This window comes from Pleurodeles waltl, chromosome 10 (genome assembly GCF_031143425.1).
Source record: "Pleurodeles waltl isolate 20211129_DDA chromosome 10, aPleWal1.hap1.20221129, whole genome shotgun sequence".
NCBI lineage: Eukaryota > Metazoa > Chordata > Amphibia > Caudata > Salamandridae > Pleurodeles > Pleurodeles waltl.
In genome coordinates, this window is record NC_090449.1 from 300,072,101 (window position 1) to 300,206,923 (window position 134,823).

Genomic DNA, 134,823 nt, shown 5'->3' on the forward strand with positions numbered 1-134,823 from the left:
AATACTACAGGACTTCACAGACCACTGAGTTGACACTGACCGTACTAACTCCCTCTGGGCAAACCTGCACCCAATCACTCCTACACCTCTCTGCTCCGTCCCCCAGTGCTCCTGGCCTTCTCCCAGACTGTAACATACCACAGCCCATCGCTACCCCCGACAAAATGGTCACGGAAATAGACACCAGCATCCTAGGCTGCCGCGCTCTAGAGCGTTAGGTTGGTGAGTGTCCAGGAGGGAGTGGGGAACGATGGATCTTAGTTTCTTCTTTGTTTTTGTTTTTCTAGCTCTCCAACAGCATTTATTTGTGTGTTCTAACCCACAAAATGACAACAATTTATTCACGTCCTCATCAGGCCCGACGGCACTGAGAAGCTTCAAGAGTGGCACTGCCTGCAGACATCTATTGACGCTAGTTTGTTGAATGTAAACCTGCTCTGGCATATAATTTGTAATAATGTGCTGCACTTTGTATCTGTCAATAAAATTTTTAAAAAACAGCGAAAAAATGCAACAGCCAGCCCTACCGTAGAAAAAAATGACTTCTGCCAGTTCATAACTCATGCATGCCTATTCTTAGTGAGGCATGCTATCAACTCATTGATATTGGGCTGACCATTCCTGGGGTTATTGTTTTTGCCGAGAAACCTTTTCCCCTTTCTGTTGATGCTGTTTATCATTTCCAACAACCATTGGCAAAGCCAACAGGTCAGCTAATGCCTATTAAAGGAACACCCTATGGCTTTCGTAATGCTTTTTAAGACTGAGAACCCATAAGAAAACAGTTTTCATGAAAAATAACCTTTAAAATGTAATTCACTCTGAAAACGCGAATTTGGTAGTTGAAAGTTAATTTGGCTGCTTTTAAATGGGTTATATTGGCCTTTGTTTCTACATGCAGGGTTTTGCTCACTGGACTGACTCCAATAGAAAAAAGAATAAAATATGTTGTACAGATTTAAAAATAGAAACTGAAACCAACGATACCGCAAGATCCAATTATCAGTTTCAGGATACAGCTGGAACATGCTAGACTTTTTTTAATAGTCCATCATTTGTTTAAAAACACACAGTCACACCCTCACACACATACCAGCAACTGCATTCAGAAGATATATTCTGATAAGATAAACTTTAATACGAACCAGGCTTTTTTCAATAGAACAGCAGCATGTGAGTACAGGCCTACAGTTGTTTGATCACACAAATAACTGATCTTTTTTATTAGAGTGGCTATGTTAGCTGGCATGAACTTTGGAAGGGAGTGTGCTATATTGTACCTATGGATTTAATAGATGCTAATTTGCTGAACATAAGCTTAATTGAAAATACATTAAACGCACCTTTTCTCACCCTGTTCCAAAACCTAAGCTTGTTCCTTATTCTCATGATCCTTATATGAATTCCCTTCTCCAACGTAACAAAATGTGAATATAGTATAACCTTATCAGTTTGCCTGAAGGATTTAAATTCTTACCAGTATTCGATCAGCCAAAATCCTTGCTCTCCATATAAACCAAAGGTTGTCTCTACTTTCATGAGGCCTGAAACTGTGACCTAAACTGTCTAGGCTGTAACATGTGAGATCAGCCTCTAAACTATGAGGTCCTTACAAAGTATGTTCCTGAACAAACTCCAAACCATCCAAAACCCCATAGCAAGACCAATCCTCAACTTACAGCTGTGCACACACATTACCACACACTTCAGAGAACTTCGCTGGCTCCCCATACACAAATGCAATCAGTTCAAACTTCTCACACACATATACTACACAACATTGGCCTAGCCTACCTCAACAGCTGCGTGTTCTTCCATCAACCTCCCATGCACTTGGGCTCAGCCAGGCTCTCACTAGCACATGTACGCTGCATCCATAAAACCAAAGCCGGAAATCACACTTTCTTTCCCATTATCCCCAAACGTGGAGAAACCTCCCACATCAGATCAGACTCTCCTCATTGCTTGTCAAGTTACACAAGAAGCTGAAGACATGGCTGGTTAAATAAACTCACCCAGTGCAGGGTCAACTGACCTTAGACAGAGAAGGGTGGGAAGCAGCCTCAGAGTCTCCACAGAAGGATGTGCTGGACTGCGTGACTGGCCTCAGGAAGATGTTGCCGCCATACATGAGTCAGGCAAAGGAAAACCTTCAGGACATCCAAGAGCTCAATAATGAATGTTACAACCAGAAAGTTATGCTGACTGGGTATCAGGAAGTCAGGAGATGTTGAGGCTAATGCCTGTATGTCCCAGGGCGTTGAAGGATAAATGGTGTGGACTGTTTGAGGTAGTGAGGAAGATTTCTGATGTTAATTATTTGGTGGACACAGGTGCCACAAGAGAACTTAAGAGGGTGGTCCATGTGAACAGGCTGAAGCCATACTTCCAGACATATTATACAGATAATATCATGGCTATGGTAAAAGAAGTAGAGGAAGACAATGAGACTTTTCCTGACTTGCTGAATTGTGAAATGAAGGATGGCTTTGTGGAAGGGTTCAATTAACCCCTCAACGCCTGAGCAGCACAGGGAATGTAGAGAGGTGTGGGGACATTTGCCAACCCCTACTAGATGACTCCAGGGTTGATACCTGTCTGTGAGTGGGACAAAGACACAGGTGACAGGCTGCTGTACAGAATGTGTGACTGGGTTCAGTTATACTTTGAGGTCGAATCTGAAGATTAGACATGGGGGTCATTGAGAGACCCATTAGTCCTTGGCCTAGTTCTGTGGTTCTAATAACAAAGCTAGGGGCTACTGCTTGTGGTACTGTGTACACTACCGAGCCCTCAATGAGGTAACCAAAATCAGTGTCCATCCAATTCCCGTGCTGATGAGTCTGTGGATCGATTAGGTGCTGCAAAATACTTGAGCACCTTGGATCTGATCAGTGGAGATCAGTAGATTGCTTTGGCACTAAATGGCAAGGAGGAGACAGCATTTTCTACTCCAGAGGCACTGTATCAGTTTAAGGTGATACTGTTTGGTTTGAAGGATGCTCCTGCCACTTCTCAGCACCTGGTGAATCATGTTCTCACATGGCTGGAAGAGTTCTGTGTGGTCTACCGGGATGACATTGCGGTGTCAGCAGTTCATGGCAGGACCAGCTGAGGCACCTAGGACAGATATTGACTTGGATACAGGAGGCAAAACTGACAGCCAAGGCAACTAAGTGTCAGGTGAAGTAGTCCTCTGTAGTCTACGTTGATCATGAGGTGGGGAACGGGAAGATTACTGTGTTGCCGTGCTGTGGTGAGCTTGACCAAGTATGTATGCCAGGAGGTGCAAGATGACTGCTGTGGTGGGAGGGCTATAGCCCTTGTGCAGTGGTGAGCCACAACCCTGTGTGAAAGGAGGGGCTGATGCTGGGGACTTTGCTGTGCCAAAGAAGCATGAGCCGGTGTACATAAAAAGTATGCTGGCACTGTATGCCAGGGAGTAATAACGCATGTGAGCTTATCAACACCCTTCTCAGTCGGACATGTGAGGCCGCTGTGGGAGCACCTGCGCACTGTCATCATAGTGAGGGCCCTGCTTCAGGATCGTTGCATCACCCACCGTGGAATGGACCATACGCTTAACCTGCAAGGAGGAGCAGCAAAGAACCTTTGGTTTTCTCAGTGGTGTGCCCGCATGTGAGGAATGCTGCGCCCGCAGAGTGCAGTCCTCCTAGACAGTGTGCAGAGAAATCATCTGATTCAGCTGCTGACCCTCCAGGTGCCCTCTCATGGGGCCCACTCAGGAACTCTTCACACTCAAAGCTTGCAAATGCAGGTAAGACATATTTCGGGCCCATCGGCCCCAGGGCCCTATGCCCATGGCTCTCTGAAAGGTGTTCTAACAATGCTACACTGGGGAAGTTTTTTCCTACTTGTTTTTCCCTCTTCACTCCCAAGTTTTAACTGGTGGTGTTGGACCAAAATTTGTGACTTATGCACCAAGCTTTTGAGATCATATTTTGTATTGGCTGAGGACTTCAATACTTTTTGACAGCTGGAATTGGATATGCATAAGAGAAAAATTGTGTCCTGGTTCTAAGATTGTCTGAATAGCTAATAGATGTTGACGCTGGACAATCCTAGTTACAAAAGGTATTTAAACCACAGCACCTGTATGAGTTATGTAAGTAAGTCATTAGAGGTTTCCTAAAGCCAGATAATGGCCTATGATCCATAACTGAGTGGGAAGAATATTCCGAGGCCCAGAGGATGCTCAGGAACAGGACCGTCGTTCTTGCATGAGTTTCAAGAGTTAACTATTAGAAGAATGCAAAATGTGGCCGAGCACATAAATATTTATCATATTTTTAAGACAGTTGCGGCATAGTTCATAGATACCTTAATGGCAAATAGTGAGAGCTTCAAGTTTAATCTAATAAACATTTGACTAATAAAACATTCTGGTCAAAGAGGTCTGATATGGTCAGCAAGATGGCTGCCAATGTGATACATCTCTCCCCAAAAAGTTGCTTGGGATTTATCGTTTTTATGTTTCTTATCTGTTATTGCTCAAAGACATTGTATACTGTCGTGAAACAGAGGATTTGTAGGTTGAATTAATACCAGGAACCTTTAGGTGATCAATTAAGCCCTCCATCGTTACAGCCAAGTAACGACACAGGTGAAACTCTGTGGTGTGCTGCTCTAAATATAATGCAAATCCAGTGCTTAATTTGTCAAAAAAGAAATGAGTGCCAGGGCCCTGTCAGGAGGTCATTGAAGCTTACACCACTCATTGCCTCTGTCAGTACTGCTAATGACAGTACTTACACAACTAACCATCACAAGCCTACAAGTGTGACAGTTCTAACTATTCCAGGGCATCAAAGCGATAAGAATGGCTTGAGCAGCATTAGTCATTATTAATGAACAGATGGGCTCCCTGTTGATTCTACGCCACATACATCGAAGAACTAGCCCCCAAGCTGGTAGAACTGTACGAGGCAGTGTGGGACTTGGGCTCCACTCGAGAGGCACAGGTGATACCACTGCTAAAACCAGGTAGGCCAGCTTACGACTACAAAGCATATAGACCACTGACAATGCTTAATATTGAATATATGATCCTCAGTCGGATCTTAGCCACTAAGCTGCTTCCACTCATGCCCCGACTAGTACATCCTGATCAAGCAGGGTTTATACCTGGCCGCAACATGGTGCTGAGTATCAGGCAACTCCTAACTCTGATGGAGGCTGACACACATGACTATAGAGAGGCAGTGGTGTTTACTGTTTATATTGAAAAAGCCTTTGACAGCTTAGAATCAGGATTCTTATATGGGGTGATGGAGCATTTGCAGCTGGGTTGCCGCTTCCTGACATGGATGAAACTGCTGTATACAGGCCCTCCTGCCAGAGTACGTACGGGTCAGTTTTAGCAACACAAAAGGATGATGGACAGAGTGCCGAACAATGCAAACACTCACCCCCAGTCACAGATCTGGGTTTAATCCATCATTCTTGTTATAGTCACCTTGGGGTGCAACTTATAGTACTTGAAAGAACTCTAACTATAACTGCTGAATTTCTATGGTTTTGTACAAGTAAATTCAGAACCTAACTATAACATCCCTGTAACCTTTGTTTTTTTTTAGTGAAAATATATATATTTGTCCTTCCTCATTAGTCTTTGAATTTCAGGGGATAGTTAGAAAGATAGACAGTCAATAGTTAACTTGTAAGGTTGTGACGAGTAGAACGTAAATTCAGGCATCACGTGTGTCACACACAATAAATATGATCCCCAAGCAATGTTATTCTTTTATGAAAACATATGCATATTATTAGTATGGTGATTTGCTCAGTAACTTTAATAGGTTATATGGCATTTTCAACACTTTGGAATAATATAGCAAATTATTTGTGGCTTGATAGTTTGGAGGACGTGCACTCTGGCACAAATGTGACAAGTGCCTTGTCCCCATTATTACAAATGCATTATATCCTATGATACTTGTAATAAAGTGGAAAAAACATTCTTCAGGTGTATGATGGAGTAACCTACCACCAAACTAAATCAAGCCTTAGTAAGGCTATGCTGCCCAACAGGTAGGGAGCATTCAGGCTTAAAGTAATTTTAATAGGTAAGTAGCAAAGCACAGTATCTGTTCATTCACCACAGGGGGCAGTGTTACACAAGTATCATACTATGGCCCTCATTTCAACATTGGCTGTATTGACCGCCTACCGCCACGGTAACGGCCGCGAACATACCGCCGCTGTGGCTACCAGCCGTCTACCGGTATCATGACCACCAACGGTATTCCGCCAGAATGCTGGCGGAACACCGTCGACGGCCATGGCGGACGGATGGCGGTAAGGCGGCGCTGCGGACAGCAGCACTGGCACGCCAGCAAAACTCCGCCGACCGCATCATGACCCGCAGCGCCGCGGACCGTCTCCAGCCGGAGGACCCCCTGCAGGCAGGTAAGTCAGGTTCTCCGGCCAGAGAGGGTTGTGGGGGGTGTTGTGTGTATGTATTGGTATGCGTGCATGCGGGTGTGAGTCACGTAGGATGCATGTGTGAATGAGTGATTGTCAGTGTTGTATGTTGTGAGTGCATGTGTGTGACAAGGTATGTTGGTGTGTGTTGAGGTGTGTGGATATGTATGTGTGTATTCATGGGTGGTGGTGGGTATGCATGTCGGTGTGTATATGTGTGGGGGGCAGGGGAGGGAGGGTGGATGGGGACTCTGGGGAGAGAGTGAGGGGGGCAGGGGAGACCCCTATCAGTGCCAGGGAATGAATTCCCTGGCACTGATAGTGCCTACCGGCATGGTTTTTGTGGTGGTAACTTTGGCATGAAAACCATGGCGGTAGGCCGGGTCGTGATCCCGAGGATGGGATTGTGGTGGCCGCCGGGCTGGAGACCGAAGTCTCCAGCCCAGCGGCTGTTACCACCCTGGCGGTCGGTGTGTTAAAGTGGCGGGTTTGGATGGCAGTTGCCGCCATTGTTCAAATCCCAATTTTTTTACCGCCGGCCTGTTGGCAGTATTACCGCCACTTTAACACCGACTGCCAGGGTTGTAATGAGGGCCTATGTCTGATGTTCTCTTCACACAATGCTGGTGGTTCCTTACTGGGCCTCCCACTTGGCAGAAGAGGTGTAGGACTGCGGTCATTGTCTCACAGTTCAAAAGTACGAATTTGATGGCCAGGTGAAGGCTGGCAGCCTTCACTGAAGGTGCTAGCTCTTCTCGGTGCTTGTGGTGTTGAAGAATAGATGCAGACAGGACACAATCAAACACAGAGTTCACCACAGTGGAGCGGGCTTTGAGGGGTATGCTAGCTCCTAAGGAATGCAACATCTACTTTGGTTCTCAGGGTCTTCTAGACAGTTGCCAGATCAGGTGATTGGTTTGGGTTGAGTGCGATTAGTTGGCAACTGAGAGGTGGCGTGATGGGACCACACATACCGGCTAAGATGTTTCTGGTGACATGAGCACCTTTGCTTAGGTTGCCAGAAGTCACAGACACCATATGCACAAAAGTGCTGTGTCTGGCCCTCAAACAGCCTTGCATATGTACAAGTATCTCACTTATGAAAGAATCACGCTCCGGGCACAGGAGATCCAAACTGTGATGAACCACAATGGAGAGGTGCCACAGCACCACCACACACACCTAAGTACCCCAAGGCCATAGAGTGCACAACTGGATCCTAGGCTTTATTGTGGCAAGGCAAGCTCTTAGCACTCCAGGCTGTACATCTATTCCTCAGCACGGCTGAACTGTATGGTGTTTCCAGCAGGTCAATCATAAGCTACTGGTAGCTCACGGGCTGCCTATGAGTAGCTTGTGCATGATATTTGCCTGGTATCTGATGTGACAAAATGCAGATACCCACCACATAAGGCATCAGTTTAAAACACTCAATCCATACTGGTGAGTACTTGGAAGCCAACAGCAGAGGAAAATGCAGTCTATCTCCTTCTGAAAAATATTTTTCCCTCTATCTTCTTTCTTTCGCTTCCTCTTTCTTCTCTCTTCTCATTCCTAGTTCTTTTTCCTATTTCCTTTCTTTCTCTCATTCTTTTTATTGCCTTTTTTCTTTCTCTCTTTAGCCTTCTTTCTTTAATTCTCAACTTTAATTATTCTACTTCTTTCTTTCTCTTTCTTACATTATTTTAACTTGTTATTTTTTTTTTTGTATTTCTGTAATTCTCTTGTTTTGTTTGTTTCTCTGTTTTTCTTTTTTTCTCAATTATTCCTCTGCTTTACTCTTTTTTCTCCTTTTTGTCCTTCTTCTCCTTCGTTCATTCCTTCTCTTCTTTTATCCCCCTTTTCCTTTTTTCTACAAATCTTTTGTCTCTTTTTCTCAAACAGGCAATCCAGGATCTGGCCTAGATTAAAACTCTGGGTCTTGACAGCCTCCCTGTTGAATATTACAGTACATTCACCAACAGTCTTGCGCCTCATTTAGCTACAATATACAATGAGGCCCTTTGGCTAGGCGAATTACCCTCCACACTTCGGGAGTCCCTGCTCATCTCACTTCCTAAATCCAACTGAGACACAGCTGATGTAGCATTTTATTTGCCCATGACTATCCTGGAGTCACATTACAAAATCCTAGGAAAGATATTATCCGTTAGATATGCCCAAATCCTACGAAACTTCATCCACCCAAACTAGAACGGGTTTGTCCTGGGACACAGCCCTTTTCACAACTTCCGACGCTTTTTCCACGTTCAGAACCAGGTGCGCGATTGATTTCTTTTTTGCCTGGTGCTGGACCTGGAGAAGGCCTTAGATTCCCAGGATTGGTCATGTCTCTTCTGAGTTCTCAGGCGGATGGGCATAGGCCCTCGCCTTCTCACTTACATGCGACTTTTATACACGATTTGTGTGGGGTGATACATCTGGATAGAACACGGCACATGACAGGGATGTCCCCTCTCACCATTTCTTTTTTGCAATGGCCATGGAACATTTGGCAATTCGGCTCCACATGGATGGTGACCACTGGGGTATTTTCTATTCAGACAGGACATAGGCGGTGTCTCTTTATGCAGATAATCTCTTTCTTTTCCTGCGGTATGCCCAGATGAATCCTGTTCCCATCCATGCAGAGCTACAGTCCTTTGCCAGGTTGTCTGGACTCCTGATCAACTGAAGTGAATCCTCCGTCTACCTACTACATGACGCCCTCTCTTCCGAGAGATTATTATAGATGACGCCCCTCTCACATGGCAGAACTCAGCAGTACATTATCTGGTTATACGCCTGTATCACTCTCCAGTGGATCATTTTGAGGACAACTTTCAGCAGGTGCTGACCTCTCTTAAATCCTTAGTGTCTTTTTGAGTAAAATTGCCCCTAGTCACTATTGGATGGATTACATTATCATAGATGGTTATCCTACCTCACCGTCTGTATTATTTCACTAATCTCCCTGGGATTCCTTCCTGAGACTTCTTTAAAGAACTCAAATCCTTGCTCTTTGAACTGATTTGGGGTTAGGGGATGCTGCAAGATCATCCTACAGAAACTGTAATTGGCACCCGACGAGGGCTGCTTGGTTGTTCCTTTTTTTTAATTGTATTTTCTGGTGGCCCAACTGCAGTGGGTCACCTGGTGGATAGCAGGTCATAACCTCGGTGAAACTTGTAATCATCCACCCCTCACTCCAGCTGATATTAAGAGCCTCCTCCTCCCTGGATCACTACCTATCCCATCTCATTCCCTGAAGGTACATGTTGCCTATAGATGCTTTTGTATGCTTAGCCCCCTCACAAGACATGTTCTTCCATATGCGCAAGGATTCCCCCTGGGGGGCCTACCACGTTACCCGGGCCTTTACTCTGCTGGGACCCTACACGCCTGGTAAAGTTGTTCGACTAACACAGCTGGTGATCTGTTCTTGAATGGTCATCTTCTCTCCTTTCCCCAGCTCCAAACAGACTTGGACCTCCCAATTGGTCAATTCCTCACTTGCTGCCAACTTTACAACACTTGCCACAGAATGTGGAGAACTAGAGACAAAGACCCACCCACTCATAATGTAGTACAGCCCATGGTCACCATGGGTGAAGGTCGCCGTTTGATTACATGGCTATACAACGCACTACGCAGTCACACTGTCATTTTACCGGGCCCCCTTTACATTAAATGGGAGGATGAGGTGGGGAGGGTATTCAATGACAAGGAGTGGAGTAGGGCACTGGCCTTCCTGTATACAGAATCTAGAAATGCAAGATTCAAAAATATACAATTTCATATTTGACATCGGGCTCACCTAACCCCAACACAACTTAACAAATATTTTACCACAGCAAACCTGACCTGCCCTCGCTGTGGGTCGGACGACGCAGATCTTCGACACATGTTGTGGACATGCCCTGCTATTTGCGCCTTCTGACAAAATATACACACCATCTTATGGGAGGTCACCGAACTCACTGATCTCAATACCTGGGAGGCCAGTGCCCTAGGTGTTTTTAAATGTAGGAAACGGCAGACTGACTGCATTCATTTTGCTAGCCAGGCCTTGCTCTTAGCTAAATGCACACTTACTCTGCATTGGAAAGCACCCAATGCCCCACCTGTGGAAGCATGGTGTGGTGCGATGCATTAATAGGGAACTACAGAGGGTACTGCTCCTCAATACGAGGAGACCTAGCGCATCTGCAGATGCCGCATATCTCCTGCATGGGATACATTGCTCTCTCAGTTCCTAAACCTCGTTATCCTAGTCGACTACGCTACGGATTCTGCCTCCCGAGTACTTTCTCCGTAACTTACATGGGCATGCACTCTTCCCCATACACACTAACCAGCTCCTACGACAGCGGCGCTCCACCTTACCGCCTTGCTGCATAAAATCCCTGTAGTCCTATTCCACCTTTGATTTGGGTCTTCACATTTCCCACTCAATCGGGATCCTCATGACTCCCCTCTACCACCGGACACTTACATTAGTTACATCACTGCTGTGTTGCTTCAAACCAGGCCCTGTTCATTTTTGCTTTCACATTAATATATCGTCAGTTCTGATTTTTGCTATAAATGGACTTTCATTGCTAACGGTCTTCAATACATCACCTGCTGTTTTTAGGACTGGAAGTATTGATATTAGCCTTTTCTCTTCAGGAACATGGTATATTGTATTAATACACTGTACTTTTCTTACCTATGCTAAAAAAAAACAATAAAAAGAATGTTTAAAAAAAATAGGGCAAGTCTTATGCCGGGGTTAAAGGTGTGATACGTGTTTTTTTCATGCTCCACCTGTCAAGGAATCCCGTCTGGAACCTGAAATGCAAAATAAGTCTTTCAATATAATACTACTTACAGAAGTGATACATTAGAGTAGCCAATTCTGTCTAAGGTAGTCTAGGTTCACCTTTGAAGTAAGCCCTAAATGAAAAAAACTGCTTGTCCCATGAGGAAGCAATGGGATACCCACGGTGGCCCCTTGCCTCCTCCCACCTCAGGGATATAGATTCCACATCAGTCCAGCAAACCACTGTGGCACGCCAATGGGTCACTCCATATAGGGATTCCACCTCATTGAGATCGAGTGCCTGGCTATGAGGAAGGCCAAGTTAAAGAATCTGCTTGCCACACCAACAGATTTCGGATGCTTGTAAAGCTCCAGTATGCAACACTCTAAGCCAGAGGTCTTCAAACTGGGGGGCTCAAGTGATCCCAGGGGGTGCGCCAGGCTTGGCCAAAAGAAGCAACATGCAGATAACAGTGCCTTCTTTTAAGCAGAAATACATGTATTGCATTTTTAAAACTGTAACAGAACTTCACTGCAATGTTTAAATAAGTCTAGACATATTTAAACATAGCCAACTGAATAGAATAATTGTGAAAAGGTCTGAGGGAGGCCGATGATTCTTTTTTCCCACAGGGGACGCGGCATTAAAATGGTTGAAAACCATTGCTCTAAGCTGTTTCAATTTCGATGGCCAGTGGAAGGCGGGAGTACAGTACAAACTGAGTTCCCAAAGATCCGAGGCATTGGGCAGTCCTAAAACGTGCTTTATGTCTGCATTTGCAACTAGGAAATGTTGAGAGAAGTAGCAGTTCTGTAGTTTTTGCTGAGTCGCGGCAGGGTCAAACAAGCTTGGTGGAACACATTGTGCTGAGTGTACTGAAAACTAGCACTGCAAGAGATTTTGTGCAGATGGGAAAGTAATCTACCCCAATCTTTCTGCGTAAAGGCGTGGCTGACTTCTATTTCCCATTTAGTGCAAAGTTCAGCAATAGCTCCAACCAACTAGGAAATCAGTCTTCGACCAGACCCAATTGTGAACAATGTTTGGAACAGTCATTGAGTCAGTGGTCCAGTGTCAGTGATGCCCCCGACAACAGCCGGTGAAAACTTAGCATTTGTTTGCCCTTTCCAAATAAGGGTGGCACGACAAATGACAAAACCTCAGACTGCTCCTACTCTGCTGACAGGCTGACAGTCCACCTGACTCTAAGTGAGGTGAGCAGACCAGCAGTTTACCTAAGAGAGTTCTCTTCTGCCTTTGCAAGTACCATTTCTACCACTCTAAACCGGGCCCTATGTTACCTGGAAAGACACAGATGGCAGCAATGAGCAGTGGCAGAGTCATATTTGATCAGCTTGCTAATAATCTCCCGGATTTGCCTCCCTCTGCTTGCGTCTTGGTCAGCAGTGCCTTGCAATATGTGCAGTGAAAGATTTGATCAGTTGTGCATGATGTTTTCCAGCAGTCTGGTGATCCTCTCTGGCAGTGCCATCCAACATTGCAGCTTGCTCTACGCCACTAACAGACATTCAAGTTGCCCCAGTTCCTGTTCTATGGTGTTATGAGCCCCAGTTATTAAAACATATAACGTGCAGAATTACCATCCTCTAAAACTTGTTTCATTAAGCGAGGCAGGTGGAAGTGGTACCACTGTTTTCAGCAACATGTTGAGTTACAGGGGCATATTTACAAGAAAGTGGCGCATCGGTCCCGATGCGCCACTTTTCTTGCGTCTCCCATACCCTGCCTAACGACACCATGGTTGTGCCATATTTAAAATAAGGCGGACCAAGGTGGTTGCTAGGACAAATGCGTCAATTTTTTTGACGCTACTGCGGCGCTTTGATTAAAATGGATGTGTAATTTTGAAGCCTGCTCTGAGCTGGCATTAAAAATGACAGAAAAAATGGCATAGTGAAATGTTGTAAATTGCACTTCGGCATTTTTTCGAACCTCCCTGCATCGGGAAGCCCCCCTTACATACATCATGTCCGATGCAGGCATAATGTGGTGCAAGGGGGTTCCAAAGTGGCGCGAGGCAAACATTACGCCACTTTGTAAATGTGGTGCGGGGGGGAAAAGCCACCTTAGCGCCGCCTTAGCAAAAAAATAAAATTACGCTATGGCGACGCAAGGTGTATCGCAGTAGACCTGGGCCGGTATTTATACTTTTTGACGCTAAACTGCGCTAACGCAGTTTAGCGTCAAAATGTTTAGCGCCGGCTAACGCCATTCTGAAGCGCCATGCGGGCGCCGTATTTATTGAATGGCGTTAGCCGGCGCTAGCAGACCGGCGCTGCCTGGTGTGCGTGGAAAAAAACCACGTACTCCAGGCAGCGCCGGCGTTGGGGAAAATGGCGTTAGGGCGTCTTAAAAATGGTGCAAGTCAGGTTGACGCAAAAAAATCGCCTCCACCCGATTTGCGCCATTTTTAACGACGCCCAGACGCCATTTACATGACTCCTGTCTTAGTAAAGACAGGAGTCATGCCCCCTTGCCCAATGGCCATGCCCAGGGGACTTATGTCCCCTGGGCATGGTCATTGGGCATTGAGGCATGTAGGGGGGCACAAATCCGGCCCCCCTATGGCAAAAATAAATATAAAAAAAAATAAAAATTTATACTTACCTGAACTTACCTGAATGTCCCTGGGATGGGTCCCTCCATCCTTGGGTGTCCTCCTGGGGTGGGCAAGGGTGGCAGGGGGGGTCCCTGGGGGCATGGGAGGGCAGCTGTGGGCTCATTTTGAGCCCACCGGTCCCTTAACGCCTGCCCTGACCCAGGCGTTAAAAAGAGGCGCAAATGCGGGGTTTTTTGCCCCACCTACTCCCGGGCGTGATTTTTGCCAGGGAGTAAAAATACGACGCATTTGTGTCGCAGTCATTTTTTTGGACGGGAACGCCTACCTTGCATCTCATTAACGCAAGGAAGCCGTTCACGCAAAAAAATGACGCTCTTTCCTCATACTTTGGCGCTAGACGCGTCTAACGCCAAAGTATAAATATGGCATTAGTTTTGCGCCTAATTTGCGTCGAAAAAAACGACGCTAATTCGGCGCAAACGGAGTATAAATATGCCCCCTGGTCTTCTAAAGCAGGGGTTTGAGACCTCCAAGTCGGGACTGATGAAACGCGCCCACACCAGGTGAGTTGTAATACCGAGATAGTCTTACCAATGCATTCTGTCTTCGAGATTAGGAGCTCAAAATATCTCTCCTTTATCCATTTATTTTTCCTTTTTCCTATCTCTATTACTTTCTCTCCTTCCTCTCGCTACTTTTTTTTTGTTTCTCTGCTTCTTTGTCTACTTTTCTTTTTCATAACCTTTCTTTTCAGCCTTTCCTTCTTTCTGTGTGTTCCCTGGCGGCCTTTCATGCTTTATATCTTTCGGTACTTTTCTTTTTCTCCTGTCTTCAGTTCTCAGAGGGTTGAGGTAAGTGAACAGGGAAGGACTGGCTTTTCACCTCTCACATGTTTATAAAGTACAAATCAATAATCTCAGACGTTTTCTCTGTTTGACAACGTGACTGAAATTCACATGCTGTGATAGACTGTTTGGAAATGGTCAGATACAAATTGCATCACACCAATTAGCTCTACGCGCCTTTATTTGCTACTTACATGCATCTTCTCTTAATTACAACTAGATGACCTTTAAATACGTGCAGTGCACGCCTTTACTCTCACTCGAAAACGATTTAAGCTTGGGAGTGAACTCTACCAACAAAAGGCCACTTAGCGCTCATTTAAAATATTCTCAAGTCGCGCGCCATGGCATTGCTCAATTATTTGTTGGCAAAATTCTGAAACTTACCATGGACATAATAGCACATCCCCCGTTGCACTCAATCCATTTTAAGATCCAGTTTCATGATTTATTTTCAGAGCACCCTTCTGCCAACTAGTCTTGTCCTAGCAGTCCTTGGCCTTATAAAAAGCATCACGTTAAAAAACGCTGATTCTGGATGCCTTGGGGCCACTCCAGTTCCGGCGGATTTCAATGGTATCTTTTGTATCCAAAACACTGGACTGTTTGTCAGCCAACAACTCCAGGCATACCTAGAAAACAAGATCTGCTCTGACACCTACTCGGGTTTACATATGCTTTTGTATAAGGACCGGTCTTTTTGCTGTAGGGGGCAAAGGTGGATTTGTTTGCTCTCTCCATGGCTTTAATGGGCTGAGGTGTGGGACATTTTACTGGAATAAACTTGTGTTTGTGTCAAAGTTCACGCCTGAATTAACGTAATCCATCAGACTAAGAGCTGCCTTCTGAGCTTGTGTCAATTATTGATTAATTCATCAACGCAGAAATGCAGCGACTCGAAGTTTTCCTTAGGAGCTGCGACCGAATACTGGGTTCCAGATACTAAGGTTGTCTAGTTTTGATTCCACCTCATGCCTCTTTCTGCCACCACCCTATATTTCCTGTGTCTTTAATAGAGGTAGGGGAACCAAGAAATTTTACAGGGAGAGCCGAACCTAGGGGCATATTTATGAGCCCCTAGTGCCACCGGAGCCTCACTTTATGTGACGATCCTGTGGCGTTAGGTCATGCATCGTATTTGCAAGGTGGTGTTAAGTCATTTTATGTGGCTTAGCGGCTCCTTGTAAATACGGCCCCTTCACATGCACTACGTTGCGTGGAAGAGGCGTGCAATGGGTGTTGCTGTGGGCGTGCCACAGCAACACCCATTGACGTTTTGACGTTGCTCCAGATTTACATGTTTTCGTAAACCGGAGGCAGCGCCAAAATCTAACGCCACCCCATAAAAGTATTTATCCTCGTTTTTTGCTTTTTGTATGTGTGATGCATTCTGCAGCAAGCATACAAAGAGCAAAATTACAGAAATTATTGTTTATGTGCGGGAAGGTGCCCCTTCCTGCACATAAACAATCACACCCCTCAACACAGACATCATTGCACGATGGTGCAAGGATTCCTGCGTTGGCGCTAGGCAGCTCAATTTAGTGCCAGCGCAGGGGGAAACACAGGGGTGCGCGATATTCTAATAAATTTGGCGCATCCCTGCGTTTCTAAAGTGACGCCGAGCGGCGCTGCCAATTTTGACACAGCACTGCGCTGCTTCACTGTTTAGTAAATCTGGCCCTTTGTGCCTGGCTTGGCTCTAAGAGTCCATGCACCAGCTGAGACATGAAAATAGTTGGCATCTAAATAATGCAACAAACATCATTTAAATCTATGATAAAGGCAGTCTCTTCACAATTCAAAAACGTGTGCCTCTTTATCATGCTGCACTGTGTCACCTTAGTACAACAGATTGTCACTGAACTGAGAAGCATGAACTCAGAAACATTCATGCGCCCCCTACCATGAGGGCAATGCTATTACTGAAATAAAAGGAAAGAATATTGTCATGTGTATCCTATATGTGGCCTAGTGTCTTACTACAGATAGAGCAACATTATAGCCTATTGAAAGAAACACAAGAAAGGTTTTTATACAGCTGACATCCTGAACTCACTTTTTTGAAGGTGCTCCCAGGTGGTAAAAAACACAGGAGGCTCAGAGAAATAGCCCCCTAGGATCACACTATCAAGCAATGAAGCTGAGACTGACACTGGCTTTCCTAGTTTCACATTGTGTACTTCTGCCACTAGCTGACTATTGTTCTCCTGTTTTAGCTCAAAGATTACTGTGTTCTACTTCATCCTTGGCCTTGAGGTTGGAGCCTATGTAGCAGGCAGTAGCCACATGAAAGCTCAACTCCTGTTGTGCTCGAGGGTCTAAAAGGACCTAACTGAGCCAGGGCCAGGCACCTGGCTCGAGCTTTCAGTGGTTCTTCCATCTGTACTATTTATCTCACTCGTGTAAGTTCATTTTCATCCCTGCTTCCTCCCTATGTCAGTCCCCACCTAGATTTTTTCTGCCTCCTTTATTCTCCCTTTTATGTCTTATCCTTGGTCAAAGAGGTTGATGAAAGGTAAGTCCCAAACCCCAAAATATCTGCCATCTGCATTTAGTAGCACAAATTAAGAACTTTAATGATGTACTAATAATCTTCTGTTTGACAAATCTGCGTGAAAGTTAGCAGTTGTTTGGTGTCGTATTTACATTTCATGCAGATTCGTTAAGGTGCAAGAAAGATATTTGTGGTGATATAAAAGCAGAAATTCTGCTCTTTGAAAAACAGCAAAAAAATATTTTGAGCGGATTTATACTAAAATGGCCAAGAAGGAAAATCTTTACTCAGAATATGCCTTTACTATGGTTTGGTCTGGTTTGCGTTGCTAAAAGAAGTCCGGAGCGCCTAAAAAGGCTAATTGCATGTATATGTGGACAGTTGGGTTTAAGAACATCCATCTGAGAACCGATTCTAAGCTCAGAAAAATAAATTTGATTGGCCGAGATGTCTATTTTCCCATCATAGTTGAAGTTCTTGAATGGTTAGAGAACACTTTGAAAATCACCAACTATAACTGAACACTGGGGAATCGGAGGGAATTCCATAATCGTGAAAAACGCCCTTTATTTGCAAAGAAAGGTTTAAGAAGGGAACCTAACAATCGAAGGTACAATTTTCAAACTGCAGAAAATTTTAAACTTACATAAAATGGAAAAAAAGACACATTAAAAAATTAAAACCTGCGGTTGGTTCGGGAGCACAGTGAATGAAGGAAACCTGTTCGCAGATCCCACTCCACATTGTTGGAAGTCATGTGAGTCCTGGAAGCAAGGGGTTGATGTGCAGGGTGAGCCGAAACCCCCAGTGGCAGGCGGCTGGGTGATGTGCCTTGTGTGAAATGATTAAAATTTAAAATTATTACATCAGCTCTTATGGAATGCTTGAAAAATGGGAAAAAGTAGGCCCACCATGGAAGCAGGGGAAGGACACTTAGTTGGATGGGAAGGAGTACTTGTGCCGTGCTCTGTGGGGATAGAAACACAAAAAGAGGAAGTGAAGCTGGCCACAATGACCAAAGAAAAGGAAGCAAATGAGACTGACAATGAACCTAACAAATGATAAGCAATGGGCGTGCTCTAAGACCCTGTACACTCATAAAATGTCTCTCAAGCAACAGCGCATGCTCTGTTTCAGGAGAGACCTAAGTATGTCTGGTTTACACTACAATTCAGTTTTCCACTGCATGCACAGTTAAGCTAACAGACGATGTGGCGCAAAATAACACACCATCGTTCTGTGCACTTACATGCAGTAGGTCACCCATGTTATGGCTTTGTTTCTCAAGCACAAGTGGATAGATAAGAGCAGATGCAATAAATACTGCTCCAAGAGTCGCAGCCTTTGAGTCAGCCACAAGTTGCATAAAACAATCTGCCTGATGCCCTATCCAGATCACAGCTCCTGTCTTTTCCTTGGCACTATCCAGATGACAGCTCCTGATTTTCCCTTGGCCTTTATGACGTATGCACGGGCTGTGCTGAGCAGACAGCACGGAGCCTGTACCTGTGAGTTACACTCTGAAGCCTTCTCTCCAGAGAGGCCTATTTTTTTACGCCTGGAGTTTTAAGTGAGGCGGCTTCGAGTCGGTCAGCCGTCCAGGAGCTGCTGCTTTAAATCACATGACGCCTGATAGCGATCACAAAGAAAGACACAAAACAGCTGGGTGTTCGGCCTCAGCAGTAGCAAGTCCTGCTGTCTGCTACTGATCAAACAGAAGTGGACAGGAAGTGTGCTGCCGGTAAGTAATTTTTATCGGCGCCCACCTCAGACCCCGAATTACCGGTGCAACAACTACCGGTGGAACTACTAGTACAAGTCAAGGGGTAACGCTAGGTAGGAGGCTGGAGTCATTCGTTTCTTTTTGAAGCTTTTTTGCACCCTTTTATCTCAAGATCAATTTACATGTCCCCAATCGTCCTCCGACAAATACACTCTAGTAAAATGCTTGCGTATTAATTAATATTTTGTATATGACAATCCAAATTATGTGGCGAAGTTACATGGCAAAAACGCAAATCATGTGGCATATCCTCACTATTTTGCAAATGATGTTGAAAATTGTGTGGCAAATGCAGAACATCTATAATCTAAATTATGCGGTAAACACTGCATCCACATAATTGCATACATCTGCAGGCCTTAACTTTACACTGTTATGTCAGAAATGTCTTCAAGAGAGGTAAACAAAACCATATAATTCTAATTCCAGTCAGTGACCACCTCTAGCTGCATTTCGAAGAACAGCGTATTGAAGCTAACTATATAAGAATAACAAGTCATATAAAAATAGAAAACTGTATTGCCTTCTCGGAGTTGCGGTAATGGTGGTTTCTAAGGCCTCCTGGTGCTCCAATACGTTCTGGTTGAGTTGGCTCTATATCAACTGCAAGGCAAGAAAAAAAACAAAAAAAACAATCAGCAGCGACGAGAGTGGTGGTTGTGGGACAATTCAAACAGCGAAGTACCAGGGGGTGGGGAGACAGAGAGCATCAACGGTGGGAGGGCGGGAGAAAGCAACAATGAAGGGGAGAACACAAAAACAAAGTACTTCAATCAGAGCAGGATCAGAGGAAGCAAACTGGATTCATCCGTACTTGGTTCAAGCTCTAGGAATTCAGAAAGGAAGTGAAGCCCCCCTGAATTTACTATTGAAAACAAGCAAATCCAATCAAGCCAGCCAATGGTAAGTAACGGGGGCTGAAAGCCCATTTTGTGTATACAGTATCCTTTGCAAGCAAGAGCTAATGCGCAAACAGCACTTGCGCTGTCGCAGGTGCAGCATAAAATAGCTGAATGGAATTACATCAAATTTGGTTGGGGGGGGGCGGAAGGTATCTCGGCGGGAGGGCAGGCAATACAGAGGGTGTAGATGCCTTCCACTCTGCCCTCACCGGCAATAAACAAAGGCAGGGTTGGCCAAATCATGTCACTTAAAAAAAAAAAAACTTTCAGGGTGTATATATATATATATATGCTTATTCAAGTTAACTGTCCCAAAATAGGAAGTCATATATATATAAACGTCTAACCATGGCGGTAACCATTGGGTAGTTACAGTTAGGTGTTATGGTTAGGAGGCCATTTCCATAGGAAAAGCATTTTTGGTTTGTTTATAACCTTGGAGCCGTTTGACAAATGTTCACAAAATGTTCTAAACAAAAAAAAAAGTCTTGGCCATCTCAGCTCCTACCTAGAATGTTTCAGGGTAACCTGTCAAGCATGGACAGAGAGAAATGGGATCCCAAAAAGGGTTTCCCCTTTCATTTTTTCTTAGGAATATTAAACCGCAATTCCGCATAAACTGCTGAACCTAATTGCACCAGATTTTGCAGAAAGCTAGATCTTGGTTCAAAAATCTTGCTTTTTATGATTTGATGTAAACCCGCCCAGTAGTTTTTGAAAATGAAAGCTCAAAATGTATACCTATTCACACCACAGAGGTTCTGCAGACCCATCAGATCTGTCTTTTTAACATCTTTTTATTGTGGTTTGACAAAACTAACAGACAAAACTAACAGCAATAAGAACATCCCCCAATACAGAAGGCATGCGGGCAGGTTCTCATCCACCAGTAACATAACATCTTACTATTACCTGACTGGACCACCATTTGTTACTATAATGCCCAGATCTCTCCGGTGAGTATCGGAGCCATCAGATCTTGAGATAAGATCTGATTGCCTGCCACCACATAAAAAAAGATGTGATGGCGGCAATTTTAGGACTTAGGCACTCAATCCCTGGTCCTAAAAAAAGGTTAAAAAAATATAGGGAGGCAGGGTAGTGATATTGTGCCCCCTAGACCTCGTAGGGGAGTCCCAGAGGTGGTTCCCAGGGGCCAAAAACGTATATTTAAAAAAACAATACACTTTTACTGCTAATTCATGGAGAATTCTCAGGTCTGTGGTAAAATAAGGAAAAATAAATACTGTTTCCTGTCTGTTATAAATCTTAGCCTCTTGGGGTAGGCCAGAACCCACTGAGAGGGGGGAGGGGGACTGGACTGTTCCCACTGGAGTAAGGTCAAGACTGAGTTGCATATGGCTGGTTCCAAACTGAGGTAGCATCATGTGCAGGATGCCTGAGTGATTACCACTGGCTGAGATTAATTCAAGCGTTCCGTCCATCACTTTTTTGTATTCTTTAGTGTCCCGCCTGGGGTGGTGGGTAGGTGCATTCTTCTTTTTCAGGGCGGGGGCATGTGGACCCTTCCATGTGCCTTTTTCAGGCCCATGACTCATCCCCTGGGACTGCTTTACTTATTTTGGGGATGAGGTTACTGAGTCCCATCCCTGAGACTTTGTAGGCCCTGGAGACCCCATTCTTGGGGACCAAGATTTTGTTTTACTATGGAGAGGTGGTGTGCATCCAACTGCCCTGGGATGTGGAAAGACTCTGGAATCTCACCCCCTTGGTTGATTTTTAACTTTAGGGGAGGGCAACATGTGACCCAACTACCTAAACCTTACAAGGGCCCTGAGGATCCCATCCCTGGGGCCATATTTTTTCTAGGGGAGGAGGCATCAGGGCCCCTCCCTCAGCTGTAGAACGGCCCTAAGGATCCCATCTCTTGGGGCCAGATCCAAGACGTGTCTCTGGTTCCCTGCCTGTGTGAGTCCAGGCATACCCTGCCTTCACACTTCCAGCAGGAAACACAACTTCGCTTTTACCCGGGCACGAGTACAGATAGTGAGCCAGTTGCTGCCAGCAATACAAGGGTTGCTGGCAGGGGACCTGGCTGGGGGGGCATTGGGTCTCCCCAAACAATGCAAAGGTATGTGGGTTTCCTGGAAAAAGTGGTGTTCTACAACCAGTAGAGCACTGGCGCTCCCCTCGCGGCTCCCCAAAGAAATAAAGGCATATGTGTGCCATGGGTGGGTACAAGGGCACCCACCACAACAGAAAAGTGGCTGGCTCCTGTGTGGGGAGCTAGCAAGGGTCATGGGGACCCTGGGGCATCCCCCCGGCACCCAACAAAATGAAGGCATGTAGGTAGAATACCAAAAATAATTATTCATGGGTGGCTCCTCCATAATAGCGAAGGAGCGTAGCCACCCTGTTCAGTCAGGCAATGACAAATTTGTCACTGCCTAACTGAGCCATTGAAGTTTAGGGCGGGGAAGGCCATGACAGGTTGGAGAAATGGCACAGGCTCCATGTGCCTGACTGAGCATCAAACCAGCCCGCTCAGGCCAATCCAGATGCTGCTCTCATGCTTACTTTAGCATGAGAGCAGCACCTGGACTGCGAGCCTGTGCTTTCTGTCCTGGAGCCAGAAAGAGAGGAGCATCACGGAGGCAGCCGGCAGCCAGAGCATCGGAAATGTAAGGTTTAAAAAAAATTAATTTTAATCTCCCAAACCCCGGCAGTCCTCTCCCCATGCCCTGCCACCCTCGATTGGTGGCAGCCACCACTGGAATTATTATTATTCACTGCTCCTGCAAGAAGAGTGCCGTAATGCCATAGGGATGTTGAAAAATATAGTTTTTTCTTCCTGGTGGTGTGCCCCTAGAAGGAGCAGGGGCACTGCTAGCCTTTTTTAATGTTGTGGGGAGCTGCAGGGAAAGCAACAGCCCAGAGCAACATTAAAAAAACACATTAAGGACCTCATTATGACCAGGGTCATGGTCGAGATCGGACTGCCACCACAGAGGTGGTCCGACCGCGACATTTCAACTGTAGCACTGCCATTTTCAGCCATCCGATGGCCTGGCTGTGCTGGCAGTCCCAATCCACCAGGGCAACGCTGCAAGCAGCACTGCCCTGGGAATTACAACCCCTCGCTCCACCAGCGGTTTCACCGCCATGTAAAGGCTGGTGGAGGCAGGGTGCCAGGGGCCCCAGGAGGGCTCCCGCACTGCCCATGCACTTGGCATGGCCAGTATGGAGGCCCCCCTGGCCAGCCCCATCGCGCAAATCACTGTCTGCTTTTCAGACAGTGATTTGCGCAACGGGTGTTAGTGCACCAGAGGCACAACAGCATTGCTGCCGGCTATATTATGAGCCGGCCTCAATTTTGTTGTGCGTTTCCTGCTGGGCCAGCGGGCAAAAACTGTGTTTCCGCCCGCTGACCAAGCAGGAAACTCATAATAGGGCCAGCGTGAAGGAGACCGCACTGGCGGTCTCCTGACTGCGGGAGCTTGGCGGGTGGAAACTCATAAGTAGGCCCCAAGCCTCTTTGGTCATTGAATCCATGAACCCAGTAGAACTTACCATATGTTTTAAAAGTATTTGGAGCTGCGGATGTATGCTGTTCAGTTGCAGTGCAGGGCACTCTTGTTGTGGCTTTTAGGGCTGCATTTTGCAGCCAGTAAAATGTTTAAAAAAAGGACTTAAAAACATGTTGGGTCTTTTTTTAAATAAGGCTTTATTACTTAAAATATTTTATGACAATCACTTCTATCACGATCTGAAGTACAGGGGTTTGGATCCTTAGATAGAATAGACCACTCATACATACAATACAAATAAATTTATACCTCACATGACTATGCTTGTAGGCAATTAATTTCATGATCAAAATGACAACACAAAGTTAATTTACTTCAAAACTTAGTTAAGACAATTTCTCAAAGCATATTGTTAAAGTCATACACAGTAGTCTATTATTGAAACCATACTCATAAAATTCCTAATTTAATCAACACCTAGTGGAAACATAAATGAAATGCCCATGTGTGATATATAATGAACCAACACCAGCCGTCTTGTAAATGAACATGTAAAGAAATTTGGAAAAAATCAAAAGAAGTGCATGCAAAAAACTCAAATTTCAGATCCAATCTTTTTGAAGTCTTAAGTATGGTTACTGTCCATAATGTTTTTTTTCCGACCATATTATATCAATATCATGGAATGAAAAGGGGGCTATGGCAAAATTTATAGCAAGATGAACAAACCTTTTTAAACATGTCTCTTTTTTATTTGGCTTCCTTCTGATATTCTTTAAGCCAAGTAACACTATTTGAAAGTGTCAATGCATTTCAACCCACCATTTATGAGGTCTCCTCAGGACAAACAACTAGAAACTCTGTCGGGTGAAAGGTAAAAGGTATGCTATAACCTTTAGAGTATGTGAGCCACCCAGGTGAGTAGTGAGGAATTTGATTGCAAAAAGTACCTTAAGTAAAGCTGCCAGAATAGAGGTTACCGGAGAGGCTGTAATATAAAATCAGAATTTTTAAGTTGTTTCTACCTTATAGGTAAATCACTATCAAAGTGCAATTAGCTTCCAAATTGGAATGCACGGTCTCCAAATGTCTAGATGTAGGTGCCTGGTACATAGCACATATCATTGTGAATTGTTCTGGAAGAAAAAAATCTCCAGCTTAAACATATTCCTTACTAATCGTGTGGTGTATCACTATATTGTAATCACAAACTCCAAGGTGATCTTGTAACTCTTTATTCAATATCTACAATAGTTACTGCCCTTTTCTAACAACTTTTTCTTCCAACTGCTGTGTCTGTATTTCAACCTTGTCCATATTCCAACTTCTCCATTCTATTACAGAATCTCTGAGAAAAATTCCATTCCACATCACATTGCTACATTTCTCCCGCCCTTCCTGAGAAATGAAGAAAAGGAGAAAAGACAAAGAATGGAGAAAAAGAAAGAAGACAAAAAATTCAATAAGTGAACTGTATATGACAAATTTAACAATGTTCAAATAGTCATTGAGGTTTCCTTGACATTCTTCCAGATTTTCTAAGTAATTGTTCCATCTGTTGATCATCCAGTTGGATGTTTTCTTGCATATTAATTTTTGTTTTAAATTTCTTGAAGAAAGTTTTATTTCTAGTTACTGTTCTGTTGTCATCTTTTGACGTAACTGCTGTTTCTTGAACTCTGGTTACTCCCATGGATGAAATCTACTTTGTGATTTTCGTGTTTGCTTTTGTCTTACCAATACCAAATATTCTTGGTTTTGGATATTTCTTCTACGGTCTGGATGATATTTCGTTTTTCTTTCTTCTTCCTTGTCTTTTTGCAGTATTTCAGCATGATCCTTTGGTGGAATTGCTGGAAGATGTAGTAAGCATGTTTGTCTGGATTGTTCAAACATTAACTCTGGAGGACATTTTTAAGTTGATCCATGAGCAGTATTTCTGTAATCATGTAAAACTTGACATAAAGCTTGATTTATTGAGATTTGTGAAAGTTTTGCTTTCTGTAGCACCTTTTTTAATGGAGGCCATTAGACTTTCCACCATGAATAGGCTTGAGGGCACATTTGAGTTATTCTTCTATATACCATGTACTGTGTATCTTTCCCTTTCAATTGCTGTATTAGGCGCTCACATGTCAACATAAATCTTGATGTCTTCAGTATCTTTCTTTGGAACCACTACAATTGGTGATATCGAAGTTGTAGGGCCAGTGACTGGATCAATAATATACTGTTGAAGCAAACATTTTATCTCCTTTTCTACTTTTGCTTGTAAGTGTATTGAAACTCTTCTATGTGTTTGAGCCACTGGTTTTATTGCTTCATTAATATGTAGTGTAATCATTTTGGGGGTGATTCTCACCCTGGCGGGCGGCGGAGGCCGCCCGCCAGAGTTCCCCCCTCCAAAATACCGCTCCGCAGTCGAAAGACCGCTGAGGGTATTTTGGGTTTTGCACTGGGCTGGCGGGCGACCGCCAAAAGGCCGCCCGCCAGCCCAGTGCAAAACAGCCTTCCCACTAGGACGCCGGCTCAGAATTGAGCCGGCGGAGTGGGAAGGTGCGACGGGTGCAGTGGCACCCGTCGCGTATTTCAGTGTCTGCAAAGCAGACACTGAAATACAAAGTGGGGCCCTCTTACGGGGGCCCCTGCAGTGCCCATGCCATTGGCATGGGCACTGCAGGGGCCCCCAGGGGCCCCACGACACCCCATACCGCCATCCTGTTCGGGGTGTCAGAATCCCCATGGCGGCGCAGCGAGCTGCGCCGCCATGGAGGATTCTACAGGGCAGCGGAAAACCGGCGGGAGACCGCCGGTTTTCCCTTTCTGACCGCGGCTGAACCGCCGCGGTCAGAATGCCCTGCGGGGCACCGCCAGCTTGTTGGCGGTGCTCCCGCCAACCCTGGCCCCGGCGGTCCATGACCGCCGGGGTCAGAATGACCCCCTTTATCTTTTAACTTACCTAATCAATTTAATAAATCTGGATACTTTTTTAATATATGATTATCTGATGTCATGTTGCAGGTCATTGCTAAAAACAACATGACCTGAGCAGTGACGTTACATGGTGACGGTAAACATGGTCCCGGAACTTCACCTTTCACTAGTTATATCTCCATACTGCAATATAAGATCACATTTTCCCAAACAAGAAACATGATCGTTTGCTCCTCACTGAAATACACTGACATTTGATGGACTTAAAAGAGGCTGTTTTTCCATTTTTGTATAATCAGTAATACACATAATATTGTATGTCGCTCCACTGTCCATGACAAATGGAACTTTTTGAGAGCCAACTATTATATCAACAGAAGTTGTTTTCTTTGTATGTTCTCTTTTTTCATGTTAATTTGTTTGATATTTTCTATATGGACCCTCATTATGATTGTGGCGGTCTCAACACCACCACACTCGCAATGGCTGTCGGACTGCCGCAGACAGGGTGGTCCGACTGCCCCATTATGATTGTGGCAGAGCCGCCATGGTCAAACCGACGACACCTCCAGGCTGCAGCGAATTATGAACCGGCGTCAATTTTGTGGCGAGTGTTCCGCTGGGCCAATGGGCGAAAACGCTGTTTTCACCCGCTGGCCCAGCGGAATACTCCTAATATGGCGGGCAAAAGACCTCTGGGACTGGTGGTCTTTTGCCTGCAGCGGCTTCAACGATCCTAGAAAAGGACTGCAGAAGCGTAATGAGGCCCATAGTATTCCAGATTGTTTCACTTCTTCTTGTGAATCCTATTCTACACTTTACATTTGTCTGATGAATTTAGTAGTTCCTGTTTTGTTTTTATTATTTGACACATTCTTTTTATTCCAATTTCTCTTTTCTTTTTCTCAATTCTTTTTTGTCTTTCTTGAACTTACACACAACCGCAAAATGAGTGGGTTTTCCACACTCTCATTCCTCTTTGTTAAATTTTAGCAAATTCACAAAAAGTCACTAGTTTTCTTAGTCTTGTTACAAATGCATCTGTTGTCTCATCTGCTCTGTGAAAATCTGTATTAAAATTATATTTTTCAAAATCTAGGTTTCTTTGACACTGTCAAACTTCTCATTTAGACATTTCAATGGCCCTTTTTATATATTGGCCTGCTGCATCTGTGTCAGATTGTTTGGATATAGCAACACCTGATGCGAGGGTGTAACATTTTCAGCACTCATGCTTGCACTCACGCCCACGCACCAAACACAGGGCCAAGAAGGATTTCAGAATAAAATAACATATTTGGGGCCAGATGTATCAATCTTTACAAAAGCGACTACCTAATTGCGATTTTTAGCTAATCGCTATTAAGTAATCGCTATTGGAATGTATGAAACTCTATGACTTTCATACTGCGATTCACAAGGACTCGCAAATGGACCTACCTCATCAATATTCATGGGTTAGGCCACAATTTGCGAGCCATTACGAATGGCTACAATCCCAGGGATGGTGGCCTGCTGGGCTCAGCAGACCACCATGTCTGTGACTGCTTTTCAATAAAGCAGTCTTTTTTTTTTTTAAATGTAGCCCGTTTTCCTTAAAGGAAAACAGGATGCGTTTTAAAATGAAAAATGAAAAGTTTTCTTTTAATTTTTTTTACGAGTATGCAGTGGTCCGTGGGATAAGTAGTTCAGTTTTCCACTGTTCTAGCAGACCAAGGTGCAATAGAGTTGATAAAGATGACCAAAACATTAAAATTACTTCATAGGACACTAAAGTTGGGGCAAATACATTCATAAGCGGGATTTCTTTTTGAGAATAAAAAATGTAACGCTCCTCTCGCTGTTGGAGTTATTTCCTATGGCAAAGGGGGCATTTTATGTTTTTTACTGTACCTTAACACCAGGGTTTGCCTGTCGGTGATGAACAGTGAAAAACGGCTATATACCACCCATCCTAATTGGGCGGATGGACATATAGCCTATCCTCCAAAGGGCCCTACTCCGGCAGGCTGTCAGCAAAGTTTGGCCACATCAGTGACACAGCAGTCACCACCAAACTATGGACCTCTTGCATTTAAATCGGGTGGGCAGGCCCCTGGCAGGGAGGTAACTCCATTGTTGTTTAGGCAGAGTTCCCTTTCAGTTAACTATAACTGATGAATTGCAATATTTGGTTTAGTTAACAATGTACGTTTGCAACTGGTATTGTTACCTAACTATAATGACACTTGAACCTTTGTTTTGTTTAGTGCATTTCTAAATTTTTATTAATAACTGTCACTTTAACGTTTGGTTTTTCAGTGAATTGCAAAGTTTTTTTTTAATGTAAGTCACTATCAATCTATAAAAAAGCAAGCATATTGGTTGTGACAATGGGTCATTGTAATGTCAGTCAATAAACATTTAAATAAAGCATTCATAGTCATAACAATATTAAACAAGTGTGACTCTTTTTTTTCTCTACACTCCTCAAGCCACAAATTGCAACAGTAAGACCAACAATAAAGGGTTCCTGCTTTCCCAAGCTGAAAAGCAAAAGCTCCAGCTTTGGAAATGCTTAAAAAATGATCAACTTTTCCTTGTGTCATGTTGTATAGACCCCAGGAAACATAGGGTTAATTTGTATTAAGTATTTCTATAGGGCTGCTGTACTCCCTGCAGCCCCTCACAACACAATTCCGGTGGGGCCTCTGCCCAGACTGGGGCACAACCATGCATGAGCTCATAATGGGTATTATGTGGCAGGCTTCTGTGAAGCAATGAATAATAAATGAGCAGCTCCGGCCACTCAGTTATTATTCTTTTCCTGTTACTTTTGTGGGTGACATCCACAGCGTATGTTTTGTTGGGGGCAGTAGGGGGAATCCCAGGGCACCTACAGCATGTACTGGCTCCCCAGGCAGCATTCATTGTGGGTGTGGACAAGAGCCAGCCACTTTGTTTTTTGAGTGGGTGCCCTATATACCAAATATGTTAGGGGCTGAGAATAGAGCCCACAGTCCCCAAAGCCCCTGCCCAGCGAGCACAAATTGTGGGCACCGGCACAAGCTGGCCACTGTTTTTTGGTGGGTGCTCACCTAGAGCACCCACATATGCCATAGATGTTGGGGGCCACAGGGAAAGCATAGGGCCCCTGCAACCCATGCCAGCTCCCCGGACAGCACCCAAAATGGTACTGTCTGGAGCACTTCAATTTTTTGTTTTTGTGGATGCCCCGATGCCCACCCAAGGTTCCCACATTTTTTAAATAGGTTGGGAGCCATAGGTGGAGCGCCAGAGCACTGCATGCCTAATTTGGCTCCCTGACCTGCCCCCAAGAGCTGGCACAGGTTTGGTCCCACCCTGCTGGAGCAGATTCCCATTCAGCTTTTACAGCAGGGGCATACTTTTTTTTTCTGCCCTGCTCCTGCCAAGCAGGAGCATTACTGCTCCAGCTGGAGGCAGTAGTCATACTCACAGCCCTTGGTGATGGGGTCCACTGGCTGTAGTCTGGCTCGGGGAACAGGAATGCACACTTCACTCCCCTGAATTTTATATTCTGCCCTGGGGGATCGGGTCCCGGGCCTCCCTAAGGGTCAGGAAGGGGCAGCACATGATTCCCTTCACTAAATTTAAAATCAGCCCCAGGATATGGGGTTTGTAAGGCTCAGGGAGGGGAACGTTCCCCATACGTTAACATATAGGCCCTAGGTGATGGGCTCCCCAGGGCCTGTAACATCTTTGGGGAGGAGGCTGCACAAACCTCTTCCCCAAATACAGTCAACCCCTTGGGTCCTAGCCCACCTCGTGGGACTTACGTTTGAAAAGGATGGAAGCTTGCCTTCTTTATTGGTGGTACAGATCCATGTACGGTCAAAAGATCCAGAGTACCTAAACAAAAAAATAGTTTTTGGCCCAATGGTGGTATGGCCTCTGGAACCCCCACCAGGCTTGGAAGAGCAGGGTATCTTTACCCTGACCCCTAAATTTTTTTAAAGTTATTTTTACAGTACAAGGGACTGAGGCCCTCATTACGAGTGTGCCAGTTTCAAACCACCACACTTGCGATGGCGGTCGGACTGCCGCAGAAAGGGCAGTCCGACTGCCCTATTATGACCGTTGTAAATGTGCCACGGTCCGACTGCCGGCACTGGCAGGTTGCCACCTGTAGACAGCCTGGCGGTCTCATCGGTCGCAATCCGCCATGGCAGCGCTGCCCTGAGGATTACAAGTCCCCTTTCCACCACCCTTTGCATGGCTGTCTCAATGTTGTGGTGAGTTTTCCGCTGGGCCAGCGGGTGGAAACACTGTTTTCGCTTCCTGGCCCAGCAGAAAACTCCTAATAGGGCGGGCAGCATACTGCCAGCACTGGCGGCATGCTGTCTGCAGCGGCTTCAGCAGTCTTTTAAAAAGACCGCCGAAGTCGTAAAGAGGGCCTGAGTCTTCAAGTCCTAAAATGGCTGCCACCACATCTTTGTGATTATATCTATAGAACTGTCAGCACAGCAGATCCTCCAGTGCATGATATATACATAAATGTTGAACTTCATTTCTCAAAAACAACTGAACAGATTTACACTTAGTCGCAAAAAGCACATTTTCTGGACCAAGATCCGGCTTTCTGTCTTATTTGATGGAATTCCATTCAGTCATTTTCTGTATAGGTGTGTCTAATTTTCCTATGTTAAATTGCATGGGAAAATGCATTTTGAGACCACACTTTTTCTTGGTCCCCACTTGACAGACCACCCCGATACTTGCCCGGAAGAAGCTGAGATGGATAAATGTTTTTTGTTGGTAGTTTCGTGAAGGTTCAACAGACACCGACAAAGTTATGTGCAACCCAAAAAATCAATGTCCTATGGAAACATAGTCCTAACTACCCAAGCAGCATATATATATATAGAGAGAGAGAAAGTGTGTGCGCGCGCGTGCGTGCCCACTTGTGTTTAGCCCACCCAAAAACAATCATGTCTAGAGACCTCACTTTCATATTAAGCTGCACTTTGCAGTTAGGAGCCTGGGCACAGCTCTCTGTGGTTAGCTCATACTCCCTGAAAGTAAACATATGCCACTCCATTCAGAGAGGGCAATCTGAAAGTGCTCCAACTGTCTAAACAACAGCTTTTCTCAAAGCTCAGATCAGGTGACGACTTCGCGTGCAGAGGTTCGCCTGGGCCTCTGCTTCAGGACTGAGGAGCATGCCTTGCAAGGGGTCTGGTAAGAGAGGCTCATTAAGAAATGGGCTCCTCTTCCTGCACCGTTTGCTGTCGGACTGCTGCAGACACAAGCTCACTAGAAAAGACTGCATGCAGCCTGTGGTTTAATCCTGTCAAATGGCACATTTGTACAAATTGGCTAGGGTACGTGCCGGAAGCAGACCTGGAAAATGTGTTCATATCAGCCCCAATATTGTACTGAACGACTGAGCGCCGACCTCTGCAGTTTGAGAGGGGTGGCAATTGTAGTGTTGTCCATGATTTTTTTTAAATGAGACAAAACAGTTCCATTTACCACACAGTTTGAATTGAGCAATTCGTCTAGTCCGAAGTGCACATGATCTGGAAAAATGTTGCCACTCTCTGTGCAAGTAGGGTTGCCATCTGCCCGTTTTTTAAAAGCACCACCATTACTTTAACCCCTTAGCTGCTGTGCTTTCCCCACCCAAGACCCCCCACCCACACAGGCTGCCCTCTTTTTTTGGCTATTTGAGGCAGTTCACGCTTAGTGCTCCATAACTATTTTTGTACATAAGATATCCATGCTAAATTTGCATCCTTTTTTCCAACAACGTGGGGGTACTAAAGGAACTCAGGGTTGTGGATTCCCCTGGAGGAGACTGAGAAAATGGGGAAAAATATAGCAAAATGTTGAGTTTTTTTAGAAAAATAGGGAAAAGGTGCTCCCGATAAAATTATCTGTTCTTTCCCTAAAAAAGGCATTGACAAACGGTTTGCTGTACTAAATTCACTATCTTCCCAGCTTCCAAGAACATGCAGAACTGAATCAAAAAAACAAATTTTGCATCACTACAGTTTTGTCATTTTTCTAAGAAGAGCTCATTTTTCCAGTTCTTGTGCTTTCAAACTACTTCCAGTTTCTGGTGGAAACCAGTGTGAAACCCATATACATTAAAAAAAACTTAAACAAAATTCCAAATTCGGTCAGGGGCCATAGGTGTGGATCCCTCAAGGTTTCTCCAAGGAAAATAACGGTTGAAATAAAGAATTAATGAAAATGAGTACGAAAAAACAGCAATTTGTGACAACATTTTCATCTGTAATGTTTAGTCATAATGGCTGATTTACAAAAGCAATATGCCATTATGTCAGCTATACCCTTCTGGTTGTGGGGATATATGTAGGTTCTTCAAAAACCCAAGGTTCCCAGGGTCAACAACTGAGCTGCACCGTACAATGGTTTTTCATTGAGTACTGAGTGTCTACCAATTGATATAGCGAAAAAGGCACAAGCTATGGAGTTTAGGAGCAGTGGTTATTTGTGCCTCTCTGAGTTTGTGGGCACCTGTACTAATGTATGATTTAGAAGGTATTTTTCAAAATGTCTTCTTTCTTATACACTGGCTTACATTTGAAAGGCACAAATGCGGCAAACTCCAACTGGTAATAACAGATGTTCTACTATTACATGCTCTTACAAGTCTTCCAATAAAAATGATGACTCACTTGTGTGGGAGAGCTTGGTGCCTGCACCAGGAAACAGCCCAAAATGCAACATAGACGCATCACATTTTTTCACCAAAAACAGACTCTTTTTTCCAATATGGGTAGCTCTAGATGTTGGACACTAGCTCAGTCAACACCTAGAGAAACCTAGCCAACCTGTACAGATTTGAAAACTAGATACCTAGGGGTATCCAGGGTGGAGTTTTTGAACCAGAATCCCTTGCATACCTCAGACTGAAAAAAACTAATTTTCTTCACATTTCTGTGATGCAAAGTTCTGGAGTCTGAGAAGAGCAAAACACTTTCTTCCATCCTTCTGGCATTTCCCCAAGCCCCCCAATAAAAATGGCACCTCACTTGTGTGGGAAGGCCTAGTTCCCGCAGTATCAAACTGCCCAAAACGCAACATTGACGCATCACATTTTTCCACCAAAAACAGACCCTTTTTTCCAACATGGGTAGCTCTTGATTTTGGACCCTAGCTCAACAGGCACCTATGGAAACCTAGCCAACCTATACATTTTTGAAAACTAGATACTCAGGGGTATCCAGGGTGGGCTGACTAGCATGGTTTCAACAGTTCTTTAGCCACAATCCTTTGCAAACCTCAAACTTTGACAAAAAAAAACAAATTTTTCTCGCATTTCTGGGATGGAAAGTTCTGGAATCTGCATAGCACCACAAACTTCCGTCCACCTGGCATTCTCCCACGTATCCAAATAAAAATGGTATCTCACTGTTGTGGGTAGGCCTAGTGCCCGTGACAGAAACTAATCAAGCTCTGGTAAAGTCTCCAACAATTGGTTTAAGCCATTCCTGTAGCAAGCACTAGGTACAGCCACACAGGCGGGGCAGCAATTTTATCATCACAGCTGGGGTAATGCCGAGTAGTAGGAATTTTGTGGACTCCAGCAGATTCCGGAATTTTCTACCACAGAAATGGAAGGCAAATATGTGATTTCAGTCAGAGTTTGAGGCTTTTAGAGCATTGTGGGGTTCACACAAGGCACACCATGCTGGACTCCCATGGTTGTCTAGTTTTCACAAATGTCTGTGGTGTGTAGTTTTGCTCAGGTGGGGCCACAGCACGGCCCCAAATACTGCACCTACCCCGACAGCTTATCTATCAACATAGCTATTTATGGCTTTTTGTATCCTTTTCTTTTGGTCCATCCACACAAGTGCAGTACCGTACTTATCGGGGTGGTGGGAACTCAGGGTGGTAGGAAACCTGTGTCTCAATGCAGATTTAATCTCTTTCCATCACAGAAATGTGAAGAAAATTTATGTTTCTTACCAAAGTTTGACGTTTGCAGGAGCTGCAGGGGAATATTACCTGGTGAGAGCCACACAAGTCATGCACTCCTGAAGTCCCCTGGTTGTCTAGTTTTTAAAAATTTGCAGGTTTGCCTAGGTGCAGCTGATCTATGGCCAAAATCCACAGCAACTCATAATGCAAAAAAAAACAACAACCACCATAGATATATCTGGTACTAGTTTTTTAAAGTTAATCCACCACTTACACTGGTTGATTTTTAGCATCTCCAGAAATGTTGGCTTCAAAGCGCAAATAATCAAAGTATCTGGATTCTGAAACCAAGACTTCTGAAGGTGAGCTAAAAAAGCTATGTCAAGGCACTAACTGCTTTATGGTCCATTCACATGCTATTCACACACCACACACAAGATTTTCATACCGGCGGCCGCGGCCCGATCAGTGCACTCACATCAACATACAGCCGCAATGCAAGTGCCCATCACATTCCTACGCCACAGGAATGAATCAGTTTGACTACATTTGACCACCTGTCAAGTAAACGCATACTTCTTTCTGAACATTGCTGAACAGATGCAATAGTGAAGCTTTACTAATGGTTCCCATGACAGCCATGTGAGGCTCAGGAAGACATGTCCTACATGCATCTTTCGTGCACTCACTGTAGTAAATCCAACTCCTTCCAGTTTGTGGATGCAAGCTGGGGGTATCCAAGTATGCCTTTGAGGGGTAATTCCTCGAATTGAGTGAGCATATCTATCTTTGCAACTTAGACAAACATGTTGGGTAATACTGCCGAAGTTCCCTAGAGAGAACGTCATAAGATATGAAGAAACCAACGCAGTATCCCTGTGAAAGCACAGGAACCCTAAGCTTTTCTCACCTGTTCATGTCTCTGTCTTCACCAGAGTCCTGACAGATCCTGAGTACTTGCCAAGTGAACCCATACTAATGCCTTCCATTCCTAGCTACTTGAAGCTCAAGAAAAAGTGTATTTCATGCACCTTTAGCTCACTTACTGTGCTAAATCCATCTCCTTCTAGTTTGTGGATGCAAGTTGGGAGTGTCTGAGTATGCCTTCCGATGCCTCATTCCTCAAACTTAGCAAGCATATCTACAGTTGAAACTAAGGAAAACATGCTGGGAAATCCTGTCTTAGTTCCCTAAAGTAATAAGCTAAAAAAATGTCCTATGGGACTCATTCACCAACACTTCTAAATTTGCTTTGAAAGTGTGAAAACTCAGTTAATACCTTGTGTCATACCCAATGTTATTGAAAAAGGGTTCAGGACACAATATCTTGTATGAGTATTGTTATTACATCTTATACTAAAGATGTGAAAACAGTCAGGGCCGGCTTTAGGACTGGTGGTGCCCTATGCAACAGTTTATTGTGGCGCCCCCGACCCCATGACCTCCTCCTCGGTTTCACTCACTCCTACCCAGCAAATGTGCCTCTCCTCTCTCCATCACTCCCCTTTCACATAAATTCATGTGTTTTAAAGCACTTGTAAAGGCTGGCTTTACTAATCCAGCTAGCCACATAAAATATAGGGGCATATTTAAGAGTCCCTAGCGCCATTCTAACGCCACATTAGTGTCATTTTTTTACGCTAATGTGGCGTTAGAAGGCCAAAAACGCAGTGCCATATTTACAAAGTGGCGCAATGCATGCATTGTGCCACTTTGTATCCCTTTGCGCTACATTTTGCCTGCGCCAGGCATAGTGTATGCAATGGTGGCAATCCCCCATTAGGGAGGGCCAAAAAAATGGCGCAAAGAAATCTGACAGATTTATCTTGCTGTTTTTTTTAGGCACTTTTAACGCCTGCTCAGAGCAGGCATTAAAAGGAGGCGTCTGTTGGTTACAATGCGCCTCTGGGTGCTTTGCAAGATTAGCATCAACATTTTTTACGCTAATCCTGCAAATCGCCGGACTCGTGTAAAAAATTCTGACACCAGTCCCCTAACTACCGCTAATTTGCGCCATATTTTAAATACAGCGCACACATGGTGGCGTTAGAGGAGCACTAAGGGGCACAAGAAAAGTGGTGCCGCACTGTGTGCAGCACCACTTTTTTCAAATATGCCCCTTAGGGGCATTTTTAAGAGCCCCTAGTGCGATTCTAACGCCACACAATAGTGTATTTTTTTAAGCTAATGTGGCATTAGAAGGCCAAAAATGCTGCTCCATATTTACAAAGTGGGGCAATGCATGCATTGCGCCACTTTGTAACCTTTCGTGCTACATTATGTCTGTGCTGGGCATAATGTATGCAAAGGGGGCATCTCTTTGTTGAGGGGGAGGGGGGCAAAAAAATGGTGCAAAGAAATCTGACAGATTTCTTTGCGTCATTGTTTTCCAGCACTTTCCAGCACGTTTAATGTCTGCTCATAGCAGGCATTAAAAGGAGGCTTCCATTGGTCGCAATGGGCCTCTGGGTTTTTTGCAGGATTAGCTTCAACATTTTTTATGCTAATCCTGCAAAGCGCCGGTCTAGCATAAAAAATTCTGACGCTAGTCCCCAAACTACCGCCATGGTGCACGGTATTTTAAATATGACGCACACATGGCGGCGTGAGAGGGAGTGCTAAAGGGCGCAAGAAAAGTGGCACAGCAATGTGAGCAGTGCCACTTTTTTCAAATATGCCCCATAGGGCAGTGCTTAATTTGTAAATGAAAAGGTGCTGGTGCCACGGCACCCCTCTTAAACATGCGGCTGCTGCAATTAAATGTGTGAACATGGTATAAGAGGCAGCGTAATCCCAAAGCCATCTCGGGCCTCTTCAATCTATTTACAGGCACTCCCTGCCCCTTCAACTCACTCTTGCAGATTTCTGCTTTTTCCCATTGTGATGCTTTTTCGTTTTTCTCTTCCTCCATCTTTCCCATATGTGTCTTTTTCTCGCAGTAAATGCTTGAGGCACAAAAATAAGTGCTAGTGCTCTGCACCAGAAACAACAAGCATTAATTAAGCACTGTTATAGGGGTATATTTAAGAGCCTCTAGTGCCACTCTAACACCACATTAGTGTCATTTTTATTTACACTAATGGGGCGTTAGACGGCCAAAAACACTGTGCCATATATGCAAAGAGGCACAATGCATGCATTGCGACACTTTGTAATCTTTTGCACTACATTATGGCTGCACCAGGCATAATGGATGCAAAGGGGGCATTCCCACCGTTAGGGGAGTCAAAATAATGACGCAAAGAAATCTGTTAGATTTCTTTGCGTCATTTTTTTCCGGCACTTTTAATGCTTGCTCAGAGAATGCATTAAAAGGAGGCATCCATTGGTTACAATTGGCCTCTGGATGCATTGCAAGATTAGCGTCAAAATTTACGCTAATCCTGCAAAGTGCCAGACTAGCGTAAAAATTCTGATGCTAGTCCCTTAACTACCGCCAGGGTGCACCATATTTTAAATATGACACACAGATGGTGGCATTGGGGGGGGGGTGCTAAGGGGTGCATGAAAAATGGCGCTGCACTGTGTGCAGCACCACTTTTCATAAATATGCCCCATAGTTCTGTTTTTTGCAGCAGGCCTTTTAACCCTCTATGCTACTTTATGTTGAGTCAAAGCTGCCACTAGGCAAAACTCCCATCTTTCTCTCTAGCAGGAACATTAATCACAAGAGGTATCTTGACATTTTAATTGTTTCTTGAAGGCTAAACGCACAAGGAACTTTTAAGCAGGTGCTTTTAAATAGCAAGTTTCGGAAGTTATAGATAAACGCAGCGCCCCCCAGAGGTCGCTTGCACCTCCCAAAAGCCAGCCCTGAAAACAGTAATCGTACAGGTTATTGTTTCCCATACCATTTTTCGAAAACATTGGTTTTACTGATTTTGCACAATTTCAAAGCAGGTAGAAATGTTAGTGCATAAGTCCCACTGGAAATCTATTTGACTTAATAAACGTATTCTGGTTCTTGTGGGCAATCAGGGTGGTCCTTGTGTAGTATAGATAAGTTCCCTAAAAAACACTTCAAAATCCAGCAGAGCCTTTAAAATGTTGCCACACAGGGTACCCGGTGACAACGTGGCATATGTTCTATCCACCATTATGTGCAGTGTTGGGACTATAATGCACTTATCAGTCAGCAAACAGAACACTCACCATGTTCTGACACTGGAAAAAGGTGTTGAGCAGGCCATAAGGAAGTCTCTGATTTCCTCAAGTAGAGGAACTAAAATTCTGTGACTGTTTAAGCAGTTGCCCATGGAAGGTAGGTATCCATGGACAGCCATTGATATGTTTATCCAAGCGCAGCTCCACCTCAGTCAATTCCCCAGTACTTGACTTTTGTATGATACAACATAAAGCAAGTAGGAAAACGCAGGGCTGGCTGAGATGGGCACTGGGGACAGTAAACATGACTCTCCTGCCTCTTTCTGTGCTTAGAATACACTTTACAACAACAGCATGGTCAAGCCTTTTTAGGTGCTTCAGGAATATGACGAGCAAAGTGTTGCTCCTACAGTCTTGCAACATTTTCCAGAACATATGAAGTGGAGGCTGCTGCTTCTGTACCAGTAAGACTTTCAGTGGCGGACAAATGAAAGTAAAGGAAAGACATGAGTCTTCCTGTGCTTGTCTGACGATAAACAACATACGCATTGTATCCTACAAGGCTTCCGATAAAAATGATCAGGTGGGTAAACAGTTTTTTGTACCAAGTGTTAGTTTTACGATTCTCATTGAATGGCTGAAGAACCTGGCGGTTTCATCCACTCAGTCCATATATTTGTTGTAATCAAGTATACAGATGGGCTTGTAAACTTTGGCCATCTGACCCCAAACCGTGACGGAGGAAGTGCTTTCATCATGAACTGTAGAGAGCACGTACACATCACACCTATCAGAGCACTTGACTGCGAGCAGTTCATTGGAATGCAAAGCAGTTTTCTGGGATTTCTGGAGATTCTTACAAACAAACACTCGCTGGAATCCTTTACAGCAACAATGAACTGTATTGCAAGTCACAGTACCAGCTTTGTGTTGCTCACTGAAGAGCTCTACTCCTGTATAGAAATTGTCCACATAAAGGTTATAACCTTTGTGAAGGACTGTCAGGACAAACTCCCATTCAAACTTTTCTGTGACTACTAGAGTGTGGGGGGGGGGGGGGCAACCTACAAGGTTTAGAATGGAGTCCTTCCCTGTATACACTCTCAAGCTATATATATAACCGGTAGAGCTCTCTAACAGCATGTACAGTTTGATGCTATAGCAAGCTCTTTTGCTCACAATGAACTGCCTGAACAGCAGCTGCCCTTTGTACAGGATCAAGTACTCATTGATGTCTATATTCTTTCCAGGAGTTTAAACCCCTGAAAACCCAGCAGGCAAATATTCCACGACAGGTCAAATTTTGAACAACCTGTCATGGTCTGAATGGTCCGGCCAATGGAGCAGAATTGTCATTGAAACACAGCATGCACTGCAATAGCAAAAAATTATCTCTGCTCATGTATGGTGTGAAGATGGGGGGGCTACCCAATCCGTGTGAATAGACCAGTACGACTTCAAGGTTGGTTCTTCAATAATCCCATTTTGAGCGTAAGACTCAAAAATATCTCCAACTCCTCAAGCGAAGTGGGAGTCCAGTGGTGTGCCTTAGAACAAGGCCCTAGAGTTCCTCCATGATCCCTCAGAAATTGATTAGCATGCACATTTGTTTGCTGTACAATTTGGTCAAGGAAGTCAGCATCCAAAAAGAGGGGGACATAGTCAATTGGCAAAAGTTGGCTGTATTGAATTTACATCCAGCATCAGCAGTGAAAGGCAGAATATGCGAATGAACTAAATTGGGAAGGGGCTGCCAAGAGAGAGCTCTGTCTGTGCTTGCTGCTGCATGTGCCTGCTCTCTGGGTTAGTCTAATCCTGCTACGCTTGCTCTGATGCAGACTGTGCTTGCACAGGGAGTGCAGGACTGCCATCACCATGGCCCTAAGAATTGCTGGAAGATGATTTGTTGGATGGGACTCTACTGACCGAAAAATCACTTCCAGATTCTGCTTCCTCTCCTTCAGGTGCTGTCTCAGACTCTGCTGTCTGTCTCTGATCCTGCCTCAGAGCTATCCTCCATAACCTGAGTTAGGGCTTGGGCAGCAGTTATCCACTGTGATGCCATCTCTGCTACTGGTTAAAACTGTCCTTCTAAAACACTATCTTACATAAAAGGCAGATTTGTTGTTCAAAAAAGTCAGTGGGAGATGTGTGCAACAGTAAATAAAGACAAAGGGCCTGATTACAACTTTGGAGGAGGGTGTTAATCCGTCCCAAATGTGACGGATATCCTGCCCACCGTATTCCGAGTTCCATAGGATATAATGGACTCGTAATACGGCGGGTGGTTTATCCTTCACATTTGGGACGGATTAACACCCTCCCCCAAAGTTGTAATCAGGCCCAAAGTCACCTCACCTTATCGTCTTTCCTAAATCTGCAGGTACTCCAAAGGCACTAAAAAAGGACAAAAAAGACACAGTATTACTTCATCTCGCCACATACCCATCATAACAGAACTTAGCTCTTACAGTGCCAAGTGTGAGATTCTGCCTCTCCCCAGTATTTATGTTTTTTAAAAGGAGCCCACTGATGCAAGCACCGGAGGATCCTTTAAGACCTCTCTGGTGTCGGCCAGTGGCCGATAGATGCACCACGGATGGTGTGCATGTGATGGCCATTGGCCAACCCATGCACTCAAGGGGTTAATGTTTCAGCTGTACAAAAATAAACAAAATCACCGAAAACTGGTATTTTTAGCCCTTTTCTGTACATAATTCAAATAACAAATATAAAGTACTTTAAAATGTGTTTTATAGCTGTGTTAATGCTCTTTGACTAAACATTAACGCAAACAAAGGTAGAAAAGTCATGTTACAAATGAATACATATGTTTTTTTAATTACCATATGGAATCCTGACCAGTCTTTTACAGATTCTCAAAAGAACAACAAATGGATAGTAGTTTTTCTTGGAAAGATGGCAACCCTATGAGTAAGAGAGGCGATGGCTGAAGTAGACTTACCCAATGCCTCCTGCTTTATGCTGCAGTGGGCAGATTCCAAAATATATTTGACAGCTGAGCAGACTAATGAATCAAGACAGGGCACCTAAACCCATCTTGCTATGTATTTTATGTCTATATTGTTTTTATTAGGTGTGGCCTTTAGTTGTCTCGCCAGACTATTGTTTTTTAGAAATACTGATACATCTGATACATAATATAATAAAGATATGTAGAAGGGCTTTTGGTCAGTGGGCCTCATTTCGTGGTATGTAAACTTTTGCTTACACTCACCACAGCACACAGCCCATGTTATCCACTGGCTCCCTTCGCATAAGTGACTGCACAAGCCTGGGCACATTGTTCACATCTGTCTAAAGAATAGTTCTGATCCCTTCAGTAATAAAGCTAGTTCGAAATGTTTTTTTTAAATTTACATCTTAACTTTAAATAACCACTTAATTTTGCCTGCAATTCCGGTGCTCGGTTATATGGTGATTTATTTTCCACCTCCTATAAAATGTGGAAGTGAAATTATAACATAAAAGTGGCCAGCGGTTTGACTACTCGATCAGTTTATTAGTTTTTATTTCTTCTTGTTTCCTTCACAAACAATAAAAATAAAACTCATGCTACAACTGAAAGACTTGTTATTTCTAAACCAGCACCAGTAAAATTCCACATTAGTGAATGTTGTTTTAAAATTCACATTTTATAAGCAAAACATGAATTCTAACATATGGCGGCCATGTGTAGGTGGCAGCATTTTTATGTGTATTTTTGTGGGATATGCTTCCGCTAAAAAGTTAAAAAAACATAACAATCATCACCAGCATGCCCAGGACAGGCGTTTTGATTTTGCCAGTGATTGTTACATGGGGCTATCAAAACAACTAAAGCTGTCTGTAGGCCATACCCAACAGGCACTAGCAAGCCATTAGGGCTCACCTACGACAGATATTGGTTTTGCCAGTGTTTTGTAATCATTCTGTACTGCACCACAGATTCTTTGCAGTGTGGGTAAAACTAGTTTAAGAAAGTGCTATGACGCAGCCAGGGTTAATGTACATATTTTTAATAAAATTGCATTAGTGTTGGATGCATCATATTTTTTTTTACTGTTATTATAATTGTTATCATTATTTTTAGCCATGCTGCACAGGGGTCACACTGCTAAACAGCATGACTACAAATCATTGCCAAATTTGACAATACCCATGCAGTAGAGCATGAACATAGGGCAATGCAGAGCCAGTAGTTCCAAATGTGAGACTTATTGGCTTTGCAGTGGTTGTTAGGCCTCAACATAACACAAATGTGATTCTGAGCAAATCAGTTAATCTCTACATGTGTGAAAAAGAAAAAAAAGTATGACATTTGGCAAAATATCCTCTCACATAAATATAGCAACTGCGCTTATGTCCAGGTCTTAGTGAAAACACATTTGGAAGCAAATAACATCTGTTGACACAATAAAATCAGATAACATCTGTTGTCACAATAAAATCCATTTCAAAGAAGGGAAGGGCTTTTTTGAAGTGTGTGTGACACAGTAAAACAGCTACAAATGGTAAGAGGTTCAACAAGGATGACAGAAGAATTAAAAATAAAAGTAGTACCTCAGTCACATCAGCAGAAGGACAGCAATCAAGCTGAAGCAATCCGTACTTGGTCCATGCTCCAGCAGAAAGAAGAGGAAGTGAAGGCAGCATATTCTGGCCAATTAGAAGGCTGTGAATAAGAGTGACAGGGAAGCCAATGAATGATAAGCAATAGGCAGGATGCAAACCCCCTGCTGTATACAATACCTCTCGCAAGCGAAAGTGTATGCAGTTCATACGCTGTTGCAGGCGAGATCTAAAAGGGGCAGTGCATGTTTGCCTCCCTTGGTGATTACTGTGACCCTTCTTGTGTTGCCACCTCAAATATGGTTGTTTATATGTCTGTACAGCATTATATAAATTTACAAATGTTCAGTTGTGTAGAAAATGAGAACAGTTACCAGAGGCGAAGAAGGACTGTGTTGCATTTTAATGTACAGCTGTCACTTCTTGTGAGACTGACCACTCTCTCTCTGTGCATGCAGATTCACGCTCTGGCAGAAGCAGCTAGAATTGTCCATGATGACTTTAAGGTGATCCTAGATTGGTGTGGTCATGTGAAGAATGTGTGCAGCTTTATACTATTGTAATACAGGGGATTTTCCAATCCCTGTGTAAAAACCCGCCTCGAATTTATTCATAACAGGGGACTTGTGACACGCTCAGTCACCGATTATAAAGAAATGACAAAGCTGCTCAGCTGTAATAACTTATTACAGTTGAGTTCTGAGGTCACAATGATTGCTGCCAGAGCCAGCAACCAATAAGAAAGGCAGCTGAGGTCACGGAGCATATTTAAACATCTGTTTAAAGGATAAAAAAGAAATGTGTCTTTTCTTTCTTCTGATCGACTTTCTAGTTCCACAGGGGAAAGCAAAAAGGAGATATTTATGGCAACATGTTTTTCGCGCTCCTAAGGTAATTATAGAAAAGTTGGAATATTTCTGCACATTCCATGCTACTGCAATTAAAAATAAATAACTGACTTGTACTGAACTGATTCCAATATCTTTTGGAAACACATATGTAACAGCTCTCTCTTTCATATGAAACAGCCACACATCATAGCCGTACAAAGGAACTCAGCCTCCTGCCTGGTGAATTGCAGACCTCCTTGCTTACTTCCAATAACTACCCTTATGATGTAGATATATCTCAGTAGTATCAAGACTAGCTCTCTGCCTTCTCCTCAAAGCTGCCAGACCTCTTCAAATTGTGAAGTGCCCACGCTGGCTCTCGGCCCTCTCCTTCCAGGTGACACGTCTGTAAACAGTGCGCATGCTGGCCCCCCTCCTGTCGTCGTGAGGGTGCGGTCTTCTCCTAACACTGCACAGTACACATTGGACCTCTGCTGCGCATGGTCGGCTCCTTTAAGTACTGCAGTGCTCAACCACGCTTCTCTATCCGCTACAGCACTCACCAGCACTGGCCTGTGCCCAGGACTACAGTGCCAGTTCCATTTATTCACTGTGGTACCCACACAGGCCAGATTATGAGCAGACCAGAGTTCCTTCAGGTGCTGCATAGTTCACTCACATTCATTTATATAGTGCAGTGCTCACCCACAGCACAGTGCCCCCCGGTCCGAGTGGCCTGGACCCGTAAGACACTGCATTGCCCACATTTGCACTCTGTAACACGGGCCCTCTGCCCCATCACAGCTCCCACCAGACCCCTTTAGAGGCGCAGTGCATATACTAGCCATCTTTTACGGATGCTGTGTCCCTGCATGTGCTTCAGAGCTCATCCACCATGACACCCTGCACTCCATTACAGCTACACAGCATCGGGGACCAGGGTGACCTACAGTGTCGCTGTCGATCTACTTACTACTCAGGGCTTCTTACCTCCCACCCCTTGGTAAAGCCATTTCTGTATTATTGACTCCCAGCAATCCTTCTCAGAATATCAGGGCCGCAAAGGTGGTGGGTGGGTAGGGCTTGCAGGTGACCTTGGTCTGTACTGGGAGAGAGATCATCTTTCAGGGCTGACAGCAGCAGCCTGTGAGTAAACATCACTTCCCCTCCCAGCACAGCTGCAGCAGTTTGTGCGTATGTGTAAAGAAGGACAGCGCTGCCATCTGCTGGTAGTTTCCTGGTAGTGCAGCTTGTTCTGTATTTCAGCGACATGCATGTATGTATCTTTTATTCAAGATAAAACATTGCCAAAACAAATCACACCGATTATTATTATCTCACTACAAATATGTGGTGCATATTCTGATCTATACTGGGAATGCCAGCTGCACGAGCTCCAAAACAACTTTAAGAGAATCAAATGCATAGAACGCAAAATACAAAGTATATTTTTGTTAGCCTTTGGGAATTATTGACAAAGAGGGGGTGAGATACAATAAGTGTGTGTGTGGGGCGGTGTGGAGTCGTTAGGGGAACTGGGGGTGTTAAAAACCTTCTGGATTCTCTTCAGATACTTTAAGACTGGTGAGATGCGCGCACTTATGGTAATTCCCCTTACTCCAGCTAAACCGACTCCAGTCCTGACGGGTTCACCTATAATTCATTGTTTTCAGGTGTGTTAGTCTCATCAGGTTAATGAAACCAAAGCAAGACTCCAACACCCAGAATGCATTAGGGGATCACATGAACGTACACGACCAGCATTACCTCCCGTCCCTCCCTCGCCTTCCCTTTAGATCAATGAGGCCTCCCGCCTCCCCCTAGACCCTCCCCTCCCCTTTTAAACCTCCCTCCACCCTTATCTCCTCCTGTTCTTTTGTCTAGCCCACGCTAGACGTTTTCTTTCCCTTTACCTGCACGGCGGGGCCTGGAGGTCTTCAATGGAGGCACTCCTCGGGACGCGGAGCTCCGCGAGGAGTGCTACAGCCTGGACGCAACTTTGACGAGCAGCCGGGCTGCTCAGAAAGCGCGTACTGAGGGCCGGCTGACCGGGTCAGCCGGCCCTCTGTGGCTGGGGCGTCGGCTTCCGGTTTTCCACGCCACGGAGCCGCGGGGAAATGCAGGAGTGCGGTTTTTGGATTGTCTGCAGGTAGGACGGGCGTTCTGCCCGAAGTTTTATGGTCTTTGCAGTAGTTTTTGACCTTTTTAAGGATTGGTGGATTGCTATTGGAGGAGGTCCAGGTCACTATATATGGAGAGTGATTTTAGGTGAAGGGCAGTGTGTTTTGGATTATTAGCATGCCTAAGGTTCCGGCTAAGAGACGTAGGATTGTCTCTTCTTCTTCCTCCTCCTCGGAGGACGGAGCAGCTGGCGTGTCGACTCCTGGGGGCTCCCAGTTACAGGAGGGTAGGGGTACTCCCCTCATGTCCAGGGAGGAGGTGCAGGAGATGATTGAGGTGGCTGTTACCAGGGCTCTTCAAGCAGGGATGGCCAGGCCTGGTCAGTCTAAAATTGCCCATACATCGGCAGCTGCAAGGAAGTCCTCGTCAGATAGTGAGGGTGAGGAGGCACCATCTACGTCCTCTGGGGGTAAATATGTATCCAGAGAAGAAATGTGGGAGGTGATGGCACACGTTCGGGACAATTTGGGTTTCCCAGTGTTTCAACCTTCAAACTCGGATTCTCACTTATTTCCACAATATCAGACGCCTTCTAAGTTTGCCATGCCTTTTCAGGGACCTGTGAAGGATATGGTGTTTCGCGAATGGAAGGATGTGGATAAGGCTCAAGTTCCACGATTCCTGCAGAAACTGTATTTACTTGAGGGTGAGGAGGTATTGCCTCCGTCGGTCCGCCTGGATTCAATTTTAGCTACCCTGATTGGCAAAACGGCAGTCAATCCGGAGGATTGTGTGCCTACGGATGCCACGGACCGTAAAGTGGATTCAGGTCTTAAAAGAGCTTTTGCAGCTGAGAATCTGGCGCTATGGGCGGGTATATATTCTGCTTATGCGGCCCAGTCGTTGGTGCAGGACTTTGATAAGCTGGCGGTGGCTGTTCAGGAAGGGGCGGAAAGTTCGGAGCTCCTGGCTGGTATGGAGCAGCAAGCCAGATTGTTGGCTGATGTGTCTTCGGATGTGGTCCGTACTTCGGCTCTGGCCTCTGGTGCTTTGATTGGGGCTCGTAGGTCCCTCTGGTTGCGTTCCTGGAAAGCTGACCCAGGGGGAAAGGTGGCCTTGCTGAGACTGCCGTTTGAAGGCCGTAGCTTGTTTGGAGAGCAATTGCCATCCATGCTTTCCAAAGCATTTAAGGAACGGAAGCATGCCTTGCCTTATAAAGGGGGTTCTACTTCGGGTAAAGGGTGGAAGAAACATTCCCGATCTTCTCCTAAAATGGATGCCAAATCCTTTTCATTTAGGAAACTGCGTTTTCAGCCGCATTTTTCTCCTAAGAAGTCTGCTCCTGCGAACCGTGGTGAGTTCAAGAAGGGGTCCACACAATCACTGTGGGCCTGGCATCGGGCCGGTTGGGGGAAGGCTGAGTCACTTTCTTTCAGCTTGGGAGGAGAGTGTCAACGATCGTTGGGTGCTAGACATTGTGGCCAATGGTTATGTCATCGATTTTGTGGTGGTACCTCCAGATTCAGGGGTACATCCCACCCCTTTGCCTTCAGGGGGGTCACGGAGAAGAGCATTATTGGACGGAGTGCGGGACTTGCTGGTCAAAGGGGCCATTTCCCGCGTTCCGCTGGACGAACGGGGTCAGGGCACTTATTCGGTCTTGTTTCTGGTTCAGAAAGTTTCAGGGGGATTTCGACCGGTGCTCAATCTGAAGGAGGTGAATGCTTGGATCAGGACAGTGCATTTCCGCATGCTGTCTATTCAGACTATCTTTCCATTGGTCAGACAAGGGGACTTTCTAGTGTCGCTGGATCTGCAGGATGCTTACCTGCACGTGCCTGTGGCAAGGTCTTCTCAGAGGTTCCTGAGGTTTGCTGTGGATCAGGAACACTATCAGTTTTGCGTTCTACCTTCCGGTCTCAAATCTTCTCCTTGAATTTTTACGAAGTTGCTGGCCCCCCTGGTGGCTTTGCTACATTCAGAGGGGGTGTTTATTCATCCATATCTGGACGACATCTTGATTCATGCCCAGTCATGGGTCCTGTTGCAGAGGCAGGTGGCCCGAGTTCTGGTGGTCCTGTAAAACCACAGGTTTTTAATCAACTGGGAGAAATCAGATTCCAGGTGTCCCTGAGGGGGGCGGCGGTTCTTGTTCGGACGGACAACTTAGTGGCCAAGGCTTATGTCAACCGGCAAGGGGGGACCAGGTCAAGGGCTCTGTTCAGTCTAGCCAGGGAGATTTTTGTGTGGGCTCAGGAGTGGGTTCCTTCTCTCAGGGCTACGTACATTCGGGGGTGGTCAATGTTCGGGCGGATCTGCTGAGCAGGGTGATTCCTTCTTCCCAACTTTTCTCCCTCTGGAAGTCTCTGATTCTGCATCTGGTTCGGCTTTGGGGGCTTCCAGTGCTGGATGTGTTTGCGTCCGCAGAAAATGCGAAGTTGGATCGCTTCTGCTCCCGGTTTCGGTGTCCCCAGGACTGGGAGGTGGACGGGATGTCATGTCCTTGGCCGAGGGGCCTTTTGTATGCGTTCCCACCGTTTCAACTACTCAGGTCTTTTCTGTTGCGGGTGAGGGATCTGGGGTCCAGAGTTATCCTGATTGCGCCACTTTGGCAGCGGGCGAATTGGTTCCCGTTGTTGAGGCTGATGGCAGACAGGAGGATGTGGCCTCTGCCCCTTTGTCCGTCTCCCCTGGAGTTTCCCTGCCTCCCATTGGGGTCGTTGAGGAGGTTGCACTTGACGGCCTGGAAGTTGAACGACGGGGCTTGACGGGTCTGGGGGTACCTGTAGCTTTGAGTTCTACCTTACTGGCTTCCAGGCGGTGTTCCACTTTACTTTCCTATGGTAGACAGTGGAAGGTTTTTTTGTCTTGGTGCTAGAGTTATGAGTTGGATCCTACCTGCGCGTCTATCTTTGAGGTGATGCAGTTCCTGCAGGACGGTGCACAATTGGGATTGTCAGTGGCATCTCTACGGGTACAGTGGGCGGCTATTCAGGCATTTAAAGGTCCGTGGCGTAATCTTCAGGATGAAGGGCGCTTGATGCCTAGATTTTTTCAAGGTCTTATTAATTTGTTTTTTCGCCCTGTACGTTCTTTTCCTTCATGGGATCTTTCTTTGGTTTTGGATGTTTTGACGGATGCCCCTTTTGAACCATTGGGGGACTGTGATTTGCGCCATCTGTCCTTGAAGACGTTCTTTTTGGTAGCCATTACTTCGGCTCGTCGTTTAGGGGAATTGGGGGCCTTGGCCTATTCCTTTCCTTTTTGTAAAGTTTTTCAAGATCGGGTGGTTCTGGTTCCGGTCCCGTCCTTTATTCCGAAAGTCAATTCTTCGTTCCATTCTCGCCAGGAGGTCATCCTTCCTTCATTTTGTCCAAATCCCTCCTCGAGGGAGGAGGTCCGTTTGCATTAGTTGGATGTACGCAGGGCTTTGTTGGAGTACCTGCGGGTGGTAGCTCCTTTTCGCAAGGGGGATTCGCTTTTTGTTAATTTCGGTCCGGCACGGCTTCCTTGAGTAGGTGGGTGAGATCGTTGATTCTGTTGGCCTATTCCTTAAAAGGGGTGGTTCCTCCTCAAGGGATTCAGGGTCGGTCTACCAGGGGTATGGCGGCTACGGTGGTGGAGCTTCAGGGGACTTCTGTGGTGGAAATTTGCAGGGCAGCCACTTGGGCTTCTCCTTCGACGTTTGTGCGTCATTATAGGCTATCGGACTTGGTTAGTTTGGAGTCGGTATTAGGTCACTGAGTCTTATCCTTTATGAGGTAATAGGGGTAAGGTTTTTTTTTGGTGATCTTGGTGCAGGATATTAATAAAGTTCTTGCAACCCAGTGTCCGTTTCCTGTGTTTTTCTTGCTATGTCTCATTGGTCTAAAAGGAAGGCGAGGGAGGGACAGGAGGTAATGCTTCAATTTTCTTGCGATAATGGCATTGCTCCTAGTCCTACTCCCTCGCCTTCCTTTCCGTTCCCTCCCGCCCTCCCGGTACGGACTGTCCGAGTTGCTGCTTGGGCTTGTTTTTTGTACAGGAGGAGATAATGGCGGGGGGGGACTTTAAAAAGGGGAGGGGAGGGTCTAGGGGGGAGGCGGGAGGCCTCATTGGTCTAAAAGGAAGGCGAGGGAGTAGGACTAGGAGCAATGCCATTATCGCAAGAAAATGGAAGCAATAGTGTCCCTAATGACCTGGACAGACGTGGTCACCCTAGTTGCACAGTACAACTAGGTTAACGACAAAAAGGTCCTGAGAGGCCAATAACCTAATGCAGGGGCGCTGGAACTAGGGTGTGGCAGGTTCTGCTGCAGCCCCAGAACTGGCGGCAGATCGGAAAGATAATGGAAAGCAATGATGCCTTTCAATCAGTTTTCTTTTCAGAGCAGCATTAGTAATTTGTTCTAAAGCAGTGGAGTGCTAAATAACGTGGGATCAGAAAACAACTTTTAACGAGACACTGCACATTTGGTTGTTATGCATACCTACATTTGCATTATGTGGCTTCAAAGAGATGCGATTGCTAACTTTTGATACTCTTGTGATCACGTCCTGTGACGGATGAATGAATTAGGCACGTGAAAGGCACCAATATTAAAAAAAGCTCCTTTTAAAAAGAAAATAAAAGTACTAAAGATAAACTTCATTTGGGAATTTTTATTGTGGAATGTTGTAGAAGGCAATTTTCGAAACAGGGTCTGGAAACAAACCCGTATACATTTATTGGCGAAAAACACTCTGGGCCAGATGTATCATTTTATCAAATTGCGATTTCTTAAGTCCAATTCCCTGCGAACCACAATTATGGAATCGCTATTCATGGGGTTTCATTTTGCATTTCCTAATGGGTCTCAAAGCGACCTATATTATTAATATTCATGAGGTTGGTCGCAAAATTGCAACCCATTAGGAAACGCTAAAGTCACAGGAAAGGTGGCCTTCTTTATTCATTTGCTATATTCGCCGATTTGGTAACAGCAGGACATGATTTTTTAGAACCCCCTATAGTTCTAGTAAACTCGTGTCCCTTGCCAGCATCCGTAGTTAGAAAACTGTTCCAACACCTGCCAGTTGCCTAGCTAGGTGGCTCCAGTTTTTACACCGTATGCAGTTGTGCCTCTCGTCACCCACCTCTGTATTGGCATTAGCCTTGTGGTACGTTTTAAATGTGAATGCTTTTCAGCTGTTTTCCACTTGTGGGTAGTTGGCGTCTTTTGTGCGGATGGCTGTACTGTTTAAGATGACACGCACATGTAGGTTACACGAGAATTGGGGTGGGGCACGAGCATCAACACTCCTTTTCACTAGGCTGATCACATTACCAGTGACACGAGCGGTGAGGGTGGGAGGGGGTGTTTTGTGTGTGAGCCAGGGACTCTGGCTCCGTTCTTCACTGATGTTGGCAGGACCAGTTTGTTGTGAGACACCCAGGATGAAGACGTTGGGGAAGAGAAGTATCTATTGCAATTCCTCTGACTGTTGTAACTTAGGCCCTCATTATGATCCTGGCGGTCCAGAGACAGCCAGCGTCCCGGTGGCGGTCGGACTGCCGCCAATGTGGCGGTCCTGCCTCCACATTACGACCGTGGCAAACCTGCGGTACCGCAGTACCACCACATTTTTGCTGGCTGACTGCCTGGCAGTGCCGGCGGTCTCAATGCTCTGCCCTGAGGATTACGACCCCTCTCTCTGCTGGTGTTTACATGGCAGTTGCACCGCCATGTAAATGCTGGCGAAGACGGGGTGCAGGGGGCACTTGGCATGAGCAGTGCAGGGGCCCTCATGGCCAGCCCCAACGTGCTTATGACTGTCTGCTGTGCAGTGAAATGCACGACTGGTGCTGGTGCATCCTATGCACTGCAAAATTACAACTGGCTCAATTATGATCCGGTGTCAATGTTTCGGGCTGTGTCCCGCTGAGCCAGTGGACAGAAACTCTGCCCCGGGGAGGTGGTGGTCCCTGGGTCTGTGGGGGTGGCTCATGCCCCCCCACACTCAATTTTTTAAATGCCCTGGGGAGCAGGCAGTCCCTGGGACTGCAGGGGGACCACGTGGCCCGCACTCAATTTTCACAATGCCCTGGGTCAGTGGTGGTACCCAGGGCTGCGAGGGTGACTGTGCGGTCCCCGATACATAGTTCCACAAATGTCTCAGGGAGGTGGTGGGCCCTGGGGCTGTGGGGGGTCATGTGCCCCCGCTCATAATAACAGAAATGCCTGGGGGAGGTGGCAGTCAACAGGGGTGCAGAGGGGCCAGGTGGCCCCCGCATTTAATGTAATTAGAGCCCCGGGAGGTGGTCATCTCTGGGGCTGGGGGGGGGGACAGGAGAGCCCCCTCCACATTAAAATATTAAGGGGGTCATTCTGACCCCCACCGGCGGCGGAAGCCACTTCACTTTTTGAATGAAGGTGGGCTATGAAGAAGACTGTATAGGTTGAAACGCGTTGCCCGTTCTTTTGTTGATGACCTCAGTATCGTGTTTTTTGTCTGCAAATAAATCACGTGGATGCAGCAGTACAGAGTGCCGGTGTTGCTTTGATTTATTACGGAGCCTGCATCCGGAGACGGCACCGGCCCCGCAGGTGGTTGTAGCCAGCAGCTGCAGGACTCTGCTTTTTTACATTTATATATATATATATATATATATATATATATATATATATATATATATATATATATATATATATGAAATTAGCTCCTCAGCCTCAAGCCTTTTCTCACAACATTTCACCCAGGCTCAGTCATGAAACGGCACAATCCGGTGCGTTTCAAAGAAGCTTATTTATTTTTAGTATCTTTTTTAAGCATTTCTTTCGCCAAAGTGCATTGTGCTGAACAAAACAGAAGCCTACACATTTTGTCCGGAGCCTTCAACTGGGCCATAGAGTCGTGCAAAATAGAGTGTCTTTTTAAAGGGAAACATCCCTCCATGCCACCACACTCCGTTTAAAAACTAGACCGTCCACGTTACATCCTGTAATCACAAATGTTATTCAAAACATCTCTCATTTCTAACATTTCTCAATTTCAAGATCTACTGCCTAAATATGAGGCATGACAGGTGTTTACATTATACAACATTAAGTTGATCCATTGCAGTTCACAAAGATACCATAGTGAACATGACTATGTATTGCATTTGCACTCTCTGTTGTCCACATCAGTAGTTAAGACTGCAAATTCATCATTAATACATTTTCTCATTTTTCCTTACATAAAAGCACCCTTATAATGATTTATAAGGTAAAGTACCTGGTTAAGAGATTTAGACCCAAAATAAACTTTTGATATAAGCCGCACATATTTACATCTTATTACTGCGGCCTCATGTGCTGCTTTCATAATTAAAATCAGCACACATTGCAGTTTTTCCTCATAGTTATGATTTCCTAGTTTGATTTCCTAGTTTGAAAATGTATACAGAAAAAAATATACATAACATTGGGAATCAAATACTGGTAAAAGCTATAAATCCAGTAATAATGCAAAAAAAGTTTTTCACATACAAAAGTGAAACATTCTCATTTGTAAGGTAAAGTATCTAAGATGCAATAAACTCAGGTACTGCTCTAGTGATAGTGACCTACATATATTCAAATTATATCTACTAATTATGATTAGGTACTTGTGGTAAGTACATAAACATTAGGAGTAAAGTACTTTTATAACAAGCTACCCTTACTACACCCTATGTGGACATATTAACAGTCACCATTCAATACAGCCATGGTTGCCCATAATCTTGCTAACCTTTGGCAATGTTCATGTAATCAGCTAAATGATATCTCGATCCCGTAGTTACATCCCTGTTACTGGCAGACACTCTCTTAATATAATGCAATACAGGATTACCTTCAATGATTCTTCCAATCAATGTTTTAAGGATGGAAACATAACTCATCCCCTCTTCATGGCAGGAGACACAATACAACCTATCACTTCCCTCAAAATACCAAAATTGAAAGTAGTAATCTCTACCCTGTTCTTTCTATAAAATGCAAAACATCTAAGCCACAAAAGTGCTATGAAATCTCAAAAGTGTGATTTGAGTGAAATTATGGTATATATCACTCCCTTTTCCTTCTTCCATCTCTCCTTGAGACCAAGTTCCCTCTATATATGCTACCCTATACTCTCTATATATCTAATCATTCTAAAATATAGTGCACTTAGACACAAAAGTGCAGTGCATTTAAATTGATAAAGTGCATCAGGACCTTTAAAGTGCAATAAAATAAAGTGCTAGTTTAGACCACTCTCTCCTACTGAACAAAACTCTGCTCAATCCCTCAATTAAAAAAGTTGGTTGGTGTTAACAAAACAAAGGAGAGAAAAAGGGAAAGACCAGACGATTGACAAAGAGATATAAAACAATTGTCTATAAGAACATGACATAAAATAGATAAATCAATATAGAATGAAAACACAGACAAAAGATGCTCAGAAAAAGAGGTATACACTGAAAAGAAGCAACAAACTCACACTTCTTAACTACAAGATGGATTGAGGTACAAATAACTCAAACAAGCTCATAATCTATTGTTGTTTTAGATACTCATAATACACAGAACCAACCTAAAGTTACCTCCCAAGGAATTCACAACAGGACCATGATAAGATAAAATGTTGACAATACAAATGTATGAGGAGTTCAGCATCAGTGTTTAACCCCAAGGCATTTCAGTTTCAATTGTAATGATCCATCTTGATTCAGCTCTCCTCAATGCCAATTCTCAAGCTCCTCCTCTAGGTTTGGCACGTACATGCTTAATACCATAATAACACAGTACGTTTTTACCACTCTTGCTCTTCCAAGATATGTTTGGCCATCACACAGGTGTAGTCCCTGTTGGAAATTACTCTTAGATGCTGAAGTATTCATAGCTTTAACTTATTAAATGTACTATCAATATATCTTCTACCACACTCACATTCCAATATATAAATTACATGGGTCGTCTCATAATCATTCTAATCCTACCATCTGATGATTTGAACAATGTGGTGTTATGACCATATTGACAGGCCTTACACTTCTGACTTTGGAAAAAGCCATTTCTTAGTATCAATTTCCTTTTCAGAAAAATAACTTTGAAGCAGAATATCGCCCAATGAAGCTGTTTTCCTGTATTTGATTTTGGGGTGGTCTGAGACCCATTCCTTTAGATCCTGATTCTTCTCTATAATATTCCAGTTATTATGCAGCAGTTTACCGATCTCTCTATCTGAGAGGTTAAAATCCAAATTATACTTCATTGTTGTCTCGTTCATTGATTTACTAGATGTTTTTGGAATCAGAAGTTCTTCTCTGTTTCACAACCTTGGTCTTTCAATACTGAGGTTGGATAACCATGTCTCCTAAATTTTTCAAACATTTCTTGGCCGTGAATTGCATATTCAATTATTTCAGAACAATTTTGTTTTGCCCTACAAAACTCTCAATAATGTAGACTCCACTTTAGTGCCTTAGGATGTGCACTATTCGCAAACAAAAAGCTATTACAGCCTGGCCTTTTTCTATATATTCTTGCTTCACTTCAATGTCCAAGTAATTTATTTTGCTGTCACTGATTTCATAAGTAAATTATAATCTCTGAGCATTATTATTGAATGACTGTAAATTGATGCAACTCCTCTTTCCTATCTTCCCAAATTAAAAACTAGTCATCAATAATAATGACCCACAAGACCACCTTTTGAGTATTTCACTGTTTTCCTCAATCCATATAGTTTCTGTCTCCCAATCCCCCATGGTTAAATTGGCATATGTTGGTGCAAAAGATGTGCTCATGGCTGTGTCCTGTTTCTGAATATAATACTTCCCATCAAAAAGAAACAAATGATTTGTTAGGCAGAATTCCATAATTTCCATCAACATTTCAGTATGATGAAATAGACCTAATGATCTGGAATGTAGGAAATACGTACAGGATTTCAAACCATCTTCATTTGCTATGGAAGTATACAGGAATGCTACATCTATTGTTGCCATTATATTCTCTTTTTTCCAAGGTATATCATTTATTCAATTAAAAAAATCAATGGAGTCCCTGATGTACAATGGGAGGCTAGCCACATGAGGAAACAAAAAGATGTCCACAAACCTTGAAGCATTTTCCAGCAGTGGATCACAGGAGCTGACTATTGGGTGAACCAGGGGATATACTGGACTCTTGTGGACTTTCAGTAGGATATAGATGGTTGGCATTGTAGGGCAGTCCATTCTCACATGCAACAATTCTTCATCATCTAAGAGTCCTTGTGCATGCCAATTACCTAATTTCTTGTGAGAAGCTGCCATGATCTCCTTCATAGGGTTACCCTCTATTCTTTCATGATGATGTGAATCACTGAACTGTCTTCTGATTTCTTGATAGTATTTACTCCCTCCCATTATCACAATATTCCAGCCTTTATCTGAGGGTTTGATTACTATATTATTGTCATTTGGTAAATGTTTTAATGCCCATCAATCTTCTTTAGTCATGTTCCTTTTCACCAGGGCAGAATTATTTTTTTTCTTTTACTGCTATACTCCTCAGACCCTCTGCTACCAGTTCTTGAAAAAGATCCACCTCATTTCCTGGCGATAATTGCGGACAACATTTTGACTTGATTTTATATCCACTACCACACAAAATTCAAGGTCAGAGATCTCCTCTCCATTCCCTGTTTCCTGTAGTCCAATCAATTCCTGCTTTTGTTGAAGCAACATGTTCACTTGTTAAAATTGACAGCACCTGGAGTATACTAGATTTTCTTCTTAGATGACCTCTCATTGCATAATACATTTTAAGTTTCAATTTCCTGCAGAACTTATATAAGTCAATCCTTGCTGTTGCCAGATCCATTCCTGTGCTTAGACAAAATGTTAAACCTTTGTTTAAAAGATTCCTATGTCTCTCACCCAGTTGTTTTGATGAAATATTTATTACTAATTCATCCTTTTGTGTAGATGTTATTGTCTATTTGCCCCATTGCCAGCTTTTCCTTTTGTGACTGCTCCTGATTGTCTTTGAATTCCTGCATTCGGGGCCTCCTGCCTTTCATTCTGGTTGTCATTTGAAAACGGTGCAGTTCCTTTGTAAAATCCAATTTTTGCATAACAATTGAGGGGCCCTCATCTCCTGAACTTACATCCGAACTTCCTGCACTTCGAAGTAGGTCTAGTCTTATCCAACATTTGATCCATCATTTGCCTGCTGCATAAGGCATCAAAACGCTGTGCAAATGTGTAAACTCTTCCCACTTCATAACCTGCTCTGTCTTTATTAAAGTTTTTTTTTTCTTCAACTGTACTTCATTTTTATGTTTCTCTACCTTTGTTTCCAATTAACCCAAGACTTCCCCCCCTTCCTCCTTTGTACCCCTCTAATGCTTTTTTCCAATTCTTGAATTTTTTTAGGAGCTGTTGCTATCCTGCGTTCCGAATGCAATATCAGTGTCTTAATCAACTTCATGGAGCAGTCCGCTGTATCTGTCTCCCACTGCTTAAGCGTATCTGAGTCCATGTCATTGAGCGTGGGCAGAACAAAAATCCTAAAACCTCTTGGAATTCGATTAAGTTCAATATATTTTTTAGAATAACGCTTTCCCACCATTTATTAATCTCCATTATGCATGCTTGTTCAAGGTCTTTCATTAACTTCTTTGGAGTGCTACCCTCGCTCAGTCCTTGTACATGAAGGGGGGGGGCTTCATTCCCATCCTTATCACCATCAAACATTTCTTTTACTAATCGTTCCTGCTTGCTCAATCTGCCACCATATCTCCGTTGTTTACACTTTTATGACCTGGTTGTAATCTTTCATCAAAAAAATATTATTCACTTGTTAAACTTCGTTGTGCTTGATCCAGTAATATTTCAAATCTGTTCCAGTCAATGCACCATAGCGGGATATTACAGGCCCCAAGCCTCGGAATTTCAAACAATTACCAGATTTCCTGGATGTAACAAACTAGTCATCAATTCACAACACCCACTTCACAGGGTCACCGAATATGAGGACGGATATCTAGGGTAATTAGCAGTGCATGGCGAGGGCGAAAGTTATAGATACCTTAGTCCATGAGTTATAGTTACTTCAAATAACTCTAACTATAACTGCTGAATTTCTATGGTTTTGTGGAAGTAAATTCCGAACCTAACTATAACATCCATGTAACCTTTTGTTTTTCAAGAGAATTTCTATGTTTTTTAAAAATTCTATTTCCTAACTATAACATCCCTGTAACCTTTGGGTTTTTCAGGGAATTTCAATGTTTTTTTCACGTAAAGTCATTTTCATTACTATACTTTAATCCAACTTCTGCCGTTCGCAGACTTTGGCCATGTACGGTGGAAGTTGGCCGCAGGCACTGGTATGTGGCCAGTCCCTGCGGCCAACCCTCTAACCACCCAACCCCTCACTGCACACAGCCTTTGCCAGAGCGCAGCAGGAGTTGGCTGTAGGGCCTGTCTCTCTGGGTGTAAGAATAGGTGTGTCTGGGTGTGAGACTGGCTGTGAGAGTGTCTGTCTGGGTGTGAGAGTGTCTAATTGTACTCTAATAGATGAAAGATCCATTCACCTCCACAAAGTATTTCAGATTGTTTTTTAATATAGAATTGCAGAATAAACACACTTGCTTTGCCTTCGCCAAGCCCAGGAGTTAGGATCATTTGTCCTTTCCAGAAGTGGAGCTTTAACTTGGGCACCTGCTATGTATATATTTGTAAGTTCTTCCTGTTAAGGTTACATTTTTGTGAAATGACCATCATGGCCAGAATGACCTGGTCTTCTTTTTGTTTTTTTTGGGGTGTGTGTAGGGGGGCCTCTTGCCTGGCCACTTTTGGTCCCGTTCACCCCATCCCCCAGGGCCATTTTTTTTTTCAGGCAAGGGGAGGCTGCGTGAACACCCCTCCCCCAGCCTTGGACCCAAGGACCCTATCCCTCTGGGCCCAGGCATCACTCCTTGGTTCCTTGCATGGTGCCCAGTGAGCGATGGGGACCGCAGGATGAGTCTATAGGCCCCCTGTGGTCCCAGCCTGCTCTCCACCTCCTGCGGGATCCGGCATTGCTTTTGCAGACATGGAGCTGCTAAAGATGCAGCTCCTTGTCTGCAAAAGTATTTGTTTCCTCTCTTTGCCAAGCTAAGGCAGGGAAACAGGAACTGTCTGCTCCCAGCAATCAAGAGCTGTTTGTCAGCTCTCACTTGCTGCTAGCGGAGTGTTTGCTATGACTTGGCAGGACCTGTCAAAGTTCCCACCAAGTCACAGCAAACAGCTATGTCCCCGGGATGGGCACCCTGGGACATAGCAGGAGCAGGCCCTGGGCGGGTGGCAGTTTCCAGGACCATTAATGGCTCCTTGAGTGGGGCTGCACAGCCCCCCTCCAATATGCAAATAGCCCCGGGGAGGTGTTGGTCCCTGGGGTTGGGGGTCTGTGACGGACCCCCTTCATTCTTTAAATTCGGTGCACCCCCTATTGTACTAGGGCCCCCCCCTAGAACAATAAATGCATTTTACCCCAAGGAGATAGTGGTCCATGCAGCATGGGTATGGGGATGTGTGGCCTCTCGCATACTTTTGAAAAACGCCAGCGCGGTAGCGGTCCCCGGAGCAGGAATACGTCTAGAAGGGGGTGCCCATGCACCCCCTCCTCTTTATTTTAAACATGCCTCGGGACCTGGCTCACCAATGCAAGGCAGCCATGTAGATTTCACCACACTTTGGCTGTGTTCTGTTTTAGTGCCTTACATATAAGTAAATAGAAGTTTTTATTGGTGTTACCTACTTATTATCACTTTATTAATGTGGTACAAGTTTGCGTAATTTATTTGTCTTTTTCTATATATATTTAAAGAGTTTACAGAGAACAGTGCTAATGCCTACAAAAACAGTGTTAGTTACCGAACAAATAAAAATAATAGAAAAATTTAAAAAACACTGTAGTACACTATATTAGTAAAATATAGTATAGTACAGTATATTTCAACTTTTTTTTAAACAAATGTAAGTTTAAAAAAAAAAAAGTTGTGGAGTAATATGTAGGTATCACTGTTGCATGCCGTTAACTTTTTTGCAAAGAATTAAATATGTAAAAAAATTTAACTAACATGTAGTATACTATATTTGTAAAATATATTGTAGTGGAGTGTATTTTTAATTTTAGAGCATACTTATTTTTAAATTGTTTCTTTTCAGTATTGGGGTACTTCCTAGGAAGGACTGCAGTACTCTGTACCTTTTTTATTTAAAAAGATATATTGAAACTTATCAATAATTTCCCCTACCAATTACCACTTTAACAAAGTGGTAATAGGTAGGGAAAAATATAAAATATAACACCTACCTATATCTAAGGCCCTAACCCAAAACACAGCCAAAGTGTATTGTAAAACAACGTGGCTGCTTTTAACTTCTGTAAAGGCATCAATTAGCCAATCACAAAATGATTTGTCATTGCTATCTTGGATGATGGATGCTAAATTCTAAGGTTGGGTAGTACTAAATCCAACTCACACATCTTGAATCCACTACAAGAGACTCTGCCAACTTAATCTCATGCTTCTTCTTTTCTCTCTTTGTGATGCTTTTTCTATTTTTCTATTCTTCATTCTTTCTGCTTTGAGTAGTTTTCCCTCTCTTCCTCTCGGGAAACTTCAGTTGAGTTAAAATAAGGGACAGTCCCTACAACTGACTGCTGATGGCCCCCACTAAAGCAAATTAAGCACTTATCGTGAGGAGGGACTGGCTTATCCCCTAAGATCTCTCTCTTGGATGATGGGTGTACGTAGTAGGGTGAGTGAATGGTCTGGCCTCTCTGCTGAGACCACTCTCTTGGATGACAGGGGTGCATAGTAGAATGTGAGGAGGGACTTAGATCCCAGTTGTGCCCTCTCTCTTGGATGATGGGTTTACGTATTATGATGTGGGAAAGGAACTGTCCTCTTCGCTGAGACCTCACTCTTGGATGACAGGTGTACATAGAAGGGTGTAGGGAGGGACTGGTCTCTTAGGTGAGACCTTTCTTTTGAATGATGGGTGTGCGTAGTAGGGTGTGTGGAAGGTATAACCTTTATGCTGAGACCTCTCTCTTGAATGACAGGTGAGCATATTAGGATGTGGGAAGAAACTGAGCTCTCAATTGTGACTTCTCTCTTGGATGATGGGTTTTCACAGTAGGGTGTGCGAAAGAAACTGGCCTCTCCGCTGATAGCTCTTGCTTGGATGAGGGGTGTACCTAGAAGGGTGCAGGGAGTGACTGGCCTCTATGCTGAGACCTCTCTCTTGGATGATGGGTGTACATAGTTGGCTGTGGGGATGGACTGGCATCACCGCTGAGACCTTTCTCTTGGATGACAGGTGTGCATAGTAGGATGTGGAGAGGGACTGAGCCCTCAGTTGTGACCACTTAATTGGATGATGGGTGTGGGGAAGGAACTGGCCTCCCTGCTGAGACCTTTCTCATGGAATATGAGTTTTTAGTAGTAGGGTGTAGTTGGGACTAGCCTCTTAGGTGAGACCGCTCTCTTGGATGATGAGTGTGCATAGCAGGGTGTGGAGTGGGATGGGCCTCTCTGCTCATTGTGATCCACAGGGTGATACATGAGTGTACTAGGATGTAATGATTCACTAGCCTCTACACTGAGAATCCTTCCTAGGATGACAAATGTGCACAGTAGAATGGGGAGAGAGATTGCCTACCCCCTTCTATTTTTCACGATCCTGCAAGAGTCCTCTGGGATTGCAACATTTAAAAAAAAAAAAATTATAATTAGCTTCATCACAGTACTTGTGCCTTATAGACCTCCTCTCAAATACTAAGGGGACAGGATGCCTTTATCCTGCCCCTTATACAGCTTTTTATGTTCATTTTGAAAGCAACCCCACTAGTTTTTTACCATCTTCAGCAATGGTGCCCATTTGATTTCTGTTTCTCCAACAGCAACACAATCATAGCAGTCGCTCCTAGGGTACTAAGAGGAGTCGTCCACTCCCGTGTGAGTGAAACAACTGACTGGAAAAAAGGGCCTCTCAACCAATCAGATGGCTCTATTTATTAATTTGTGTGATAGTGGGACACTCGCAAGACTCTCAGAAACCCAACTGTCGAGATATACAAACATTTTTTAACCTTAATTTCTCGAAAACTACTCAATAGATTTACACCAAATCACAAAAGCACACTTTCTGGAAAAAGATCTAGCTTCCTGACAAATTTGTTATGATTATATTCAGTTGTGTTTGCAGTAGCCCTGTTAAAAAAAAGTCTGTGTAAAATGCGCAAACAAGGTAAAAAAAAAAGCAATTTTGGGGGTAGTTTCATGAAGATTCGTCAAACTACAACAACGTTATTAGCAAAACAATAAAGGTGTTTCCTATGAAAAAATAGATCTAACTATAACCACCCAGTAGCAACTTCTAAAGAATACATATGTTACCTACTGGCGGTCACCAGTAGGTAGTTATAGTTACAACCTAGTTTCCATAGGAAAAAGCATTTTTTGTTTTGCCAATAACTTTGGCGCCGTTTGATGAATCTTGACAACATTTTCAGAACTAGGGTGCCACTCGCTTTAGGTAGGGTCTTTGAACGTTTTTGGGTGATCCCTCTAGCGGGGGCTGAGAAAAAGGGGCAGGCCCTAAACTGCATTTTCCCCAAGCAATTTCCCTTATGGATTTTGAAAACAACTAGAGCCCGAACCGCTGTATGGAATTACACCAAATGTGGCAGAAAGCTACCTCTTAGTACAGAAAGAATGCTTTTTGTGATTTGGTGTAAATTCATTCAGTAGTGTTTGAGATATTAAATGAAAAACAACATTTTATATCTAGGGACTCTGATCATTTGTGGATCTGACAGTACCAGTGCTGAAATCTGATTGGCTGCCAACACTCCAACCAGGAAGTATTGTCAGCCATTTTGGGACTCGGACTCAGTTGCGTCACCCAAAAAAAGAGTGAAAATAAAGAATAAGGGCAGGATAGGAATACCCTGACTCCTCTAGCCCTTATTCTGAGGTCCCTTTGGGGCCTCACCAGAGCAAAAGCATTTTTTAATTTTTTCAGCGGAAACCACTGTGGGTCCGGTGGGTAAAAAAACCAAACATGTGTTCCCATGCTTGTTTTTTTCATCAGCCCCTGGGTGGGCCACGTCCCAGGGGCATGTGGTGTATACAATAAGGGAGGTGGGGGGCATTAGGCTTTTTTGAGCCCCAGGAACCACCACTTCCCCGAGTCTTTATATGTAATATTAGAGGGATGGCCACACAGACCTCCCTCCACAGACGCCTTGGAGCCTGGAGGGTTACCACCTCCCAGGGACTTTTCAGAAAAATTGTAGGCGGGTTGTGTGCGGACCCCTCTCCTGTCCTTGGGAATAGCCCTGGGGACCACCAGCTCCCCAGGGCTTAATTTATTGGAGGGCTTCATGCAGACCCCACTCCATAGCCCTATAGATCCCCGGGGATCAACATCTCCCCGGGGCCAGAAATGAATATTATGTGGGAGGGGGGCTGCATATCTCCCCTACCAGGCTATATAAAGCCCCGGAGATCACCACCTCCCCAGGGCCAGCCCAATCAAAGTGAAAGGAGGGAGCCACCCCCTCCTGGAGCCACTAATGGCCCTGAGGACCACCAAGATCCAGGGCTGGCTCCATATCTCCCATGGTGCTCAACATCTGGAGATAGCAGGTTTCTTTCGCTTAGTGAATGCTTTGACTGCTCCCGCCAAACAAGAGCAAACTGTAAGTCCACTCCCAGCGAGCAGGAACAGGAAAATTGCTCCTGCTCAAGATGAGCAGACTTTTTATCAGTAAAACAGATGAAATGATTGCTCCCACATACAGTGAGCAGCATTTTTAGCAGCTTCCTGCGTGCAGGAGCAATGCCGGTTCCTGCTGGTGGTGGAAAGCCAGCAGAGTCTGCTGGGCCTTGAGGGTTCCCCTCGGTCCCCATCCAGTCATCTCATGTTGAGAAAGGAACTTGCTGTTCACCCCATCTTTCAGGCCTTTTGGAAATGGGTGCACAGGGGGACGTTTTTTGTAATGTTGTCGCATGGAACAGGTGCAAGCGAGAAATGAGACAGTGCACAGGGCTATGAGAACGGGGGGGATGGCAGAACCGACAAGGCATTAACAGGTGGGAAAGGACTGGATGGCAGCAGGACAACTCAGACAAGAATAGGTGGACATTCAGGGTTTTTTGGGGATTTGCACGTTCAAGGGGTAGGAAGCAGCAGGAGACTATTAACATGACAATGTAGTGTAGTGTAACATGTACTGTGTTACCTACCTTATGTGTGTACTTATCTGTGGGGGGATTTGATTTCCTCACAGATTCCAGTGTTGTAAGTGACTTCAGATGGCCAGATTCCTCTGCCACAGCCAATGCATCATTTTTATGCTTGGGTTTAGCAGGCGTAGGAATTTTGACGCATTTTGGATATTTCCCAAAGATGCATCACTTTCCTAAAACCTTGTAAATTTGATTGCGTCGGTTCTGCGTGGGATTTTATGAAGGAATGCCTACCTTGCATATGAATAACTTAACCTGATGCAACTGGTTGTCGTGCAGGTTAACAATGATGTATGAGGAAAAATGCATCAGTTTGTGAATATGGCGCAGTCTCTGGTAAAACAAATGACGTAGCGATGGCACAAGCTCTTTGTAAATATGGGTCTAAGTATTTTAAAACTTGTAACTTTTACACTACTTACACTATTCAAACTTACTACCCCTTACACCCAATAATGTGTTTTCTGGCCACAATATAGCTTCATCTTTTTAAACACTTTCACGCTACATCTATTTCAATTACCACACTTCACTCTACGTCACTTCACTCTATGCCACAGCACTTAATGCCACTCTACACGTTAACACTCTACGCCATTCCAGTATACACCATTCTAATCTAAGCTAATCCACTGTATGACACTCCAGTATACAACACTACACTCTAGGCTATTCCACTCTATGCCACCGCACTTAATGCCACTTCACTGTACAGCACTGTGCGGTACACTATTCCAACATATGCCTCTGCATTCTATGCCGCTCAACTGTACGCAACTCCACTACTCGACAATCTACTGTTTGCTATTACACTGTACATCACTCCATTCAATGTTACTCCACTCAATGTCACTCCACTCTACACCAACTATATCCCACTACACTCTACACTATACCCTGTACAACACTCCTTTCTATGCTACTATACCCTATTCCACTATATGCCACTCCACTCTGTCACTTCACTGCACGCCAGTAACACTCAATGGTATTCCACTCTACACCACTCTGCTGTTTGCCACTTGACTCTAAGCCACTCCACTCTATGCTATTGCACTGTAAACCACTCCATAACACTCCACTGTACACCAATATAGTGTACTCCATTACGCTCTACCGTGCTTTACTGTACAACACTCCACTCTATGGTATTCCATTTTTCCACTCCACTCTACAGCACTCCATTGTACACCAATCCACTCTACGTCACTCCTATCTATGCTATTCCACTGTATGCCACTACACTGTTTCTCACTCCACTCATGCCACTCCAATGTAAGATACTCCACTGTATGCCAATCCAGTCTATATTATTCCACTGTACGCTACTCCACTCTACGCTGCTCCACTCTACCCCACTCGAGTGTACACTATTCCACTGTATGCAATTTCAGTGTATGCCACTCCATTCTATACCACTCCACTCTGTGTTATTCCACTGTTTGCCACTACATGGTACCTCACTCCACTCTACGCCAGTCCATTCTACAACACTCTATTGTACACCACTTCACTCTATGCCATTCCATTCTAGGCTATTCCACTGTATGCCATTCCACTCTACCACACTTCACTGTATGCCAGTGTAGTCTACCTTACTACACTCTACCCTCTCCACTGTACAAACATTCCACTCTACGGTATTCCATTTTACAACACTCCACTCTATGCCACTACACTGGACCCCACTCCACTCTACGCCATTCCAGTCTGTCAAGGCTATTTCAATCTACATTACTACACGTTTTTCACTCTATTATACGCCACTCTAATGTATGCTCCTCTCCTGTATGCCATGCCACTCTATGCTATTCCACTGTATGCCACTCCACTCTATGCCGCTCCACTCTACCCCACTCCAGTGTACAGTATTCCACTGTCTGTGACTCCAGTGTGTTACTCCACTCTACGCCACTCCACACTGTTACTCCACTGTACACCACTACACTGTACCTCACTCCACTTAACACCAGTTCACTCTACAACACTCCATTGTGTGCCGCTTCACTCTATGCCACCCCATTATGTGCCACTCCACTCTGCTTTACTTCACGGTACACCCCTCCACTCTATAGCACTTCACTGAATCACACTACACTGTACACTATTCCACTGTATGCTGCTCATCTGTACGACACTTCAGTCTACGCCACTACAGTGTATGGCAATCCACTCTAGGTTATTCCAATGCATGCAATTCCTCTGTACGACACTCCACTCTGTGCTGTTCCACTCTATGCCAGTCCATTCTGGGTCACTCCACTGTACGCCACTATAATATAAACTATCCCACTGTATTTTGCTCCACTGTATGTCACTCTACCACACTTCACGCTACATAACTCCACTCTATGCTACTCCAGTCTATGCCACTGGACTCTACGCCACTCCACTCTATGCTATTCCACAGTATGCAACTCCACTCTACGCTATTCCACTATACGTCACTCCACTACACCATACATGCCAACATTTTAGAACAGGCAAGTGGGAGATTTTTAGAAAAGCAGTTGAGAGAATGTATATGAATCGGGTCATTTGCTATGTATGGTAAAAGACAATCAGTATATCATTTTTGTTCAGTTTGATAACATAGAACAAAAAAAACACAAAGTTCCAAACTCTGTTTTTGTTTGCGCTATGAAAAAACTGAATTAAATAAAATGTTGAGGCCTGTCACATGCTCTAATTTCGCACTCAGAGAATAAAGGACAAAGCATTAACCTTTGATGTTAGAGGTACTGCTTGGAGAGGGAGATTGGAGCATGTGTGACAAGTATGAGCACTTTATTTTTAGCAGTTTTACAAAACTCTAAATTGTGTTTCTGCATTCAGAAATTAGGATGTGGGAGCCTAGCCTTGAAATTGGTAGTCTTCCACCTGAATCAGGATGGGTAGCATGTATGCTATACAATATTCCACTCTACACTGCTACACTCTATGCCCCTCTACTGTACCCCTACTTCACTGTAAGCTATATCACTCTATGTCACTCCACTGAATGCCATTTTACTGTCCCCTTTAGTTCTATATGCTACTACACTGTACCTCACTCCACTATATGCCACTCCACTCTGTCACTGCACACTATGTTACTACTGTACGCTATTACTCTACCACTGTACACTCTATGCCACTCCACTCTTCACCACTCTAATCTATGCTATTCTACTGTATGCCACTCTACTCTATGCCAATCTACTCTACAACACTCCACTGTATGCAATTCCACTGTACACCACTCCACTCTATGCCACTGCACTACATGCTATTACCCTGTATGCAACTACACTCTATGCTATTCACCTCTGTGCAACTCCATTCTTTCACACTCCACTGTACACTAGTCCATGGTATGCTATTCTACTGTACACTATTCTACTGTACGCTACTCCACTATACCCGACTCCCCTCTATGCCACTCCACTATATGCCAGTCCTCTCTACGACACTCCACAGTAAGCTATTCCAATCTATACCACTCCACTTTATGGCACTCAAGTGGACACCGCTTCACAGTATGTCACTACACTGTATGCTACTCCAATTTACGCTACTTCAGTATATGCCACTAGTACTCTCCGCTATTCCACTGTATGTAACTCCACTGTACACCATTCCATGCTATTCCACTCTGTGCCACTCCAATATAAACTAATCCACTGTACGCCATTCAACTCAACACCACGCCTCTGTACGCTATTCCAAATCTCTCCCACTCCAATCTACGTCACTCCAGTGTACGCCACTCAACCGCACGACTTTTGACTCTATGCTACTCCACTCTATGCTATTTCAGCAAATGCTGCTATACTGTACAGTGTTCTGCTGTATGTCACTGCATTCTACGGCACTCCCATCTACACCACTCCACTGTATGCTATTCCACTGTACGCCACTAAACTCTACCCCACTCCATTCTACCACACTCCACTCTGTGCTATCCCACTGTATCCCACTCCACTGTACACCACTCCACTGCACGCTATTGCACTTTATGCCATTCAAGTGTATGCTACTCCATTCTACGCTACTCCACTCTACCCACCTCTACTCCATGCCAATCCACTATGCTCAGCTCAACACTATAATTCACTCAACATCTCTCTATGCCTCTCCACTGTACCACTCTATACTCCGCTGTAGTGCACTGTACAACAATGTAACCCCCTCAGTGTCACTGTAGAGCACTCTACTTTACTCTACAGCACTTTACAACACTCTACTCCACTCTATGACACTCTACACCACTCTGTCTATGCAGCTTCACCACAGTTAATATACTCTCCAGGACCCTACCATGCACCAGTCGACTCCACTTTACCACATACCACTCCACTTGACAACACTTTAGTCCACACTATAGTATGCCACTCCATTCTACTCAACTCCACGCCCCTGTACTCTAGGACATGCTATTCCATTCTATGATACACTACTCCATTGGGCTCCATTACACTCTGCTCCACTGCCGACACTTTACCCCACTCAATGGCACTGTACAACACTCTACACCCCCTGACTGTACCACACTCTACTCCACTCTATGCAACTTCACTCTACAAGACTCTACTACACTCTGTGCTACTATACAACACTGAATTCAACTTTAAGCCCCTGCACTACACTGTACAGCCCTCTATTCCACTGTATGCCCCTTCAGCCCAGTGTACAACACTCTACTCCACTCTACAGTATTTTCCAACACTTTATGACACACTACTCCACTTTACTGTAATCAAATTTATAACAATTTACTTGTCTCTACACTACTCCTGTCCACTTCAGTACACTTTGTGGCACTGTACTATACAGCATGCTACTACACTATATAATAATTTACTCTACTATACGCTACACCACTCCACTCTACACCACTCCAATCTACTCTACCCCACTCCAATGTGCACTATTCCACCCCACTGTACCACATTTCACTCTACTCCACTCCACTTAATTGCACAACACAATATGTCAGTTTATTAAAAGACATTCTCCTCCACTCAACAACAGTAAACAGCACAATTTGAAATAATGTTTTCTTAAAAATAAAAAAAATTGAAATTTGATGATAAAAACAAAGGTTAAATCTGTGTTATAATTAGGAAACCCTTATGTATTCTTTCTACACAGATCAAAGTAAATAAAAACACAAACATTACCAATTCCTAAATTATAGTTATGCCTTAAATGTATCATCTACACACCACCTATAAAATTAATATAAATGTATTAATTTTTTTATCTACAATGCAAACTAAACATAAACTTACATTTCTAATCTTATACCTTTAATTTATAGTTTACGGAACATCTTCAAAATATTATAACTTGAGCATCAACAGTGTACTCATTGCACCTGGTGATTTTTTGCAGGGTCATTCCCAAACTTTTTGCTTTCCTCTTCCTGTTTTTATGACCTCTTTTTGTTGGTCTTAGTACTCTGAGCATTTTATCACTGCTGACTAGTGCTAAAGTGCATGTGTTCTCCCATCCAAATTTGGTATGATTGGCTTGCACCTCATTGGCTTATTTAATTTACCTGTAAGTCCCTTGTACAGTGGTATCACTTATACTCAGGGCCTGTAAATTAAATGCTATTAGTGGGCCTGCAGCGCAGCTTGCGTCACCTACAGAAGTAGCCTTTCAAACCTGTTTAACGCCTGCCACCGCAGGGCCTGTGTGCCCAGTTTACTGCCCCAGTGGCTTGGCATCTAAATTTACTTGCCAGGCCTGGAACTCCCATTTTACTACATATAGATCACCCTTAAGGTAGGCCCTAGGTAGCCCTATGGGCAGGGTGCTGTGTAGGTAAGAGGTAGGATATGTACCTTATTGTGTGGCATGTCCTGTTAGTGACAAACAGCCTAATTGGTTTCTCACTGCTGTGAGTGCTGCCTCTCTCTTAGGGTTGTATTAGGAATGCCCTTGCATATGGCTAAGTGGTACTTTCTGATCTATGAGTGGGGGCGTGGACATGATTGGTATGGTTGGAATTGTAGTGAGAAATGCTGCTTACTGGTGTAGGTGGATTTTTTATTACCATTGTAGAAATGCCACTTTTAGAAAGTGGCCATTTCTCTCTGCTTAAGACTCTTGTGTTTTTACAGCTTGACTCCAATCCACGTCTGGGGTAGAGTGACAGCTCCACTTGATGCATACCTTCCAGACAGCCATCACACAGGAGGGGCTAGGTGTGACAGAGGAGACATCTGCATACTGAATGGTCTTCCTCAGCTGGGAGAGGTAGATACGGAGCACACTTACATTTATATAGGCTGTGTCTTGCCCTGACACAAAAGGCTTGTTTACCCCCTACTGATGTCTGGAGCCAGTGTGGAGGAGAAGGGGTATTCCTAGAAATGGTTATAGCTGGTTGGAACCTTCTCACCACTTCTAGAAGCTGGGCAAACTGAGTATAAGTATAGGGGATGATCCCCATGGTTTTAGACATGGGGATTTGAAAACCAGACGGTGCTGGCTCTACATATTGCACCAGAGGACTAGTGTGCTACCAGGAGGAAATGCCATATGGACTGCTTGCTCTGTGGGACTGATCTGCTGCCTACTGATTGTTAGGTGGCTGAAGGGACTGCCACTCTGCCAAATGACACTGTGTGCTGGCCTGCTTTTGTTTTCCTGTCTCTGGGAGTCCCCAGTGCATTCCCAGGGGCCAGCCGGGATTCCTGAGGCATAAAAAATAGGGCTGCCGCTGGCTCTGTGAGTTAAGTGCCTAGGGAGTGTGTTAAGAATGAATCTCACATCCGTTGAGATTTCTTCAATAAGTTTAATCCGAGAGCACAATCTGGCGTCAGTCTCATCCAAGGCTCCAGATCCAACTGACACCCTTGGAATCCCCTGCGCCTCACAATCCAGAATTCCTTAAGTTACGTCACAACACATCCTCTCCTGTTCACTATCAAAGACTTTAACAAACATAGGAAAAATAATAAACAAAAGAACTACCACAAAATGGCTACTAAATATAAATAAAACAAGCTTACAAATAACCACTAAATATAAGTATACATACTTCATCTAACAATTATACAATAAGGAAAACAACACATTATACAATACTGAAATTTGACATCACTCTCCTTACTGTCTCACAAAAGTCCTGCAAATAAGATGGTGGTTACGAACTCTTTTTCATAATACTGAATCCATTCCATCATTATTACTCGTCCCTTGTACTACATTTCCACACTCACCAGTATTGTATGACGTGCCCACTCCATTGCTTATGATCACTTCATCATCTTTCATGAACATCAAACCAGAGCAGTCTTCATCATCATCCCTCATGCACTCTCCTTTGTTTTGGTAGAAGGCCACGTTCCGTTATCCAAAATTACAAATAATGTGCCTACCCGCTGAACCCGAAAAGGTCCTCTGAACTTGAACAATCCTCTCTGAACTCTGCCTGACCTCACCTTGACCCAATCCCCTACTTCAACCCGTCGCTTGGTTTCAACGCTATGCTTTTTTAAAGTACTGACACTGGTGTGATTCCCATCATCACCCCATATTCCTTCTTCCAACCAGGCTGGAACTAACCTTGTACCTGGCAATCGCCTGCGCATGGACACAAAAGGATTTTTTTGTGTAACGCTATGAGGTGTGGTGCAATATGCCCATACCATATCAGATATTGTTGCACAGACATCACACTGATTGGCTAGTGCTAATTGAATAGTACCTTTGACCAGCCTATTTGCTCTCTCAGCTATGCCATTCCCCTGAGGATTATACAACGAGGTGCTAGAGTGTCTAACACCCCATCCTCTCACAAACTTCACCATTTCATGTGAGGTCAATTGTGTGCCATTATCAGTAATAAGAACCAGTGGCACACCTTCTCCTTTGAAAACCTTCTCCAAAAATTCAATTGTAGTTCTCGTAGTTAAATCTTTCAAAAATTCCACAATTAACCACTTAGAATGAACATCAACAATCACCGCAAATTTCATTTTGCGTGGCAACTCTACCAAAGGCCCAATAAAGTCCAGGCCCAGCGTGTGCCATGGGTTTGCCTGGATCCTCTAAATGCCCTTCACCTTTTTACTTAATAATATAAATATTTACTCTCCCTGCACATTTTGCATCTTTCCACCCATTCCTTGATCTGATTATCCATCCTTGGCCACCAAAATTCTTCTCTTACTCTCCTGATGGTTAAACCTTGTCCTAGGTGTCCTTCATGTGCTAACTGAAATATCTGAAACCTCAACCCTATAGGATGAACAAAATTATCACCCTTCATGATTACACTTTCACCACATATAGATAACTCATCAAGCACCTTTATGTATGGCCTCACAGCAATCGCAAGAGTACTTTCCCTTGCTCCACCACACTGTACCATTATGATTACATGCCTCATGGCCACATCTTTTTCCATCTCCTCTTCCAACTGCACCCCAGTGAAAGATCCGGCACCACCATGTACTGCATCTTGGACAGATGACACTGCCCCTTAATTCTCAGCCTCTCTCACTTTTACATTATCAACTGTTTCCCAGTCCAACGACAACCTAGACAAACAGTCGGCCTGTACGTTCCTCCACCCTTGTAAAAATTCAACTGAATATGTATATTCTTGAAGTCTGACCGCTAATCTGGCCAGCCTAGCTGAACCTTTGCCAGCCCCTCCTGGAGCCAAAATACTCACTAATGGCTTATGATCGGTCCTTAAGACAAAAGGTAGTGCCCACAAATACATATGAGAATACTCAGCACCTTATGCGGCAGCTAAGGCTTCTAGTTCAATGACAGAATCGTTTTTCTCAGTATTCGGCAAAGTACAAGATGGGAACGCCACAGTCCTCTCTTCTTTACCGTGAATTTGTGAAAATACCACCCCAATGCCAGATGCACTAGCATCCACCGTAAGCATAGATTTCAAATCTTTGTTGAACACAGATAAAATCCCTGCCTCACATACCTCTCTCATTATGTTCTCAAAACAAATCTGTTGTTCTTTTTCCCCACAAAGTTTACTTCCTTTATGTAACATTTTCTTTAAATCTTCTGTTTTTTTTCCGCAAATTTCTCTACACACTTAGCATAATATTCCACCAATCCCAAGAACGACCTTAATTAATACTTATCTCTTGGAACCAGTACTTTGCTTATGATAAGTCGTCCCGACCTAGGTACTTTACTTGCCCGGGGACTCGTTTTAGGCCGATGAACCTTTTGACCCTGATTGGGGACACCTCAAGACAAGATATCTATTCTGCATTTCAATCACTAGGTCAATAACCTCATCAATATTCACAGTAGCGAATCAATCAAATTAGTTAATTGCATTATTAAGAATTTAAACACAACATGACCTTTCAGCCATGAATAACCACACTCGATTTAGTAAGATTTATGAGATTTATTCCCTATTAGTTACACTCTCCTAGCAAGTTTATTAGTCTTAATACCAGAAAACACATTAACAACGTCACAATGTGGGAACTTGAATATGACTTAAGCAAAGCAAATATCATGAACATTAGAACAAAGCACGACGTCAACATGAATCAACTTTAGCAGAGTAGCATTAATACATTATTCAACAAAGCAAAGATCCAGTCATTTGTCTATTTGCACCCAATGTTGGTGAACTCCTTAACTAACCTCAAATTAGCATCAGCATGTTGGGCTTCATGCAAAACAATTTGGTAACACAAATTTGGAAAACATCTAACTATGGTCTCTATCAAAAAGCAGTTGGTACCTAGAAAGAAAAGGCAAACAGACAATTACAATTTCATTATCATATAGTTACTCTCCGTAATGGGTCAGAATACAGAATCAGTCTTCGTCCTCAGGACAGCAGTCGATTCGCCATCAGCCCGGACAGAACAGCAAAGTCTCAGCAAAATAGGGTAAGTAGGAATACTTCCCTCATAAGGAGGAGAAGCAAGTATTGGGTAAGGCAAAAAGGGTGAGGATGGTTTAAAGTATCAGAACAGCCGAAATGTCAGAGTAACAGCAGCCCTCTAATGGCTGAGTAAGAGTGGCAGGATAAAGGCACGCAATGGCTGATTTCTCCTTGTGACACGTCGTTAAATTGAATCTGCCAAACAAGTCTCCAATTTCCAATTGGTCAGTATTTGGTGCACCATTATCTCTACCCAATAGTCCGTTGATCACCTTACAAGAATTTTCACTTAAAACAGTTCTCATGCAGTTCATTGGCTCCTGTGATTTATGTCTTCACCGGGTAGAATGTCAGGTATGGAAAAGTAACACTCCTTGCTTTCAGTCAGTAGCTCCATTGTCTTTACCAGTTTGGGCGACCTTGTACCTGTTGCGAATTACACTTTTGCATTCAACAAAAATGTCTCATTGAGCAAGTCAGGTCTCATGAGAAAGAATTTACTACGGTTACACACACATCTCTAGCTTCTGGAAAAGTACAGTTTTATGTCCTTCAGGAAGACAGCATATCGAACGTTAGAAAAAAACATTTAATATGAGACCAGGCAACTAGGCCCAGACCCTTGCTAACTAAAGCCTAATGATTAATTCAACAAACCCTTAACATATAACTCCTAATGCTAAAACAGAATCATACATTAGTACATTACTAATTCATTATTAATTAATTCCATTAATCATCGTATACATTGGTAGCCACTCCCCGTGGGCACATTTCAACCGCGTATGTTAACATTAGTCTGTCACGTTTTCTATGCAGCTTCATTACACATTATTTTGCAAGCAGTTTATGTTAATTTTGATTATAAAAGCTACACTCCAACAATCCCTCCTCTGATGACTCTTGTCATCACACAAATCCTTTCTTCACAATTCGTTCATTTTCTTATCTCCTTCATTTCTTTTTCCTCCCCTGATTTTGTCTTTTCATATTTTGCTCTGAACATTTTCTCCCTTTTCTTTTCTTCCCTCCTCGCATTACTTTTTGCCAAATTTGCTTTAATCCTTTTACTAATTTTGCATGATAACCATAGTCCAAATAAACAAGCCAGAATAATCACTATTCCCTGTATTCATTTTCCCAATATCCCATGCCAAATACTACTAAACCAGCTTCCCACATGAGCAAGTCCTTTTCCAACCTTTTCCCAAACTCCTGGGGCCAGATGTAGCAAACGTTTGCGACTCGCAAACGGGCCGAATCGCAATTTGCGACAGTGCAAAATCGGAAATGGGATGCAAAAAACCCATTTCCGACTCGCAAAAAGCGATGGGACCCGTTTGCGAGTAGCATCCGTTGCGACCCCCTTTTGCGACCCGCAATTTGCGAGTCGCAATTTGCGAGTCGCAACCCATATGCAATTGCAACTCGCAAATTGCGACTAGTCGCAAAAAACCCAGTTTGCAAGTCGCATTTACCACTAACTCAGAGCAGGTGGTAACCATTACCAAAGTATAAAAGGAGACCCAGAAGGCATCTGGGTTACTCAAGATGGCGGACATATACCTGATAGCAGTGAGGAGGAGAGTCTACGCAGCCCAGCAGAGGAGGAGGAGGGGCCACAGACAGGAGAAGATATATAGAACAAGGCAGACCCTTTTCCAGCAAACTGAAGAGGAGATCTATGAGAAATACCGCCTTAGCAGCGCTGCCATTCTAGAATTGATAGAATTACTAAAACCACATCTAGAACACAAGACTCTGCGTGGCTGCGCCATCCCTACGCATGTGCAAGTACTATGCGCACTGCACCTCTTGGCCTCAGGGAGCTATCAGGGGGTCATTGCCGTGGCAGGTGGGGTATCCCAAAGTGCAGTGTCAAGGTTCCTCAGGGCATTCCTAGATGCCTTAGTAGTGCACAGGTCTCAGTTCATATACTTACCAAGGAATGAGGCAGAAATTAACAGCACCAAGCTGGACTATTACCGGATTGCCCACTTCCCCCATGTCATTGGATGTGTAGATGGGACACACATTCAAATATGCCCCCCGCTAATCTGGAACATATTTTCCGCAACAGAAAGTGTACCCACTCACTCAACATACAGGTTGTTTGTGATGCCCATTACGTCATCACGGACATCGTAGCTAAGTTTCCAGGCAGTACCCATGACTCATACATTTTTAGACATAGTGGGATACATCAACGCCTGGAACGTGGGGAATTTGGAGACGGATACCTCCTAGGTAGAGCCACAGACACATGCAGACATACACACAGGTCAATGTGCACGACTATCTGGACTTACTAACAGTGTACTTTTGTGCCCAACAGGTGACAGTGCATATGCTCTGAGGCCTTGGATCATGACTCCGTTTTTAACCCCAAGTAATGAATCAGAGAGGCAATACAACAGTGCGCATAAGAGGACCAGGAACCTCATAGAGCGCACCTTTGGACTCCTGAAGGCTAGATTCCAATGCCTCCACCGCAGCGGAGGCGCCCTCCAATACACCCCCATTACCGCCTTCAAAATTGTGGTCGCATGCGCCATCCTCCACAACATAGCCACCCGACGTGGGCTACCTCTCACCCCTGCAGACCCAGATCCTGATGAAGAAGAGCAAGAACAACCACACCGCCATCATGGGGATAGGAGTCTAGCTAATCAAGGCAGACTGAGACGGGAACACATTGCAACACAATATTTTGGACGGTACGTGTAAACTCCCACCATACTCACCCATTAACCAAACACTCATTTTGTTAAGTGGAAGAAAAATAACTGTTTTAATAATGTAATGAATGAACTATATACAAGATGAAATTGTCCATGGGCAGGGAATTGCCAACCACTCATGTGGCACATTAACGCCATGTGCCACATTTGTTTTTCCGGGCTGTTGACTAACTTCCCCTGCCCCTCCTGCCAGCCTGGCTGGTCCCTGCCGCGTCTATGGTGCTCTGCCTCCCACTCCTTAGCACCCTACTGTCAGTGGCAGATACACTGCTCACTGTGGAGCCCTCTTCACTATCTTGGGGTGTTTCCCTGGTGGCCCTCGACATCTCACGTGTCTCCATTAGTTCTATAATATGTGTGAGACGTCCCAGGCCCCTGGCAACATCCCCAGCAAAATGGCCCATCTCAATTTGCAGGCCAACTGTCCGCCTCGACAGGCCTGTTGTGTTGATGGCTAGCCTGCCGATTGATGTGGCCATCCTGTCCAGTCTTAACATAATCTGGCGATCTCTGCGCCGCCCAGCCTCTGCCTGGCCCAGCAGTCCGGCCGCAAGTTCCCTGATGGCAGAGGCAATGTCCCCAGTGTTCTGGCACATCAGGTCCATCCGCCTGTTGAGGTGCCGCATGCTTGCATGGTTGTGTCTTTCAATGCGGTGCAGCACCCCACTGATCCTGCCCAATATTGTGTTCTGCAGGCACTGACCCCGCAGCAGATGTGCCTCACTGCTGGTTGGAGGATGAATCCGGGATCCAGACGCTCTTGCCCTGCGACGCCTGCGCAGTGGTGGCTGCCCTGTCCTCGCACCTGTATCCTCCCTGGCTGTTGCTGGGGCAGCTCCTGGCGTTGTTGTTGCAGCAGGCGTTACCACTGCAGGAATGCTGCTGACTGTGCATGTGGGGGTGCTGGAGGGTCCTGGGGTGTCCTCCTGGGCCTGGGTGCTTGGGGTGTAGGGGGTGTCTTGCTGGAGACCTGTGGGACATGGGGAACACACTGTCAGTGTCTAGTATCTATTGCACAATTCCTAATAAACATTTGCCTATGCACTGCCTATTGGACTACATTTCCCATAATGCATCATTCTGGCTTTTTCTACCCTGAAATGGAGCTAATTTGGTTGTGCATGCACCTGTGTACATGGTGGGTGGGGTATGACATTGATAGGGGTACAGGCTTATCACATGGTACTCACCGGTTGATGTGCTGGGCTCTGAGGTGTCCAGGTCCCCAAATCCACACACTGCCTCCGGCTCAAATGTTTCCTCAATCCTGTCTTCAAGGGGTGTGGGTGGTGGCACAGATGATGGTCCCCCTCCAGTGCCTCTCATCTCCCGGAGCCTTTCTGCCACCCTCTCCTTGGTCCGGGAGCGGAGGTCATACCACCTCTTCTTTATGTCCTCAATTGTCCTGTGGCTCACCCCCAGGGAATTAATTTTCTCTTGCATTTCCTGCCAGATTTTCTTTTTCGTGGCCTCAGGAACAGTGAGGGCTGCTCTCCCAAAGAGCTCATCATGGTGCTGACAGCATTCTTCAGTCAGCACCTCAAGCTCCCTCTCAGAGAATTTAATTTTCCTTTTTCGGGGGGTTCCCTCCATGGCTGCAGCAGCTTGCTCAGTGTGCAGACTGGCAGTTGTAAAAGAGTGTGGTCCAGCCTCCTCCCAGGTGTATTTGATAACTTCCTGGCTGTGATGTCATCATCATGTGCCAGGAAGTGTTTCCAGAGTGTTTTGGTGTGCTTTCTGGAGTGTTCTGCTGCACCTGCAAGCAATTTTGAGGGTACTCGCAATTTGCGACACCCACTCGCTAATTGCGAGTTCGTTTTTTGCACCTCGCAATCTGCGGACTCGCACACAGTGTTGCGAGTCCGGCTGCGAGTCGCTAAATCGGACCGGTTTATTTCCTGGCATACCAAATTGCGAGTCGCATTTTGCGAGTCGCATTGACTCGCAAAATGCGACTCGCAATTTTTTTGTTTCCTACATCTGGCCCCTGGTTCCTTCAATTCCTTCAAATCTGCACTATCTCTTGTTAGGTTAGTAAGCATACTTATAATCTCATTACTGTTGTCAGGTATGTAGGCACAGCAGTGACGCTCATTAAGCATCTTACAGACTCCGCCACTTTTCGCTAAAAGAATGTCTAAAGCAAGCCTGTTTTGAAGAGTCATAGCCCTTTCCGCAGCAAGTTCAGTATCCATCAGGAGTATAGCTACCGTGAAATTGGTCAACATGTTCTCCACAATAGTAGACAACTTCCGAATCTTTATGGAGTTTAAGACAACCCCTACTGAAGGAATTATCGCTCCAAATATGTCCCCTACTACACCAGCGGCAGTTTCTCCCTTTTGTCCAGCACAAAGCAATTCAGTCACTTTCGGGAATTTCTTTAAATCCTCTAGCTGGTAAATCTTTGGGAAAACTATTCCCAAATAACATGTCCCATCCCATCCCTTTGGAAGACGGTAATAAGCATTAGGTCCACAAATATAATAGACCCCTGGGATCGCTTGATCCATTCCATTTAACATGAATGTCCATTTATTCTGAAACAAAAACACATGCTTACATTCACTCGTTCCCACAAACACATTGTCATAATATGACTTTGGCCGTGTTATGCAAAGCTTACCTACATGTCGAGCGTCTAAAGCTAGATTCCCTTGTTCCCTAATTCCATTGTAACTACCACTACTAAGAAAGGATCTTTGCTGCAAGCCTTTTTCTAATTTCCCCTTTAAAACCCTTCTATCTTCAGTGTGATCTAAAAAGCTTTTCTCTACAGGTGTAAGCAAGCATGTCAAATTATTGAGGTGTGCATATGACATACTAATTGTTATTCTAGGCTCAAAGAACCCTTTAATCAGCTTTATGGCATAATATTTAGCTACACTATTCAAGTATTCCATAATAGGCACATAAGAGAACAAAAGATCATAGTTAGAGTAAAAATATTGCACTTCTTCTTGGTTATAAAAACGCGTTAGTAGCAAACTACAACTTATTCCATAAGTTAGTGGCAAACTGTGATATGTAACCCCCCTCTTGCACCGAAACAGGAATTTGTGTACACACATAACAAGCTTTTGCATCCATAGTGTCAACATACTCACTCAGCAAGCAATAGAAAACATTAGTAGACAGTTCCGGCTTTGTGTTAGTTTCTTCATGTAGATACTTCGTATCTTGCTCAAACCTCTCCCAAGGTGTTAGTGTAGCAGTCTCAGAAGCTGTGGCATTGTTAGCTTCATTCTCATCCACCAATCGCATCTCCACAAACAAAGGTATAATGAATATCACACATACAACACCCTAAGCAACACCCAAGTATTTACAATGCCTACTCCCCTCACTGTCATCTCCTGCACTAGGCATGATCTGTAAAGAATCAGAAAGTAAAGTGCTACAAACGTAAACAACCAACTGAGGATGGCTAAAAGCTCTTTTTCTTTTTTTTTCAGCAAGGCTAAGCAAAGTCTCTCTTTAGCAAGTGTTTACAGCTTTCTCATTCGCTCCCAGGGTTTTTGTCAATTCGTCCTCAACGGGCTCTCCTGTAGTCTCAGTTCCCCTTTGATTACTCTCCGGCCCTGAGACTTCCTTTTCTGTAGCTGTTATTTTCGACAACTCAATTTCCTCATCAGTTGGACACGTCACCTTCTTTGTGTGACTGGCATGGATCCAGTTCAGAATTCCCGCACACTTCACAGCAGTAGTAGTTGTCAGTATAACTTGATATGGCCCCTTCCAACGTAGCTCCAAACACGACTTCCTCACGTGTTTCTTGACAACAACCCAGTCACCAGCTTTCAAGGTTGTGACCTGGATCATTTATCAGTGGCAGTGTGGTTGCTTCCACCTGGTGAGAGAAAGAGCAGACCACGTCAGCCAGACCCTTGCAGTAGTCCATCACCATATCATCCATGATATTCACAAGAGCATTCACAGGCACTGCGGGCAATCTCATAGCTCGGCCCATGAGAATTTCATGAGGAGACAGTCCTGTTTTCTTGTTGGGTGTATTTCTCATTGACATTAGCACTAAGGGCAATGCATCATGCCATTTCAAATTCATAGCTGCACACATTTTTGCCATTCTTGACTTTAGAGTGCCATTCATTTGCTCAACTAGTCCTGATGCTTCAGGGCGGTAACTGCAATGCAACTTCTGTTCAATGTTCAGGGCGGCACACAAGAGCTTAACCACCTCATTGTTGAAGTGACTTCCTCTATCTGATTCTAAAGAGATCGGAAACCCGAAACGTGTTATCAATTCCCTAAACAGCAACTTCGCTACTGTGAGGCTGTCATTCCTACGCGTGGGGTAAGCTTCAATCCAGTGACTAAAGATACACACAATCACCAACACGTATCTCAGACCTCCACACACAAGCATCTCAATAAAATCCAATTGCATTCTGCTAAATGGACTCCTGCTCTCCCAATGTGGCTTAAATTCACACTGGTTCCTTTCCCTGTATTCGTCTGCTGACAGATGATGTACCGGTGACAAATCACTTCTGCGGCTTGTCTGAATTTTGGATTGAACCAATCAATTTTGAACAACCTGATCATGGCGTCTCTCCCAATATGTGCTTGCCCATGGTAAAACCTTGCAAACTGTGACAGAAGACTGTTTGGCAAAACCATTTCCCCCTCATCAGAAACCCACAGATCATCTGGTCTTTGAACACACTGCATTTTTAGTCAAGAGCGTTTCTCCTCTCTGCTGGCACGTCCCTGCAACAATTTTAATTCTTCCATTGTGTCAACCACCCTCAATGCGTAACCTGTTCATGTTTCATTTTCAGTTTCAGGTAACAATTCCCACTGATCCTTGAATGATATACAGTTCAATGCGCCAAACCTGGCGACTTGATCCGCATATCCATTTCCCATTGACACAAAGTCTTGTGATTTCACATGAGCACTGCATTTCACCACGGCAATTTCAAGAGGTAACTGAATCGCGTGCAACAACTCCTTAATTCTTTCGCCATGTTTCACTGGAGACCCAGAAGAGGTCATGAAACCCCTCTGGAACCATAGCTGGCCAAAATCATGGACAATTCAAAATCCATATCTGCTATCGGTATAGATAGTCACTTTCAGCTTGTCAGCAGCATGGCATGCCCTAGTAAGAGCAACCAATTCAGCAACTTGAGCAGAGTATACTCTTTCAAGCCAAGATGCTTCTAGGATACCAGTGATTGTACACACAGCGTATCCTGCTCTCAGTACTCCTACTGAGTCTGTCAAGCACGAGCCATCAACAAAGATAACGTAATCATTCTCTTCCAATTGGGTATCTTTAATGTCAGGTCTTGGTTTAGTGCACAGTTCTGTTACCTCAAGACAATCATGATCTACCTCTTCAGCATCATCAACCTCTGTATTCTCATTTGGAAGCAGTTGCCGGGTTTAATACAGTACATTGTTTCAATGACACATTTGGTGACCCCAATATAATGGTTTCATATTTTGTTAGTCGGGCATTTGCCATGTGCTGAGTTTTGGTTCTGGTCAACAAGATTTCAACTGAGTGTGGGACCATAACTGTTAAAGGGTGTCCCATCACTATGCCTTCACACTGTGTGAGGCTTTGACCAACTGCTGCAACTGCACGCAAACAACCTGGCAAGGCTGCTGCGACTGGGTCCAGGGTAGCTGAAAAATATGCTACTGGTCGGTTTGCACCTCCATGGACCTGTGTCAAGACAGACAAAGAACAAGCATCACGTTCATGACAAAACAGGACAAAAGGCTTTGTGTAATCAGGCATACCTAAAGCTTGAGCCCTGCACATGCACTCCCTCAGCTCAATGAACGCCCTCATCTCTTTCTCGGACATGGTTAGAGTATCTGGGCCATCCTTAACCTCCTTAACTGTCAGTCTCACCAAGGGCTTGGAGATAATCGAGAAATTTGGGATCCACTGACGACAGTAGCCCACCATTCCCAGAAACATCCCAACATCTCTCCGAGACGTCGGGGGATTCATCTGCAATATGGCAGTCACTCTCTCCTTAGATATTTTCCTCGACCCCTTCTCAATCAAATGGCCCAGATATTTCACCTCTTTCTGACAGTACAGCAGCTTTTTTGGGGACACCTTATGCCCATTTTTTCCCAAGTGGTTCAATAAGGCAATAGTATCGTACTTGCAGTCATCTATTGTTCTGGAAGCAATCAACAAATCATCAATGTACTGCACTAGAGTCGATTGGAAAGGCAGTTCCAATGACTCCAAATCCTTCTTCAAAATTTGATTGAAGATAGATGGTGACTCCGAAAACCCCTGAGGGATTCGACACCAACTGTAAACCTTGTCCAGGAATTTAAAACTGAAAAGAAATTGGCTGTCCTCATGAAGAGGCATGGAAATGAACGCTTGGGACAAATCGACAACTGAGAACCATTCTGCGTTGCATGGAACTTGAAACATAATCACAGCTGGATTCAGCACTATTGGGCAATACTTCACCACTATGTTATTAATCTTTCGTAAGTCTTGAACAATTCGAACTTTCCCACAGGGCTTTCTCAGACCCATTATAGGTGAGTTACATGGGCTGCTCATCACTTCTTTCAGAACTCCCTGCTTCACAAAGTCTGCAATTATCTGAGTCACCTGTATAAGGACATTCGTTGCCATGTGGTACTGCGGTACCTGGGGAAACACGGCATTTGGCTTTACATCAAATTTAACTGGTTCTACTCCTCTTATCAATCCCAATTCCTTTCCTGTCAAGTCCCACACTTTCTCTATGACTGTCCCCTGCAGGTCTGCGGGCAAATCAGTCATTGTGAACATCAGGAAGAAGCATATCAAGGGGTACTCTTCATCTGTGGTCTCTGTCTCTGGCTCTGAGATCTGACCATCATCCCCCTCATCATCACTGTTTGTCTGCACCTCAATTCCCTCATTCGAACAGGTGATAGAACACCTCGTCTTACACAGTAAGTCTCTTCCCAGTAGGGACACGGGACTTGAATCACAGACCACAAACCTGTGCAATCCCTGAAAGGTACCATTCTCGACTTGAACCGGATCTGTGATCAGGATAGTCAGGAGCTGGTTTGCCACTCCCACTACCTTTATTGTATGTCCTGAAAGGGGCAACTTCGGTACCTCTGCACTTCTGACTGTAGAGCGTGTAGCTCCTGTGTCTACCAGAAATGAGACCTTGTGACCCATCACCTTTCCTTGCACATAGGGTCCCCTCTGATCTACTTCTAGGGATGCTGCAAGCCTGCACTCCTCACTATCTGAGCTGTCATCCGACCATTCATCGTTTATTCCATTCTCACCACGCAATGGGAACTGTTGTACTGTGTTATTTTGACCCCTTCCTTGACTTGTGGCCTGTTGAGGACGCATCATCTGTTGCTGTCCCATTGGCGCTAAGGGCAACTGCATTTGCTGTCTAGGTACCACTGGAATCTGCTGTTGCACTGGCTGCATCTGCACTGGTTGCATACGTGGCACCTGTACTTGTTGCATGGGTTGGAGGCCCTGCATCTGAACCATGTTAGTCTGAAAATTTGGATTAGGACCCCTCATTCTTGGTCCTTTAACATTTTGGAATGCATTAACATCATTGCTTTGCTGAACAACACCCTCCTGCACCATCATCGGACATTCCCGCTTCCAGTGTCCCACGCCCCCGCATGTGTGGCATGGCAACACCTTCTTCATCCCTTGTACATCATTCTGAACCACTACCGTATTCAAATCTGGTCCACGGTGCACAAAACCTCCTCGACCTCTGCCTCTTGTTTGCGTCTGAAACATTCCGTTTCCCTGCGGTTGTTGCACCATCTGTTGTACTCCGTTTCCCTGCATCCCTGCTTTCGCTGCCTTAATTTGCATTACCATCACCTTCTCTTTGAGCTTTCTCTGCTTTAACTCAATCTCTTCACTACAGTATTTTGCATACTGTAACACCTCATCAATTGGCTTCGCTTACCAGCAGATCAAATGATTCTTAATCATCTGGCTAATCTCTGGTCTTAGCCCTTCAACAAACCTGAACACAAGGCGATTCATATATTTCGGCTCTATGACCTCTGCACCACTGTAATGCTTGAATGCTTTCAGCAACCTCTCATAGTAAGCATGTATCGATTCTTTGCCTTCCTGTGCCATTCAATCAATCTTTTGCCAATCAATATTTTGCGGTGACACTTTCTGCTTCAAAAACTCAATCATCTTAAAGTAGTATCTCATCACCTCAGGAGACAGAGCTCCTGTTACTCTGTCCCTTGCCAGTTCTTCCATCGGCCAGTCCACACTTCTCTTGCACTCGAGCCACAAATCAGCTGGAACAGTGATCTCAAACAATGTATTCAAGTCTTCCCAAAGACACTTCGCAAGCTTCACAAATCTGTCTGTCTGATGGTACCACTCTATCGGCTTTTCCCTCAGCCTGGGGAAGTCATTTGTGAATGACAAAATGTCACCTCTAGACCACGGTACATGGGCAAGAACCCCTCCAGCCGTCACTCTCATGGGTAGCATTTTTATTGTACCGGTATCTGGCGCTGCTTTTGGCTGCTGCTTCTCCAAGTAGTCACTTTTCCTTTTATCTCTCTTTGCCCATCTGCCTTCCCACTTCTCTAAAGCTCCCCAAACCTGCGCACTCTGTAGTATCTCCTTAAGGTGGGCCTTCATTCCAGTAGACCTCATGTGATCAAAATCTTTAGGCTCAAAGTCTAATCTGTAACTCCTCTTCAGATGCTTAGTATTGTCTAAGTCCATGCCATATTTGTCTGCTAGGTTTGCCAACCTTTGATGCACCTTGCTCACTTCTTTAGTTATTTTTGGGCACAGATATCTCAATTCTGCTTCTGTGTATGACTCTAGCCCGTTCACTCCCATGCTCCCTTCAACTAACTCAGCTGCTTCCATGCCCAATCTCACAAAATTTAGGTATTCTTCCCTTTCCGACCGCTCTGCTGTCGCAGGGGTAATCTGTGGTGAATTCAGCTTGTCTAACCATTCATTCAATTGTTGCACAGTTAAACCTTGCAACAAGATATTTCCAGCCTGTATCGTTGGTTGTTGCTACGCATTCGCACCTAGGACCTGAGGAGTCAGTAATCCCAACCCTGAGTGTCTCATGGCATTTGGAGAAACCCCTATCGGACTGAAGTCTAACAGAGACCTCGCTCTTTCTACCATCTGTTCCACTGGGCTCATCCCTTGAGAGTTCCCTACGAACCCTCCTCTTGTCATGTCCTGGGTCATTACTCCCTGATCACACACGTGTACAGTGGGACTGGTGGACCAACCGTAATAGGTAAAGATATGGCGGCTGGTGCTGGCTTGTTCCCCACAACCTGTGGAACACTGGCCCCCATATTCTGATTCATTATCCGTGCTGTAGCTATCTGCAGTCCTGTGACCGGAGTGTAACTCGGAACCATCTGTGGCTGTGGCTGGGGCAGTAAATGTGGAGTTGGCTCAATCTGCACTAATTTTGATCTCGCATATGCCTGGTCAGGCGGCACCATCAAACTTGTAGTGGCTTCTAATACTGGGACATCAGGATAGAGCCTCTGAATTGGTGGTGGCTGCAACTGTGTCTGCATCTCTGGAGCAGTAGACACACTGACACTATTCTGTACTGGAGCTGGTGTTGAGACTGCATTTACCTGTGCTGTATTTGCTGTTCCCTGGTTCTGTGTTGAATTTACAGGACCTGCACTAGTACTTGGTCTATTGTCATCCATGGCATATGGCGGTGGACGATCATGTAACAACTGATTAAGGAACTCATCATCATCTGAGTCATTTGCATCTGTCCAAGACTTGTTATTCTCTTTTCCTTTACTAGAGCCCTTGTCTGTTTTGCAAGTGGGCTTTCTTCCCTGCGTCTCAGCTTCTTGGGTTATCGCCGGAAACATCCTAACACCGTCTATTATTTCCCTTCTCCACATCCTGTTTTCAGTATCCCATCTAGCCTCTGCTAGTGTCTTTTCTGCCTTTCTCATCCTCCTCTCAAATTTCTGTTGCCGTTGTTGAATGGCCATCAATTCCCAAATTGCTAACGCCTCAAACTTGGCTGGGCTCGGAAGCGGCTTTTGCTCATTTAGCGCCTTCCGCAAATTCTCTGGAACCCCTATGTTGAACGTCCCATTCTCTGGAAACGCCAAACACCCATCTTTCTCTGTTAATCTGCACCATTGCTTTAGCCAAAGACATGGCGTGACTCCTTTCTCCTCCATTACAGCATAAGCCGGAGTATCCTCTGGCGGTGTAGGCTCCCCCACACTCGCGGTAATGTACACATCTCCCCTCAAAGCGCTCTTTAAAGCCTTGAAGAACTTCATTTTTACGTCTTTTATTTCGTCTATGACTGACTCAGGAAGTGACTTTAATTCCCAGAATACCCTTCGCCTACCTTCTCACCCAATCGCCTCTCACGGACGGCTGCCAATCCGTGCGCGACCCTTCTCACTAACCGACCTATTCCAGCGCGGCTCCAATGACATCAAACTCACACACACTGCAACTGACAAAGTCTTGCGGCTTGCCTCCCTCACTCTCGATTCACACAACTAATGCAATATATTGCGAGCACTAACAAAACTCAAATTTGCCGGTTTCCTACAGGAAGGGTAACACAATCGCTTCAGAACTTTACAGAGATTTCACTTGAAGCCTCGGCCGCTACTCTCTCCTTCTCAGATCCCGCACTCGCAAGCAGAATTCGACCCGCAAATTCTACTCTCGACTTGTCAATGGTTCGTCCTAGTGCACTTTAGAACTTACCAAATCTCCATCGAAGTTTTCATTCACTCACTTGACTCAAACTCGACTCGTCAACCACGCCCAATTGACCTATTAAACCGCGCACATTACAACATAAACCCAAGTGTCTCATACACTTATCAATATACTCCGGAGTCTTAGACCACCCAGGGTCCGTACATCACCAACAACCACGTGGACAATTTTGAGCACAAAGCGCCACACTCACATGAAGTTCGCCGACTTCCCTACTCTCATAGTGTGGAGTACGCACACTCCTACTAAAACATCACCTGGCCTAAAATTCTCATAAACCTCACAATTCACCTGTGGTATGCATAAGCTGTGCAAGCGCAAACCCTACTTCACTCATACCATCACTAGAACGCCGAGAACATACCCAACTCAATACAACAGGTTCCGGGTCCCGGGAAAGTCATTTGGGACTTAGGGACACATCATCTCTCCAAATTGCATTATTTCAAAAACAATTCTAAAACAATGGTCCTTCGTCTTGGGGCCCTAAAGGGCCTAAACCGTCCTCTGCTACCAGAACTGATAACGCGTCCGACCTAGGTACTTTACTTGCCCGGGGACTCGTTTTAGGCCGATGAACCTTTTGACCCTAATTGGGGACACCTCAAGACGAGATATCTATTCCGCATTTCAATCACTAGGTCAATAACTTCATCAATATTCACAGTAACGAATCAATCAAATTAGTTAATTGCATTAATAAGAATTTAAACACAACATGACCTTTCAGCCATGAATAACCACACTCGATTTAGTAAGATTTATGAGATTTATTCCCTATTAGTTACACTCTACTAGCAAGTTTATTAGTCTTAATACCAGAAAAAACATTAACAATGTCACAATGTGGCAACTTGAATATGACTTAAGCAAAGCAAAGATCATGAACATTAGAACAAAGCAAGACGTCAACATGAATCAACTTTAGCAGAGTAGCATTAATACATTATTCAACAAAGCAAAGATCCAGTCATTTGTCTATTTGCACCCAATGTCGGTGAACTCCTTAACTAACCTCAAATTAGCATCAGCATGTTGGGCTTCATGCAAAACAATTTGGTAACACAAATTTGGAAAACATCTAACTATGGTCTCTATCAAAGAGCAATTGGTACCTAGAAAGAAAAGGCAAACAGACGATTACAATTTCATTATCATATAGTTACCCTCCGTAATGCGTCAGCATACAGAATCAGTCTTCGTCTTCAGGACAGCAGTCGATTCGCCATTAGTCCGGACAGAACAGCAAAGTCTCAGCAAAATAGGGTAAGTAGGAATACTTCCCTCGTAAGGAGGAGAAGCAAGTATAGGGTAAGGCAAAAAGGGTGAAGATGGTTTAAAGTATCAGTACAGCAAAGACTAAACCGAAATGTCAGAGTAACAGCAGGAGTGTCCCTCTAATGGCTGAGTAAGAGTGGCAGGATAAAGGCACGCAATGGCTGATTACTCCTTGTGACACGTCATTAAATTGAATCCGCCAAACAAGTCTCCAATTTCCAATTGGTCAGTATTTGGTGCACCATTATCTCTACCCAATAGTCCGTTGATCACCTTACTAGAATTTTCACTTAAAACAGTTCTCATGCAGTTCATTGGCTCCTGTCATTTACGTCTTCACCGGGTAGAATGTCATTCTGCCTTTGTCATTCTTCTGCAGGGAAGTGGTATTAATAACTTCATTATTCCTTACCCTGAGATCATTATTTACCATAAGCACTCTATCGGCTACTAAGCTTTCATCAGAATCTTTAATTATCCCCCCCTCTAAAGTTCATATTCTTATTTGCTTTGCTATTATCCTTGCATACCCTTGCAAAATGCCCTTCACGCCCACATTTCCTACAAATCTTATTGCACACAAAACATTTTTTGGAATCTAGTCATGATAGATATTACCACAATGGATACAATCTCCTTTGTTTTTAAATGCTGGAAACACCTGCTCTTTTTTCCTTCCCCCTAACTACGTTGACTTCACATTCGTCACTGCCCTGAACATCTGCACTGACAATGGACATATCACTCATCTTGTCCCTCTTGTTTAGTTCTCTCATACAACGTTGAGATTCCTCAATCTCCTTGGCCATTTCAATGGCCTCCAAGAGTGTGGGATCTTTTGCTGCCCATAATCTCTCTTGTATCTTCTTCTCCATACATTGAACAATCAACTGGTTGCAAATTAATTCTTCAGTCATATTTCCAAAGCGACACTTAATGGAGAGTTCCCTGAGTCTAGCAACAAATTTGTCTATGGATTAATGTTCAGCTTGAGGCTGAGTTTAAAATTTGTACCTGGCCATTACTAAGTTGACTTCTTTCACAAATCTATTTTCTAATCTTTTGATTGCTTCCTTGTAGACATCATCCATGGGTTGACCATTCGGGCCCAAAGCCACAGGTAAGTATTTGAAAATTCTCTGGCCCGCGTTGCCTAATGCACTTAATAAAAGTGCTTTTTTGCTGGTTGGTGAAAAATTCTGACCAGCAAGAGCAATAATATAATTTTCCAAAGTTTCTACCCAGTCCTTCCAACAGATGTCTCGTGGTCCTGCTTGTGGTAGAAAGTATGGTGGTGTGATAATGTTTCCTTGCAACGCCATAATATAAAGGACACTCAATAAATTATTTGTTCATAAACACTATCACACATATATTGTTGGGATTTGGGTCACTCCTAGTATGTGGTTCTTAATAGGAACAGTCAGTTTGGTTTTCCTCTGTATAAGAGAACTTCCTGTTTCTGCTACTTCTCTCCGTTGTAAAAGTAGGCAATCGTCAGTCTATTTTTTTTTCTCCGTAGAACACGCGATGTAAACGCGCGAGATGTACATGCAAGAGTTTGCACAGGTTCCTTTTGTTGAATGCAATCGTCGCTCTAGTTTTTTTAAAGGGCGCAGGACGCTCGCGCGTGACAGGCGGGTGAAAAAACGTAGACTCACCTCCACACGAGTCTGACAAAAGTGAGTGCGCGGCGCTCCAACAAATATCGGTAGAGAGCCGGCGTCCTTGGTAAACTCAACAATGAAAGCAAAGGTAAGGTGAAAAGGAATTTCCTCTGCAATTAAAGTAGAGTTGTGCTCACCGAACACTCTGCTAACCGAACAGCCTCTAATACCAGGTTGTGCTTCTAGGTGACACTGCACCACAGACTCCATAACCGCTCATCGCTTGTCGCTAGTCACTCGTTGCCAAAAATGTTAAGAATAAATCTCACATCCATTTAGATTTCTTCAATAAGTTTAATCTGAGAGGCACAACCTGGCGTCAGTCTCATCCAAGGCTCCAGATCCAACTGACACCCTTGGAATCCCCTGCACCTCACAATATAGAATTCTTTAAGTTACATCACAACAGAGTTCTATACTTTGCTCACGAACCTCATAGAACAAAAGTGCTGGGGAGGTACTGTGACTAGGAAGAGTTGGCGTGAGAGGCGCTTCCCAGTTTATGAAGTAGTGTGTGCCTTCCCCCCTCTGGTGCCTGGGCATTTGGGGCTGTCTTTCAGTTTGCGTGGATGAAGTGCACACAAGATAGTGACCCCAGGGCACAAGGAGGCACTAACTCCTGCTGTCAGGGCCCAAGGGACGTGGTGCTCCAATCAGCTGTTGTGCCTTAACCAGCATGGCCCATTTCGAGTGACTCCAGCCTTGTGAGGCCAGCATCGCCACCGAGGAAGAAAGAGCACTGTAGCCACCTCTCCCTCCAGCAAGTATAGGGGGGGCAGGTGTCAAGTTTAGAGTGGAGGGACTCAGTTGACGGCAGATGACAGGCAGGGCTTGACAGCCTGAGGAAGACACCACTGGTTGCGTCCACCAACTGTGCTCGAAGCTCACTGTGCCACAGCGGATGATGCACCCAACACCAAGGTACTGGGAATAGCAGCTGCACTGAAGGGTCACGGGCAGCTGCTGTGTGAAGTTGAGCTAGGGGACCGACCGAGGTCTCCCCCAGGGTAGGGTGGTCCCCAAAGTGGGGATCCCTTCTCTGTAGGCTGCCTACCTGGCTGCCTACCTGGTTGGAGAGGTTTAGGTGGTGTCAGGGCAGGTGAGAACTCTCAACGGAGGTCCCGTCCCTGCCGAGTCCCCTTTAGGGTCATACTTATGAGATTAGGAGTGCAGGAGTTCCTGAATGGGATGTGGTGGAATCTCCCCCACTGGATAGCCTGCAAGTAAAGTGCAGGGACGCTGTGTTTAGGGGCTGCACGATGATGCTGAGGATATGTGTCCCCCGTAAGGAGGAGTTATGAGGGGTAATACTTAATGGATTCCCATTTACCGTCTGATCTTTGATAGGAGCACGGAAGCACCTTTTCTGGGTGTAGTGGGCTCTTTTACTCACTGCATAACTTCTAAAGGAAGCTCAGACCCATCAGTGTTTATGTTATATTTCCCGACCTAATGTAGTATCATATGTGGTTTTTGCCTCACTTGGGTAATGTGAATATTCTCAGGATCTACTTTGCATGTACTGGGAGGGTGTGTTTTATGACATGTGAAAGAGGGAAATGTTTTTTTGTGTTTGCACTCGTGATGATGATGGTCTGACAACTGATTGCCTAATAGGGTATTACTGATTCATGTTTTGTCTAATGATGATGCCTATACAGTATATTTTTATATTAACTGGTTGTGGTTGTGAAGTCTCCTTTTTGTGGTATATTTATTGTGTCACTAGTGTTGTGTGTGTTGTGCAAACGCTTTACACATTGCCTCTGGGACAAGCCTGACTGCTCCTGCTAAGCTACCAAGAGGGTGCGCAGGGGTTATCTTTGGTGAGTAACTCACTCACCCTGACTAGACTGGTGGGTTCTGCCTGGCCGAGATGCATACCCTAGCCAACCAGAAACCCCAATTCTAACACTACTGAACTGGGGAGCCACACTACATTAACTTTAACTTTACCATGCACTCTGTTCTGACAAAAAATTGGATTTGGGATGGCATAACTGTTCATGTAGATACTATTATTTTATATGGTATAAGTGAGTTAATATAAAAGGGTACAAGCAGTGCATGGAGAAGGAGTTAGTTTTTTCTGTTTTTTATAAATATATACATATATATGTATATGTAGAGAGAAGAGGCATTTAAATGATTTAAAAAAACACTAAAATACATCAGTTAAAGTTAACTGAGCTAACTATAACTTGTGTCTCTGCCATGCACTGCTTATGATCTCACACATTACATACATCACTCATCACATGTTCAATGACATCATTCATTATATTACTGATGACATCATCCAATAAGTGTGACAGTTTAATGTATGCTTGTGACATTGAAAGGTATTTAGTGAACTACATCTAGACCAACTTTTCTATAGCTTCTGTACTTCTAAAATTTGTAAGCTTCTACAACATGCTTGGCCTCCTAATTGTGTTACATATTTGAAGGCTCCTAGCGCACTGTAAAGAGTTCTCATCAGGGTAAAGGTTGTGCATAGGGCTTCACCAACAACCAGGATATGAGAATCTGTAGGTAGTGGGCTCTCTGTGAAAAGGTGTGCCCAGAAAACAGCTGTGTGTAATAGGGTCTGGCGACCTAAAGGGACTTGGGTGTCTTGAGGGAGTAGGCTCTCTGTTAATACTTGTGTACGTAGTAGGGACTGTGCATAGTAGGGGATTGACCTCCTAAAGAGTTTTGGGTGTCCATGAACAGCTGTGCACAAGGTTAAGACTGTGTATAGTAGTGGCTTGTCCACTTATGAGGCTTGGTTGTGGGACCGCTGCACAGCACGAAGACTTTACGTACTAGGGTGAAGTAAGGGACTGGTCTGTCTGCTCAGACTTCTGTGTAGGGCAATGGTTGTGCATTGTAGGATGTGGTAGGAAACTGGCGTCTCCGCTAGGATCTCTTTCTAGGATGACACCTCTGCATAGTAGAGTATGTTCAGGGACTCGTCCCTCTACTGAGACCTCCTTTTTAGTTTTAGATGATATAGCTGTTCACAGTGTAATTTGAGGAGCAGTATGATGGATGATATAATCGTGATGTCATCCTTTATGTCATTTGAAATGTCATCGTTGATGTCATTGAACTTCATGAGTGATTTAGTATTTTAGGTCATGAGCAGTTCAGGGCGGAGGTGCAAGTTATATTTACTTCATTTCACTATAACTGGTCAATTCAATTGTTTTTTGTTTTTAAAATGGGACATTTTCATCTAACTATGATGTCACTGTAACTCTTGCTTTTTTCAGTTAATTTCTGAGGTTTTTTAAAAGTAAAGGAAAATATTATTACCTTACTTAGGCCCTCATTATGACATTGCCGTAAAGCCCCACTTACCGTTGTGCAGACTGCCGCCAACATACAGCCGCCGCAGCGGTTTACCGCTGCCCATATTATGACCCACACATACCAATCCGTCACTATACAGACACACACATAAGTCCGCCAGCCCGAAGGTCAGTGATAAACTGGCGATACCAAAACCCACACCGTTACGCCAACAGAACTACGCCCACAGCATTAAGACCCACGAATCATCACGGCGGTCATTCAACTGCGGTAAACCATTGGTGGTACATACCGCTGCACTCAAAATACGCACACACTAACAAAACTACACCACATTGGACAATTCAAACTACACACACCAGACACATACACACACCACACCCACATGCCCACAACACTATAAAACACACACCCACATTACCCACAACCCCTTAAACTCAAGAAAATTGATAACTGAGGGAGGGACACACCAAAAGCACCCACAGAACCAGAGCCACAGAACACCATCACCCATACACCATCCACGCACCTCACAGCACACACCCCAACACATCACCCCACACACCCTCACACACCTCACACACACTACACCCATGGCACCACAAAGACACCCCAGGTTCTCAGAGGAGGGGCTAAGGGTCATGGTGGAGGAAATCATCCGGGTAGAGTCACAGCTATTTGGATCACAGGTGCAGCAGACATCCATTGCTAGGAAGATGGAGCTATGGCGGAGGATTGTGGGCAGGGTCAACGCTGTGGGACAGCACCCCAGAACAAGGGATGACATCAGGAAAAGGTGGAACGACCTACGGGGGAAGATGCTTTCTGTGGTAACAAGAAACCAGCTTGCAGTACAGAGGACTGGCGGTGGACCCCCACCTCCTCCCCACAACTAACAACATGGGAGGAGCAAGTCTTGGCAATACTGCATCCTGAAGGCCTGGCAGGAGTAGCAGGAGGACTGGACTCTGGTAAGTCAAATCCCTATTACTGTCATCCCCCCTACCTGCATGCCATCAAAACCCCCCACCCCTACCCTCACTCCCATCACTCCACCACCTCACATACACCCCACCAACACAACCCACCCATCCCAATACCGAGCCCTGCATGCAACACCAATGCATGGACACCCATCACAGACCTGCATGGACACCCATTACCAAAGCATGGACACTTGAGACAATCACCTATCCAACCAAATCACCACTCACAGAAGCTTAAGCTGCCAGGGCAATCACATCCATACAGGGCAACAAACCCATGCACAAGATGGCATATGCAGAAACAATAACAAATAGATTGGAACTTTTAACTGGAATGTCCTCCACCACCCCCCAGCCTATAGCAATACCCCATCCATTTATTAGCACACAAATAAACACCATTGTAAAAAATACAAGTATTGAGTCCGTCAATTGATTGAACTATGTATTTGTTTAACAATCTGTAGACATTGCAGTTCAACTGTACAGTAATGTATACATAGGTACGACCTGTATTTTGCTGCAGTCAATACACCAGAAGCCAGAGTGGGGCACATAAATCTGTAAATAGACATGCCAAAGGGTAGAGTAAGTGGCCATAGTAGTGGGAATAGCAGCCTGCCAGTGACAATTTCCAATGCAAAACTGTCAATGGAAGGTGAAGTTACAGTGTCTTACCTGTGTGTCACTGGAAGTACTGTCGTATGATTGATGTTCCATTGTCCAAATGCTCATCCTCATCCTTTTCATCACTGTCCACAGGCTCCACCGCTGCCACACGGCCATTTCCAGCCTCATCCTCCTGCAGAAAAGGCACCTGGCGACGTAAGGCAAGGTTGTGCAACATGCAACATGCCACGATGATCTGGCATACCTTCTTGGGTGAGTAGCACAGGGAACCACCTGTTAGATGTAGGCTCCGAACCTGGCCTTCAGGAGGCCGAAGGTTCGCTCTACAATTCTTCTTGTTCGCCCATGTGCCTCATTGTAACGTTTCTCTGCCCTTGTCCTGGGATTCCTCACTGGGGTCAGTAGTCATGAGAGATTGGGGTAACAAGAGTCACCTGCAAATATCGAGGGATACCTGTTAGCCAGACACTTACCCTTAGAGTCAACCCCATACCCATACACCAACATATACTGGGTGGGGACCATGGGCTCACCTATTAGCCACACCCAGTGCCTCTGGAGTTGAGCCATCACAAATGGGATGCTGCTTTTCCTCAGGATAAATGCATCATGCACAGTCCCAGGATACTTTGCATTGACATGGGAGATGTACTGGTCCGCCAGGCACACTATCTGCACATTCATAGAGTGAAAGCTGTTTCGATTCCTGAACACCTGTTCATTTCTCCGGGGGGGAAGGACAAATGCAATATGTGTACCATCAATTGCCCCAATGCTGTTGGAGATATGTCCCATTGCATAGATGTCAGCTTTCATTGTGGCCAAATCCTCCACCTTGGAGAAAACGATGTAGCTGTGCATGCGTTTAATCAGGGCAGACAACACTCTTGTTAGCACTATTGAGAACAATGGCTGTGACATTCCTGCTGCCAAGCCCACTGTCACTTGGAAAGAACCAGTTGCCAAGAAATGGAGCACAGATAGGAATTGCACAAGAGGAGGGATCCCAGTGGGGTGACGGATAGCAGAGATCAGGTCTGGCTCCAATTGTGGCCCTGTCAAGTCTGTAGGTGAGGATAATGTGCCTATCCTCCATTGTTGCCAAGTCCACCAGGGGCCTGTACACGGGGGGATGTCTCCATCTCCTAGTCATCTGCAGCGGTTGCAATCTAGGGGGCAAAACAATGAGCATCTGGTCAGTATTTAACATGTCCAAAATGTACAGTGCATTGCATGTTGTGACTGAAACAGTATGTTGTTGTATAGGCCAAAATGGTGCCTCTGTGTGCTGTGACGCAGTTAGGTGCCATGGCCTGCCCCCCGAAATGGCATCCGCCTGTCCTGTGTGGATGGACAGGTGGAAATGAGGTAATACAGCTGACGTTGTGCGCCGTTGCGGGACGTGGTCGAGTACCGCTGTGCAACTCCTCATTGGTTGTCATTGGGCCCTATGGGTCACAGTAGAAAATGGTGATGTCTGTCACCGCCACGGACGTGACCGCCATTTTCTATCTGTTCACTCACTTGCTACCTGACCTTCAACAGGAGAGAACCTACACTGCATGTGCTGCTGTGATCTGTGTCTGGAACCGACCACGGCTCGTGTCACTGGGGAAACGGCCCCTGCCTTCACCACAGTGGAGTTGGAGAGACTGGTGGATGGGGTCCTACCCCAGTACCACATGCTGTATGGGCCTCCAGACCAACAGGTGAGTACACAGTGAACACGATGCATGGGGCATGAATGCATGGAGTGCTGTATGTGAGGGCCTCGTGTAAAGGGGGGGGTTGAGGGGTCCTGGGCAGCGTGCTGCAAGTATGGTGGGCAATGTATGTGCGTAAGGGGATGGAAGGGATATGGCGGGCCATGAGTGTTACAGGCCGGACAGTATGACTGATACCTTTTTACTATGTGCAGTTCAGCGCCCATCAAAAGAAGGGTATATGGTGTACCATAACCAAGGATGTATGGACCCTGAGGGTCTATGGTAGGCGGAGCACCCACTGTCGCAAACGGTGGGAGGACCGGAGACGCTGGGCAAGGAATATGGCGGCAGCCCAGCTGGGGATGGCCTCCCCACAAGGAAGAGGTGCCCGTCAAACCCTGACCCCCCTGATGTTCCGCATACTGGCGGTGGCCTATCCAGAGCTGGATGGGCGCTTGAGGGCATCACAGCAGCCACAAGGGGGTGAGTACAGTTTCACATTATACTACACTTTGCCTCCGGGGACTGTCCCACTACTCTTTACAAATATTCTAGACAGGAGCTTCTTGAGATGGCAACCTAGCAGAATTTTAAGCACTTTGCCCAGGTTGATCCCCACCATTTAGGGGGATAGCTATGCGAAACATGTGCCTGGAATCATACAATTACACCCCATAACGACAGCCCGTCTTCTCATCTTGTGACTTTTCCAGCTCATAGATACCCAGGAGCTGAGAACAGGCAGCCCATTCTATGTGGCTTAATTAATGCTCGTTCATTAGGTTGACACACTTTAGAAATCAGAGAGCTGATTGAATCTACATTGTTAGATTGCCTGTTTATCACTGAAACGTGGGCAAAAGAAGATTCTAATCCTGATTTTTTGGCCACCTCACGCCCTTTCTACTCATTCTCCAGACTCAACTGAATGGGTAAAAGGGGAGGGGGGCTTGCGGCTATTACCAGGAGTAATTTCAATTGCTCACTTGAAGACATTAGTGTCAAATCAGCTGTCTGTGAAGGAGCATACTTTAAGCTACTTTTTCATAATACCATACTCTTTGAGGGCCTTTTAATTTATCGCCCTCCTGGCCCCAAGAATGACTTTCTTGCTTCTTGGCCGGCCATAATTGAACCTATTGCCTTGATTTCTAAAGCCGTTGTACTGGGCGATTTTAATTTTCATTTAGAGGATAATTAGGACCCATTAACCAGGGAGTTTCTTGATTTGATGACTAACTTGGACTGGTCTCTTACTGATTTGACCACGTCCAATTGAACAGGCCATAAGCTGCATGGCATCTTTATTCGTCATGATAGCCTGACTGGCCTAGATAATACTGCCTTGGATTGGACAGATCATCATTTGCTGACCTTTAGGGCAGCTTGGCCTGCGGTTGATATTTAATCGCCCGCCGTATCAAGCTTAGGCAGGAAATGGCATAAGGTGGAGGAGCACTGAAGGGCCCTGAAGTTGGGTTGGGACCAGGCCGGGGCAGACTCCTTCCTCGCCCTGGTATTCAGAGAAACGTAAGAATCTACAGAGACTCTATCGTCGTCAGGAACGCAGATGGAAGGCCCATAAAACTGTTGCGGTGAGAGCTAAGCTCAGGGCCTCTCTTGAGAACTATACATTTGCCATCAAAAAGGCTAAAACTCAATACTTCTCCAGTAGAATTAGGGAAGCACAGAATGAAGTTAAGGAACATTTTTAAGTGGTTCATACTCTGACCCACCCGCCGGTCTCCTCCTGGCTTGAGAACTCTCCCATTTTTGCCAAAGAGTCGCAGACTTCTTTGAGAACAAAATTCTTCAGCTGTGCTCGCACTTTGCCCCTCTTCCTTCTGAAGGCGACGGAGGTGATGTGGAGGGCACTCTGCCCTCTGATTTCAGTGTTATGTTGACTGATTTCTCCCCTTTATCAGTCAATAGAACCTCTGAACTATTGGAAGGGGTTAAGTCAGGCTCACCTAATGATCCTTGCCCCCCTAGGATATTAAAATTAGCGTCTAACTTGGTTTCTGCCGCTCTGGAACCGGTCTATTCAGATATTTTAAGGGAAGGGTGCTTCTCTTCCGCCTGGAAAGTGTCCATTGTAATCCCCCTTATTAAGAAGCCCAGTGGTGAACCCAATTTCCTGACAAATTTACGCCCTATCACCTTGTTACCAACCACTGCCAAGATATTAGAAAATCACCTCAATACCGAACTGGCCGCTTTTCTCCAGGCAAGTGGTGCACTCGACCCATCCCAACATGGGTTTTGCCAAGCTCACAGCACAGATTCCGCCCTGATATCTTCTGCGGATATTATCCGGAGAAGAGTGGATCTGGGAGAAGGAGCCATCCATGTTTTATTGGATCTCTCCGCAGCGTTTGATACCATATTCCCCCCAACTCTCGTTCCAGCGGCTCTATCAAGCTGGAGTAAGAGGCAAGGCACTTGCCATTCTGAAATCTTTCCTGATGGATAGATCTATCATGGTGAGCTGTGGCGACTTTAAGGCTATGCCATTTCATCTTCCTTGTGGTGTTCCACAAGGATCGTCGCTCAGCCCCACTTTGTTCAATCTTATGTCGCACCTTTGGCTAAACTGGTTTGCTCTTTTGGTTTTCAAGTGGTATCATACGCAGACGATACTCAGTTAATCATTCCGATAAACCAGAATTGGGAGGAGGTGGCAGATAGATTCCATGATTGCATGTGTAGGATCGATAGTTGGTGAGCCACAACTGGCTCAAAATGAATGGAGATTAGACTGAAATTCTTTTCTTTGGCATGGACACTAGTCCATGGAGCTCACGCTGGTGGCCTACATCTTGCAACGATCGTCCAGTCCCTAGTTCGTCAGTCAGGAATCTTGGTATTACGTTTGACAGAACATTATAGTTTGAGAAACAAGTTAATCAGATGGTTAAATCATGTTACTGGTCTATGAAAATGCTAAAGAAAATATTCCCTTTTCTTCAGCAGGAACTTAAATTTACTGTTATTTTAGCCCTTGTCATTTCTAAACTGTACTATTGCAACGCTCCTAAGTTGAACATCAGCAAGGCCGCCCTACACAGACTACAGCTCATTCAGAATGCAGCGGCTCGCCTGGTTTTAGATGTACCTCGTGCCGCATCTGCCAGTGGGAGCCTTAGAAGGCTCCACTAGCTACCTGTTGAAAAACGTATTGAGTTTAAAACACTGTGCCTTACGTATAAGGCTTATCACCAGAAGGACTGCTCTCATCTGAGCTCGGTTTTACAGTCCTATCAGCCGTGCCGCCAGCTTAGATCAGCTAACCTGCAGCTGATCTTGGTACCCCGCTGCCATCGGGCTCGATGGGGGGACAAAGCTTTTTCAACGGTGGCAGCAAGACTATGGAACACTTTCCACCCTCTATTAGGCAGGAGGAGACATACCTCTGTTTTAGGAAACAACTTAAAATCTGTCTGTGATCTTTCTCTCGGATCTGGACCCCCTTTGACTTACTGTTTTCTCCCTAGAGCTTCAATGCTATGGCCTGAATGCGCTCTATAAATACTACAATACAATACAATACAATACTTGTGCGTGGTGGAGTGGTCTTCGGGTGGGGGATGTGGGCCTGTTGGTGCCCCTAGGCCAGGCCGGACATTGTAGGGTAGGTTCCATGTTGGACAGTGGCTGATGAACTCCAACTCCAACCAAGATAGTGGGCATCCACTACTGGGCATGGCTCTGTGGGTCTCAGCAATGCTGCAGTTGGCTTTAGGTATTCCTGTCCATGGCCTGGTGACTAGCATTGTGACTGGTAGTGCATTGCCTAGTGCGTAGGGAGGTTCCCTGTGTGTGTGTGGGTGTCGTGTATGCCAACTGTGGTGTTGTTGCAGCCATTGACCAAGTGTATCCTCTGTCTCTTCCCCCCCTTTTTGTTTTGTCATTCTGTCCTTATGTGCATTAGCATCATCTGGTGGAGGAGCAGAGGCACTGGTGACGGAGGGAGCTGCATCCCACATGGCCCATGAGGCCGAATCCACTGACGGCGAGGGCTCCAGTGGGATGGAGGGTGAGGGGAGCACCACGGCGGAGACAGGAGGGGACAGTTCTGAAAGTGATACCTCGCCCGATGGAAGCTCCCTAGTGGTGGCGGACAGCTCTGTGCCCACCCCAACTACAGGTACAGACGCCACCCTAGTACCAGCACCGCCCTCCCAGCAGCCCCTCAGCGAGTTTCCCGTGCCAGCTCACCCAGGAGGGTGGGCATCTCCTTCGCCCCAGGCCCTGAGACTTCCTTTTCTGTAGCTGTTATTTTCGACAACTCAATTTCCTCATCAGTTGGACACGTCACCTTCTTTGTGTGACTGGCATGGATCCAGTTCAGAATTCCCGCACACTTCACAGCAGTAGTAGTTGTCAGTATAACTTGATATGGCCCCTTCCAACGTAGCTCCAAACACGACTTCCTCACGTGTTTCTTGACAACAACCCAGTCACCAGCTTTCAAGGTTGTGACCTGGATCATTTATCAGTGGCAGTGTGGTTGCTTCCACCTGGTGAGAGAAAGAGCAGACCACGTCAGCCAGACCCTTGCAGTAGTCCATCACCATATCATCCATGATATTCACAAGAGCATTCACAGGCACTGCGGGCAATCTCATAGCTCGGCCCATGAGAATTTCATGAGGAGACAGTCCTGTTTTCTTGTTGGGTGTATTTCTCATTGACATTAGCACTAAGGGCAATGCATCATGCCATTTCAAATTCATAGCTGCACACATTTTTGCCATTCTTGACTTTAGAGTGCCATTCATTTGCTCAACTAGTCCTGATGCTTCAGGGCGGTAACTGCAATGCAACTTCTGTTCAATGTTCAGGGCGGCACACAAGAGCTTAACCACCTCATTGTTGAAGTGACTTCCTCTATCTGATTCTAAAGAGATCGGAAACCCGAAACGTGTTATCAATTCCCTAAACAGCAACTTCGCTACTGTGAGGCTGTCATTCCTACGCGTGGGGTAAGCTTCAATCCAGTGACTAAAGATACACACAATCACCAACACGTATCTCAGACCTCCACACACAAGCATCTCAATAAAATCCAATTGCATTCTGCTAAATGGACTCCTGCTCTCCCAATGTGGCTTAAATTCACACTGGTTCCTTTCCCTGTATTCGTCTGCTGACAGATGATGTACCGGTGACAAATCACTTCTGCGGCTTGTCTGAATTTTGGATTGAACCAATCAATTTTGAACAACCTGATCATGGCGTCTCTCCCAATATGTGCTTGCCCATGGTAAAACCTTGCAAACTGTGACAGAAGACTGTTTGGCAAAACCATTTCCCCCTCATCAGAAACCCACAGATCATCTGGTCTTTGAACACACTGCATTTTTAGTCAAGAGCGTTTCTCCTCTCTGCTGGCACGTCCCTGCAACAATTTTAATTCTTCCATTGTGTCAACCACCCTCAATGCGTAACCTGTTCATGTTTCATTTTCAGTTTCAGGTAACAATTCCCACTGATCCTTGAATGATATACAGTTCAATGCGCCAAACCTGGCGACTTGATCCGCATATCCATTTCCCATTGACACAAAGTCTTGTGATTTCACATGAGCACTGCATTTCACCACGGCAATTTCAAGAGGTAACTGAATCGCGTGCAACAACTCCTTAATTCTTTCGCCATGTTTCACTGGAGACCCAGAAGAGGTCATGAAACCCCTCTGGAACCATAGCTGGCCAAAATCATGGACAATTCAAAATCCATATCTGCTATCGGTATAGATAGTCACTTTCAGCTTGTCAGCAGCATGGCATGCCCTAGTAAGAGCAACCAATTCAGCAACTTGAGCAGAGTATACTCTTTCAAGCCAAGATGCTTCTAGGATACCAGTGATTGTACACACAGCGTATCCTGCTCTCAGTACTCCTACTGAGTCTGTCAAGCACGAGCCATCAACAAAGATAACGTAATCATTCTCTTCCAATTGGGTATCTTTAATGTCAGGTCTTGGTTTAGTGCACAGTTCTGTTACCTCAAGACAATCATGATCTACCTCTTCAGCATCATCAACCTCTGTATTCTCATTTGGAAGCAGTTGCCGGGTTTAATACAGTACATTGTTTCAATGACACATTTGGTGACCCCAATATAATGGTTTCATATTTTGTTAGTCGGGCATTTGCCATGTGCTGAGTTTTGGTTCTGGTCAACAAGATTTCAACTGAGTGTGGGACCATAACTGTTAAAGGGTGTCCCATCACTATGCCTTCACACTGTGTGAGGCTTTGACCAACTGCTGCAACTGCACGCAAACAACCTGGCAAGGCTGCTGCGACTGGGTCCAGGGTAGCTGAAAAATATGCTACTGGTCGGTTTGCACCTCCATGGACCTGTGTCAAGACAGACAAAGAACAAGCATCACGTTCATGACAAAACAGGACAAAAGGCTTTGTGTAATCAGGCATACCTAAAGCTTGAGCCCTGCACATGCACTCCCTCAGCTCAATGAACGCCCTCATCTCTTTCTCGGACATGGTTAGAGTATCTGGGCCATCCTTAACCTCCTTAACTGTCAGTCTCACCAAGGGCTTGGAGATAATCGAGAAATTTGGGATCCACTGACGACAGTAGCCCACCATTCCCAGAAACATCCCAACATCTCTCCGAGACGTCGGGGGATTCATCTGCAATATGGCAGTCACTCTCTCCTTAGATATTTTCCTCGACCCCTTCTCAATCAAATGGCCCAGATATTTCACCTCTTTCTGACAGTACAGCAGCTTTTTTGGGGACACCTTATGCCCATTTTTTCCCAAGTGGTTCAATAAGGCAATAGTATCGTACTTGCAGTCATCTATTGTTCTGGAAGCAATCAACAAATCATCAATGTACTGCACTAGAGTCGATTGGAAAGGCAGTTCCAATGACTCCAAATCCTTCTTCAAAATTTGATTGAAGATAGATGGTGACTCCGAAAACCCCTGAGGGATTCGACACCAACTGTAAACCTTGTCCAGGAATTTAAAACTGAAAAGAAATTGGCTGTCCTCATGAAGAGGCATGGAAATGAACGCTTGGGACAAATCGACAACTGAGAACCATTCTGCGTTGCATGGAACTTGAAACATAATCACAGCTGGATTCAGCACTATTGGGCAATACTTCACCACTATGTTATTAATCTTTCGTAAGTCTTGAACAATTCGAACTTTCCCACAGGGCTTTCTCAGACCCATTATAGGTGAGTTACATGGGCTGCTCATCACTTCTTTCAGAACTCCCTGCTTCACAAAGTCTGCAATTATCTGAGTCACCTGTATAAGGACATTCGTTGCCATGTGGTACTGCGGTACCTGGGGAAACACGGCATTTGGCTTTACATCAAATTTAACTGGTTCTACTCCTCTTATCAATCCCAATTCCTTTCCTGTCAAGTCCCACACTTTCTCTATGACTGTCCCCTGCAGGTCTGCGGGCAAATCAGTCATTGTGAACATCAGGAAGAAGCATATCAAGGGGTACTCTTCATCTGTGGTCTCTGTCTCTGGCTCTGAGATCTGACCATCATCCCCCTCATCATCACTGTTTGTCTGCACCTCAATTCCCTCATTCGAACAGGTGATAGAACACCTCGTCTTACACAGTAAGTCTCTTCCCAGTAGGGACACGGGACTTGAATCACAGACCACAAACCTGTGCAATCCCTGAAAGGTACCATTCTCGACTTGAACCGGATCTGTGATCAGGATAGTCAGGAGCTGGTTTGCCACTCCCACTACCTTTATTGTATGTCCTGAAAGGGGCAACTTCGGTACCTCTGCACTTCTGACTGTAGAGCGTGTAGCTCCTGTGTCTACCAGAAATGAGACCTTGTGACCCATCACCTTTCCTTGCACATAGGGTCCCCTCTGATCTACTTCTAGGGATGCTGCAAGCCTGCACTCCTCACTATCTGAGCTGTCATCCGACCATTCATCGTTTATTCCATTCTCACCACGCAATGGGAACTGTTGTACTGTGTTATTTTGACCCCTTCCTTGACTTGTGGCCTGTTGAGGACGCATCATCTGTTGCTGTCCCATTGGCGCTAAGGGCAACTGCATTTGCTGTCTAGGTACCACTGGAATCTGCTGTTGCACTGGCTGCATCTGCACTGGTTGCATACGTGGCACCTGTACTTGTTGCATGGGTTGGAGGCCCTGCATCTGAACCATGTTAGTCTGAAAATTTGGATTAGGACCCCTCATTCTTGGTCCTTTAACATTTTGGAATGCATTAACATCATTGCTTTGCTGAACAACACCCTCCTGCACCATCATCGGACATTCCCGCTTCCAGTGTCCCACGCCCCCGCATGTGTGGCATGGCAACACCTTCTTCATCCCTTGTACATCATTCTGAACCACTACCGTATTCAAATCTGGTCCACGGTGCACAAAACCTCCTCGACCTCTGCCTCTTGTTTGCGTCTGAAACATTCCGTTTCCCTGCGGTTGTTGCACCATCTGTTGTACTCCGTTTCCCTGCATCCCTGCTTTCGCTGCCTTAATTTGCATTACCATCACCTTCTCTTTGAGCTTTCTCTGCTTTAACTCAATCTCTTCACTACAGTATTTTGCATACTGTAACACCTCATCAATTGGCTTCGCTTACCAGCAGATCAAATGATTCTTAATCATCTGGCTAATCTCTGGTCTTAGCCCTTCAACAAACCTGAACACAAGGCGATTCATATATTTCGGCTCTATGACCTCTGCACCACTGTAATGCTTGAATGCTTTCAGCAACCTCTCATAGTAAGCATGTATCGATTCTTTGCCTTCCTGTGCCATTCAATCAATCTTTTGCCAATCAATATTTTGCGGTGACACTTTCTGCTTCAAAAACTCAATCATCTTAAAGTAGTATCTCATCACCTCAGGAGACAGAGCTCCTGTTACTCTGTCCCTTGCCAGTTCTTCCATCGGCCAGTCCACACTTCTCTTGCACTCGAGCCACAAATCAGCTGGAACAGTGATCTCAAACAATGTATTCAAGTCTTCCCAAAGACACTTCGCAAGCTTCACAAATCTGTCTGTCTGATGGTACCACTCTATCGGCTTTTCCCTCAGCCTGGGGAAGTCATTTGTGAATGACAAAATGTCACCTCTAGACCACGGTACATGGGCAAGAACCCCTCCAGCCGTCACTCTCATGGGTAGCATTTTTATTGTACCGGTATCTGGCGCTGCTTTTGGCTGCTGCTTCTCCAAGTAGTCACTTTTCCTTTTATCTCTCTTTGCCCATCTGCCTTCCCACTTCTCTAAAGCTCCCCAAACCTGCGCACTCTGTAGTATCTCCTTAAGGTGGGCCTTCATTCCAGTAGACCTCATGTGATCAAAATCTTTAGGCTCAAAGTCTAATCTGTAACTCCTCTTCAGATGCTTAGTATTGTCTAAGTCCATGCCATATTTGTCTGCTAGGTTTGCCAACCTTTGATGCACCTTGCTCACTTCTTTAGTTATTTTTGGGCACAGATATCTCAATTCTGCTTCTGTGTATGACTCTAGCCCGTTCACTCCCATGCTCCCTTCAACTAACTCAGCTGCTTCCATGCCCAATCTCACAAAATTTAGGTATTCTTCCCTTTCCGACCGCTCTGCTGTCGCAGGGGTAATCTGTGGTGAATTCAGCTTGTCTAACCATTCATTCAATTGTTGCACAGTTAAACCTTGCAACAAGATATTTCCAGCCTGTATCGTTGGTTGTTGCTACGCATTCGCACCTAGGACCTGAGGAGTCAGTAATCCCAACCCTGAGTGTCTCATGGCATTTGGAGAAACCCCTATCGGACTGAAGTCTAACAGAGACCTCGCTCTTTCTACCATCTGTTCCACTGGGCTCATCCCTTGAGAGTTCCCTACGAACCCTCCTCTTGTCATGTCCTGGGTCATTACTCCCTGATCACACACGTGTACAGTGGGACTGGTGGACCAACCGTAATAGGTAAAGATATGGCGGCTGGTGCTGGCTTGTTCCCCACAACCTGTGGAACACTGGCCCCCATATTCTGATTCATTATCCGTGCTGTAGCTATCTGCAGTCCTGTGACCGGAGTGTAACTCGGAACCATCTGTGGCTGTGGCTGGGGCAGTAAATGTGGAGTTGGCTCAATCTGCACTAATTTTGATCTCGCATATGCCTGGTCAGGCGGCACCATCAAACTTGTAGTGGCTTCTAATACTGGGACATCAGGATAGAGCCTCTGAATTGGTGGTGGCTGCAACTGTGTCTGCATCTCTGGAGCAGTAGACACACTGACACTATTCTGTACTGGAGCTGGTGTTGAGACTGCATTTACCTGTGCTGTATTTGCTGTTCCCTGGTTCTGTGTTGAATTTACAGGACCTGCACTAGTACTTGGTCTATTGTCATCCATGGCATATGGCGGTGGACGATCATGTAACAACTGATTAAGGAACTCATCATCATCTGAGTCATTTGCATCTGTCCAAGACTTGTTATTCTCTTTTCCTTTACTAGAGCCCTTGTCTGTTTTGCAAGTGGGCTTTCTTCCCTGCGTCTCAGCTTCTTGGGTTATCGCCGGAAACATCCTAACACCGTCTATTATTTCCCTTCTCCACATCCTGTTTTCAGTATCCCATCTAGCCTCTGCTAGTGTCTTTTCTGCCTTTCTCATCCTCCTCTCAAATTTCTGTTGCCGTTGTTGAATGGCCATCAATTCCCAAATTGCTAACGCCTCAAACTTGGCTGGGCTCGGAAGCGGCTTTTGCTCATTTAGCGCCTTCCGCAAATTCTCTGGAACCCCTATGTTGAACGTCCCATTCTCTGGAAACGCCAAACACCCATCTTTCTCTGTTAATCTGCACCATTGCTTTAGCCAAAGACATGGCGTGACTCCTTTCTCCTCCATTACAGCATAAGCCGGAGTATCCTCTGGCGGTGTAGGCTCCCCCACACTCGCGGTAATGTACACATCTCCCCTCAAAGCGCTCTTTAAAGCCTTGAAGAACTTCATTTTTACGTCTTTTATTTCGTCTATGACTGACTCAGGAAGTGACTTTAATTCCCAGAATACCCTTCGCCTACCTTCTCACCCAATCGCCTCTCACGGACGGCTGCCAATCCGTGCGCGACCCTTCTCACTAACCGACCTATTCCAGCGCGGCTCCAATGACATCAAACTCACACACACTGCAACTGACAAAGTCTTGCGGCTTGCCTCCCTCACTCTCGATTCACACAACTAATGCAATATATTGCGAGCACTAACAAAACTCAAATTTGCCGGTTTCCTACAGGAAGGGTAACACAATCGCTTCAGAACTTTACAGAGATTTCACTTGAAGCCTCGGCCGCTACTCTCTCCTTCTCAGATCCCGCACTCGCAAGCAGAATTCGACCCGCAAATTCTACTCTCGACTTGTCAATGGTTCGTCCTAGTGCACTTTAGAACTTACCAAATCTCCATCGAAGTTTTCATTCACTCACTTGACTCAAACTCGACTCGTCAACCACGCCCAATTGACCTATTAAACCGCGCACATTACAACATAAACCCAAGTGTCTCATACACTTATCAATATACTCCGGAGTCTTAGACCACCCAGGGTCCGTACATCACCAACAACCACGTGGACAATTTTGAGCACAAAGCGCCACACTCACATGAAGTTCGCCGACTTCCCTACTCTCATAGTGTGGAGTACGCACACTCCTACTAAAACATCACCTGGCCTAAAATTCTCATAAACCTCACAATTCACCTGTGGTATGCATAAGCTGTGCAAGCGCAAACCCTACTTCACTCATACCATCACTAGAACGCCGAGAACATACCCAACTCAATACAACAGGTTCCGGGTCCCGGGAAAGTCATTTGGGACTTAGGGACACATCATCTCTCCAAATTGCATTATTTCAAAAACAATTCTAAAACAATGGTCCTTCGTCTTGGGGCCCTAAAGGGCCTAAACCGTCCTCTGCTACCAGAACTGATAACGCGTCCGACCTAGGTACTTTACTTGCCCGGGGACTCGTTTTAGGCCGATGAACCTTTTGACCCTAATTGGGGACACCTCAAGACGAGATATCTATTCCGCATTTCAATCACTAGGTCAATAACTTCATCAATATTCACAGTAACGAATCAATCAAATTAGTTAATTGCATTAATAAGAATTTAAACACAACATGACCTTTCAGCCATGAATAACCACACTCGATTTAGTAAGATTTATGAGATTTATTCCCTATTAGTTACACTCTACTAGCAAGTTTATTAGTCTTAATACCAGAAAAAACATTAACAATGTCACAATGTGGCAACTTGAATATGACTTAAGCAAAGCAAAGATCATGAACATTAGAACAAAGCAAGACGTCAACATGAATCAACTTTAGCAGAGTAGCATTAATACATTATTCAACAAAGCAAAGATCCAGTCATTTGTCTATTTGCACCCAATGTCGGTGAACTCCTTAACTAACCTCAAATTAGCATCAGCATGTTGGGCTTCATGCAAAACAATTTGGTAACACAAATTTGGAAAACATCTAACTATGGTCTCTATCAAAGAGCAATTGGTACCTAGAAAGAAAAGGCAAACAGACGATTACAATTTCATTATCATATAGTTACCCTCCGTAATGCGTCAGCATACAGAATCAGTCTTCGTCTTCAGGACAGCAGTCGATTCGCCATTAGTCCGGACAGAACAGCAAAGTCTCAGCAAAATAGGGTAAGTAGGAATACTTCCCTCGTAAGGAGGAGAAGCAAGTATAGGGTAAGGCAAAAAGGGTGAAGATGGTTTAAAGTATCAGTACAGCAAAGACTAAACCGAAATGTCAGAGTAACAGCAGGAGTGTCCCTCTAATGGCTGAGTAAGAGTGGCAGGATAAAGGCACGCAATGGCTGATTACTCCTTGTGACACGTCATTAAATTGAATCCGCCAAACAAGTCTCCAATTTCCAATTGGTCAGTATTTGGTGCACCATTATCTCTACCCAATAGTCCGTTGATCACCTTACTAGAATTTTCACTTAAAACAGTTCTCATGCAGTTCATTGGCTCCTGTCATTTACGTCTTCACCGGGTAGAATGTCATTCTGCCTTTGTCATTCTTCTGCAGGGAAGTGGTATTAATAACTTCATTATTCCTTACCCTGAGATCATTATTTACCATAAGCACTCTATCGGCTACTAAGCTTTCATCAGAATCTTTAATTATCCCCCCCTCTAAAGTTCATATTCTTATTTGCTTTGCTATTATCCTTGCATACCCTTGCAAAATGCCCTTCACGCCCACATTTCCTACAAATCTTATTGCACACAAAACATTTTTTGGAATCTAGTCATGATAGATATTACCACAATGGATACAATCTCCTTTGTTTTTAAATGCTGGAAACACCTGCTCTTTTTTCCTTCCCCCTAACTACGTTGACTTCACATTCGTCACTGCCCTGAACATCTGCACTGACAATGGACATATCACTCATCTTGTCCCTCTTGTTTAGTTCTCTCATACAACGTTGAGATTCCTCAATCTCCTTGGCCATTTCAATGGCCTCCAAGAGTGTGGGATCTTTTGCTGCCCATAATCTCTCTTGTATCTTCTTCTCCATACATTGAACAATCAACTGGTTGCAAATTAATTCTTCAGTCATATTTCCAAAGCGACACTTAATGGAGAGTTCCCTGAGTCTAGCAACAAATTTGTCTATGGATTAATGTTCAGCTTGAGGCTGAGTTTAAAATTTGTACCTGGCCATTACTAAGTTGACTTCTTTCACAAATCTATTTTCTAATCTTTTGATTGCTTCCTTGTAGACATCATCCATGGGTTGACCATTCGGGCCCAAAGCCACAGGTAAGTATTTGAAAATTCTCTGGCCCGCGTTGCCTAATGCACTTAATAAAAGTGCTTTTTTGCTGGTTGGTGAAAAATTCTGACCAGCAAGAGCAATAATATAATTTTCCAAAGTTTCTACCCAGTCCTTCCAACAGATGTCTCGTGGTCCTGCTTGTGGTAGAAAGTATGGTGGTGTGATAATGTTTCCTTGCAACGCCATAATATAAAGGACACTCAATAAATTATTTGTTCATAAACACTATCACACATATATTGTTGGGATTTGGGTCACTCCTAGTATGTGGTTCTTAATAGGAACAGTCAGTTTGGTTTTCCTCTGTATAAGAGAACTTCCTGTTTCTGCTACTTCTCTCCGTTGTAAAAGTAGGCAATCGTCAGTCTATTTTTTTTTCTCCGTAGAACACGCGATGTAAACGCGCGAGATGTACATGCAAGAGTTTGCACAGGTTCCTTTTGTTGAATGCAATCGTCGCTCTAGTTTTTTTAAAGGGCGCAGGACGCTCGCGCGTGACAGGCGGGTGAAAAAACGTAGACTCACCTCCACACGAGTCTGACAAAAGTGAGTGCGCGGCGCTCCAACAAATATCGGTAGAGAGCCGGCGTCCTTGGTAAACTCAACAATGAAAGCAAAGGTAAGGTGAAAAGGAATTTCCTCTGCAATTAAAGTAGAGTTGTGCTCACCGAACACTCTGCTAACCGAACAGCCTCTAATACCAGGTTGTGCTTCTAGGTGACACTGCACCACAGACTCCATAACCGCTCATCGCTTGTCGCTAGTCACTCGTTGCCAAAAATGTTAAGAATAAATCTCACATCCATTTAGATTTCTTCAATAAGTTTAATCTGAGAGGCACAACCTGGCGTCAGTCTCATCCAAGGCTCCAGATCCAACTGACACCCTTGGAATCCCCTGCACCTCACAATATAGAATTCTTTAAGTTACATCACAACAGAGTTCTATACTTTGCTCACGAACCTCATAGAACAAAAGTGCTGGGGAGGTACTGTGACTAGGAAGAGTTGGCGTGAGAGGCGCTTCCCAGTTTATGAAGTAGTGTGTGCCTTCCCCCCTCTGGTGCCTGGGCATTTGGGGCTGTCTTTCAGTTTGCGTGGATGAAGTGCACACAAGATAGTGACCCCAGGGCACAAGGAGGCACTAACTCCTGCTGTCAGGGCCCAAGGGACGTGGTGCTCCAATCAGCTGTTGTGCCTTAACCAGCATGGCCCATTTCGAGTGACTCCAGCCTTGTGAGGCCAGCATCGCCACCGAGGAAGAAAGAGCACTGTAGCCACCTCTCCCTCCAGCAAGTATAGGGGGGGCAGGTGTCAAGTTTAGAGTGGAGGGACTCAGTTGACGGCAGATGACAGGCAGGGCTTGACAGCCTGAGGAAGACACCACTGGTTGCGTCCACCAACTGTGCTCGAAGCTCACTGTGCCACAGCGGATGATGCACCCAACACCAAGGTACTGGGAATAGCAGCTGCACTGAAGGGTCACGGGCAGCTGCTGTGTGAAGTTGAGCTAGGGGACCGACCGAGGTCTCCCCCAGGGTAGGGTGGTCCCCAAAGTGGGGATCCCTTCTCTGTAGGCTGCCTACCTGGCTGCCTACCTGGTTGGAGAGGTTTAGGTGGTGTCAGGGCAGGTGAGAACTCTCAACGGAGGTCCCGTCCCTGCCGAGTCCCCTTTAGGGTCATACTTATGAGATTAGGAGTGCAGGAGTTCCTGAATGGGATGTGGTGGAATCTCCCCCACTGGATAGCCTGCAAGTAAAGTGCAGGGACGCTGTGTTTAGGGGCTGCACGATGATGCTGAGGATATGTGTCCCCCGTAAGGAGGAGTTATGAGGGGTAATACTTAATGGATTCCCATTTACCGTCTGATCTTTGATAGGAGCACGGAAGCACCTTTTCTGGGTGTAGTGGGCTCTTTTACTCACTGCATAACTTCTAAAGGAAGCTCAGACCCATCAGTGTTTATGTTATATTTCCCGACCTAATGTAGTATCATATGTGGTTTTTGCCTCACTTGGGTAATGTGAATATTCTCAGGATCTACTTTGCATGTACTGGGAGGGTGTGTTTTATGACATGTGAAAGAGGGAAATGTTTTTTTGTGTTTGCACTCGTGATGATGATGGTCTGACAACTGATTGCCTAATAGGGTATTACTGATTCATGTTTTGTCTAATGATGATGCCTATACAGTATATTTTTATATTAACTGGTTGTGGTTGTGAAGTCTCCTTTTTGTGGTATATTTATTGTGTCACTAGTGTTGTGTGTGTTGTGCAAACGCTTTACACATTGCCTCTGGGACAAGCCTGACTGCTCCTGCTAAGCTACCAAGAGGGTGCGCAGGGGTTATCTTTGGTGAGTAACTCACTCACCCTGACTAGACTGGTGGGTTCTGCCTGGCCGAGATGCATACCCTAGCCAACCAGAAACCCCAATTCTAACACTACTGAACTGGGGAGCCACACTACATTAACTTTAACTTTACCATGCACTCTGTTCTGACAAAAAATTGGATTTGGGATGGCATAACTGTTCATGTAGATACTATTATTTTATATGGTATAAGTGAGTTAATATAAAAGGGTACAAGCAGTGCATGGAGAAGGAGTTAGTTTTTTCTGTTTTTTATAAATATATACATATATATGTATATGTAGAGAGAAGAGGCATTTAAATGATTTAAAAAAACACTAAAATACATCAGTTAAAGTTAACTGAGCTAACTATAACTTGTGTCTCTGCCATGCACTGCTTATGATCTCACACATTACATACATCACTCATCACATGTTCAATGACATCATTCATTATATTACTGATGACATCATCCAATAAGTGTGACAGTTTAATGTATGCTTGTGACATTGAAAGGTATTTAGTGAACTACATCTAGACCAACTTTTCTATAGCTTCTGTACTTCTAAAATTTGTAAGCTTCTACAACATGCTTGGCCTCCTAATTGTGTTACATATTTGAAGGCTCCTAGCGCACTGTAAAGAGTTCTCATCAGGGTAAAGGTTGTGCATAGGGCTTCACCAACAACCAGGATATGAGAATCTGTAGGTAGTGGGCTCTCTGTGAAAAGGTGTGCCCAGAAAACAGCTGTGTGTAATAGGGTCTGGCGACCTAAAGGGACTTGGGTGTCTTGAGGGAGTAGGCTCTCTGTTAATACTTGTGTACGTAGTAGGGACTGTGCATAGTAGGGGATTGACCTCCTAAAGAGTTTTGGGTGTCCATGAACAGCTGTGCACAAGGTTAAGACTGTGTATAGTAGTGGCTTGTCCACTTATGAGGCTTGGTTGTGGGACCGCTGCACAGCACGAAGACTTTACGTACTAGGGTGAAGTAAGGGACTGGTCTGTCTGCTCAGACTTCTGTGTAGGGCAATGGTTGTGCATTGTAGGATGTGGTAGGAAACTGGCGTCTCCGCTAGGATCTCTTTCTAGGATGACACCTCTGCATAGTAGAGTATGTTCAGGGACTCGTCCCTCTACTGAGACCTCCTTTTTAGTTTTAGATGATATAGCTGTTCACAGTGTAATTTGAGGAGCAGTATGATGGATGATATAATCGTGATGTCATCCTTTATGTCATTTGAAATGTCATCGTTGATGTCATTGAACTTCATGAGTGATTTAGTATTTTAGGTCATGAGCAGTTCAGGGCGGAGGTGCAAGTTATATTTACTTCATTTCACTATAACTGGTCAATTCAATTGTTTTTTGTTTTTAAAATGGGACATTTTCATCTAACTATGATGTCACTGTAACTCTTGCTTTTTTCAGTTAATTTCTGAGGTTTTTTAAAAGTAAAGGAAAATATTATTACCTTACTTAGGCCCTCATTATGACATTGCCGTAAAGCCCCACTTACCGTTGTGCAGACTGCCGCCAACATACAGCCGCCGCAGCGGTTTACCGCTGCCCATATTATGACCCACACATACCAATCCGTCACTATACAGACACACACATAAGTCCGCCAGCCCGAAGGTCAGTGATAAACTGGCGATACCAAAACCCACACCGTTACGCCAACAGAACTACGCCCACAGCATTAAGACCCACGAATCATCACGGCGGTCATTCAACTGCGGTAAACCATTGGTGGTACATACCGCTGCACTCAAAATACGCACACACTAACAAAACTACACCACATTGGACAATTCAAACTACACACACCAGACACATACACACACCACACCCACATGCCCACAACACTATAAAACACACACCCACATTACCCACAACCCCTTAAACTCAAGAAAATTGATAACTGAGGGAGGGACACACCAAAAGCACCCACAGAACCAGAGCCACAGAACACCATCACCCATACACCATCCACGCACCTCACAGCACACACCCCAACACATCACCCCACACACCCTCACACACCTCACACACACTACACCCATGGCACCACAAAGACACCCCAGGTTCTCAGAGGAGGGGCTAAGGGTCATGGTGGAGGAAATCATCCGGGTAGAGTCACAGCTATTTGGATCACAGGTGCAGCAGACATCCATTGCTAGGAAGATGGAGCTATGGCGGAGGATTGTGGGCAGGGTCAACGCTGTGGGACAGCACCCCAGAACAAGGGATGACATCAGGAAAAGGTGGAACGACCTACGGGGGAAGATGCTTTCTGTGGTAACAAGAAACCAGCTTGCAGTACAGAGGACTGGCGGTGGACCCCCACCTCCTCCCCACAACTAACAACATGGGAGGAGCAAGTCTTGGCAATACTGCATCCTGAAGGCCTGGCAGGAGTAGCAGGAGGACTGGACTCTGGTAAGTCAAATCCCTATTACTGTCATCCCCCCTACCTGCATGCCATCAAAACCCCCCACCCCTACCCTCACTCCCATCACTCCACCACCTCACATACACCCCACCAACACAACCCACCCATCCCAATACCGAGCCCTGCATGCAACACCAATGCATGGACACCCATCACAGACCTGCATGGACACCCATTACCAAAGCATGGACACTTGAGACAATCACCTATCCAACCAAATCACCACTCACAGAAGCTTAAGCTGCCAGGGCAATCACATCCATACAGGGCAACAAACCCATGCACAAGATGGCATATGCAGAAACAATAACAAATAGATTGGAACTTTTAACTGGAATGTCCTCCACCACCCCCCAGCCTATAGCAATACCCCATCCATTTATTAGCACACAAATAAACACCATTGTAAAAAATACAAGTATTGAGTCCGTCAATTGATTGAACTATGTATTTGTTTAACAATCTGTAGACATTGCAGTTCAACTGTACAGTAATGTATACATAGGTACGACCTGTATTTTGCTGCAGTCAATACACCAGAAGCCAGAGTGGGGCACATAAATCTGTAAATAGACATGCCAAAGGGTAGAGTAAGTGGCCATAGTAGTGGGAATAGCAGCCTGCCAGTGACAATTTCCAATGCAAAACTGTCAATGGAAGGTGAAGTTACAGTGTCTTACCTGTGTGTCACTGGAAGTACTGTCGTATGATTGATGTTCCATTGTCCAAATGCTCATCCTCATCCTTTTCATCACTGTCCACAGGCTCCACCGCTGCCACACGGCCATTTCCAGCCTCATCCTCCTGCAGAAAAGGCACCTGGCGACGTAAGGCAAGGTTGTGCAACATGCAACATGCCACGATGATCTGGCATACCTTCTTGGGTGAGTAGCACAGGGAACCACCTGTTAGATGTAGGCTCCGAACCTGGCCTTCAGGAGGCCGAAGGTTCGCTCTACAATTCTTCTTGTTCGCCCATGTGCCTCATTGTAACGTTTCTCTGCCCTTGTCCTGGGATTCCTCACTGGGGTCAGTAGTCATGAGAGATTGGGGTAACAAGAGTCACCTGCAAATATCGAGGGATACCTGTTAGCCAGACACTTACCCTTAGAGTCAACCCCATACCCATACACCAACATATACTGGGTGGGGACCATGGGCTCACCTATTAGCCACACCCAGTGCCTCTGGAGTTGAGCCATCACAAATGGGATGCTGCTTTTCCTCAGGATAAATGCATCATGCACAGTCCCAGGATACTTTGCATTGACATGGGAGATGTACTGGTCCGCCAGGCACACTATCTGCACATTCATAGAGTGAAAGCTGTTTCGATTCCTGAACACCTGTTCATTTCTCCGGGGGGGAAGGACAAATGCAATATGTGTACCATCAATTGCCCCAATGCTGTTGGAGATATGTCCCATTGCATAGATGTCAGCTTTCATTGTGGCCAAATCCTCCACCTTGGAGAAAACGATGTAGCTGTGCATGCGTTTAATCAGGGCAGACAACACTCTTGTTAGCACTATTGAGAACAATGGCTGTGACATTCCTGCTGCCAAGCCCACTGTCACTTGGAAAGAACCAGTTGCCAAGAAATGGAGCACAGATAGGAATTGCACAAGAGGAGGGATCCCAGTGGGGTGACGGATAGCAGAGATCAGGTCTGGCTCCAATTGTGGCCCTGTCAAGTCTGTAGGTGAGGATAATGTGCCTATCCTCCATTGTTGCCAAGTCCACCAGGGGCCTGTACACGGGGGGATGTCTCCATCTCCTAGTCATCTGCAGCGGTTGCAATCTAGGGGGCAAAACAATGAGCATCTGGTCAGTATTTAACATGTCCAAAATGTACAGTGCATTGCATGTTGTGACTGAAACAGTATGTTGTTGTATAGGCCAAAATGGTGCCTCTGTGTGCTGTGACGCAGTTAGGTGCCATGGCCTGCCCCCCGAAATGGCATCCGCCTGTCCTGTGTGGATGGACAGGTGGAAATGAGGTAATACAGCTGACGTTGTGCGCCGTTGCGGGACGTGGTCGAGTACCGCTGTGCAACTCCTCATTGGTTGTCATTGGGCCCTATGGGTCACAGTAGAAAATGGTGATGTCTGTCACCGCCACGGACGTGACCGCCATTTTCTATCTGTTCACTCACTTGCTACCTGACCTTCAACAGGAGAGAACCTACACTGCATGTGCTGCTGTGATCTGTGTCTGGAACCGACCACGGCTCGTGTCACTGGGGAAACGGCCCCTGCCTTCACCACAGTGGAGTTGGAGAGACTGGTGGATGGGGTCCTACCCCAGTACCACATGCTGTATGGGCCTCCAGACCAACAGGTGAGTACACAGTGAACACGATGCATGGGGCATGAATGCATGGAGTGCTGTATGTGAGGGCCTCGTGTAAAGGGGGGGGTTGAGGGGTCCTGGGCAGCGTGCTGCAAGTATGGTGGGCAATGTATGTGCGTAAGGGGATGGAAGGGATATGGCGGGCCATGAGTGTTACAGGCCGGACAGTATGACTGATACCTTTTTACTATGTGCAGTTCAGCGCCCATCAAAAGAAGGGTATATGGTGTACCATAACCAAGGATGTATGGACCCTGAGGGTCTATGGTAGGCGGAGCACCCACTGTCGCAAACGGTGGGAGGACCGGAGACGCTGGGCAAGGAATATGGCGGCAGCCCAGCTGGGGATGGCCTCCCCACAAGGAAGAGGTGCCCGTCAAACCCTGACCCCCCTGATGTTCCGCATACTGGCGGTGGCCTATCCAGAGCTGGATGGGCGCTTGAGGGCATCACAGCAGCCACAAGGGGGTGAGTACAGTTTCACATTATACTACACTTTGCCTCCGGGGACTGTCCCACTACTCTTTACAAATATTCTAGACAGGAGCTTCTTGAGATGGCAACCTAGCAGAATTTTAAGCACTTTGCCCAGGTTGATCCCCACCATTTAGGGGGATAGCTATGCGAAACATGTGCCTGGAATCATACAATTACACCCCATAACGACAGCCCGTCTTCTCATCTTGTGACTTTTCCAGCTCATAGATACCCAGGAGCTGAGAACAGGCAGCCCATTCTATGTGGCTTAATTAATGCTCGTTCATTAGGTTGACACACTTTAGAAATCAGAGAGCTGATTGAATCTACATTGTTAGATTGCCTGTTTATCACTGAAACGTGGGCAAAAGAAGATTCTAATCCTGATTTTTTGGCCACCTCACGCCCTTTCTACTCATTCTCCAGACTCAACTGAATGGGTAAAAGGGGAGGGGGGCTTGCGGCTATTACCAGGAGTAATTTCAATTGCTCACTTGAAGACATTAGTGTCAAATCAGCTGTCTGTGAAGGAGCATACTTTAAGCTACTTTTTCATAATACCATACTCTTTGAGGGCCTTTTAATTTATCGCCCTCCTGGCCCCAAGAATGACTTTCTTGCTTCTTGGCCGGCCATAATTGAACCTATTGCCTTGATTTCTAAAGCCGTTGTACTGGGCGATTTTAATTTTCATTTAGAGGATAATTAGGACCCATTAACCAGGGAGTTTCTTGATTTGATGACTAACTTGGACTGGTCTCTTACTGATTTGACCACGTCCAATTGAACAGGCCATAAGCTGCATGGCATCTTTATTCGTCATGATAGCCTGACTGGCCTAGATAATACTGCCTTGGATTGGACAGATCATCATTTGCTGACCTTTAGGGCAGCTTGGCCTGCGGTTGATATTTAATCGCCCGCCGTATCAAGCTTAGGCAGGAAATGGCATAAGGTGGAGGAGCACTGAAGGGCCCTGAAGTTGGGTTGGGACCAGGCCGGGGCAGACTCCTTCCTCGCCCTGGTATTCAGAGAAACTTAAGAATCTACAGAGACTCTATCGTCGTCAGGAACGCAGATGGAAGGCCCATAAAACTGTTGCGGTGAGAGCTAAGCTCAGGGCCTCTCTTGAGAACTATACATTTGCCATCAAAAAGGCTAAAACTCAATACTTCTCCAGTAGAATTAGGGAAGCACAGAATGAAGTTAAGGAACATTTTTAAGTGGTTCATACTCTGACCCACCCGCCGGTCTCCTCCTGGCTTGAGAACTCTCCCATTTTTGCCAAAGAGTCGCAGACTTCTTTGAGAACAAAATTCTTCAGCTGTGCTCGCACTTTGCCCCTCTTCCTTCTGAAGGCGACGGAGGTGATGTGGAGGGCACTCTGCCCTCTGATTTCAGTGTTATGTTGACTGATTTCTCCCCTTTATCAGTCAATAGAACCTCTGAACTATTGGAAGGGGTTAAGTCAGGCTCACCTAATGATCCTTGCCCCCCTAGGATATTAAAATTAGCGTCTAACTTGGTTTCTGCCGCTCTGGAACCGGTCTATTCAGATATTTTAAGGGAAGGGTGCTTCTCTTCCGCCTGGAAAGTGTCCATTGTAATCCCCCTTATTAAGAAGCCCAGTGGTGAACCCAATTTCCTGACAAATTTACGCCCTATCACCTTGTTACCAACCACTGCCAAGATATTAGAAAATCACCTCAATACCGAACTGGCCGCTTTTCTCCAGGCAAGTGGTGCACTCGACCCATCCCAACATGGGTTTTGCCAAGCTCACAGCACAGATTCCGCCCTGATATCTTCTGCGGATATTATCCGGAGAAGAGTGGATCTGGGAGAAGGAGCCATCCATGTTTTATTGGATCTCTCCGCAGCGTTTGATACCATATTCCCCCCAACTCTCGTTCCAGCGGCTCTATCAAGCTGGAGTAAGAGGCAAGGCACTTGCCATTCTGAAATCTTTCCTGATGGATAGATCTATCATGGTGAGCTGTGGCGACTTTAAGGCTATGCCATTTCATCTTCCTTGTGGTGTTCCACAAGGATCGTCGCTCAGCCCCACTTTGTTCAATCTTTATGTCGCACCTTTGGCTAAACTGGTTTGCTCTTTTGGTTTTCAAGTGGTATCATACGCAGACGATACTCAGTTAATCATTCCGATAAACCAGAATTGGGAGGAGGTGGCAGATAGATTCCATGATTGCATGTGTAGGATCGATAGTTGGTGAGCCACAACTGGCTCAAAATGAATGGAGATTAGACTGAAATTCTTTTCTTTGGCATGGACACTAGTCCATGGAGCTCACGCTGGTGGCCTACATCTTGCAACGATCGTCCAGTCCCTAGTTCGTCAGTCAGGAATCTTGGTATTACGTTTGACAGAACATTATAGTTTGAGAAACAAGTTAATCAGATGGTTAAATCATGTTACTGGTCTATGAAAATGCTAAAGAAAATATTCCCTTTTCTTCAGCAGGAACTTAAATTTACTGTTATTTTAGCCCTTGTCATTTCTAAACTGTACTATTGCAACGCTCCTAAGTTGAACATCAGCAAGGCCGCCCTACACAGACTACAGCTCATTCAGAATGCAGCGGCTCGCCTGGTTTTAGATGTACCTCGTGCCGCATCTGCCAGTGGGAGCCTTAGAAGGCTCCACTAGCTACCTGTTGAAAAACGTATTGAGTTTAAAACACTGTGCCTTACGTATAAGGCTTATCACCAGAAGGACTGCTCTCATCTGAGCTCGGTTTTACAGTCCTATCAGCCGTGCCGCCAGCTTAGATCAGCTAACCTGCAGCTGATCTTGGTACCCCGCTGCCATCGGGCTCGATGGGGGGACAAAGCTTTTTCAACGGTGGCAGCAAGACTATGGAACACTTTCCACCCTCTATTAGGCAGGAGGAGACATACCTCTGTTTTAGGAAACAACTTAAAATCTGTCTGTGATCTTTCTCTCGGATCTGGACCCCCTTTGACTTACTGTTTTCTCCCTAGAGCTTCAATGCTATGGCCTGAATGCGCTCTATAAATACTACAATACAATACAATACAATACTTGTGCGTGGTGGAGTGGTCTTCGGGTGGGGGATGTGGGCCTGTTGGTGCCCCTAGGCCAGGCCGGACATTGTAGGGTAGGTTCCATGTTGGACAGTGGCTGATGAACTCCAACTCCAACCAAGATAGTGGGCATCCACTACTGGGCATGGCTCTGTGGGTCTCAGCAATGCTGCAGTTGGCTTTAGGTATTCCTGTCCATGGCCTGGTGACTAGCATTGTGACTGGTAGTGCATTGCCTAGTGCGTAGGGAGGTTCCCTGTGTGTGTGTGGGTGTCGTGTATGCCAACTGTGGTGTTGTTGCAGCCATTGACCAAGTGTATCCTCTGTCTCTTCCCCCCCTTTTTGTTTTGTCATTCTGTCCTTATGTGCATTAGCATCATCTGGTGGAGGAGCAGAGGCACTGGTGACGGAGGGAGCTGCATCCCACATGGCCCATGAGGCCGAATCCACTGACGGCGAGGGCTCCAGTGGGATGGAGGGTGAGGGGAGCACCACGGCGGAGACAGGAGGGGACAGTTCTGAAAGTGATACCTCGCCCGATGGAAGCTCCCTAGTGGTGGCGGACAGCTCTGTGCCCACCCCAACTACAGGTACAGACGCCACCCTAGTACCAGCACCGCCCTCCCAGCAGCCCCTCAGCGAGTTTCCCGTGCCAGCTCACCCAGGAGGGTGGGCATCTCCTTCGCCCCAGGCACCTCGGTCCCTGCCCCAGTTAGCCCTGCTGCCCTGAGTGAGGAGGCTATTGACCTCCTGCGATCCATCTCTGTTGGGCAGTCAACCATAGTGAATGCCATCCAGGGGCTGGAAGGGTAGTTGCAACAAACACATGCATTTCTGGAGTGCATTCACTCTGGCATGGCGGCCCAACAGAGATCAATCCAGGCTCTGGCCTCCTCCCTGATGGCAGCCATTGTTCCTGTCTCAGCCTCCCCCCTCCAGCTTCCTCTGCCCAGTCCCATTCCCCTGAACCCCAACCTCTCCCAAGCACACAACCAGACCAGCATGCACCTAAGACAACACACAGGAGTGTCTCAGGTAAACACAAGCACCACACATCATCCCACAGGCACTCATACAAACACCATCCAGATACAGACAAACCAACATCCACTGCCTCCACTGTGTCCCCCTCCTCCTCCTCGTCCACCTCTCTCTCAGTAGCGTATCCACTCACACCTGCATGCACTACATCCACATCCACTGCCTCCATCACCATCACGCCTATCACTACACGTCCCTCACTGGCAGTCACCACCCCCACATCCATGCACACGTCCCCTGTGTCCTCGCCCACTGTGTATGTGCCCCCTCCTCCCAAAGTACACAAACTTAACACTCAGACACCCAAAAGCCATCCACCTCACAACAGCATCCAGACCATTCACCTGCACCCAAACACAGCAGACAGACACATCCAACCACACCCTCTTCCTCCACTCCCAAACCTTCACCTCCCTCCCACCCCAGTGTCCCTAAGAAGCTTTTCCTCTCCGCCGTTGACCTCTTCCCTACTCCTCCCCCCGTCCTTCAAGTCAGGCAAGGGTGTTCAGAACCCAGGCTAGCTCCTCAGCCATCCAGTCCACAGCCACAGTAGTCTCGGCAGCTACTGCAGGTGTGAGAGGCTCCAAGGACACACCCATCAGCACTGGCAGTGTGCCTGCACCAGCTGCTAAGGGGAAGGGCAAGGATGCACCGCAAGCTGGCAAGGAGGCACCACCAGCTTACAAGGGGAAGGGCAAGGAGGCACCACCAGATGGCAAGTGCAAGGAGGCACCACCAGCTTACAAGGGGAAGAGCAAAGATGCACCACCAGTTGGCAAGGGCAAGAGCAAAGGGCCTGCGGGCAGGAAGGACAGGAGGCCTGGTGCTGGGGCTGATTCTGAGCCCCCACCACCAACCATGGTACTTCAGCCGTCCGAGGCTGCAGGGGAAGGGCTGGAGCCTCCCCCGCACCACTGGCAGCCCCGACACCAGCACCGCCACTTGCACCGCCACCAGCACCACCGCCAGCAGCAGCAGCACCAGTGGGCAGCCGTCCGAGGCTGCAGGGGAAGGGCTGGAGCCTCCCCCGCACCACTGGCAGCCCCGACACCAGCACCGCCACCTGCACCGCCACCAGCACCGCATCCAGCAGCAGCAGCCCCAAAGGGCAGCCATCCGAGCCTGCAGGGGAAGGGCTGGAGCATCCCCCCACCACTGGCAGCCCTGACACCAGCACTGCCACCAGCACTGCCACCTGCACCGCCGCCAGCAGCAGCAGCCCCAGTGGACAGCAGTCAGAAGCTGCAGGGGAAGGGCTGGAGCCTCCCCCCACCACTGGCAGCCCCACACCAGCACCGCCACCTGCGCCGCCATCTGCACCGCCACCAGCACCGCTGCCAGTATGCCTGCCAGCACCGCCGCCAGAAACAGCAGCCCATTGGGCAGCCGTCTGAGGCTGCAGGGGAAGGGCTGGAGCCTCCCCTCACCACTGGCAACAGCGCCACCAGCACCACTGCCAGCCGCAGCAGCCACAGTGGGCAGCAGTCCAAGGCTGCAGGGGAAGGGCTGGAGCCTCCCCCCACCACTGGCAGCACCGACACCAGCACCGGCACTGCCACCACTGAGCAGCCGCCAGCGGGCAGTGTGTAGTCCTGCCCCCATGCACTGTAATGCATCCTGACCACTGTAAATCCTGTGGGTCTGACACCAGGGTGAGAGACTGAGACCTTGCACTCTCCAAGATCTGCATCACAGGTCACAAAGCCCTCTCCTGAACCAGTGGAAGAAGCCATCCACTCACCCCCTCCTTGCCAGGATGAAGCACACTGGGCACAAAGCGCCCTCCAGAACCAGTGGAAGAAGGCATCCACTCACCCCCTCCTTGCCAGGATGAAGCACACTGGGCACAAAGCCCCCACCAGAACCAGTGGAAGAACACATCCACTCACCCCCTCCTTGCCAGGATGAAGCACACTGGGCACAAAGCCCCCTCCAGAACCAGTGGGCAAACCACCTAGTTGAGAGACTGTGGCTTTGCACTCCCCAGGACCCATCAGTGGGCAAACCACCAACTAGAGAGACTGTGGCTTTGCATTCCCCAGGACCAAGCAGTAGGCAAACCACCCACTAGAGAGACTGTGGCTTTGCACTCCCCAGAACAGCACACAGGGCGTGTAGGCCCATCCAGGACCAGTGGCGTTGTACCATCTTCCGGCTGAGGTGCCCCCCTATTCCCCGTCCCTCTGAGGTGCCTGTGTATTTTTGACCTGATGCCCCTGCAGTGTTCTCTCCGTGTTGAAGCAGGAGTCAAGTGGGGCCTTGGCCTATTTGATGTGGCCCTGTGGCCCACGGACATTGTGGACTGGGCAGTGTCTCTCCATTTCTATATATGTAAATACTGTTTTGATTTTTGAGGACGTATTTCTAGTTTTTTATCTTATTAGACTCACTTCAATCACTTCCTTTTGGCCTTGCATTATTCCTGAGGGCTACGGGTGGATGTATAATGTTATTGCATCTGTTTGTGTGTATGGTGTTGGGGGTGGGGGTGTCACTCTCTTTTTCCTACCCCCTCCCTTGTGTGCTAGGCGGCAGTACTCACTGTGGTCGTCTTGGCCGACGTTGGTATTCATGGTGTAGGGGGAGGTAGACAGAATGGGGAACACCTGCAGTTCGGGCTCCATGGCGTCGTGGTTGTTCCCTGAGTGTCCAGAGGTGAGTCATTTCCCTTCTGTGTTTTGTTTCCGCCGTGCTTTTGATGTCATTGGTACCGCCCCGAAAAAGGTGGCAGATAGGCCTCTTGTAATACTGTGGGCCGTGCATTGTCTTCCGCCTGGCTGTTGGGGGTTGCCGCCGCAGTGCTTGTTGCTACCGCCGTGGCGGTGGGTGTGTTAAAGTGGCTATCTGTGTGGGCGGTTTCTGCCGTGGTCATGATTCAATTTTTTTTACCGCTGGCCTGTTGGTGGTATTAACGCCGCTTTATCACCGACCGCCAGGGTTGTAATGAGGGCCTTAATTGTAACTTCAATGTAATCTTTGTTTTTTCAGTGAATTTCGGAGATTTTTCTTTAGCCCCTTCCCCGCCACGGACGTAATGGTTACGTCCATGGCAGCGCCCGTGTGGCGCCATGGACGTAACCATTACATCCTGGGACTGGCAGTCGGGGGAAGCGCAAGCGCTTCCCCCGAGGGCCGCCCCCCAACCCCCCCAGGCCAGGGCTGAAAGGGGAATCCCTTCCCCTTTCACCCCCCCCACCCCCATGACGTCAGCGCGCGATCGCGCGCTGATTTCATGGAAAGGGGGAAAGACGCGCGTCTAAGGGAGAAGGTGAGTTTTTCACCTTCGTGCGGGGTGGGGGTGCTCTGAAAGAGGCATCGAGGGAAAGGAAAGGGTTTTCCTTTCCCTCGATGTCTCTTTGAGCATTCCTGCAGCAGGAATGCCCACTAGACACCAGGGATTTGTGTATGTGTGTGTGTGTGTGTGATTTTTTAGTGTGTGGGGGAGCGACCCCTTGGGCAAGGGTCGCTCCCCTTTGGGGGCAAATGTATTTTGTGTCGTTTCTGCCCCCCCTGGGGGCAGATTGGCCCTATTTTTAGGCCGATCTGCCCCCAAGTTGGGCAGAAAGCCACTAGACACCAGGGATTTTATTGTTGATTTTTATTTTTTGTGTTGGGGGGCGGCCCCTTGGGCAAGGGTCGCCCCCAGGGGCCCTCATGTATTTTTGGGCAGTTCTGCCCCCCTTGGGGGCAGAGAGGCCTATTTTTTTAGGCCTTTCTGCCCCCCTTGGGGGCAGAATCCCTATAGCGCCAGAAATATATGTTTGTATGTGTGCTTTGTGTTGGGGGGTGGCCCCTTGGGCAAGGGTCGCTCCCCCGGGGGGCGCAATGTATTTATCGTCGTTTCTGCCCCCCTTGGGGGCAGATTGGCCCTATTTTTAGGCCGATCTGCCCCCAGAAAGCCACTAGACACCAGGGATTTTATTGTTGGTTTTTATTTTTTGTGATGGGGGGGCGGCCCCTTGGGCAAGGGTCGGCCCCAGGGGCCCATATGTATTATTGGGCAGTTCTGCCCCCCTTGGGGGCAGATATGCCTATTTTTGAGGCCTTTCTGTCCCCAAGGGGGGCAGAATCCCCATAGCGCCAGGGATACTATATGTGTGTGTGTGTGTGCTTTGTGTGGGGGTGTGGCCCCTTGGCGATTTCTGCCCCCTCCCCTTGGGGGTAGATTGGCCTATTTTTTTTAGGCCCATCTTCCCCCAAGCAGAGAACACTAGACACAAGGGAAAATAAAAAAAATGGTTAGTGGCGGAGTGTTTGTCAACTGGCGAAGTATTTGCTTTTATGATAATAACAGTTTTTCTCCTTTTTGTTCTAGTTCAAAGCTTTTGCTGACTTTGCTGTGGCTTGTTGCAGTTTTGGCAGTAGTTGTCCTGCGGTTTGCGTAGTTGCATGTTTTAGGTAAGTAAATAAATTTACTCCAAGTGAGTATTGTTCCAATGCATGAATGACATGTTTGTAGGTGGTGTACTGAATGCAGGATTGTGTGTGAAATTGTCCTTAGATTTATGCACAATGATTATTGTGTTGTCTTATGTCTAATTTGCTTCTTTTTTTTCTCTTTTTAGTGGGATATCGTTGGTGATTGCTGTGGCTGTGCAGAGTAGTTGCTGGTGAGTCAAGCTTTTTCAGGCAAGTGAGCAGTATAGTTTTTGAGTTTATAACTCTTAGTGATAAACCTATACTTTGTTACTTATCTTACACAGTGCTGGCTGTTGGTGGTGTATTTGTCCAGTTAATTTTTGTAGGAAGGATCATGGCTAGCCGTAGGATGACCGCTCAGCAGGTTGTTAGTGTGCTTTTTGAGTCATCTTCTGACCATGAATATGAGACTGACTCTGCATCTGAGGCAGAGGAGGAAGTGCAGGATTCTGGAAGTGAATTTTCTGTCAGAGATGAATCATCTGATGATGAAGCCACTCTCAGTGCTGATGAAGGGCCTGTTTTAGAGGAGGACAGTGATGTGCCAATGATGCAGGAGCCAGCGGCTGAAAGGCTTCCCATTGGAAGACCTGACACATGGGTTGCACCAAACATGGAGCAGCCACAGTTGCCTGCGTTTACTGGTTTTCCAGGGTGTCGAGTTAATACGGAAAACTTTTTGCCCGTCAACTTTTTTGAGTTGTTTATGGACGATATATTTTTGGAAGAGATTGTTGAGCAGACTAATTTGTATGCAGAGCAGTTTTTGAGGGACAACGCTGCCAGACTTAGGCCACACTCTAGAGCTAGCCGGTGGATTCCCACAAATCTGAAAGAGTTGAAAAAGTTCTTGGGTTTAACTTTTTTGATGGGGCTGATAAGGAAGCCATCGCTGTCTTCATATTGGTCTACTAGTCCCTTGATGGCAACTGCTATATTTCCTGCCATCATGAGTCGTAACCGGTATGAGCTTCTTCTTCGGATGTTGCATTTTGTAGATAATGCTTTAGCCTTGCCACGAGATCATCCTGATTCTGACCGTCTTTTTAAGATTAGACCTGTCCTTGATCATTTGGTAGAACGGTTTTCAGAGATCTATGTTCCAAGGAAAGAAATATCTGTAGATGAGTCTTTGGTCCTGTTCAAGGGTCGTTTGGTTTTTAGGCAGTACATTCCTAGCAAGAGGGCACGGTATGGAATTAAATTGTATATGCTGTCAGAAAGTAGTACAGGATATGTTTATAATTTCCGGGTCTACACTGGTAGGGATTCCAATATTGACCCCCCTGGTTGTCCTCCCACTTTTGGAGTTAGTGAGAAAATTGTGTGGGAACTTGGTAGACGACTGTTTAACAAAGGTCACCATTTATATGTAGATAACTTCTACACTGGAGTTCGGTTGTTCAAGGAGTTGTTCAGAGTGGACACTGTTGCTTGTGGCACAATCCGCTCTAATCGGAAAGGCTATCCAAAAGAGCTTGTCTGTAAAAAACTTGAGAAGGGACAGTGCAGTGCCTTGCGGAATGATGAGCTGCTAGCTCTGAAATTTGTAGACAAGAGGGATGTATACATGCTAAGCACCATCCATGATGAGAGTACTTCACCTGTGGCTGTTTGGGGTCAGGTTGTCGAAGTGCGCAAACCTGTGTGCATCTTAGACTATAATAAGCACATGGGTGGTGTTGATAGATTGGATCAGAGGTTAGAACCTTACACTGCTGCTCGTAAGTCTTATGTGTGGTATAAGAAATTAGCGGTTCACTTGTTCCACTTGGCAACTTTTAATGCTTTTGTTGTGTTTAAGGATAGTTCTCCAGAGTCAAGGATGACATTTGTGAAATTTCAGGAGTCTATCATAGCTAGCCTTGTTGTGCTGGAACAGGCAAGAGTTCCTAGAGAAGCAGTGGTGGAGGATGTGGCTAGATTGAAAGATCATCACTTTGCTGAGCACATTCCTCCCACGGCCCAAAAAAACTTTCCTGCTAAGAGATGTAGAGTCTGTGCTCGAAGAGGTATCAGGAAGGAGACTAGGATGTACTGCCCTGATTGTCCTTCAAAGCCTGGGCTGTGTGTGGGTGGCTGTTTCAGGAGCTACCACACACAGAAGAATTATTGGGAAATTCCGTGAGCGTAAACTGGTGTTTTATATTTTTATATGTTCGGTTTCACGGTTGGCATTAGTCATGTATTCAGTTAGAGCTTTTGTGTTTGTAGTTTTGTACTAATTTATGATTAGTGGTTTCTTTGTTGTTTAAAAACAAAAAAAAGGGGATGGCATGTGTAGGGTGGCCCTTTGCTGGCGGTGTGGGTGGGGTGGCGCTTGGCTGGCAGTGTGTGTGGGGTGGCGCTTGGCTGGCGGTGTGGGTGGGGTGGCGCTAGGCTGGCGGTGTGGGTGGGGTGGCGCTTGGCTGGTGGTGTGGGGGGGGAGGCGCTTGGCTGGCAGTGCCAGCCAAACGCCAGTCCACACACTCATCAGCTGGTGTCATTGCTGTATCAGGCATGTGGGCGTATGAAAGTGATGGGCCCTTGACTGGCGCTGTCTCTGGATGCGAGTCTTGTAATGTGCTGGGCCCGTGGCTGGCGGCGTGAATGGTCTAGTGCATGTCATGTATGAAAGGTGTGTGAATGGACTGTAAAGCGGTTGGTGCCTTGTCGTGGCTTTACAGCTCACGAGCTGTGAGTCATTGGTTCAGTTTTTTGGCCTTTCAGTTATTACCAGTGCATTTCACTTTTGTGAAATCTCTTGTTAATAAAATTTGATCTACTGAACCATCACTCACCCTCGTGCCAAATCCAACCAGTATGTGTGGTACAAATGACAAAACCTGCTCCGCTGTAATCAGGCGTCGCAGCACACTTGAGACACGCTAGGTGTCTCAGGTGGGACCCCGATGATGAAGCATGCCACCAACTTGGTTGGTGGGTGAGGGGTCTTTTTCACATAACCTAAGTGCGTTTCTTTTCACAATTTTAGTGCTTGGCACATCACAGACGTATGTGGACACATCAAAATGATATATTACAAAACTACCTGTGTTTGGGGGGGAGGGGCCACCTGTGTTTTTGGTCCTGGGTGCGGCCTTCATCTAGGGAAACCTACCAAACCCAGACATCTCCATTGCAGGGAGATGTGGCTTGCCTGGATCCCCCAACATTTTCTTACCCAGACGCCTCTGCAAACCGCAAAATTTGCATAAAAAAGCATATTTTCCTGAGTTTTGTTTGTACGATCACCGCTCCAGCACAAAATTCCTACTCCCCAGTGTTCCCCTCAGTCTCCCAAGTAAAATGACACCTCACTTATGTGGGTCCCCAAAGCAGAGTCAGTCTAAAGATGTATAAAAGAATATGTCCTTATAAACTCCCTGTGCTATCCCCTCTATCTCTACAAGTTCTGGGCCTTATTCTGTTGCAGGCACCTGGCCCACCCACACAAGTAAGGTATCATTTTTACCGGGAGACTTGGGGGAATGCTGGGTGGAAGGAAATTTGTGGCTCCTCTCAGATTCCAGAACTTTCTGTCACCGAAATGTGAGGAAAACGTGTTTCTTTAACCACATTTTGAGGTTTGCAAAGGATTCTGGGTAACAGAACCTGGTCAGAGCCCCACAAGTCACCCCATCTTGGATTCCCCTAGGTCTCTAGTTTTCAACAATGCACAGGATTGGTAGGTTTCCCTAGGTGCCAGCTGAGCTAGAGGCCAAAATCCACAGGTAGGCACTGTTTTCTAGGAAAACATGTGATGTGTCCACGTTGCGTTTTGGGGCTGTTCCCTGTCGCGGGCGCTAGGCCTACCCACACAAGTGAGGTATCATTTTTATCGGGAGATTTGGGGGAACGCTGGGTGGAAGGAAATTTGTGGCTCCTCTCAGATTCCAGAACTTTCTGCCACAGAAATGTGAGGAACATGTGTTGTTTTAGCCAAATTTTGAGGTTTGCAAAGGATTCTGGGTAACAGAACCTGGTCCGAGCCCCGCAAGTCACCCCTCCTTATATTCCCCTAGGTCTCTAGTTTTCAGAAATGCACAGGTTTGGTAGGTTTCCCTAGGTGCCGGCTGAGCTAGAGGCCAAAATCTACAGGTAGGCACTTCGCAAAAAACACCTCTGTTTTCTTCAAAAAATGTGGATGTGTCCACGTTGCACTTTGGGGCGTTTCCTGTCGCGGGCACTAGGCCTACCCACACAAGTGAGGTATCAATTTTATCGGGAGACTTGGGGGAACGCTGGGTGGAATGAAAATTTGTGGCTCCTCTCAGATTCCAGAACTTTCTGCCACAGAAATGTGAGGAACATGTGTTGTTTTAGCCAAATTTTGAGGTTTGCAAAGGATTCTGGGTAACAGAACCTGGTCCGAGCCCCGCAAGTCACCCCATCTTGGATTCCCCTAGGTCTCTAGTTTTCAGAAATGCACAGGTTTGGTAGGTTTCCCTAGGTGCCGGCTGAGCTAGAGGCCAAAATCTACAGGTAGGCACTTCGCAAAAAACACCTCTGTTTTCTTCCAAAAATTTGGATGTGTCCACGTTGCGCTTTGGGGCGTTTCCTGTCGCAGGCGCTAGGCCTACCCACACAAGTGAGGTATCATTTTTATCGGGAGACTTGGGGGAACGCTGGATGGAAGGAAATTTGTGGCTCCTCTCAGATTCCAGAACTTTCTGCCACAGAAATGTGAGGAACATGTGTTTTTTTAGCCAGATTTTGAGGTTTGCAAAGGATTCTGGGTAACAGAACCTGGTCTGAGCCCCGCAAGTCACCCCACCTTGGATTCCCCTAGGTCTCTAGTTTTCAGAAATGCACAGGTTTGGTAGGTTTCCCTAGGTGCCGGCTGAGCTAGAGGCCAAAATCTACAGGTAGGCACTTCGCAAAAAACACCTCTGTTTTCTTCCAAAAATTTGGATGTGTCCACGTTGCGCTTTGGGGCGTTTCCTGTCGCAGGCGCTAGGCCTACCCACAAAAGTGAGGTATCATTTTTATCGGGAGACTTGGGGGAACGCTGGGTGGAAGGAAATTTGTGGCTCCTCTCAGATTCCAGAACTTTCTGCCACAGAAATGTGAGGAACATGTGTTGTTTTAGCCAAATTTTGAGGTTTGCAAAGGATTCTGGGTAACAGAACCTGGTCCGAGCCCCGCAAGTCACCCCATCTTGGATTCCCCTAGGTCTCTAGTTTTCAGAAATGCACAGGTTTGGTAGGTTTCCCTAGGTGCCGGCTGAGCTAGAGGCCAAAATCTACAGGTAGGCACTTCGCAAAAAACACCTCTGTTTTCTTCCAAAAATGTGGATGTGTCCACGTTGCGCTTTGGGGCGTTTCCTGTCGCAGGCGCTAGGCCTACCCACACAAGTGAGGTATCATTTTTATCGGGAGACTTGGGGGAACGCTGGGTGGAAGGAAATTTGTGGCTCCTCTCAGATTCCAGAACTTTCTGCCACAGAAATGTGAGGAACATGTGTTTTTTTAGCCAAATTTTGAGGTTTGCAAAGGATTCTGGGTAACTGAACCTGGTCCGAGCCCCGCAAGTCACCCCATCTTGGATTCCCCTAGGTCTCTAGTTTTCAGAAATGCACAGGTTTGGTAGGTTTCCCTAGGTGCCTGCTGAGCTAGAGGCCAAAATCTACAGGTAGGCACTTCGCAAAAAACACCTCTGTTTTCTTCCAAAAATTTGGATGTGTCCACGTTGCGCTTTGGGGCGTTTCCTGTCGCAGGCGCTAGGCCTACCCACACAAGTGAGGTATAATTTTTATCGGGAGACTTGGGGGAACGCTGGGTGGAAGGAAATTTGTGGCTCATCTCAGATTCCAGAACTTTCTGCCACAGAAATGTGAGGAACATGTGTTTTTTTAGCCAAATTTTGAGGTTTGCAAAGGATTCTGGGTAACAGAACCTGGTCCGAGCCCCGCAAGTCACCCCTCCTTAGATTCCCCTAGGTCTCTAGTTTTCAGAAATGCACAGGTTTGGTAGGTTTCCCTAGGTGCCGGCTGAGCTAGAGGCCAAAATCTACAGGTAGGCACATCGCAAAAAACACCTCTGTTTTCTTTCAAAAATTTGGATGTGTCCACGTTGCACTTTGAGGCGTTTCCTGTCGCGGGCACTAGGCCTACCCACACAAGTGAGGTATCATTTTTATCGGGAGACTTGGGGGAACATAGATTAGCAAAACAAGTGTTATTGCCCCTTGTCTTTCTCTACATTTTTTCCTTCCAAATATAGGAGAGTGTGTAAAAAAGACATCTATTTGAGAAATGCCCTGTAATTCACATGCTAGTATGGTCACCCCGGAATTCAGAGATGTGCAAATAACCACTGCTCCTCAACACCTTATCTTGTGCCCTTTTTGGAAATACAAAGGTTTTCTTGATAGCAATTTTTTACTCTTTATATTTCAGCAAATGAATTGCTGTATACCCGGTATAGAATGAAAATGCACTGCAGGGTGCAGCTCATTTATTGGCTCTGGGTACCTAGGGTTCTTGATGAACCTACAAGCCCTATATATCCCCGCAACCAGAGGAGTCCAGCAGACGTAACGGTATATTGCTTTCGATAATCTGACATTGCAGGGAAAAGTTACAGAGTAAAACGTAGAGAAACATTTATGTTTTTTTCACCTCAATTTCAATATTTTTGTTTTTCAGTTGTTATTTTCTGTAGGAAACCCTTGTAGGATCTACACAAATGACCCCTTGCTGAATGCAGAATTTTGTCTACTTTACAGAAATGTTTAGGTTTCTGGGATCCAGCATTGGTTTCATGCCCATTTCTGTCACTGACTGGAAGGAGGCTGAAAGCACAAAAAATTGCAAAAATGGGGTATGTCCCAGTAAAATGCCAAAATTGTGTTGAAAAATTGGGTTTTCGGATTCAAGTCTGCCTGTTCCTGAAAGCTGAGAAGCTGCTGCGTTTAGTACCACAAACCCTTTGTTGATGCCATTTTCAGGGGAAAAACCACAAGCCTTCTTCTGCAGCCACTTTTTCAATTTTTTTTTAAAAAAACGAAATTTTCCCTGTATTTTGGCCAATTTCTTGGCCTCCTTCAGGAGAACCCACAAAGTCTGGGTACCTCTAGAATCCCTAGGATGTTGGAAAAAAAGGACGCAAATTTGGCTTGGTTAGCTTATGCGGACAAAAAGTTATGAGGGCCTAAGCGCGAACTGCCCCAAATAGGCAAAAAAAGGCCTGGCACAGGAGGGGGAAAAGGCCTGGCAGCGAAGGGGTTAAACACAAAGTAACAACAGCACTGTAGTAAATCAGACCTACTGACTTTGTCAAAGAGTCAGAATAAAAAATAAATAAAAGGCAGGCCTATTGACTTTATCAGGGGGTCAGTACTTCAAAATATAAAGCAAACCTATTTGTTTAGTCAAAAAGTGGCCACAAAAATTTATAAATAGTCATAATCTGAATGTATTCCTCATAAATACATATATGGCATTGCTTAATAATAATAACTGTCACAAATACTTAAATTGGAGCATTTTTATTTTAAACAAGCATAAACATGTGCTTGAATCTTTCTTTAATATTTTTTGAAGCCATAAAATCCAATTATAGGACCCACCACAATAGGTCCCTGCACTCAAGCTGAGGAACATAGCACTCCAACTCAATGGTAAGCTCTCCTGGGGTCATGCATTTAATGACCTAGGAGACTCATAGTGGCTTTTCTTTTATTCCTGCGCCAGCAGCACCCTACAACACTTTTATAATTAGACGGTGGTGCCACTACCCCTCCTTGGGGCACCACAACAGGTACATATATTTTTT

General features: G+C 45.5%; 1 long non-coding RNA gene across 1 annotated transcript; it reads right to left on the reverse strand.

Annotated features, from left to right (window-relative positions):
- Nucleotides 1-19,155: 19,155 nt before the first annotated feature.
- On the reverse strand, nt 19,156-44,808 carry LOC138260750 (uncharacterized). The gene is made up of 3 exons (XR_011198960.1): nt 44,669-44,808; nt 42,840-42,951; nt 19,156-19,537 (listed from the first exon to the last, which is right to left on the reverse strand). It is a non-coding gene; the product is annotated as an uncharacterized lncRNA (long non-coding RNA).
- Nucleotides 44,809-134,823: the final 90,015 nt, after the last annotated feature.